The 143,944-nt window shown below is 40.5% G+C and overlaps 2 protein-coding genes across 2 annotated transcripts; one reads left to right on the forward strand and one right to left on the reverse strand.

Annotated features, from left to right (window-relative positions):
• Positions 1-9,701: 9,701 nt before the first annotated feature.
• On the forward strand, positions 9,702-18,181 carry LOC308552472 (serine protease 40-like; the record flags this gene model as incomplete). Its single annotated transcript, XM_081127749.1, has 5 exons — positions 9,702-9,825; positions 10,778-10,940; positions 12,860-13,134; positions 14,706-14,872; positions 17,867-18,181. The coding sequence occupies 5 exons, from the start codon at positions 9,702-9,704 to the stop codon at positions 18,179-18,181; spliced, it is 1,044 nt and encodes a 347-aa protein (XP_080983875.1).
• A 35,553-nt stretch (positions 18,182-53,734) lies between these two features.
• Positions 53,735-76,980, reverse strand: LOC308552473 (cryptic protein-like; the record flags this gene model as incomplete). Its single annotated transcript, XM_081127750.1, has 6 exons — positions 53,735-53,874; positions 59,208-59,317; positions 59,435-59,549; positions 60,730-60,903; positions 60,993-61,042; positions 76,778-76,980. 6 exons carry the CDS (start codon positions 76,978-76,980, stop codon positions 53,735-53,737), a joined length of 792 nt encoding a protein of 263 aa, XP_080983876.1.
• Between the last annotated feature and the right edge of the window lie 66,964 nt (positions 76,981-143,944).

The following is a 143,944-nucleotide window of genomic DNA, read 5'->3' on the forward strand; positions in this document are numbered from 1 at the left end:
GAGAGTGAAGGGAGAACACAAATGCTAAAGCAAAAAAAAAAAGATTAAAAAAAAGTGAGAGAGGGAGAAAATATGAGTGAGAGAGAAAAGAGAAAAGGATATTATTGCTAATAGTAACAAAAAATAAAAAAGAATAATACTAAAATAAAATAAAAGTGAAAAATAGAGAATCTACTGGGAGATTAAAGGGAAAGAGAAAAGATTCTGAAAGAAGAGAGAGCATAAAATTAATGGTAGAGCGTAGGAATAGAAAAATAGTTGAAAAAGAAAAAGTCAAAATACAATAAAGAGACAAACAGAAACAGACAAAAAGACAGGAAGATGGAAGGGAGAAGAAGAAAAGAAAGAAAGAAAGAAAAAAGTATGCCAATGGAACAAGAAGAGAAAGATAAAGCAAGGTCTGGGAGGGAGTCCAGTAAGAGATATGGGGGAGACAATAGAGAAAAGCAGTAATCTTATTGGTTATAATGATAATGTCCCATAAATTAAGCAGAGAGTATTAATAAAATCTTGATAACAGAACAAAAGACAAAACAAAACAAAGCAAAAAAAAAAAAAAGCAAAGCTAAACAAATGTTTTAAAAAATTAATTAAAAATGTTTTAAAAGTTAAAAAATTTTAGAAAACTTTTTCCTTTTCTCTCTTTTTTTCTAAAAAAAAAAAAAAAGTCAATCAGGTGAGCTTCATCTGTGCAGCTTATGTTGTTTGAGGCTCACTGTTTTGTATGCTCATTTCAGTTCTCCTGGAAGTTACTTATGTACCAGCCAATGTCAGGAGCTGTCTAGGTTTGACTCTGGTGTCCCTAGGTAGTTGGCTGGTCTGAGGCTTTCTGTGGACCACCTCCACTTGTGAGCTATTTTGCCTTCCTTTGTGGTTGCCTGGTATTACTCCAGAGTCTTCTGAAGAGTCTCTAGGTTGCAGGCCTGCTAATGTAGCTCTGGATATTGCTCCCCTTACTTAGAGGTTTCACTGTCAGGCACTCACTGTGGGGAAATCAGTCTCTGCTTCAAAGCCAACTCCTCAGTCTCTACCTTATCTTCCAATTCTTGTTCCCCATACAATGACTTGCTGCAATTTCAGATTGACTTTAGTCTGTTGCCTTTTCTGTATGGACAGTTTCAGCAATCTGGGCTCAGTGGGTTCAATTAAAAAATGTTCCAGTGAGTATTTTGCCTGCCCAGCCCCCATTAGGGGTTTTCAGCTTTTCCTCCAATTCCCAAACAATAGTTCCTGTGAGTCTTATTCTTGTATTGTCTCCTGTGAGCTGTTCTCCCTTCTCCCTCAGGACTGTGCCCTGCAGGTGATATATGGGGCTTCAGTGACCTGAACCAACTCCTTTCTTGTTGGAAGTAGTGCTCCTATCTTGCAGGAGAGTAGGCATGCTCCGCCTTTCCTTTCTCAGATCTGGTTGGCTGATCACAAGGGGCACTTATTTCAAACTCCCCACATTGCAGTCACAAATCCCAGCTTTCACTGGTCTGTCTCCCCAGTGCAAGCCAGGAAGGTGGACATCCATTCAGTAATCAAAAACTCCAAAACACACAAAGCAACACACAGGCTGAGAATCTGACCTGCGAAGTCCTGTCAACCCCACACCTTGGTACCAAGTAAGATGGTCACAAAGTCAGCCCCATGCAGCTTCCCTGCACAGCTGATCTCAGTAAAGCTGGGGCAGCTCATTGGGTGCCATCCCTACTCTCTTCATGGTGCGTCAAAAACTCCATATTCACTGCACCAGCAGCTCTGGTGGCTGGAGACCCAACCCTCTCCACTGGCGGCTCTGGGGGTTGGAGTCCTGATCCACCCCACCAGAAGCTCTAGGGGTTGTAGTCTTAATATGCCCTTCTGGTGGTTCTGTACCCTCTCTGGTGGCAGGAGGGCTCTCTTCCCCTTTCTCTCACCACACAGATCAAATGGTTTCTGGGGTTCTACATAATGCCTTACAGGAAGTCAGAGGGTCCCTGATGTGGCTGCTCAGTGCAGCCCTCTGACCCCTTTCTATTCGGGAGCCACACACTGTGGGACAGTCTTTCAGCACCCCGTGTGAAAGATGCCTTTTGTGGCTGCCATTAGAAGCTTTGTTTCACTGGGAAGGCATGGTCCCCTTCTCCCAGGCACTGTTCTCCTGGGTCCTTCTGCCCTCCGTATAGGGCACTCCCTTCTTTCTCCTCCATTCTGGGTTTGAGATCCCAGCTTTTGAATGCCAGTCCACATTCCCAAGGGGAGGGAGCTTTGCAGCTTCTGACCCTTGGGCCTTGGAGCCGAGCACAGGCTTCAGGGGGGACTCTCACTTTCTACACCCCCTTTCTCTTACCAGACTCTATGATATTTCTTCTGTGCTCCTTATTCAAAATATGTTCACTCAGGTATATATCTCTGGTTTTTCCAAGCTTATTATGCAGTATTTTAGCAGTAAATTGAGTCTGTGACTGGGAGCAAGGGCACTATGCTTCTTCTCACAGTGCCGCCATCTTCCTGTATTTCCCAATACTATATTTAATAAAAATGGTGAAAACAGACATCCCTCTCTTGTTTCCAATCTCAGGGAAATGCTTTAGTTTTTGCCCGTTAAGTATGATGTTGGGTGTGGGTTTGTCATATATGGCCTTTTTTATGTTTGGGTATTGTCCTACTCTTGCTTTGCTGAGAATTATCATAAATAGTTGTTGGATTTTATCAAATGCTTTTTCTGCATCTATCCATACAATCATGTTTTTATCCTTTATTTTGTTTATGTGATGTATCACATTGATTTGCAAATACTGTACCAACTTTGCACTCCTGAAATAAATCCTACTTGGTCATGGTGTATGATCTTTTGTTGTTGTTATTTATTTTCACCTAAGGATATTTTTTACATTGATTTTTAGAGAGAGTGGAAAGGGTGGGAAGAGGGAGGGGGAGAGAGAGAGGGAGAGAAACATTGATGAGAGAGAAACAAATCAATTGGTTGCCTCCCACACACACCCTGACTGGAGCCAGGGATGGAACCTGCAACCGAGATACATGCCCTTGACCTGGAATCAAACCTGCAACCCTTCGGTGAGCAGGCCGACCCTCTAACCACTGAGCGACACTGGCGAGAGCATAGTGTATGACCTTTTTAACATCTTGCCGAATCTGTTTTGCTAATATTTTGTTGAGGATTTTAGCATCAATGTTCATCATGACATTGGCCTATAATATTTTTTTTTTTGTAGTGTCTTTATCTGGTTTTGGAATTATAATAATGCAGGCCTCATAAAATAAGTTGGGGAGTCTTCTCTTCTCTTGAATTTCTTGGAATAATAGGTGTTACTTCTTCCTGAATGTTTGGTACAACTCACCATCCAGTCCAGGATTTTGTTGTTGTTGGAAGGTAGTTTTTTTATTACTGCTTCAACTTCATTAATTGTAATTGGTCTATTCAAATTTTCTATTTCTTTTTTATTCAGTTTTAAAAGATGATATATTTCTAGAAACTGATCCATATTGTCCAGATTGTCCAATTATTTCACATATAGTTGTTCATAATATTTTCTTATAATCCTTTGTATTTCTGTGGTGTCAGTTGTTACTTCTCCTTTTTTTATTTCTGATTTTATTTATTTTTGTCCTTTCTCTTCTTTCCTTGATGAGTTTTGTGAAAAGTTTGTCTTTTCAATGAACCAACTCTTGGACTCATCAATCTTTTTTATTGTTTTTCTAAGATCTATTTTGTTTATTTCTGTTATGATATTGATTTTCTTCCTTCTACTTACTTTGGGCTTTGTTTGTTTTCATTTAGGTGTTAGATTAGGTTGTTTATTTGAGATATTTCTTGTTTCTTGAAGCAGTCCTGTTTTGCTTTGAATTTCCCTCCTTGGACTTCTTTCGTTGTGTCCCATACATTTTGAGTTGTATTTTCATTATGTCTCAAGGTAGCTTTTGATCTCTTCCTGATCTGTTAACTCACTTATTCTTTAGTAACAAGTTATATAGCCTTCATGTGTTTGTGTGTTTTTAAAGTGTTTTTTTTTTTTTCAAAATTGATTTCTGGTTTCATTTCATTATAATCAGTAAATATGCTTGATATGACTTCAATCTTCTTAAATTTATTGAGACTCGTTTTGTGTCCTACTTGTGATTTACCCTAGGAAATGTTCCATGTGGACTTAAAAAGAATGTGTATTTGCTGCTTTGGTCTATCTGGTCTACTGTGTCATTTAAGGACACTGTTTTCTTGTTAATTTTCTGTCTGGAAAATTTATCCACTGATGTCAACGGAGTGTGAAAATCCCCCACTATGACTGTATTACTGTTAATCTCTCCCTTTGTGTTTACCTATTTGCTTTATAAATTTTGGTGCTTCTATGTTGGGTGCAAAAATGTTTACAAGGGGCCCTGGCCAGTGTGGTTCAGTTGGTTGGGCATCGTCCCATGTACCAAAAGGTTGCTGGTTCAATTCCTGATCAGGACACATACCCAGGTTGTGGGCTTAATCCCCAACAGGGGTGTGCAGGAGGCAGCTAATCAATGTTTCTCTCTCACATCAATGTTTCTATCTCTCTCCTTCTCTCTTCCTCTCTTCCTCTAAAAACCAATAAAAAGATTTTTTTAATGTTTTCAAGGGTTATATTCTCTTTTTTGGATTGATTCCTTTATTATTATGCAGTGCCCTTGTCTCTTGTTATAGCCTTTGTTTTAAAGCATATTTTGTCTAATGTAAGTATTGCAACATCAGCTTTTTAAATTTCCATTGCATAAAATATCTTTTTTCATTTCTTTACTTTCATACCATGTGGGTCTTTCATTTTGAAGTGAGTCTCTTGTAGACAGCATCTATGTTATGAGTCTTGTTTTCTTATCCATTCAGCTACCCTGTCTTTTGATTGGAGCATTTAAGCCATTACATTTAAGTGATTGATAAGTATGTATTTATCTCCATTTTATTTTTAAGTATGGTCCTCTGTTTTTTGTTTTTTCTCCTTCTTTCTTCTTCTTGTTCTTTAAGCAAGCCTTTTAACATTTCTTGTAGTACTGGTTTGGTGGTAAACTCCTTTAGCTTTTTCTTGTCTGGGAAGCTCTTTATCTCTCCATCAATTTTAAATGATAGCTTTGCTGGAAACAGTTGTTTTGGTTGTAAGTTTTTGCTTTTTATCACTTTGGATATTTTGTGTTTTCTGGCCAGAAATGTTTCTGTTGATAAATCAGTTGACAGTCTTATGGGAGCTCCCTTGCAGGTAACCGTCTTTCTCTTGCTGCTTTTAGGATTCTCTCTTTGGCTTTAACCTTTGCCATTTTAATTATGATGTGTCCTGTCATAAGCCTCTTGGGACTCTCTGGGTTTCCTGGACTTGTGGGGAGGAGGGAAGTGTTTCCTTCACCAGGTTAGGTAATTTTTTGGTAATTATTTCTTCAAATACATTTTCAATCCCTTATTCTCTCTCTTCTCTTACTGGTACCCTTGTGATGCAAATGTTGTTATGCTTTGTGTTGTCCCAGAAGTCCCTTAGACTATCCTCACTTTTTAAAATTCTTTTTTCTTTTTGCTATTCTGATTTTTTTCTATTACCTCTTCTTCTGAATTGCTGATTCAATCCTCTGCTTCATACAACCTACCACTTATTTCTTGTGGTATATTCTTCATTTCAGATACTGTATTCATCCTTTCTGACTGGTTCCTTTTTATTATTTCCATGTCTTTTTTTATGCTTAATATCTCTTTCTTTAAGTTCTCAGTGAGTTCATCCATTCTGCCTCTAAGTTCCTTGAGCATCCTTATAACTATTGTTTTGAACTCTGTATTTGGTATATAGATTACCTCCATTTTATTTATAGATTACCTCCATTTTATTTATTTGGGAGGGCAATATCTCCTGTTTTTCATTTGAAGCGTTTTTGTCTCCTAATTTTGGCTACCTCACTCTATTTGTTTCTGTGTATCAGGTAGATCTGCTATGTCTCTGAGCCTTGGTATAGTGGTTTTATGGGGGCTCAGTAGCACAGTCTCCCTTATTACCCAAGCAAGGTACTCCAGGAATGCCCCTTGTGTGGATTATGTGAGCCTTCCTATTATAATTGAGTCTTGCCCAATTACACTTGCCCAATGCACTTGGCCCATGCATGTGTGGGGTCGACCCTCAGTTGGCTGACTGTGAGGATCAACATCCAGCACAGTGTACAAGCTGCTGTGGGGGTGCTGACCACATAAAGTGGAATTTGCTCCAGCAGGGTCTGGTGCCTACTCCCTTGAGAAGCTAATTGGGTCCTGCTCTGATATGGTCTGAAGCCATCTACCACGTGTGTTTGTTCTGGGGCCTCATGGGAGGGACTCTGGTGCCTGTGTCTGACCTTAGGCTACTTGTTTGGAGCTACAAAGGCATCCACAGTTTGTTGATGCCTCTGCTGAACTTTAGTGTGCATGGGAGTGGCTAAGGTGCACACCAAGGCTGTCTTCCACCAGCACTGAGCCTGAGCCTAAGGACAGGCCCAAAGCAACATGAGATCTGCCTCACTTGCCTCTGCCTGCCTGTTGGGCTCAATCACTGAAAAAGCCTCTCGCAGTATGTGAGTTTCATGAGGTAGTTCCTCAGTGAGTAACCAGGTAAACGGAAGTTGTGTTCACCAGATTGATACAGATTCAAATTTGTTGCCAGTGCTGGGTCTGAGGCCACACAGCAAAAGTACCAAGGTACATAAAGGCCAGCAGAAGGTGCCCAAAGACCTCTGTGGTGGGGTGAAGTCTCAGGGAGCTGTCACAGTGAGGCTAGCAGAGTTCATCAGACCCAAACAGACAAAGACTTGGCCACATGCAAAGAGGGCCCTGCACAGGAACAGTGGCTTTAGTCGGGCATGTGAGGGGAAAAGACCCCTAATTTAGAACCACACAACTCAGGCTGTTCCTGATTCCAGACAGACCTTCTCAAGGGCCCTAGCTTGGCAGGGCATGACTGCCAGGAGTCAAGAGGGCAGGGCCTGGATGTCTCATGGGAAGGCAGTACCCTTCAGGCTCTAGGGGATGGGCAGGGGCAGGGGGCGGGGGGTGTTGAGGGTGGGGAAGAACAACCCTAACCCCAGAGCCACACAAGTCAGCCTCTGATATCTCCTGAGTCCACCAGGACCTCTACACCACTGCCCAGGCAGCTCACTCATCCACAGGGTGTGAGCTTGGCAGGGTGGGGTCACAGGGAGTTGGGAGAGTGGGGCTATTACATTATCCAAGCTGATGCTTTATGGAGGGAAGTGCTCAACCCAAGAAAGATGGCATCTGTGGGCAGCGAGGGAGAGGGACTCAGCACAGGTACTCTAGCAGTTGTCCCTTTAGCTCTCTTCCCAGAATGACACAACCCAGTTTCTCCTCACACAATTCTAGTCTACTCCAAGCTGCCCTCCATTTTCCAGAACCCAAGGTGAGTGGCTGCAAATGAGGTTTTGTGCACTGGCCCTTTAAGAAGGCACCTGGGTTTCTAGCAGAATTTGTCTCTCACTGGCAAACAGAATCCTTTGCTGATTTTCACAGCCAGATGTTATGTGAGCACCTCTTCCAGGTTCTGGTGTGCTGGGCTGGGGAGCCCCTGTGGGGTTAAAACCCCAAGCTCCTCAGGAGTGACCTTTGCCGCTGAGATATTCCTCCAGATTCTCAGCTGCCACATCTGAGTGTGGGGCCAGTCCTTTTTGCATCTCCACCCTTCTTACCAGTGTCTGTGGCTTCTTCTATAAATCCTTGGTTATAAGAGTTCTGTTCAGTTAATCTTCAGTTGGTTATTCAGGTTTATTTGTTCTATATTTCAGTTGTAACTCCAGTTTGGTACTGGGAGGAGATGAGTGTAACTTCCACCTGCTCTGCTGCCACCTTGGATTCTCTCAGGGTGGCAGAGAATTTCATCCCCAAGCTAAATAAAGTTTGGCTAGAAAGATATTAAAATTTATTGTCAACCATGGGGCAAAGGTGTAATGGCCGCCATAATGGTATCTTCAGACCAACAGATAAAGCAGGCAACTTCATAGTATATAACAAAATTTATTACAGGGTAATTTACTTACAGGAAAATTGGGCCAGAGTGGACAGATGGCCCAGCAATTTTGCTCAAATTATTCTTCACTACCAGACTCCTGTTACAGTACTTCTTTTATAGTATAACTCAGGTACTAATGACTGGCGAGACAAAGAGACAAAGAATGCAGTAGTGGCAGGGCCATCCCTCCTGGTGGTCTTGTGATAGACGGTTGCTTATAATTGATACTCTTACCAGTTTGATATTTATCTCAGTTGTCATGCCCTTCTGGCTGTTGCTAACAAAAATATTTAAGGCTACATTTTAAGAACATAGATCATCATCAACTAGAAGGTTTGCTAGGGACAGTGAAGTTGGTCAAAGGTCACAGCATGAAACTTGAAATGAAATCTGGACACAGAGACAGAATTGGTTTTGTCCACATATACATGTATATACTTATGAACCAGTAACTCCTTTTACTTTCGATCCACTACCACCCCTTGTTTAAACAGAGATGTCTGTGACTGTTACTCATGCCTGTCCCACCACTGTGTGCTGGGAATGTTGGGTGGGTAGTTTCTTCAGTTTCGTGGTCTGCAGATAGGGAAGAATTGTGCTTAAGAGCTATATTTAATGGGTTACAGCTAGCTAGGAACCTCATCCTCACCTGACTTATAGGAGTTAGTTGATGAGATCTTGGACTTCAAGGTGATAAGATAATGATATTTAGATTTAGATGATGATATTGGTTCACAAGCTGGCCCCTATTTATGCAGAGCAACAAGAGATGGAAGAAATAAGCAGATCGCTCCAGATTGGTAGGTGGTAGGTTTAATAAACAAGGAAACTTATTTGACAACCAGAAGACTCACGGCTACCTGCCAAAGTCTATATAGAGGCCTTCCTTACCTGGGGTCAGTTAAGTAGACCATGCAGATTGTCTCAACAACACCTATCTCTCTCAAGGCTGCATCCTTGGAACATTTCCCACTGTGGGAACTGTGGGAACTGTGGGCAGAGTGTACATTCCAAGGAAAGGGGAGAGGTGAGGAGCCTCCAATTGCTGGAGTCCAGTTCAGTGGTCAACTGGAGGTCATGTCCTATTGATGACCTCCACCAACAGATGATAATTTCAATTTTGTGTTGATACTGTAATAGGAAGAGAATAGGGAACTTTGGGATATAGTGAATAATCTTGCATTTGGAAAAGATACCAGTTATTAGAGGGCAGAGGTTGGACCCCCCACACACACACTCTCTTGACTCATACCCTTGTATAACTTCCTGCTGCTGAGTTGGGGAGGCACTTGTGAGTATGATATCTTCTCCTTGATTATGTCATGCTGTACTGCACTAATTAAGAAAGAGATATTACCCTTGGTGGGCCTGACCTAACCATAGGAAGTGGTAATGATGACTACATCAGATCTTGAAAACAAGTTGGCAATATTTGGTGGCATTATGTAAGCAACTGGCCTTCGATCAACTAGTGTATATTCCTGGGCCTACTTCATAACTTCCCTGATGAATCTGTCATCAAACCGGGTTCCCTTGGATAGAGGGAACATATGTACCTTCTGCTTCCCCATTAGCCTGGGGGCTCCCAGTGCGGACTGCCTTCTTCAACCTGACACCCGCCTCTGCAGCTCCCCTCGTGACGCAGGTCGGTCTGAACCCGGACTCTCAGGAGACGGTTTCCCAGCTGCCCCCGCGTGGTGGCTGAGGTGCTGGCCGCTCAGTCTGATGGCGAACGCTGGGGGGGAGGATGCAGATCCAGGCTGGCTGGCGGCCCATGCCCTGGCTGTGGTCCTTCTCTGGCTGTGCCCACAGCTGCTGCATGCCCAGCCTGCAGGGACCACGGAGGCTGGTGAGTAGGCAGCCAGGGCAAGGGAACCCAGGTCACCCCTTTCTAACGTGTCCCTCCCTCATCCCACCCTCGACAGCAGCCAAAGGGGTTGGGCTCTAGGGTCCCTGGGTTTCTGGGGGATATGGACTGTGGGGTTCTAAAAGGCAGAGGCAGGGGAGACCAAGATGCCCCCTCTTCCATGAGGCTTTTTTCCACCGGCTCTCAGTCTCCTAGGCCAGGAACAGAGGTCCTGCACTAGCCTGTCCCTGTCGGCCCCCACACACTTCATTTCAAGAACCACAAGGCCCTGCAGGGCGTGGCTCAGTGGTTCAGCATTGACCTAGGATCCAGGCTACCGGGGTTGGATTCTTGGTCAGGGCACATGCCTGGGTTGTGGGCTCGAGGCAGCCTACCAATGACTCTCTCATCATTGATGTTTCTATCTCTCCCTCTCCTTTCTTCTCTCTGAAATCAATAAAGATATATTAAAAAAAAAAAAAAAGAATGGCAGGTGCTACTTCAGGAGGGGGATTGTCAAGCAAAGTATGTGTCATTTGGCCTCAGGCTCCCTAGAATTTTGGATTGAGTTGGGATGTATGCAACCACATCATCATCAGTAGCCCTGAGCAAATAGCATCCCCCTGTAAGCCCTGTTTCTGGGACTTCAAACAGTGGTATATTAGTTAAGTGTAGTAGGTCTGGGGAAGGACCTGGGGCAGTGCCACTGCCCAGCCTGGACCTCCTCACTGCTGTGCTGATCGCTCAGATGGCTCACTTCTAACAGGTACCTCCCTGGCTGACCCCTTCCCTCTCCCCCTCCTCTAGACCCATAGACTGCTTCCTTAACACTGTCATCTCCAATGAAGCCAGATGGCCTTTGTCACATGGGCCATGTCACTTCACCCTAGGTCTATAGAGGCAGCAAGGCTGGCACCATAATACAGGTGCCTCGTGGCTGGAATTGTCTCCACAGTGTGTGGGAGGCCCGTGGTGACTGGGAAGATCTTTGGTGGCAAGAACGCGCCTGACCAGCGGTGGCCATGGCAGGCCAGCTTGCTCTACCGTGGCAACCACATCTGTGGAGCAGCCCTCATTGATGCTTTCTGGGTGATCTCAGCTGCCCATTGCTTCCAAAAGTGAGTCTTCCCAAAGGGGCCCAAAATGCTCAGGGGTAGGGAGGGGAGGGAACACAAAATAGCCAGAAAAGAAGGGCAGCCTTTTTTCTTACGCTTTGTTCTGGGATAGTTTGCTGCCACCAGGTGTCTCTGGGCACTGTTGCCTCTGCCCAGGTAGCAGTCTTCTCTACCTAGAATACCATCACTTCTCACCACCTGACTCCAGTCTTCTGACTGTCTGGGTCACTTCCCCCAGGACAGAGGCTAATTGCCTTATCTCTCCTCGTGTGGATGTTCTTTTCACCTCCATCTTTACACTTGGTAACATTTACCAAGATGGTGTGGTTGTCTTAGTTACATGTACATTATTTTTAAGTAGCTAAATGAAAATTGGCTCTAATTATGATTATCAGTAAATACTGGGAAACAGACTTTTGTTCCAAAGTAATTGCCTCCAGTTCACTCTTTTTCCTAAACTTTAGGAACCTAAATCCTGTTTCCACTCAAGGTAGACTCTGGTTTCTGCATCTTGCCCAGCTCTAGATGGTCCCACAAGATCCCAGTCAGTGGGCCTCAGTTTCCTCTTGTGCGAATGGTAGTTGGTGTGTAGTGTCCCTTGCCACACACCTGGCACAGGCTTCAGGCTTGAAGTCAGAGTGATAGTCCCAAGGCCCCCACTTCCCAAGACTGGAAGTGGGGAGCATCAGTCAGAGCCCAGTGTGAACAAGTATTTTGCCCCCTCTCAGCCAAGATGTCTGAAGGTCATCTCCAGCACAACTCCAGAGGTTTCCCTGGGTCTTGACTAACTGCATACTTGGCAGTTCTTTTCTAGAGGTGTGCTGGGACTCTGCATACCTAACTAGCACTTAGCCCTTCCTTTCACCCCTGTAGAACAGTGGCCTAAGAGGAGCTGTTGTCACCTAAGAGAAGCTGTCCTCACAGGCCAGAGTGAGGAATAAAGAAAATGTCCTCTGCCCCAGGAGATGGATGCAGTCAGGAGAGTGGGCTGCTCCTCAGGTGTATCCTGGGCTTACTCTGTGCCCAGAGGGAGTGACGAGGACATGATGTTCCACATCAGGAAGACAGAGCTACTGGCATCAGCTGGCTTTGAGACCCCACTTGGCTTCTATTCATTTATTCAGCACCCATGAATGCCAGGCCCCATGTGAAGCCTACTGTGGCTGATGTAGAGATGCAAGACTCCCCTTGAAACTTCTCATCTTATAAGTAAGACACAGTCCAACTACTGTGATTCAAGATAGAGAGACCATAATGTGTGAGAGGGTAAACCCTAAGCCAGTGTCAGGGGAGGTGCTGTAGGTCTCATCAGATGTTGGGCTTTGTGGTAGAAGGATCCAGGCATGGGGAGTCTGGGTAGGGGACAGCACAAGCAGGACATGTGAGTTGGAAGGTTGCTCATGTTCCAGAAACAAGGAACAGCTCCATGCACTCCTCTGTTGGCTCCACAAAGATTTGTTGAGTGCCTGTCACCAGATGGAGATCAACCTTTAGAGAAGTTGGTATGTACAAACTGGGAAGGAGGGGGGTGGACCATTCTGGGATGGGAAATGGGGTCTTTGAGAATCACTCCAGGCTGTGTGACCTTCCAAGGTTTCTAGTCAAAGCTGGGAATGAGCCAAGTCTCCTCTCTTCTAAAATGAAGGGATATAACTCGATGTACCCCTTCATGTTTCCAGCACTAAGACTCTCTGCTCCTTTGATTCTGGGGCATGCTGGGAAAGCCATCAGTACCTTTCAAAGGATATATGTCCTGAGGCTATGGACAGCAATCAAACCACCTCAAGAAGGGAGGAGAGAAAACCACTGGAATAATGGTGGGATGTGGTTACTAACCAGGCAGGGGTGGGGAAGCAGTCAGAGTGGGAGTGCTGACCCAGCACTCAGAGGAGATGGGTGATAATGCAGCCTCTCCACAATAGGTCCCATGAGCCATCAGACTACCAAATCCTGCTAGGGTACCATAAGCTACAGCATCCCACCAAGCACAGCCTGCAGATGACGGTGAACCGAGTCATCGTCCACAGTGATTTTAACAAGCGCTACTTCATGGCAAGCGATGTCGCGTTGTTGCAACTGCATCTGTCTGTTAACTTTACTTCCCATGTCCTCCCTGCCTGCCTCCCAAGGCCTAACACAGCACTGGCCCTTCATACCTCCTGCTGGATAACCGGTTGGGGAATGATCACTGAGGAAGGTGAGTGACAGAGGCAGAGAGGAAAGTGAGGTTGAGGAGGAGGGAGGGTGCAGTGACCACTGTGGGGCCCTTCCAGTCCTGATAGCATATCCTTTTAAAACTTCAAGTTTCCTTTAGTTCATGGTTCAAAAAGTCTGAGTATCTCTAACTTTTGGAATCAGGAACTTGAGCTGTTTGACTCTGAGCCATTCAGGATTCTAACCTGACTCCCAGGCCTTCCTTGGGTCAGACTCCTTCAGAGCTTCCTTTGCCAAACACTTCTTGAGCTCCTACTGCCACGGAAGGTACTTGGGAAGCAGTCAGGAAATGAAGCAGGCCTGCTTTCTGACCTGAGAGGTGGAATTGGGCATTTATGGCTTAATAACATTTACCTCTGAGAACCTCACTTCTCTTTATTCTAACTCAGGTAAAAGTTGACCATTCTGCCAGCTTACTGGACTTTTTAGACAGAGAGAGGAGAAACGTTGGGCAAAGATTTTTACACAAGGGTAAATGCTTTTGATTTATGAAAACATAACACTGAGTGAAAAAATAGAATGTAAATTTGACATGATTGTAGGGTCATGATCAGGCAGAGCATCTCCGTGAAGGCATTTGGGGCAGGACTTTCTTTGCTGTGCACGCCAGTGCCAGCATCCCTGCTCCTGTACACTGTCAGTCACACTGCTTAATCATAAGAACAGCCAACTCTCCAACATTTCCAGAGACACCTTCCTGGGATGGACTCATTAAGAACCACTGGAACAGCAAAGATGATTCTCTAAGCCAGGTCAGAGAATGGGAGTTGGGGCATGAAGGGAAGTTATGAGCTGGAGCAGCCACTGGGAGAGGGAGCAGCTGCCATCAAAGAGAGACTCAGCCTGCAGTTGTCTTTCTCCCTCCACACCCTCCCCCTGACTGCAGTTACTGGGTCTGGGCTGCCCCTGAGATGACGTGTAAGGGCTGTACACAGCCCGCACTCCACAGGAGTGCAGTCACTATAGCATTGTGCTGCCTCATGAAGACACTAGGTCAGATCTGTGTGCAGTATCTGGAAATAGAATCTACAGGGAAGGTGTCCACACACCAGGTGCTCCTTGAGGCAAGGTCATGTTTTATTTGTCATACTACCTAACCCCATCACTGTTACACTTTGACCATGCCAGGACTCCTAGCTTCCACCCTCTGTACTTCTACTTCTGTCCCCACATAGCAGCCAGATTAATTGTTTTTAAAACTTAAGAAGACCCTTCAGTGGTTTCCCAGTGAGCTTAGAATGAAATCCAAACTCCACATCCTGGAGAGGAGGCCCTGCTTGCTCTGGACCCTGCTATGACTTTGCCTCATTTTTTCAACCCCTACTCTCACCCTGTTGCAGCCACACTGACCTCCATCCTGGTCCTTCCAACTGTACGCTGCTCACTTTTGCTCTGTTGTCTGCCTTGAATGTCTTTTCTCCTCACCATTGCACATCCTCTGAGAGGCTTCCCCAATCTTCTCAGCCAGAATGGCGGCCTCTTCTTTAGCAGACAGGTTAGGGAGGGAGTTGGCTCCACCGCACACCTGACCAAACCAACCCTCTCCCCTTGCAGAGTTCCTGGCTGAACCTTTACAACTGCAGGAGGGAGAGGTTGGCATCATAGACAACAAGGTCTGTAAAAGATATTTCCAATCGCCAGACCACAGCAGCAGTAAATACTCTATACATGAGGACATGCTGTGCGCTGGGGACCTCAATACTGGAAAGTCTATCTGCCGAGTAAGTAAGACCAGATCCATATCTTCAGTCAGGGCTACCTCTCCTCTCCTGTGGCATCTCTCCCCTCTTTCTCTGTCTTCCCTGGACCCTTCCTCAGCCTCTGAATTCTTATTTCTAAGCCCACCCCAGTCAGAAGTGTCAGAGCCAAGAGACAAAAGCCACCAAAGAGTCCACTTCATCTGTTTTCTTCATATTTTTTAAAAAGCTTTGTTGAAGTACAGCATCCATAGGAAAGGGCACCATTTACAAGTGTGCCATCTGATGCATTATAGAAATTGATACACTCTTCATACCAGTACCCAAAGGGTCCTCTTTATACCCCTATCTTGTCATTAACCCTCAAAAAAAACACACCTGTAGTCTGTTTTCTAAAGCACAGTGACTTAGTGTCAGGACTTCCATACATGGAATCAATCATACTGGATGCACTCTCATCTGCTCTCTTTCAGTCAATGTTATGTTTGTGAGATTTATCTATCTTGTGTGTGGTTTATATTGTCTGTCTTATTGCTGAATATATCCATTGTGTGAATATACTATCATTTTATTTACCCATTCTAGTGTTGGTGGCACTTAGGTAGTTTCCACTTGAGACCATTACAAATAGCATGTTCTGTGAATATCCTAGTGCGTGTATATTGGTGCACATGGGTTCACATTGTGGTTGGGTTCACAGAACTACTGTGCCATACAATAGGTACATGTTCCTCTCATAGATGCTGGAGGGCAGATGTCCAACCTGTGTGTATTGATTTGACTCCCACAGCAGTGGGTGAAAGTTCAGGTTGCTCCACGTTGCCACTAGTAATTTATGTGGTCCACCATTTTCATTTTAAACATTGCATGTGGATTTTAATTTGCATTTCTCTGGTGAATAATGATGACAATTTTTTATATGTATACTGCTTTTTTGTAGAGTGTGTATTCAAGGTTTTTGCCATTATTTCTATGGGGTTGTCTTTCCTATTGAATTGGCTATTATGGATACAATATATGTATTATGAATGTCTTCTGTCACTCTGTAATCCTTCCACTTTACGGTGGAGAAACCAAGGCCCAATAAGGGAAGTAGATAGCCCAATGTAAGGTAGTGAGTCCATAGTTGAACTTAGAGAAGACATGCCATCCTTTGGAGCTATGGCTGCCACAGGCTTCCTCCTACAGTCTCCTCTCCCTCTTTTGCACCTTCTTTCTAGCTCTTCCTCTCTCTCCGTGTTCATCTCCAAACAGCTCAGAAACATACTGCCCTGATTCCCATCTTAAAACACCCTACATGCATCTTCTCTCCTCCCAAAACCCCCTGCCCACTGTCCTGATTCTCAGTCCACCGTCCCAGCAGGGCTCATCCCAGAGCTGTCTGCACTTGCCCTCTCTTGCTTCCACACTTCTCTTTCTCACCTTAGCCCACCCAATGAGGCTTTTGTGCCTCTCTCTAACAAAGATGCTGTCCGACTTCAGACCTTCTCCCCACCCACCCATCCATCCCCACCACCCCCATCCCTGTGGTGCTCAGCAGCACATCCTAGTGCTTCCCTCAGACTCCCAGGGTGGCCTTTCCTGTGTCTCATGCTCTCCTCCTCTTTCTGACCTCCACACACGAAGAACCCACCACTCAGCACTCATTCAGGTTTTCTTGTTTTGCTCCATTTTTTTCCTTAGATGGAGAAAAAGGGTTAGATATTGCCAATCCTGGGCCTCACCATTTCTTGTCTGTCCATAACCCTTTCTGCTGCAGTCCTGTCTCCTTGTGCGGATTCATGCCCTGCTACTGCCTGTGCTCACCCAGCCTCAGAACCATCTTACCATTCTTTTAGAATCTGTATCAGGTCATGTCATTTCCCTGCTGAGTGACATTTAGTGTTCCCTTCACACACACACACACACACACACACACACACACACGCACCACTGATGAGGGTTAGCCCTTCCACTTTTCGGCCTCCCCCATGCCAAACATGCTGGTTACCTCTGCCTGCATCTTGCAGAGCCAGGCTTTGCTCATCCCTCCAGTCTTGGCTCAGAGAAGCTCTCTGGTGGCCCAATTAGAGCAGCCCTTCCCAGTCACTTCCCATCCCCTGGGCGCATCTGTTCCACACCTTGCATCTGCAGATATGTGATGCATTGTCTGTGTCTGTGTTGTATGTCATCTCACTATGTCTCGTACACACAGGATGTTCAGTTGTGTTTATTCAACAGAAGGTTGGAGAGGTACTGTGTTTCTTTAGTTCCCACTTTTTGGCCTATGAGATGGAAGCATTATGCCCCATGGTAGCAGGTGCCTACCTGCCTTAAAGTCCTGCATTTGAGCACCCAGCACTCTTCGAGGAACCCCTTGGGCTGCCCTGCAATCCCAGTCACCCACCAGCCTGGGCATGGGCATCGCCTCTTTTCCTCTGAGCACATCTAACAGATTAGAATTTTCTAAAGAAGCTCCACCAAGAAATTGAGGAAAAACTAGAGACCTTAATAAGGCGAAATCAAAGGCCCAGATAGGGTCCATAACAGGCTGAGGATTTAGCCAGAAGCCTATAGGCCAGGCCTCCGGGCCTGCCATAGCTGCCCCTTGGAACCTCAGGTGATACCTTCTCCCACATAGTGTTGAGAAGGCAGAAGTCTGGCATCTAAGGTCAGGGGTCTCCATGTGCATTTTTGAAGGTCTATGACTGCCAGCCTGGAAGGATGCTCAGGGTCTCTTCCAAAACTTTGTGAAATGGTCTCCAGGGCCCACCCTTGATTTTTTTATTCGGAATGCCTACCGTGGGACCCTGTGTCTGGACTTTTCAAATCACCCAGGTGATTCTGATTAGAAGAACTTATATTTGTTCTAATGTAAGGCCTCCTAAACTTGACACAAGACCTCCTAAACTCCACTCTGACACAAGGCCTCCTAAACTCCACTCTGGCAGAGAACAAGGGTAGTCTCTTCACACTGCCTAAGCAATATGTGTCCCTCTCTGTCTTGGTCCCCACAACCTATGCTTTCTTTTTCCTTAGGGAGATTCTGGGGGTCCCCTTGTCTGCAAACTGAACAGTACCTGGTTTCTGATGGGGCTTTCCAGCTGGAGTTTGGCCTGCCGCCAGCCCATAGGTCCCAGTGTCTTCACCAGACTCACTTACTTCTCCAGCTGGATCAGTGAGAAGCAGAGAACCTCGCCAAATCCTGATCCTTCTTCTGCTCCTCCTCAGAGCAAACCACCTGCTTTGGATGACTTTACCTCTCTGGGCACTGTTCACAAGCCCAGGAGCTGCACAACGCTGGTGTTTTCACAGACCTTCCCTCTGCTTCTGATTTCCCTCAAGGCTCTGTGACAGACCTCATAGTGCTTCTCTCAGTATTCTTCCACAAGCATGCCTGCTTTACTGTCAGTGGGCCCTGAATTCTCCTGAAATCTGTCCATCTCTGAGCTCTCTTGTCCATCTGAGGTCTGCTCTAGGACTAACAAAATAAAAATAATTTAACAAGTTTCCTGCTCCTGTTTCTGACCTACTAGAGCCAAATATCACCCTCACCCCACTGGACTCCAAGCTCCTCAGTACAGGAAGGTCTCCCTCCTCCTTGGACTGGGCTGGAGAAAAACTAGGACAACACAGGGTGGGTTGGCCATCTGGAGATGGGCCACTCTCCTCAGGGAGTCTTCCAGAAGAGCTGGCAGATTCAGGGGCCAGGGCCTCACCCTGTGAAGGAAGTGGCATGCCCTAGGGCCTGTGGGGTGCTGATGGTCAATATAATGGGGACAGGGTCCTCCTAGAGATGGAGCATTTTTCCTGAGTTGGGGATGAAGAAGAATCTTCCAGGCCCAAAAGTCACAGGCTCTACTTGAAAGTCTTTATTTGAAGTAGACTGTTAAAGGTGCCAGCCAGCAGCTTTCAGAGCTCTGCTCCAGGGACTAGCTCTTAGCCCTTTGCCCTGGGGTCATCATCCATTCTCTTTGAACTCATAAGGACTTCATCTCTTCTCTAGTGCATAGTACCAAACAGAGTGACAGAGTAGCTACTAACCCACAGGGAATATGAGCACACATGACAAAATAACTGCACACCTGAGGAGTATGATTGCCTCTTGAGAAATACAAAAGATTGAACACTATATATCATTTGAAATAGAGTTATTGGAACAGACAGGCCAAAAAAACTTAATGAGCACAATAAATATCCTTACAGATTTAGGAAATTATAATTAGCAATAAAACCCAAGACAAACCACAGAAAAGAACCAAGTGAAAATATTACAAATGATAAATATAATAGTTGAATTAAAGATCACAATAGAATGGGTGAATGATAGGATAAATACAGATGAAAAAAGAATGCAATCATTACTTTGTATGAACATTACAAAGTATGGGCTTTGGAGTTGGCGCACTTAGGTAAGGTAATTTATACAGAAGACTAATTACCAAGGTATGATTGGGTGTAAGGAAAAGAGGAGGCCCAGCGCAAAAGCTTGGCATAGGCATCAGTAACCGAGCTGTTGCCACCCCTAGGTTCTAAGAGACTGGGGAGGGGGAGCCATGGAGAGAAGGCTGCCTTGAAAGAAGTAGGGACCTGCAGCTGAGGGACACAGCTAGCTGAGAAAACTGACAAAAAGGGTTTTCATGGAAATAAGCCCTGACCACTTTATTCTCTTCCTCACATTTTCAGTTGAAGCTCCCCATTGGCTGAACCCAACTGCAGCCAGAGGTCATAGGAGCCTATTGATGCCTTCCCACTTCCTGCTCCCATCTCACAGATGGAGTGGAAGGGTTGGAGAGTGCCTTGGAAGGACAAGTGGGTGCTAACTACTACAGATGGTCTAGATTATTTGGATCAACTCTCCTGCTTTAAAAAAATAATATACTCCTAGATTTTACTATTTCTTTTTTTTTAAATCTTCATAAAAGCTTTGAAGAGGTAGAGAGAACAGAGATCTGCCAGGCCAAATTCTGGTGGAAAGTGCAATCAGAATATAATCAGAATATCTGAAGCCCAAAATTGTTTTTGCTGAGAGAGTATTCTTATAGCTGATGACTGGGCTTCAGCAGACATCTGCAAAAGCAACAAGAAGGAATCTGTATTAGTCAGGGTTCTTTAAAGAACCAACTGTTTATCTATATAGAAAAAGTAGGTGATGATGATCAAATAGACAGATGATAGATGATTGATGATAGATGATAGATAGACAGATGATAGACAGATGATAAATGATGGTGATAGATGATAGATATAGATAGATATAGATGATGATAGATAGATGATGATGATAGATAGATAGATAGATAGATGATAGATTAGATAGATAGATGATAGATAGATAGATAGATAGATGATAGATAGATAGATAGATAGATAGATAGATGATGATAGGTGATGATAGATAGATAGATAGATAGATGATGATAGATGATAGATATAGATAGATAGATAGATATAGATGATAGATAGATAGATAGATAGATAGATATAGATAGATAGATAGATAGATAGATAGATGATAGATAGATAGATAGATGATAGATAGATAGATGATAGATGATAGATAGATAGATAGATAGATGATAGATAGATAGATAGATAGATAGATAGATAGATAGATGATAGATAGATGATAGATAGATGATAGATAGATAGATAGATATAGATGATGATAGATAGATAGATAGATAGATATAGATAGATAGATAGATAGATAGATAGATGATAGATAGATATAGATGATAGATAGATGATAGATAGATAGATGATAGATAGATAGATGATAGATAGATAGATGATAGATGATAGATGATAGATAGATGATAGATAGATAGATAGATAGATAGATAGATAGATAGATAGATAGATAGATAGATGATAGATAGATAGATAATAGATGATAGATAGATAGATGATAGATAGATGATAGATAGATAGATAGATGATAGATAGATAGATAGATGATAGATAGATAGATAGATAGATAGATGATAGATAGATAGATAGATAGATAGATGATAGATGATAGATAGATATAGATGATAGATGATAGATGATAGATTAGATAGATAGATAGATAGATAGATAGATAGATAGATAGATAGATAGATAGATGATAGATAGATAGATCATAGATGATAGATGATAGATGATAGATAGATAGATAGATAGATAGATAGATAGATAGATAGATATAGGTAGATAGGTGATAGATTTTTAAGGAAGTGGCTCATGTGATTATGGAAACTAGCAATCCAAAATTGGCAGGCTGGAGACCCAGAAAAGAACCAATATTGCAATTCAAGTCTCTATTAATCATATATTTTATTTCCTATGTTGACATCTTGAGGGACCTTGTTGGCCAGGGAAAGGCCGTAACCCATTGTGAACATGCCTTTCATATGCAAACCCACCAATCCCAAATCCATACCCCCAACCACCTCCTTTACCTAACTCTCACACACCAAGACAATATTTCCTTGTCCTAAGTCACCACAGGGCTAGGTACCAGACAATTAGAAACCACCTGTATAGCCTAGAGCCTGCTGACATTATTCAAACTAGTCAGTCCTAAACTGTTTCCCCTGCTTTGCTTTGCTTTTTCTGTGGAAATCACAACTCAGGCTCTGGTCCACAGGCTCTCTCCTCACTTCTGCTTCTGTCTCCTGACCAAATTAGTGCTTCATCATGGGGCTGTTGTGTGCCATGGCATGCCCCCTCCTCTCAGGAGGTTTATTTACTGAAAGAACACTGCTAATGCAGTATACAAGTAGCTCATAAAAATTAAAAAAATTATTACAAGTTTTGTCAAACACTTTACTCCATGCATTACAGAATGTGTATGAGTTCCATTTACTGAAATAACACTATGGTGAATGGAGCTTGCAAGTAGTTTGTTAGAAACATCTTTATGTGTATGAGTTCCATTAATCAAATAACATATGACCTCAAAACTACAGATAAGGAGTGCTACTTCCAGCATGGCTCTGTAGACCAACTCCCTATTGAAACTGGTGAAGATGGTTTTTTAAAGATTAAAGTCTCCAGAAATTATCCTATGGGCATATAGCAAATGAAAAATTCATTCAAGAAACCTACAAAAACAATACGACAAGCAAGAGTGTGTGGCACTTAAACCACATATTTCCTCCCTCCGCCTATTCTACTTGCTACCTTCCTCAACAACCAGGGAAAGACCTTGGTCCCATAATCACTAGACTGCACACGTGAAATCAGTCTGTGCCATATCCCTTCTCCTGCTACTACTCAGGACTCTGCCTGGGTGGGAACTTCAGCCATCACTGCCCCTGTCCCCGACACTGCCTTGGCTACAAATCCCTGGCTTATATCCCTTCTCCCATATTCTCTCTCCACAGAAAAGTCAACAATTTTATATTCTTGACTCTGATTTTGATTACACTTGGGGAAAACAAGGCCTCTGTCCACCATATGGAAAACAAGTGCAGGACAAGCCCATAAGTTATGTAAAATCTCATCAGTCTATATGTGACTTAGACCAAAGATTTTACCAGTGAGCTCTGTCGAGGCCTAGAGAGGTGAAGAATATGATCACAGTTGCCCATGGGGCAGTCACCCTGGCCCAATGTTCATCTATGATGTCACACACTATAACCTATGATTTAGTGAAGAATGATGTCATGACAAGGTGTTTCAGATGCAGCTGGGACCCTAGCTCAGCAACTTTCAGCACTGACAGTCCACTGGCAATGAGTGGCACAGCATCCCTCAGCACAGGACACTTGGAAGTGCATTTCTGAAATCCAAGAACGTGAACCTATTTATTTATAAGACATCAACATTTTTCTGTTTCAAGCCACATAATTCTTAGGTTAGGTGTATATTTTCAAGATACTCAGTAATATATCAGATTCATGATATAATGTGGCTGACATGTTTTTTAAGTGTACTTAAGTTTTTAAAAAATAAAAATGTAAAATAAAAAAAGAGTTCTTTCCTTTTTGAGGTTATTTCCAAAATAATGCTTTTACATGTAGCATGGACAATTTAAGACAATACTTGGTGGCCCTGTGACATACACAAGGCCCCATGCCAGAGCCTGGTGTCAGTGTCTGATAATAACAAATGCCATATGTTGATAAAGTAGTGGGCCTAGTTAGACATAATTCTGAATCTACATGACTAAGAATCTAAAAAACTAGAAATAAAAAAGCAACCACTTGGAAACTAAAAATAAATTGCCATAATAAAAACCAAATCCCTCTGAAAATAGGTATATCTAAAATAAAATTATAAGCTGCAGACTTTGCACATGCATCAAATATCTTTCCAATTCTTTTTTTTTTTTTTTTGGCTTTTTGGCTTTTTGGAGAGTCCAATGTCACCTCTTACATGAAGACTTCATCAGCCACCTTAGGAAGAGTTAGTCATCTCCACAGGATATCATTGATATACTTCTTAACAACACTTATGACATGTAATATATTTGAGTTTGTTTAAGACTATAAACTTTGTTAGGCTGGGATCCTTATATTGTTTGTTTTTGCAAAAACTTAGCACAGAGAGAATGGTGTTTGCTTCATACATTGATCTAACATCTATTTATAATTTTTAAAATAAAATAAAATGAAAATTAGCAACTCTCAAATGACTCAAATCCATGACTAAAATAAATAAGTTAAAAATTAGTAATTATAAGAATAAAATACTTGTTAAAAATAACTTTTAAAAGTTATTCAGAAATGAAATAATTTTAAAATATGTACATAACTGAACATAAGAGCACCAAAATCTATAAAGCAAATCTTGATGGATATGAAGGGAAAGATCAATAGTAATACAGTCTGTGCTCTAAGGAAGTGCTGTCTGCTTGCTCCCAACACCTGACAGGATTTGTAGCTGTTTGACAGAACATTTGACTTGAAAAACCGCTGAAAAAAGCTGATCTGAAATACTGTAAGTGGGGAATGTGGAGAGAGAACAGGACAAGGTGCGGAGGAGGTGAGCCAAATTGCGCAGCTGTGCAGTAGAGGTGAGAAGCTGGAGGGAAGGTGCGGCAGTGCAGCTGGGGGATGGGGGGGACTCAGACCACCGCCTCGCAGGCAAAAAGCAAGTGCTTGGTTCCAACACCAGCCTGGGAAACTCCCAAATCAATATCTGTGGGAGGGGCCATTCAGCAGAAATTTGGACCAGTGGAGGGGTCTGAGCGGATCACCCAGCAGTGAATCTGAGGGGCTGATTATTCTCTAAAAAGTTTCAGCAGAGAGCAAGGACAGGAGCCAGTCAAGAGTGTCCTGAGAAAGAGGCTGATCCTCCCCACATCAAGTGAAGAGGAGGTACCCCTTCCCCCACCTGTGGAGTGGCTGTGTGCTGGAAATCTGGGCGGGAGTGGCTGGGCCTCGCAGCCTGGGGAACTGGAACATCTGGCTAGTGGAAGCCTGGGCAGAAGTGGCACCCAATGAGAACTGGCCATGCTGAAAGATTAGAGAGCCAAGCAGGGCTGGTGGCTACAAGAGGGTCCCAGTGACCCAAGCAGAGGCCAGGTATTGGAAGGAGAGGAAGCGGCCGTCTGCCCCTCCTACAAGCTACAAGCACCACTGCAATGCAAATCTGTTAAAACCACCCAGACCAGGACCAGCTAACACGCAGAGCCCAGTTCGGTGTGGAAAGAGAAAACAGCCCAGAACAAGCACATTCAAGGGGCCAGCGCTGAAGCAGACCCAGCCTCTGTGTTAGGGAGGTCCCGCCCACCGGACTACTTGGGGATCTATCTTGCAGGACTTCAGCCAAGTTGCCCAGGGCCAGGCAGAGACAGCTACTCACATTGGCCTGCACCAGAGAACTGCGGAGGAGACCCAGGACCCACACACCAAGGTGCCAGATACAACAACATCCAACAAAATCTAGTAAGCTACACAAATAGCAAACCCAAAGGTTTTTTGGTTTTCATGTGGGGTTTTTTTGCTTTTGCTTGTTTGTTTGTTCTTTGGGGGGATTTTGGTTTGGTTTGTTTGCTTTTTCTTTGGTTTGGACTTTCTGCCTCTCTCTTCCCTCTTTTACCAATATTCTCTAAATGCTATCTTTATTTTAGTCTAATTTTTTTCTTTCTCATTCTCTTTAATTTCTGTTAATCATTTTTAATTCAATTTTTTCTTCTTTTCTATTTTTGTTAGGAGCAAAAATATTAATCATGCTCTGTTAACCATGATTTTTAGCTATAGTTATAAGAAAAATTAATCATGCTCTGTTAATCATGATTGTTTTGTTCTGATTAAAGAAAGCACATTCTAACCTGGCTGAGAGCTGTATGCCTTAGGATTTGGGAGTTAACTTTGGAATGTGGTCCATACTCCTTTTATCATCATAGGAAGATTAACAGCCTTATTCCCAAAACAATAGAGTTCCAGAGGTACCCACCCTTTTTGACCCCCAGCCCACATTGTTTGTAACCTGTTAGCACTATACTTTGCCTACTTCCCCATGCCTGTAATTCCTATTTTCCTACGTAATCTTTGTCCTTCTACTGAATATAACCATTACTTTGGCTTATGGGGAGCGGAAGAACAGATTTTTGTGGATGACACCCTGCTCTCCCATATTGCCAGCAATATTGGAATAAATGCTCATATACAATTCAACCCAGTCTCTGCTTAATTGGCTCAAGCAGTAGCAGGCAGCCCAGGCACATTTGTTGTCCAGTTTCATTTTCTTTTCTCATTTTTCTTTTCCTATTCTACATTTTATTTTATTTAGTATTATTACTTTTTAAAATTATTATTATTATTTTATTCATTATTTTCAATATTTTATTTTATGTACTTACCCTATTTCTGGTTTGTCCTTCTTTGCTTTTATCTATTCTTTTATTTATTTATTTTATCTTTTTATTTTCTTTCCTCCCCTAATTCTTCTGGTCTGATGTCTTCTGGTATTCTGGTTTGTTTTTGTTGTTTGTTTTGGTATGTCTATTTTGTTTGTTTGTTATTAGTCTTTTTGCTGAGGCTGGGTTTTAAAATTGTTGGTGTTTTGGGTGTTTTTTTGTTATGTTTTGTTTGTGTGTTGTTGTTTCTTTGCTTTTTCTGTTTGTTTTTTGTTCTTTTGTTCTTTATGTTCTTTTTGGTTTGGTCTGGTTTTGCTCTGTTCTGTTCTGTCAGCACCTATATAACAGTTCACATGACATGGCCTGGGTAGAGACTCAGTCAACAAGCCTGAGGCCTGAGCCCAACAACAAACAGGATAATAGCAATCAAGACCTAAACTGAACAAGCGAACCAACATAACCCACAAAAGGGACATTCCTAGAGCATCCAGCTCAGAAAATCAAGGAGACTACAGCACTGAGTCCCACAACAAGGCCACCCCACCAAGTCTGGGAGGCACAGCAGTCTCCCTGACACACAGAAACAAACACAAAGAAATAGAAAAAATGGGGAAAAAAAGAAACAGGCCCCAAAGGAAAGAACAAGAGAAATCACCAGAAAAAGAGCTAAATGAAATGGAAGGAAGCAATTTATCAAATATAGAGATGAAAGTAATGGTTATAAGGATGCTCAAACAACTTAGTGAGAACGACAAGCAACTTAATGAGAACTATAAAGAACTTCATGGAAACTGTATCAGCATGAAAACAGATATAGAAAACATGAATAAGAACAAATTGGAAATGAAGAATGACGTAGCTGAAATAAAGAATACCTTAGAAGGAATCAACAGTAGATTAGAAGAAGTGGAGGACCAAATCAGCAAATTAGAAGACAATGTAGAAAAAAGCACCCATTCAAAGCAGCAATTGGAAAAAAAATTAAAAATCAGGATAGTTCAAGAGAGCTTTGGGACAACATAAAATGTAACAACACCCACATCATGGGGGTACCCCAAGGAGAAGAATCAGAGCAAAGAATAGGGAACCTGTTTGAAGAAATAATGACAGAAAACGCTAACATGGTGAAGAAAAAAGTCACTCAAGTTCAGGAAACACAGAGAATCCCAATCAAGATGAACCCAAAGAGACCTACATCTATACATAATTAAAATGGCAAATGTTAAATACAAAAAAATATTCTTAAAGACAGAAAGTTACCTACACGGGAGCTCCCATTAGACTGGTAGCTGATTTCACAATAGAAACACTTCAGGGCAGAAGGAAGTGGCATGAAGTATAAAAAGTAATGAAAAGCAAGGGACTGAATCCAAGACTATTGTATCCAGCAAGGCTCTCATTCAAAATTGAAGGTGAATGAAAGAGCTTCGGAGACAAAATAAGAGTAAAGGAGTTTATTGACACCAAACCATCACTGCAAGAAATGCTAAAGGGACTGGTATAAGAAGATGAAGAAATAGTGAAAAGGGGTACACAGCCATAAAGAATAAAAATGGCAATAAAAAAGTAACTCTCAATAATAACCTTTCATTTAAATGGCTTAAATGCTCTAATCAAAAGGTACAGGGTACTTGAATGGATAAGAAAACATGACCTATATACATGCTGTCTACAAGAGACCTCCCCTTCCAAACAAAAGACTCACACAGAAGAAAAGTGAAAGGATGGAAAAATATTTTCTATTCAAATGGAAATGAAAAACAGCTGTGGTAGCAATAGTTATATCTGACAAAATAGACTTCAAAATGAAATCCATAACGAAACAATGAATGTCACTGCATAATACTAAAGGGGTAAAAGCAAAAAGAGGATATAGCCCTGGTAAATATATATGCACTCAATATAGGAACACCCAAATATATTTTTTAAAACTCCTGGGGCCTAGCTGGGTGTGGCTCAGCAGTTGAGCATCAACCTAGGATCCAGGCGATCAGGGTTCGATTCCCGGTCAGGGCACATGCCTGGGTTGTGGGTTGCAGCCGATCAATGACTCTCTCATCATTGATGTTTCTATCTCTCTCTCTCCCTCTCCTTTCCTTTCTCTGAAATCAATAAAGATATATTTAAAAAAAAAAAAAAAAAAAACCAAAAAAAAAAAAAAAAAACTCCTGGGAAATTCCAAGGTGGCGGTGGGTTGAGTGGAAGTTACACTGACACTCTCCCAGGACTAAACTAGAACTACAACTAAAATATAGAAAAAACATCCTGAATAATCAACTGCAACTGAAGACTAGTTGGAGAAAACCCTCGTAACCAAGGAAAAAGAATGGAGACTGCATAGAGATGAGTAGAAAGTGTGGAGTCATGAGAGGGCTGGCTGGGTTTCCACAAGCAGCTGATGAAGGTCCAGAAGGATAACTCAGCTGTGGGGAGTTGCCACTGAGAACTCTGGAATTTAAACCCCAACTTGGGCTTCCCAGCCCAGAGCACCAGAACTGAGAAATGTGCTCATATAACATCTGGCTGTGAAAAGCAGCTAGGTTTCTGTCTGCCAAGGAGAGATGGTTGGAAATGCAGGCACCTCTTACATGGCCAAAGCACAAAGTTTCATGGGGAGCCACTCACCTTGGGCTCCAGTGAAGGGAGGGCAGAGTGGACTAGAGCTGTGTGAGGAGAGTCAGAGACTGCTGACTCAGAGGAGTAGAGCTCAGAGGGCAGCCATCCCCTATATGGCAGAAGACATCTTTCTCAGGCAGACATTTACCATCCAAGCAGCTTTTACCCGGGAGGAAGCAATTGCCCCACATGTTGGAAAATATCTCGCCCCACCCTGTGGAGTTTCTACAGCCTGAGGCTCATTAAGAGACTGAATAACAGCCCCTGGGTGCTTTGAGTCTTTGCCTGATTTGAGCCAAGACTGGACCCAGGATTTGGAAAAGCAGACCTTGGTGTGCATCTTGGTCCTGTCCAAACACACCTAGCCCCAGCAGAGGAAACCATAAGCTGTGGACTGTGAAAAAACTCAAACAGGCACTCAAGGCCAGTCTCAACAGCATCTGACATTGGCCTGCATAAGAGACCATCTGAAAGACTAGGAGTCCTAGCAGATCTACCTAATATATGGAAACAAATCCAAATAGGCAGTCAAAATGGGGAGACAAAAAACAAATCCCAAGTGAAAGAACAAAAGGATTCTCCAGAAGAACAGCTAAATGAAATAGAGATAAACAATCTATCAGAAATAGAGTTCATAATACTGATCATAAGGATGCTCAACAACATGAGAAAAAAATGGAAACTATGAAGGAAATTAAGAATGACATAGTAGAAATTTTAAAAAATCAAAAGGAATAAATAGCAGATTAGAAGAAAGTGAGGATTGGATCAGTGAATTAGAAGACAAGGTAGAAAAAAGCTCTCAACCAGAGAACCACAAAGAAAAAACAATTTAAATACAGGAGGACAGTCTAAGGGAGCTGTGGGACAACATGAAATGTAACAATATTTGCATCATAGAAGTACCAGAAGATGTAGAAAGTAAGCAAGGGTTAGAGAACCTTTTTGATGAAATAATGGCAGAAAACTTCCCTAATTTGGTCAAGGAAGAAGTCACACAAGTTCAGGAGGCACAGACAGTCCCAAGCAAGAAGAACCCAAAGAGGCCCACACCTAGACACATCATAATTAAAATGCCAAAAATCCAAGGCAAAGAGAGAATCTTAAAAGCAGCAAGAAAAAAACAACCTGTTACCTACAGAAGAGCTCCCATAAGGTTGTCAGCTTACTTCTCATCAGAAACTCTACTGGCCAGATGAGAATGGCATGAAGTATTCAAGGTAATGCAAAACAGGGATCTGAAACCAGCACAACTCTACCCAGCAAAACTATCATTCAAAATAGATGGTGAAAGAAAGAGCTTCCCAGACAAAAAAGGCTAAAGGAGTTTATCACCACCAAACCAACATTGCAAGAAATGTTAAAGGGACTGCAACAATAAGAAGTTGAAATACAGAGAATGAGAAACATAAGCTTAAAAAAACAAAATGGCAATAGATAAGTACCTATCAATAATAACCTTAAATATAAATAGATTAAATGCTCCAATCAAAGGATATAGTGTAGCTGAATGGATAAGAAAACAAGCCCCAAAAATATGCTGTCTACAAGAGACCCACCTCAGAACAAAAGACTCACACAAAGACTGAAAGAAATAATCACACAAACTTCTGGAGGACTTTAAGAGAGAGATCAACAGCAATACAACCACAGTAGGGGACTTTAACACTCTACCGACTTTACTGGATAGAACTTCCAGACAAAAAATCAACAAGGAAACAGTGACTCTAAGTAACACACCAGGTCAGATGGATTTAATTGACATTTACAGACATTTCACCCCAAAGCTGCAGAATATGCATTTTTCCTCAAGTGCACATGGGACATTCTCAAAAATAGACCACATGTTAGGATACAAAACAAGTCTCTACAAGTTCAAGAAGATTGAAATCACATCAAGCATCCTCTCAGACATTTACACCATGGAATACTATGCAGCGGTAAAAAAGAAGGCACCTTTACCTTTTGAAACAGCATGATAAGAATTGGAGAATAATATGCTTAGCGAAATAAGCCAATCAGAGAAAGACAAGTATCACATGATCTCAATCATATGTGAAATCTAATGGACAAAATAAACTGATGATGAAAATAGATCCAGAGACATAGAAGCATGGAACAGAATGATGAATCTCAGAGGGAAGGCAGGGGTTGGTGGGCAAGTGGGGAGAGATTAACCTAAGAACTTATATGCATATATGCCTAAACCATGGACTCAGACAATAGTGTGGTGAAGGTCTGGTAGGAGGGGAACAGGGTACAGAGGATCAATGAGGGGGAAAAGTGGACATTTGTAATGTTTTCAACCATAATGTTAAATTTGGAAAAAAACTTCTGGAGGACTTTAAGGGAGAGAGTGACAGCAATACAATCATAGTAGGGAAATTTAACACCCCACTGACATCACTGGATAGATCTTCTAGACAAAAATCAACAAGGAAACACAATCCTAATGAACATGCTAGATCAGATGAAATTAATTGACATTTACAGAACATTCCACCCCAAAGCTGCAAAATACACATTCTTCTCAAGTGCACATGGGTCATTCTCAAAGATAGACCACATGTTAGCACAAAAACTACTTCTCTACAAAGTTCAAGAAGATTGAAATCATATCAAGCATATTCTTAGATCAAAATGGCATGAAACTAGAAATCAACTACAATAAAAACACTCAAAAACATTTGCAGATGGAAGATAAATAGCATGTTATTAAACAATGAATGAGTTACCAATGAGATCAAGTAAGATATCAAAAACTTCCTGGAAACAAATGAAAATGAACACACAACAACCCCAAAACTATGGGACAAACCAAAGCAATCCTGAGAGGGAAGTTCCCAGCATTACAGGCCTACATCAAAAACAAACAAACAAAAAAGACAAATTTCTAATAAATTGTGTAATCCTACAGCTTAAAGATTTAGAAAGAGAACAACAATCATGGCCCAAGGAGAAGTAACGAAATAATAAAGATCAGAGTAGAAATAAATGACATAGAGACTAAAATCAATACAAAAGATCTATGAAACCAAGAGTTTATTGTTTGAAAAGATAAACAAGATTGTTGAACATTTAGACACGTTCACCAAGAAACAATAGAGAGGACCCAAATAAATAAAATCAGAAATGAAAAAAGTAAAGGAAAACTAACACCACAGAAATACAAAGGATCATAATAAAATACTGTGAACAACTATATGCCAACAAGCTGGACAACCTGAAAGAAATGGACAAATTCCTGAAAAAATACAATCTTCCAAAACTGAATCAAGAAGAATCAAAAACCTTAATTGATGGATAACAACTGATGAAACTGAAGCTGTAATCAAACTCCCAGCAAACAAAAACCTTGGTCTGGATGACTTGAAAGCACAGTTTTACCCAAGGATTCAAAGAAGAACTAATACCGATCCTCCTCAAACTATTCCAAAAGATCCAAGAGGGAGGAACACTTCCAAGCTCTTATTAGAAGTCCAGCATTACCTTAATTCCAAAACCAGATAAATATACTAAAAAGAAAGAGAATTACAGGTCAATATCCCTAATGAACATAGCTGCTAAAATCCTCAACAAATATTAGCAAATTCGAGACATCAACACACTAAAAAGTTGAAGATATCACAATACAGGATATTAAGCTATACTACAAAGCCACTGGAATAAAAAGAGCTGAGTACTCGGACAAGAACAGGACAGACAACCCAGAAATTGACCCAAGCCATTACGCTCAATTAATATTTGACAAATGAGGCAAGAGCATACAATAAAGACAGTCTTTTCAATAAATGGTGTTGGGAAATTGGACAGGTACATGCAAAAAAATAAAACTAGACCACCAACTTACACCATACACAATGATAAACTCAAAATGGGTAAAAGACTTAAATGTAAGTCATGAAACTATAAAAATCCTAAAAGAAAACATAGGCAGCAAAATATCAGATATCTCCTGTAGCAGAATTTTCACTGATACATTGCCTAGAGAAAGAGAAACAAAGGAAAAAATAAACAAATGGTACTACATCAAAATAAAAGTTTCTGCACAGCAAAGAAAACCAGCATCAAAATGAAAAGGGGAAATTAAAGATGGTGGCAGACTAAGTGGAAGCTACACTGACACTCTCCTGGGACCAAACTGGAATTACAACTAAAATATAGAAAAACCAGACCAAATAATCAACTGCAAAAGAGGACAAGCTGGAGAGCACCCTCACAACCAAAGAGGAAAAGTGGAGACCACAAAGAGACTGGTAGAAAGTGCAGAGGCACAAGAGGGCTAGCTGGGCTCCCACAGGCAGCAGCTGAAGGTCCAGAGGGATATATCTCAGCTGTGGGGGGTTCCCACTGAGGATTCTGGAGCCTAAACCCCAGGCTGGGCTTCCCAGCCAAGAGCACCAGCACTGCGAAAGGAGCCCACATAACAACTGGCTGTGAAAAGCAGCAAGTTTCTGTCTGCCAGAGAGAGACGGCTGGAAATGCAGGCACCCTCTTAAAGATCCAACGCAATAAGTTTCATGTGCAGCCACTCACCTTGGGCTCCAGCAGAGGGAAGCAGAGTGGACTAGAGCTGTGTGAGGAGAATCTGGGGTTCTGGGCTCTGGAGATAAAGCTCAGAGGGCACCCCTCTGGATTCCTGTGCCAAGTCATTCCCCCATACTGCAGAGGACATCTTTCAGAAGTAGACATTTACCTTCCAAGCAGCTTTTGCCTGAGGGGAAAGCAATTGCCTCACCCTGCTGGAAAATCTCTCCCCACCCTAGGGAGTTTCTACCACCTAAGGCTCATTGAGAGAATCAGATTAGAAAGCCCAGATCGTGAAATAAAGAGCTTCCCAGACAAAAAAGAAAAAGAAAAGCTAAAGAATTTTATCACCACCAAACCAGCATTGCAGGAAATGTTAAAGGGACTGCTGTAATAAGAAGAAATAGAGAAAGAGAAAAACATAGGCATAAAGAATTAAATTGGCAATAAATAAGTACCTATCAATAATAACATTAAATGTAAATGCATTAATTGACCCAATCAAAAGATTATAGGGTAGCTGAATGGATAAGAAAACGTGACTCAAATCTCAAATACATGCTATCTACAGGAGACCCACTGCAGAACAAACAACTCACACAGGATGAGAGTGAAGGGATGGAAAAAAGTTTCCATGCAAATAGAAACAAACAAACAAAAAAGCTGTGGTAGCAATACTTATATCTGACAAAATAGAGTTCAAATGAAGGCCACAACGAGACAAGAAAGATCATTACATAATACTAAAGAGATAGATCTAACAGGATATAACTCTGGTAAACATATATGCACCCAATATAGGAGCCCCTAAATATATTTTTTAAATAATTTAAAAAAACCTTTGGAGGACTTTAAGGCAAAGATTGACAGCAATACAGTCATAGTAGGGGACTTGAACACCCCACTGACTTCATTGGATAGATCTTGCAGACAAAAAAATCAACAAAGAAACAGTGACTCTAAATGACACACTAGATCAGATGGATATAATTGACATTTACGGAACATTTCACCCCAAAGCTGCAAAATATACATTGTTTTCAAGTACACATAGATCATTCTCAAAGATAGACCACATGTTAGAACACAAAACAAGTCTCTACAGGTTCAAGAAGATTGAAGTCATATCAAGCATCTTCTCACATCACAATGGCATGAAATTAGAAACCAACTACAGAAAAAATACTCAAAAACATTTAAACAAATGGAGGCTAAGTAACATGTCATTAAACAATGAATGGGTTACCAACGAGATCAAGGAAGAAATCAAAAACTTCCTGGATATAAATGAAAATGAACTTAAAACAACCCCAAATCTATGGGACACAGCGAAAGCAGTCCTGAAAAGAAAGTTCATAGCACTACAGTCCTATCTCAAAAAAAAATTTTTTTAATAAACTATATAACCCTTCAACTTAATGACTTAGAAAGACAACAATAAGAAAAGCCCAGAGGAAATAGAAGGAAGGAAATAATAAAGATCGGAGCAGAAATAAATGACATAGAGACTAAAAAAACAGTACAAAATATCAACGAAACCAAGAGCTGGTTCTTTGAAAGGATAAATAAGTCTGATGAACCATTAGGCAGACTCACCAAGAAAAAAGAGAGAGGAACCAAATAAATAAAATCAGAAATGAAAAAGGTGATATAACAACTGATACCACAGAAATACAAAGAATTATAAGAAAAGACTGTAAGCAACTATATGCTGACAAGCTGGACAACCTGAATGAAAAAGACAAATTCCTAGAAACACACAATCTTCCAAAACTCAATCAGAAAAATCAGAAAACCTGAATAGACCAATAACAACTGATGAAATTGAAGAAGTAATAAAAAAAAAAAAGGCCCTTGTCTTGACAGCTTCACAAGGTAGTTTTACCAAACATTCGAGAAAGAAATAACACCTATCCTCCTCAAACTATTCCAAAAAATCCAAGAGGAAGAAACACTTCCAAGCTTTTTTTGTGAGACCAGTATTACCCTAATTCCAAAACCAGATAAAGACACTACAAAGAAAGAGAATTACAGGTGAATCTCCCTGATGAACATAGATGCTAAAATCCTCAACAAAATATTAGCAAATCTGGTACAGCAATACATTAAAAAGATCATTCACTATGATCACATGGGATTTATTTCAGGGATGCAAGGGTGGTACAAAATTCACAAAGCAATAAATGTGATACATCATATAAACAAAGTGAAAGGCAAAAATCACATGATCATATCAATAGATTCAGAAAAAGCATTTGACGAAATCCTACACCCATTTTTGATAAAAAACTCTCAGCAAAGTAGGAATAGAGGGATCATACCTCAACATAATAAAGGCCATATATGTCAAACCTACAGCCAACATCATATTCAATGGGCAAAAACTAAAAATATTTCCCCAGAGAACAGGAAGAAGACAGGGTTGTCCGCTTTCACCACTTGTATTCAACATAGTACTGAAAGCTCAGTCACAATGATTAGACATGAAGAAAAAAATAAAAGGTATCCAAATTAGAAAGGAGGAAGTAAAACTGGCATTATTCACAGATGCCTTCATATTGTACATAGAAAATCCTAAAGACTCCACCAAAAGACTGCTAGATTTAATAAATGAATTCAGCAATGTAACAGCATACAAAACTAACACCCAGAAACTGATGGCATTTCATGCAACAATAATGAACTCTCAGAAAAAGAAACTAAAATATATATATATATATATATATATATATATATATATATATATATATATATATATACCGTTTACCATTGCAACAAAAAAATTAAGAAACTTAGGAATAACATTAACCAAAGAAGCAAAAGACCTGTACTCAAAAAACTACAGGACATTGAAAAAGGAGACAGAGGAAAATATAAACAAGTGAAAGAATATACCGTGTTCATGGATTGGTAGAATTGGCATCATTAAAATGTCCATACCACCTAAAGCAATCTATAGGTTCAACACAGTTTCCATTAAAATACCAAAGGCATATTTAATAGAATTAGAAAAAATATTCCAAAAATTTATGTGGAACCAAAAATGACCCTGAATAGCCTCAGCAATCTTGATAAAAAAGAACAACATCAGAAGGATTATAATACCAGATATCAAGTTATATTACAGAAAATATTTGAAAAAAGCTTGATGCTGTCATAAGAAAAGGCATATACATAAATGGAACAGAACAGAGGACCCAGAAATTGACCCAAGCCATTATGCTCAATTAGTATTTGACAAAGGAGGCAAGAACATATAATGGAGTAAAGACAGTCTCTTCAATAAATGGTGTTGGGAAATTGGACAGGTACATGCAAAAAAATAAAACTAGACCACCAATTTACACCATACACAAAAATAAGCTCAAAATGAATAAAACACTTAAATGTAAGACATGAAATCATAAAAATCCTACCAGAAACCATAGGCAGCAAAATCTTAGACACTTCTCGTAGCAATATTTTTGCTGATACATCTCCTAGGGCATTGAATAGAAATGAGAAAATAAACAAATGGGACTACATCAAAATAAAGAGCTTCTGCAAAGCAAAACAAACCATAAACAAAAGGAAAGGGGAGCCTACTATATGAGAGAACATATTTGCCAATGATACATCTGATAAGGGGTTAATATCCAAAATATATAAGGAACTCATACAAGTTAACAAAAGGAAGACAAACATTCCAATTTTAAAATGGGCAAAAGACCTGAATAGACACTTCTCCAAAGTGGAACTACACATGGCCAAGAGACATATGAAAAAATGTTCAATGTCGCTAATCATCAAAGAGATGCAAACTAAAACCATAATGAGGTATCACTTCACACCTGTCAGAATGACTACCATCAACAAATCAACAAGCAACAAGTGCTGGTGAGGATGTGGAGAAAAGGGAACCCTAGTACACTGCTGTTGGGGATGCTGACTGGCGCATCCACTATGGAAAAAGTATGGAGTTTCCTCAAAAAATTAAATATGGAACTGCCATTTCACCCAATGATCTCAGTTCTAGGAATATATCTTAAGAATCCTGAAACACTAATCAGAAAGAATATATGCACCCCTATGTTCATAGCAGTGCAATTTACAATAGCTAAGATCTGGAAACAGCCCAAGTGCCCATCAGTAGATGAGTGGATAAAAAAGCTGTGGGACATTTACACCATGGAATACTATGCAGCTGTAAAGAAGGATTTCATACTGTTTGAGACAGTATGGATGGACCTGGATTATATTATGCTAAGCAAAATAAGCCAGGCAGAGAAAAACAAACATCAGGTGATCTCACTTATATGTGGAATCTAAAGAACTTAATATTATTAACTGATGAACAGAATAGATTCAATGACATGGAAGCATGGTTCAGACTGACGAATCTCAGAGGGAAGGGGGGGGGGGGGAATTAACCAAAGAATTTATACGCATAATAACCCAAGGACAAAGACAACAGTGTGGTGAAGGACTGGGGATGGGGGTGGGAGAGGGGTGGAAGGAGTCAATGGGGAGAAAAAGGGACATCTGCAATATTTTGAACAACAAAAAAATTTATACAACTCTAAACCAGTAAGACAAACAATCCAATTTAAAAACGGGCAAGACCTTAATAGACACTTCTCCAAAGAAGACATACAGATGGCTAATGGACATATGAAAAAATGCTCAACATCACTAATCATCAGAGATGCAAATTAAAACTACAGTGAGTTATCACCTCACACCTGCCAGAATGGCTACCATCAATAAATCAACAAACAAGTGCTGGCAAGGATGTAAAGAAAAGGGAACACTGGTACACTGCTGGTGGGAAAGCACACTGGTGCAGCCACTATGACAACAATGTGGAGTTTCCTCACAAAATTAAAAATGGAACTGCCATTTGATCCAGTGATCCTACTTCTAGGAATATATTCTAAGAGGCCAGAAACACCAGTCAGAAAGAATATTTGCACTCCTATGTTCATAGCAGCGCAATTTACAATAGCTAAGATCTGGAAAAAGCCCAAGTGCCCATCCGCAGATGTGTGGATAAAAAAAGCTGTGGTACTTTTTTGTTGTTTTTTATCCTCACTGGAGGATATTTTTCCATTGATTTTTTTAGAGACAGCTGAAAGGAGGAACGGAGGCAGGGAAATAGAGAGAGAAACATTGATTGTTTGTCTCCAGAATGGGCCTGGACCAACGCAGAGGATTTAACCTGCAACTCATGTAAATGCCCTTGACAGGAAATCAAACTGGCAGCCCTTCAGTGCATGGCATGGCATTGTCAGTAGGAAACTTGTGATGCATTTACACAATGAAATACTCTGAGGCTGCAAAATAGAAGGATCTCTTACCTCCTGTGACAGCATAGATGGACATGGAGATTATTATGCTAAGCAAAATAAGCCAGTCAAAGAAAGACAAATATCACTCTTATATGTGGAGTCTAATGAACAAAATAAACTGATGAACAAAATAGGTCCAGTGGAATGGATGCGTGGAACAAACTGACAAATCTCAGAGGGGAGGGGTTGCAAGGGGCGGGAAGAGATTAACCAAACAACTAATATGCATAGCCCATGGACACAGACAATAGTGTAGTGAAAGCCTGGGGTGGGGTGGGGGCTGGGTGGTAGCGGGTTTATTGGGAGTGATCATGGGAGACATCTGTAATACTGTCAATAATTAGAAATAATTTTTTAAAATCATAATTGATTTCAAATTCATAATAGAAACTTACAGCCTCTTCCAGGCAATAGAGATGTAGGAGAAAGCACATGGGCTTTGGAATCAAGGCACCAAAAGTGCAGTGCCCAGTTTCCCATTTGCTGGTTGTGTGACCTGTTTAGTTCATACACCTCCTTAAGACCTATGTTTCTTCATACGTCAAACAAAGACAGTTCTGGTGGCATTTCTTTTATCATAATAAATCAACTATCAAAAGCATGCTCAGGAGTGAGAATTATTTTTAGATGAAGTTAGTATAGACTCAGTTACAGGGATCCTAAAAAATTGTTTTTAATCATTTACAACCCTGTTATCATTTTCTTGAGTGCTGATAGGATTTTTCCCCTTGTTTATTGAGGTATCCTTTGGCATATAATCCACTCCAGAAACCCAAGCAGCACCAGGCTTCCCTCAAGACAATGCTTTATGTCCACGTGGATGCTCATAATTCTCCATTCTTGTGTAGACCTCTGGACCACACCTAGTAGGACTAGCCTTTGTGGAAGCTCAGTCAACACTAGAATTTTCAGGATCTTTAGCAATAACAACCCAGTGACAATGCAGAAACAGTTCTTTGGTCCATTCTAGTTCTAAATGGATGAACAGCTCTTGCCCATTTGTTTTAAAATATAGCTTTGATTATTATTTAGATATAACAAGGCCATTGAGAAGATAGTTTGCTATACTCAGATCTCAAGAAGATGGGACACAGTATGCCATGCAGGGCCACATGGGAAAATATCAGGGTGTGTTAGGAGGCAGAGGGAGCAAGAAGAAAATGTACCACACAACTAAGAGCAGCCTCTATGTCCAGAGCCTGCTGAAATTACTCAAACTAACCAATTGTAAATCTGTTTACTTTGCCTGACCCATTCCTTTCCATGGAAACCACAATTAAGGTTTTTGTCTACATTTTCCCTTTCTCCCTCTGTCTCCTGATTGACCTTGGTGCTTCCCTATGTAGTACTGTGTTATGTCCCATGCCTCTTGTTTCTAAGGATCTGTGAGTATAAACTTCATGGCAGTCATTTCTGTGTTTTTATGTCTTACCATTCCTGTTAAAACAAATCCCAGGTACATTTTAAAACAGCAAAGAATTCACTCATGTTACAAACGAGTGAAGATGTCACGTATGTAGTGCCAAAGTTCAAAAAGATTTCAGTTAAATAACCTAATGTATATGAAGATTACAAATAGTTTCACAGATCATATGTCAAATTTAATGACAATAAATTTATTGGAGAAAGAGTCAGTAAATTAAGATGCAGCACCATTTGACAAATTATGGTTTAATTACCACTATAGGTTGCGTATAGATGTAAAACTTAGTAAAAATCAACAAAAGCTTATTGGCTATATTGAATTTACAGCATAGAGTATTATATATTTTCTTATTATTTGTAAATTCTGTGCTTATATATACTTTATATATAATAAACTATAATTTTTTCTGGGGTTAAACATTTACTTACATATAAGTATATGAACCCCAGTGTAAGTGCTACAGACATCTCCAAGCACAGCACCCTCACTTAGCTTGGTGATTCAAATGCTGAGGATTCAGCCATCTCTGTGGCTACAAACTTTCATAATATATAGTTGGGGCCCTGTAGGGGTTCAGTTGATGGTCAGGAGATCCGTGGATTGCCTAGCAGTTCTAAGTGGAGGAAACACTTAGAACTTCCCAATAGCAGACAGTCTATCTAAAATGAGAAAAACCTATGTATATAAAAGTTTTATAACTTAACTTTCAATATTCAAAGCTGAATTCAATAGAAAGGTGGTACTGCCTGTGATGTTAAGCTGCACGTGCCAGACAGGCTTCAGCAGACAGCAGAGATGGAAATACATCTCCAGAGGTTGCTTTTGAATGCTGCCAGCCAAGAAAAGTCAATTGCTTCCAGGCTAGAAGGGAGAGAATGTGATGTGGCTGTAGGGTACAAAGAGGGCTCTTCACCCAACAGACATTTGCTTTGGCTCTGGAGTAACCTCTAATGCAGTAATGGGTTGAAAGGTCTGAACAGAAGGGAGCTGAAACCATGTGGCTAGAACAAATTCTGTGGCTTTCCCTGTCTCTTCCTGCAGTGTCTCTTGGTTGGTTTCCTTAGTGAGAGCACACATATAAACAATACAGAATGGAGAGCTTGTAATTGCTTTCTTCAAAGGGAGGTTCCCCCACTCTCTGTCAGAGTGAGCAAAACCAGGGCTGTGAGAAGGTTCTAGGAAAGGGCATCTCTGCAATAGTGGCCTAGCAAGGCTGTCTTCATCTGTTCTCCTCAACAGCAGGAGGCAAATAAGGTATGTGACACACTTATATAAAGGTGCCAACCATGAGCCCAGGACCCTCTTTTGTCTCTTGAGAAGTTTCTACTTTTTAATCATCTCTCTGGACACCTGGGGTGCCATTTACAGGGAAAATATATTTTATCCTCAAATTCTCTAAGCACTACAGAAAAAGTTGGCAGCTTTTCACAATTCCTGGATAAGATTTCATGTTCTTTTCAGAGCTAAGTAGGTAAAATTTTCTTAGTTAGTTAGTTTGTTTGTTTGTTTTAGTTATATAGGTGAATAGATAGATAGATTAGATAGACAAACAGACACAAATAGATAAAATGGTTATTTTGTTTCTTTATTTATAATCAGGAATTATTCTATTAAAAGGATCCATAATCCTGGTTCCTAATTTTCTACTTATAATATAAATGATATTCACATGAATAATCAACATGTCTACATTTTTCTTTTTACCACAATTGTAGCATCTCAAATGTGGAACAGTCCTCTCAATTCAGTTTCCTAAGTGCAGCTATTGAAAATAAGACAATGTGTCTTTTTATCCACCTATGTTTTTCAGCACACTTCATATTGGTATAAAAGTGTAGAAATAGGCATTTTATAAACATTCTACACATAGCATAAACATATTCACCAAGTTCTTAGGATAAGTTTACAAAGTTCATCAGTTGTTTGTTTTTATAATAATTAAGCTGTAATAAATGGTACTGCTCAGAATACACTTGAAACTATTAAAAAGACAACTTTGCTATCAAAAATCATTATTGCCTAGAAATACTTGTCTCAAAATTTGAATAATTATTTTTCATGTCAACCTTTTACTAAAGTCTACCTTCTTTTTTCTTTAACATTTATTTAATATTACACTGAATTAATATTTTCAGCCAATGATTGAAAACTTTAAAAATGCCAATAAACTATTTAACAATATAGATTTTGTAAAGTAATGGTATTATATAAGCTATGAACTAAAGTGGATTCAAAAAGCTGGAAAAACTAAATGGAAATATCTATTTGAAGTGTATGCTCTCTAAGTGGACATTCTAGACAGCACAGCTTTACATGCACAGGCCTTTCTCATCTTACCTGTAGTCTCCAGCATGCTGGGCCCCATTCCAATGGTCTTGACGTTACTGACAACTTTTGCATTGTTTCACTTCTCTGACTCCCTGCTCAAAGGGCTGTGCCATCAAGTCCAGCTTATACTGGGCCTCAAAATACAACTGTTAAATTGTGTGTGTGTGTGTGTGTGTGTGTGTGTGTGTGTGTGTGTGTGTCTGCATGAGTGTGCTTGTCTGAATGTACATGTGCTATACAGAGCACTAAGACAGCAGACAGCTCATTTAATTCATCATGACATCTCACCTCAATGGTCACATTGAGAACTCTCTGTTCACCTATAAGTGTAGTGTCCTAACACCCAAGTAGAGTTAAAACCACCCTCCCATGGAGCATTCCCACAGTTGAGCACTGGGACAACTGGAAGCAGGGATGTTTCAGAGTTGATTGAAAGATACATTTCTGCTCACAGATCTCTGAAGTACATGTAGCTTTATACATGGGCAATAAATCCTGTAATGGCATTTCTATTAAATACAGCTTTAAATATTTTAAGTGAAATCCTGTAGGATTGATAAAATATCAATATTTTGATCAATTAATTTATTAATTCAGGTTATATTTTTCTATATCAGAGTCCTTTTCTCTTTTGTATTTTACTCTTATTTGTTTACCTGAATAATTTATAATATTCTTGTCTTCATTCCTCTGAAATCTAGTTGTGGTATCTGTTTAAACAGGGTTGTGACTAATAACTAGAGAGCTAAGATACGTGACAGATCCAGTTTAGAAACGCCTGACTTCAGATTCCAAGAGGGCCACCAGATTAAGTAGAAGCTACACTAACTCTCCCATGACCAAACTAGAATTACAACCAAAATTTAGAAAAACCATCCTGAATAATCAACTGAAGACTAGCTGGAGAGCACCCTCATAACCAAGGATGTAAAATGGAGATCACATAGAGACTGGTAGGAAGTGCAGAGGGCTGGCTGGGCTCCCACAAGCAGCAGCTGATTTTGGGAGGGATATCTCAGCTGTACAGGGTTCCCACTGAGAACTCTGGGGTCTAAACCCCAAGTTGGGTTTCCCAGCCTAGAGCACCAGTACTGAGAACGGTGCCCATATGACATCTGGCTGTGAAAAGCAGCAGGTTTCTGTCTGCCAGGGAGAGATGGCTGGAAATGCAGGAACCCTTTTAAAAGACCAATGAACTAAGTTTTGTGTGCAGCCACTCACCTTGGGCTCCAGTGAAGGGAGGGCAGAGAGGACTAGAGCTGCTTGAGGAAGATGTAAGGGTGCCGGCTTAGGAAATAGAGCTCAGAGGGCACCTATCTGGATTCTTGGGCTCAGCCATTCCCCCATACAGCAGAGGACATCTTTCTCAGGTGACATTTACTATCCAAGCAGCTTTTGCCTGAGGGGGAAGCAATTGCCCCACCCATTGGAAAACCTCTTGACCTACCCTGTGCAGTTTCTACAGCCTGAGGATCATTAAGAGATTGAATAACAATCAGCCTCTGGGTGCTTTGAGTCTTTGCCTGATTTGCTTCTGGACCCAGGGCTTAGAAATGTAGACCTTGGTGTGCACCTTGGTCCTTTCCAAATGCACCCAGCTCTAACAGAGGTAACCACAAGCTGTGGAGTGTGGAAAACTTCAAACAGGGTACTCAAGGCCAGTCATAAACAGCGTCTGTCACTGGCCTGCACCAGATCTGCTGGACTCCAAAGACTTGGAGTCCAGCAGATCTACCTAATAAATAGAAACAAATCCAAACAGGCAGCCAAAATAGAGACAAAGAAAACAAATCCCAAATGAAAGAATAAAAGAATTCTCCAGAAGAAGAGCTAAATGAAATGGAGATAAGCAATCTGTCAGATATAGAGTTCAGAATACTGATCATAAGGATGCTCAATAGCATGAGAAAAGAAATAGAAACTATGAAGGAAATTAAGAATGACAAGATAGAAATTAAAAAAAAAAATTGGAAGGAATAAACAGCAGATTAGGGGAAGCTGAGAACTGGATCAGCAAATTAGAAGACAGGGTAGAAAAAATAACTCAATCAGAGATCCAAAAAGAAAGAAAAATTAAAAACGAGAACAGTTTAAGGGAGCTGTTCTCAATATTCACATCATAGGGGAAGAAAATAAGCAAGGGTTAGAGAATCTGTTTGAAGAAATAATGCCAAAAAATTTCCCTAACCTGGTGAAGGAAAAAGTCACACAAGTTCAGGAGGCTCAGAGAGTCCCAAGCAAGAAGAACCCAAAGAGGCCCACACCCAGACACATCATAATTAAAATGTCAAATATTCAAGACAAAGAGAGAATCTTAAAGGCAGCAAGAGAAGAGCAATCTGTTACCTCACATAAGGCTGTCAGCTGATTTCTCATCAGAAATTCTACAGGCCAGAAGGGAATGGCATGAAGTATTCAAGGTAATGCAAAACAAGGATCTGAAACCAAGACTACTCTATCCAGAAAAACTATCATTCAGAATAGATGGTGAAAGAAAGAGCTTCCCAGATGACCCTCCCTCCGCCCCCACAAAAAAATGCTAAAGGACTTTATCAACACCAAACCAGCATTGCAAGAAATGTTAGAGACTGATGTAACAAGAAGAAGAAATAAAGAGAGAGAAACATAGGCATAAAGAAATAAAATGGCAATAGATAAGTACCTATCAATAATAACCTTAAATATAAATGGATTAAATGCTCCAATAAAAAGACATAGGGTAGCTGAATGGATAAGAAAACAAGACCCAAATATATGCTGTCTACAAGAGACCCACCTCAGAACAAAAGACTCACACAAAGGCTGAAAAAGGAACATTCTGGAGGGCTTCAAGAGAGAGATAGACAGTAATACTGTCATAGTAGGGGATTTTAACACCCCACTGACTTTACTGGATAGGTCTTCCAGACAAAAAATCAGCAAGGAAACAGTGATTCTAAATGACACACTAGATCAGATGAATTTAATTGACATTTACAGAACATTTCACCTCAAAGCTGCAGAATATGCATTTTTCCTCAAGTGCACATGGGACATTCTCATAAATAGACCACATGTTAGGACACAAAACAAGTCTCTACAAGTTCAAGAAGATTGAAATCACATCAAGCATCTTCTCAGACATTTACACCATGGAATACTATGCAACTGTAAAAACAAAGGATTCCTTACCCTTTGAGACAGCATGGTAGGATATGGATTATACTAAGTGAAATAAGCCAGTCAGAGAAAGACAAGTACCACATGATCTTACTCATATGTGGAATCCAATAAACAAAATAAACTGATGAACAAAAGAGATCCAGAGACATAGAAGCATGTAACAGACTGATGAATCTCAGAGGGAAGGTGGGAGTGGGTGGGTGGGGAGAGATTAACCAAAGAACTTTTATGCATATGTGCATAACCCATGAACACAGACAATAGTGTGATGAAAGCCTGGAAGGGAGGTGTACAGGGTAGAGGAGATCAACAGGGGGGAAAGGGGGACATTTGTAATACTTTCAACAATAAAGATAAAAGATTTTTAAAAATAATGGAAAAGCCATCATAGTTATGATTTTGAGATTAAAAAAATTTTAAGTTAAAAAAAAAAAGAATCCTGACTTCCCAGTACAGTGTGATTGGTGGGAAGTGCCGGGGCCAGCCGGCAGGCGAATGAGGATCTGATTGAGGGGGTGAGGATTAGAAAAGAAAGACTCATAGAAAAGGATGGGATCGGGAGGGCTACAGCCAAGGCAGAGCTGAGCTGAGCTGAGCCGGGCTGCGCCCCGAGTTTATTGATTACAAGTTTTTTATAGTGCACCCAGACCACCATACCCAAAACAGTGATCTTTTACCCAGTTCCTGCTCTGCATAAATATTCTTGTTTGTCTAGACACTCTGTCTCCAAGTCAAGGTCTTTGTGCAGGGTTTCTACTCCCTAAAGCAAAGGATACTATGTAATCTTAACTAAGCTACAGGAGGCAGAGGTGCTAGCTCTGCCGACCCACCCTGCGGGTCAACGTGCCAGAGATTTCTCTCTAAGGCGACGCTAGGGTCGGCGAGCCCCTGGAGAGACTCCAGGGCAGCACCCTACCAGGCAGAGGTGCTAGCTCTGCCGACCCACCCTGCGGGTCAACGTGCCAGAGATTTCTCTCTAAGGCGACGCTAGGGTCGGCGAGCCCCTGGAGAGACTCCAGGGCAGCACCCTGCCAGGGAGACTATTCAGGAGGGGCAGCCAGCCGGCTCCCCACATCTCCCCCTTTCTTTTCTAAACTAAAGACTTAGGCTCTAAAGCTTTTGGGCGGGTATGCAGGTGGAGAGTATGTAGTTTTATTTTTAGGACTTTAATATTTCTCATGAGTGTTTTCAGTATGCAGGGTGTTATTAAAAAATCAAGGACAATGAGAGTAGCCAATCCGGCCACTCCGACAATTCCATGTTTCCAATCTGTTGCTGAGAGGAAATGTCCCCTCATTTCATTAACCCAAGATTGCGCCATTTTTGCAAGTGAGGTGTCTATCTTAGGCGCTTCCCTCAAGGCCAGAATTTCTTGGTGGAGTTGTATTAAGTCTAGAGAGACATTACCATCATGCCAGATCCCTGCTAAATGCTTTTGCACTCTGTCCCAGGGGTAGGAAGAGCTGTTATATTCCTTATGGGTCACGCAAATGTGTTTAAAATCAGCATGACAGTCTAAGTCTAGCCGTAGCTTTAAACTTTGCACTTCTCGCCCTATGATGGTAAGGGTGTCATAGAGTGCATTAAGTCTTTTTTTTATTTTTAAATCTATCGCTTCCTGGGTTCCTAGTGCTTGAGTAACATTGGCACTAAGTTGATTCACCTGATGTGCTGTTTGTATATTTTGAGACAGCGATACGGCTGCGGTGACACTGGCCGCAATGACGGCCACCAGGGCAGTAATGCCTGCAATTAGGAGGCCGATAAATTTCTTGCTCCGCAGGAGGAGCTCGGTGGCCTCTTTGATCACCTGAAGCCCTCTATCATTATACCATTCCCCAGAAATATTTATAGGAATCATTACAAAGGTGGGTTGATATATGACCATAAGTTGATAGTTTAGAGATACATTATATACACAATTACTGATGGTATAATTATTGCATTGGATCTGCCAATATGAGGCATCCCGAATAATATTCAGGGCGCCTACGAGTAGGGCATAGGGTGGTGGGACACAGGCTTGTATTTTACGGAATCGTTGTGTCTGCCCCATGAGGACTGCTGTATTTCCCCGTTTGTCATTGGTATAGATGTCTCCCCCCATGGCAGCAATGAGTCGCCACAGCTGAGTTTGAAATGGCCCCTGGTTCACTGACCAAAAGGATTCAGCAAGGGCCTTCCATTCCGGGTCTGCAGCAGATTAGTCATGGATTGGGGACCCCCCGGTTGTATTGATTAATACACCAAGTTTCCCTCTACAGTTCATCCAATGTGGTTGCTTTGTACGATTGGTGAGATCAGGTTCACAGATAGGCACCCCTTCCGGGGGATTTGTGGCGCTGCCCACAGCGATCTTATTGGGATACCATAAGTCCACATACCAATGTGTCCAATTTGAAGCCGACAAAGTCCAAGGCTGTTGATGGCCATTAAGAGAAAAGACTCCGCTGAGTACCGGCAGTAAGGATTCAGACTTAGTAATGCCAATTTTAAAGCAGCCCACTACCCCATCATTTTTTGAAAAGCAGATGGGCTGATTTTTGGCGTGTCCATGATAAGTAAAGTTTGAAGCCTTCACTGGCTGAATATGAATACTAGAGTGTCTTCCCACTGCCCAGGTGTCATTGGTGTAAATCACTACCTCCTCATGCTGCCAGGTTACAGGTTGCAGCAATACAACCGTTCAGGAGTGACCTCCATTCTCTGGTTCTGCACCATCCTCCTCGTCTGGTCGGTCGGTCGCGCGAGGGTCTCCGTCACTGAGTTCTGGGGCGCTGGGTTCCGTCGAGATGGAGCTCGGCCGCGCAGGGGCGTTCTGGAACGCATGCCGTACCAGCCTCTCCGGGAGCCACCGCGGCGCTTCAGCATCCTGTGGAAAAACACACACATGCCCTCGGCCCCAGATTAATACCGGATCTGGCCCATGCCAAGCCCCATCAAGCGGATCCTTCCATCTCACCAAGGCTTGGTGCTTAGATGAACTCGGCTGCCAAAGCCTTTGGGCTGCAGAGTGGCCTTCAGCATCCAAAATTAAAAAATTAAGAATAAAAAGAGCATGATTTAACTGATTCTGTGGGGTTGGGGGGTACAGCTCCCCCTTTTTTATTTTAATTAATTGATTTTTGAGGGTGCTGTGCGTACGTTCGATTATGCCTTGGTCCTGTGGGTTGTAAGGGATTTCAGTCTTGCTCTGAATTCCTAGTTGGGCGTAAAAATTCTGAAAACGCTGGTTAGTGTAACTAGGGCCATTATTAGTTTTTATTATTTTAGGTTGTCCTATAATGGCCATGCAGCGTAAGCAGTGAGCAATAATTTGAGTATTGGACTCACCCGGCAAGGCTGAGGCTATTATAAAGTCTGAATACGTGTCCACTGTAACATGAATAAATTTTTGCCTACCAAAGCTAGGGATATGGGTGACATTCATTTGCCACAGATGGTTGGGCAGCAGCCCTCGGGGGTTGACTCCATAATGAGGAATAGTAGTAAGAGCAGGATATGTGGGGCAGTCTTTTATTATTTGACGAGCCGCCTCTCTGGTGATTTTGAATTGTAGTCGGAGAGTATGCGCATTTTGGTGGTGCAGGGCATGGGATGCCTGGGCGGCGGGCACTCCGACGAGGTAAAGTCGGGTGGCTTCATCTGCCCGTCTATTGCCATCAGCTAAAGGCCCAGGTAAATTAGTGTGGGTGTGGATGTGCCCAAAATAATAAGAGTGACTGCGATTTAGAATGGCTGTTTGTATGGCCAGAAATAATTGCTGCACAGTGGAGTTAGTGGTGTCAATAAAGGGCATAGTTTCAATACATGAGAGCCCTCGGACTACATAGTGATTGTCAGATATGATGTTTATAGGTTTGTGTGTAAAGTCAACAAGCACCCGACATATAGCAGCTAATTCAACCTCTTGGGCTGAAGAATAGGGGGTGGTCCATCGGACAACTCGTTGCTCATGCACATAGGCGGTGGTGCCCGATGAAGAGCCATCAGTAAACATCGTGTCAGCATCAGGCAAAGGCTGGTCCGTCACTATCTTGGGAAAGATAATAGAATGCCTGAGAAAAAACTGTAAAAGTTTATTTGGAGGGTAATGATTGTCCACCTGTCCTGGGAATTCAGCTAGAGCAATGCCCCAAGGTGTGCATTTCTGGAATAATCAGTTTATCTGGGCCTGAGAATAAGGCACTAAGATGGCCGCAGGCTCTCGTCCGAAATATCGGCAAGATTCTTCTCGAGCCTGTTGGATAAGAATTGCTACATGCTCGTAATAAGGGGTTAACACTCGAGCAGGTGAAGATGGGAGATGCACCCAGCGGAGTGGGCGGTCCTGCCATAGGACGGCCGTGGGGGAGTGGGTGGTGGCCAGGATGCAGGCATACCAAGGCTTGCTATAATCACAAAAAGTCGCCTGCTGTGATTTTATGGCTGTCTCGACCCTTTGTAGGGCCGCTCGTCCTGCCTGTGTAAGTTGTCTTGGGGAAGACGGGCTTGAGTCACTCTTGAGAATGTCAAACAGGGGTTTTAACTCTCCAGTAGTTAAGTCTAAATAAGGTCTGATCCAATTAATGTCTCCAAGCAGCTTTTGAAAGTCATTTAGAGTATGAAGGTCGTCCACTCTGATGGACACCTTCTGACAAGAAAATAGGTCAGGCTGAAGATGAAACCCCAAGTAAGCAAATGGTGGGTGGCGCTGCATTTTCTTTGGGGCAATAATCAACCCCTGCTTACTCAAGTCCTGTTCAAGGTTTGCAAAAGCCCTAAGTAAAATTCCTTCTTGACTAGCTGCAATTAATATATCATTCATATAGTGACATAAATAGACAGTGGGATAGATTCGCCGGACTCGGGACAGAGCTGCGGCTACAAATTTTTGACACAAGGTGGGGCTATTTGTCATCCCCTGTGGCAGCACTCTCCACTGGTATCGTTGCATGGGTTCTTTGAAATTTGCTGATGGGACACTAAAAGCAAATTTCTTGCAATCTTGTGGATGAAGGGGAATAGTATAAAAACAGTCTTTCAGGTCAATAATTATTTTGAAAGTGCCTCGGGGGATGGCCGCAGGAGTGGGCAGTCCTGGCTGAAGAGCGCCCATAAGTTCCATAGTCTCATTAATTTTTTTTAAATTCTGGAGCAATCTCCACTTTCCAGATTTCTTTTTAATAACAAATATGGGGGAATTCCAGGGGGAGTTAGAAGGCTCTATGTGGCCCTGCCGGAGCTGGTCCTGCATCAGGTCCTTAGCGGCAGCTATTTTTTCCTCAGACAGGGGCCATTGATCTATCCACACAGGCTGATCTGATTTCCAAGTTATCTTATCAGCGTGGGTAATAGGAATATCAAAGGCCCCACCCGGGGTCGTTGATTTGACCCGGCCCTTTCTGTGCTAGGGCAAGCAGGGCACGCTCTCGGGGTTTAGTATTTTAATCCCTGCCTGTCCAGTGTGCGGCAAGGCAGTCCTCGCTGCAGCAGCACCAAAACCCGTCTCAGGGTAACTAGGGGGGTCATCTGTACCTTCTCTCATCCCGCCAGAGCCTGGACCCTGCAAGAGATCTCTCATCTGCTGCAATATTTCCTGCATCTCCTCTGCGGTAACTGCGGAGGGGGTAGGGCCAGACCTTTTTGTGCATTCCTCTGAAAGGAGTGCAAACTCCCCATATCTCTCTCTCTCATATTCTGCGGCAGTTTCTTTAAGATCTCCCTCTTCCTTTGGTGTAAGTCTATCAGGCCGACTATTGCCCACAAGGGGCCCCGGCTCAAGCGGGGGAGCAGTGGCCACATCCTCAGAGCGTGGATCTTTCACAGAGTCAGCACGGACCTCTAGGGGAGGATTCATGCGGGTGCCTTCATGGCGTGGGTCAAGGCTGTCCCTAACCAAATTCCAAAGAGAAAAAGTTTCTACTGGCATCTTTTGGGGTCCATGGGCCTGAAAATATCCCTGCAAGCGTTCTCTTACCTTATTCCAAGTTTCTAAATTCACCGTGCCCTCCTCAGGGAACCAGGGGCACACTTCCTCCACAAACTGCAAAAATGTACGCAGTTGTGAGGTACTAACCTTGGCGCCCCTAGAACGGAGCATTGTTTTTAAGACTTGTGCGAACAGCATTCTACTATTCTCCTGTCCCATAATTTCCTTACTCCCGATGTACTAACCGCCCTCTCCGCTACCGTGGTTGCACTTACCCAGTAGCAATGCGCGCTCCCCGAGCGGTGTCCTCTACCGTTGTCCCAGGTTTTCAGGTCCCTGTTCGGGCGCCACTTGCCGGGGCCAGCCGGCAGGCGAATGAGGATCTGATTGAGGGGGTGAGGATTAGAAAAGAAAGACTCATAGAAAAGGATGGGATCGGGAGGGCTACAGCCAAGGCAGAGCTGAGCTGAGCTGAGCCGGGCTGCGCCCCGAGTTTATTGATTACAAGCTTTTTATAGTGCACCCAGACCACCATACCCAAAACAGTGACCTTTTACCCAGTTCCTGCTCTGCACAAATATTCTTGTTTGTCTAGACACTCTGTCTCCAAGTCAAGGTCTTTGTGCAGGGTTTCTACTCCCTAAAGCAAAGGATACTATGTAATCTTAACTAAGCTACAGGAGGCAGAGGTGCTAGCTCTGCCGACCCACCCTGCGGGTCAACGTGCCAGAGATTTCTCTCTAAGGCGACGCTAGGGTCGGCGAGCCCCTGGAGAGACTCCAGGGCAGCACCCTACCAGGCAGAGGTGCTAGTTCTGCCGACCCACCCTGCGGGTCAACGTGCCAGAGATTTCTCTCTAAGGCGACGCTAGGGTCGGCGAGCCCCTGGAGAGACTCCAGGGCAGCACCCTGCCAGGGAGACTATTCAGGAGGGGCAGCCAGCCGGCTCCCCACAGGGAAGACCAGCCATTTAGTCCCCTTTATTTTTCCTGAGTTCTCTACAGGTACTTAGTTTCAGTTTGGAGTTCAGATTTGGTGTCTTGCCTGTCTGGCTGTCAAGAGAGGACTGAATCTTGTAAGAGGCTGTATAACCTCTTTGGGTTGAATTCTCTCTCTGCTTTGCCTTTACAATAGACTCTGTTGTGTAGACGCTTCCCCTTTTAAAGAGATGTTGGTGATAATCATGAGAAATGTTAATTGTCCTGAAAAGGGTGTTACAAAGGAGCAACTAGTGGAGGGAACTGGAGAGAAGGATGCATCTATGTATGAGGGTTAGGGGTGCTGGAGAGGAACTGTTATCTGAGGGATCTACCTGCTCAGTCTACTCTGAAATCACAGATGAAGTAGGGTTGAAGAGGCCCCAGCCTCTAGTGTTTACTCATGTGAGGCTAAATCATGTACCTTGAAATAAGGCTTAGGGAAGCAAAAAAGGCTCTTTCATGAAAACGTTTATTAATAAAAATATTTATGTAATGCTTCAGTTTATTAATTAATCAAATTAATTAAACAAATATGTTACTTACACACAGAAAACTAAAGAAGATGTATAAGACATGCTTTCTCAATAGCTCCAGGGACACTAAGGTCCTGCTGGTGTGGATTTGGCATTAGATCCTTGCAGGCTAGGCAGCAGTCTTCCCTTCACTTTTAAGGCAGCTGCTCCTTGCCAGACACAGAGCACAGCAGTGTTGGAGACACACATGTGGTGCTGTCCCTGTCCCCCAAGGACTTAGAGGATAGTGGGGAGACTGACAGTGAACAAACAAAAGACATGAGGTGCTGCAGCATTGTTAGCAGACCAAACCGGGTCCAATTACTCAGTAGTCACCAACCAAATGACAGCTCTAAGATTTCATAAGAATCATGAGAAGGAATATAGTTTATAGCCAGCAGGTAAGGACACATGAGGGGGGGGGGGGTGTTGTCACTTCCCCCAAAACATCTGTCCCCAAGTAAAGGATGGGATTCATTTTTATTCAGGAAAGCCATGCATAAACACCGAGGTGAGCTTCATCATCACAGGTATAGGTGGGGACATTCCTGCCCATGTGCAGTTAAAAAACATGCCTATACATGCATCACATGTTCAAAATTGCAGAAAATCTCTACCCTTGGGAGGATATTTTAGTATTATAATGAGGGTATAATGAGAATAGTTCATGAAGAGGTCAGTATAGAGTCATCCAGGCCACTTTGGTCAGCCTTGGGTAGTTTCAGCCAGATCAACCCCCTGGTTCTGTAAATCATTCTGGGCTTGTCCCTGAAAAGATAGTTCTGGCAATCGTCAGTGTCAGGGATGGCATAGGTATGGAAGGAAGTTTAACCAATTAAGTTCCTTCTGTTAAACTCTTAGCAAACTGCAGGATGTGGTTACACGAACCTTATAAAACCTAGGATGTTCTAAGCAAAGTTATGGATTCTAAATAAAAGTTAGCCTATGCTAGGCTGCCTGCATATATAGGCATTTATAATAGGTGAAGTTACAACATCTCTGGTGCATCTATGTATAGGGGCTAGGGGTGCTGGAGAGGAGTTGTCTACTCTGAAATCACAGATGAAGTAGGGTTGAAGAGGCCCCAGCCTCTAGTGTTTACTCATGTGAGGCTAAGTCATGTACCTTGAAATAAGGCTTAGGGAAGCAAAAAAGGCTCTTTCATGACAACGTTTATTAATAAAAATATTTATGTAATGCTTCAGTTTATAGGAAATTAATTAAACAATATGTTATTTACAACACAGAAAACTAAAGAAGATGTACAAGACGTGCTTTCTCAATAGTCCAGGGACACTGAGGTCCTGACAGTGTAGATTTGGCATTAGGTCCTTGCAGGCCAGGCAGCAGTTTCCCCTTCATTGATGATGCATTTCAGGAGGAAGCAGGGCAGGAGGCTAAGAAAAATCAGCAGGCACCATGTGCTTAATCTAGTTGAGTGTGAGGTGAGAAAGTCCTTCAGGTCTGAAAAGAACAAAAACAGAAAGTGTAAGAGACTCTGTTGCAGACTTGCTCTAAGGGTCTAAAACAGATGTTTGCACCTAATCTGATAAAGGTCCTTCCCTGCTTTGGCCTCCTCACTAAGCTTTGCCTGTGTCAGGGCTGGATAGGAGTGAACCCAGAGTCCACAACATGGGCACACCTGGCACCTGCCATAGCAACCAGAGATCACCGCACTTGCAGGAGGAAGCCAGCCTTGGGGGCACAGCTCAAGGAATATGTGCCGGCCTTCAGCTTCTCCATTCCTTGTGCTGCAGTCAGAAAAAATGGAACTTTTGTGGAACCTAAAATTTGTTGAAGAATTCACTGATTATCATAAAGGCAACAAAGCAGTGACCCTGTAGCACATGAGCTGACCAAGGTGATCTTTCAGAGTTCCACACCAAGTCATGTAGCAACTGGGGACAAATATATTTGATTTAAAATACAATGCAATAAAATAGCTTGCAACTATCTGGTGCAAGGAAGGTCCAACTTTCCCCTATAGTCCTAACATTTTTTTTTTTTTTTTACTAGGGACAGTTTATTAAACAGAAGGAAAGTCCCCATGCCTAAAGCAATGGCAACAATCCCACAAGGAAGTAACAATAAACAGCTCCACAGCATTGTGGCACCACACCCCACAGTGCTCGCCTCCCCTGCTGTCACAATGTGGCTCCTCCACAGCAGGTCTCACTCTTAGCTCTAAGAGCCCATGAGTCTGGCTTTCGGTGTGGCTGGGCCTCCAGCCCAGATGTGCTGAGTAGGAATAACTGTCATTCTCTCCTAGTCTAAACTAACTGTCAGTCTCTCCTTGACTAAAGTCCCTTGTGACAAGTAATTACCATGTGATGTTGGCAAGCCCCACAAGTATAGTCACAGGCAGGGATGCCAACTCCACCAAAGCATTCTCACAATCAAATCTAGGGCTGGATGTGGGGTCGGCTAGGCAGAAACGCACACAGCTAAGGAAGGGCCCCACTTTAGGAAAGTCTCCCTGGAGCAGCTTTGCAAACAAGTCTGCCCAGCACCATACTCTATGATACCTCCAGGATGTGAGAACCTGTGGTGAGCATGAGACAGTAGAATGAACAAGTAATTACAAAGACAAGCCACTGTAGAAGGGTCCCACTCTGCACTTGCTCACAGGTGGGCAGTCGAGGAGGCCAGACTCAGGATGGGACCAAAGTCAAACCCACTCCAAACCTGTGCACCTTCCCCACACCACCTCACCTGAGAAAGTGATGGTCCAGGGTACTAGACCCCACAAAACAGGAACCCTAACATCTGGGCCCAGAGGAGGCTCCAGAAAGGCTGATGATAAGACAGGTGCTCATAAAATAAAAAGCTGTTCAGGTGAAAAAAGGGTCAGCAAATACTGAACTTCGGAGTTGATTTTCCCCTGAGAGAAGGAAACAGGCTACCCACAAAGAAGGAGAATTCAGACCCTGCTGATTGTTTTTTCTTGTATATAAACTCAAAGGTCATTGTTTTAGTCAGCTTTGTGAATTAGGTTAGAACGAGTCAGCCCCTCATGCAGGGGTCCCGAAACTGGGGCTGTAAGCACCATGTGGTGTTCCTCCCAGGGAGCCCAAGGTTACCCTTTGCGCTGAGAGAAAACAGAACTTCCACTACGTATTTATAGGAAAAGAATTCTTAATATTTACAGTGTATATTAGAATCTAGTAAATCAATGGCTCTAAGCCCACCATTATTTTGTCATATCAAAAAAACTCTGCTACTGATGAATGATACACTATAAGCTAGGATACTTATACTTATCGAGTGGCCTTTTTTAGACTTAGTCAGACATAGCAGATTATCATGTACATTAGCCTGTGCATACGTGAAAAGGAAGGTATAAGTGAAATCAAGTTTGTGCATGCTCAGCATGGCAACTGTGTCACTACCACTGAAAGGAGAGCTTGCTCAAATATTTTTACTGGTGGAGTGGGAGATTTAAAAAAAAATAAAAACAGTTTGGGCCCAGCTGGGCGTGGCTCAGTGGTTGAGCATCCACCCACAATCCAAGAGATCGCAGTTCAATTCCTGATCAGGGCACATGCCTGGGTTGTGGGCTCCATCCCCAGTCAGGGGTGTGCAGGAGGCAGCCAATCATTGATGACGCTCTCATCACTGATGTTTCTATCTCTTTCTCTCCCTCTCCCTTCCTTTCTCTGAAATCAATGAATAAATTTGGCTTTTTTAAAAAAAAACACACACACACACAAAAAAAGTTTGGCCCAGCCAGTGTGGCTCAATGGTTGAGAATCGACCTATGAACCAGGAGGTCACAGTTTGATTCCCTGCCCGGGTTGCAGGCTCAATCCCCAGTAGCGGGTATGCAGGAGGCAGCCAATCAATGACTCTCTCTCATCATTATGTTTCTATCTCTCCTCTCCCTTCTTCTCTCTGAAATCAATAAAAACATTTTTTTTAATCTTCACCTGAGGATATTTTTTCCATTGCTTTACAGAGAAAATGGGAGGGAGGGAGAGAGAGAAACATCGATGTGAGAGAGACACTTCAATTGGTTGCCTTCCACACGAGCCCCGACCCGGGCCAGGGATCAAACCTGCAACCAAGGTACATGCCCTTGGCCAGAATCGAACCCAGGACCCTTTAGTCTGCGGGCTGACACTCTAACCACTGAGCCAAACTGGCTAGGGCAATAAAAACATACTTTTTTAAAAAAATTTTTTAAAGTTTGTTGGTCACCCTGGATGAGAATAACATCATGTTTCAATGTGAGGTCCAGAACAGAATTCCTGAAACTCTCCTGTTTGTAGATACACCCTGATGCTCCTCGGACCCAAATGGCTTCCTCTTCTGCCATGACTTGCAGAAAGCTCACCCATTGGAACAACAGCTATCATGGGAGAACATCCCAGGAGGGCTTGACAAAGGGTCTGCTCTCTCCCAGGCAGCACACCATCATCTTGGTGCTGGCTGGGGCGAGGACCTGTGCGGACCATCCTCCCCACAGGTCATAGCCCCACAGACTGCAGCCCCACAGCCCCACAGGCTGGCTCTGGCCCACAGATGTTTATTTGCTTGTTGATAGGTAGGTTGGTTTGTGCCAGAAATGTATTTTCAAAAATTGAGTTTGAAGCGACAGTGAGGCTTGTACTGACCGCAATTTGACATTTGCATTTCCTGTTTATCTTTGAAGGCATTTGAGTTTGCTACTTCACTGTGTCATTATTTAGACTCTAAATTTTGGAGCATTAAACTGGTTCTTGATGTTAATGAAATACTTAATTCTTTGGGTTCATGTGTAAGAAGAACCACCCTCAGTGTAATGAGATTTGGGGTTGCCTGATAGCTGAAAGCTTACTTTCTTTTTTAACCATAATTAACTTAAAGTCCACCAAGTATTAGTGGGTTTTGTTCACAACCTAAAAAACACATTTTGATAAATTTACAAGTAATGCCAGATTATAAAGTAATTCTAACCTTCACTGTATGGATTTGAATACTTTGGTGATGTTAATAAAGTAACAATAGTTTACTTTGTTGTGCATAATATGTAACAGGTACAGTGCCTTTTCATCTTAACAAACAGTGGGTAAATACTCAGGTCTAATTTTGCATGTGTGGAGTCTGAAGCACAAACAAGTCCTTTAACTTTTCATAAAGATTATAAATATAAAAAGTATTTGGGGGGATTTGAACAAGTACTTTGAGGGATTTTTCATGCTTTCTCTATTGTGCCACATTTCCTCTTTAAATGCAATGTTAACAAGTGCAAATGAAGAAAATGGTAGAATGATAGTTACCTGTCTAAAGCATATTGTTTTTAGAACACCAAAAATGGATTCTTTGAACTGTAATGTAATAATAGGAAATGGCTTATATGGTGTTTATTTTTTGAAGCTGTAGTTGGAGCTAAGAAGTCAAAGGTCATACATTCATTTATTTAGAATTATTATGCACAAAGCATTATTTTAGGTCATGAAGCAGAAAAATTACAAAATAGCTCACACCAACAAACAAGATTATGTTGCAGACATTTTATCCTTCAATATCTGTGTGAGGGTGGAGGGCAGGTTATCCTCATTTTATACGAGAAAATTGAGGAACAAATAGTGTTCTCCTAAATCAGAATGAAAAAGCATGGCCTTGAAAAGGCATAATATTTGAGATAAAGAAAGCTTGTTATTCTTGGACCCACAGGGCATCAGAATAAATAAGGCCCTTTGGAGATCCTTCAGGCATTAGGTCCCTGGAGGAGCCAGAGGGTCACAATTTCATAGCATGCTGTAATCTATTTGTGATCCTCCATCCATATGTGTTCTTTTCACATCATTATAATTATATTGTCAACATAGTTTTCCATTCTAACTTCTATAAACTCTTCAAAATCATAATATCCAATTAAAGAATTTAAAACACCTACTTACTACTCTGTTGTTGGATTTAGAGCATAGCCAAATTTTTAATGTTCTAAATAACATTATCAAAAAGATCTTCTTTACTTTGTATTGATAATTATTCTTGTAGGTATAGTACAGAATGGCACAGTGGCTGAGAATCATACCTTGAACCCTTGTGTACTGCTAGTGGGAATGTGAGCTGATACAGCCACTATGGAAAACAGTATGGAGGTTCCTCAAAAAATTGAAAATATAACTTCTGTACAAACCAGCAATTCAACTTCTGGGGTATTTATCCAAAGAAATCCAAATCACTAATTCTAAAAGGTATATGCATCCCCATGTTCATTGCAGCATTATTTACAAATAGCCAAATATGTAAGCATACAAGTGTATCTCAGTGGATAAATGGATAAAGAAAATGTGACATATATTTAAAAGCATTCAGCCATAAAAAATGGGATATCTTGCCATATTTAACAACATAGATGGACCTTGAGGGATTATGCTAAGTTAAATAAGTCAGACAGAGAAAGACAAATGCCATGTGATGTCACATATGTAGAACCTTAAACAAACAACAACAAAAAACAAAAACGGGGAACTCATATGCAGAAAACAGATTTGTGGTTGCCAAGGGGGGGAGGGGGTGTCCGTGAAATGGATGGAGTCAAAAGGTACAGCTTCCAGTTCTAAAAATAAGTCATGGGGATGTAATGTACAGGATAGCCACTATAGTATATAATAATACTGTATTGTAAATTTTAAAATGATAATACACTTCCGTGATTCACAATAAGTGTGACTGTCCTGAGTGATGAGTCGATCCAGTTTGTTCATTTCTGTGTTGCCTGGCACAGGTAGATCTCTATGGATCAGTGTGTATAAAGGAGCAACTGCATGCATGTGTAGATTGTGAGCACAGGACGAGGGTCCCCTTACCGCAGCCGCCGGGTGTCTGACGGGGGAGGCAGTGCAGGGCCCCGAAGACGCACCTGCAGAGCAGGCAGCCGCGGAAGGTCCAGGATCCGTGCACCAGGACGCCGCACTCGCTAAGAGGCCGAGACCCGGCATCAGTGCAGCCAGCGCGCGCCCCGCCCTGTGAACGCGCCCCCGCCCTGCGAGCGCCCCCACTCCGGTCCCGCCATCCCGCTCATCTCTGTACCCACCTGTGCCTCAGGTCGTGCTCGCAGTAACGGCCGGTGAAGTGGGCAGAGCACACGCAGAAGCTACCCAGCACGCAAGTGCCACCGTTCATACAGCAATGTGGCTGCGAGGGTGCACCTGTGGGGGTCGCCCGGGCGTCAGCTGGTAGCTTAGCGCGCTGCCCTCTACCTTAGATCCACGGCTGGAGGAGATCGCCTCGGGGAGGCAATAAAATCAGCTCCCTGGTAAGTGTGTTTGCTCACGTAAACCCTGCTTATTAATTAAGGGTTAAAAACAAACTGCCTGGGGTGAAGTCGGGTCAGGAACTAGTAGGATAGCAGGACTTCAAACCCTGCCCCCCAGCAAGTAGGGTCTCTTTCTTTTCCTGTCTTTCTTTCTCTCTTTTTTCTTTCTTTCTCTTTCTTTCTTTCTTTCTCTCTTTTTTCTTTCTTTCTCTTTCTTTCTTTCTTTCTCTCTTTTTTCTTTCTTTCTCTTTCTTTCTTTCTTTCTCTCTTTTTTCTTTCTTTCTCTTTCTTTCTTTCTTTCTTTCTTTCTTTCTTTCTTTCTTTCTTTCCTTTTTTTTCTTTCTTTCTCTCTTTCTTTCTCCCTCTCCTTTCTCTTTTTCTTTCTTTTCTTTCCCTCCCTCCCTCCCTCCCTCCCTCCCTCTCTCTCTCTCTCCCCCCCTCTCTCTCTGTGTCTCTCTTTCACATGTTAAATTCAGTCTGTGACTTTCGTGACAGTGATTGAAGACAGGCCTCCCGGGCGTGGACCACCCACCGGTGCAATGACGCCACCTTAACCTCCAACAACCCCCCCCCCTCCGCCGCCAAAGGGATCCCCTGGGGACATGGGATATGGAGCCTGAGAGCCTGCAATAAGCCAAGCAAGAGTCCGCAATTATCTTGGGTTGGGATATTTGTTTTAAATACATTTCAGTCGGCTTTCTGGACCTGAGAAAAATACACATTTAAGGGTAAACGCACGTGGACACAGACAATGGTGCGACGAGCCCCGGAGGGGGGGTGTCAATAGGGGGAATAAAGGGAACATTTGTAATACTTTCAACAATAAAGGTTTTTTAAAAAATGAGCAAATGAAACATTTTACCAATGAAATAGAAAATTTTTTTTCAGAGCAAAAGAACACCTCACTAGGAAATATTTTTACTTCACAGTGTATCATCATTTGAAGATGATAAAATGTTCTTTCTTGGGTTTCTCATTTTATCTTTAATATAGCCCAGGTTTTTTCACACCCTAAATTTGGAGACCAGTGACTGAGATGATTGCAAAGGCATTAAGGCGGTCTGCAAACTTACCCTCTTGGGAAGCCCTGGAGTGGAGAAGTAAGTCCTCAGACCTCCAGCTCTCCGAGCTCCCATTCACCTCCCTTATATTATTCAGAGTCCAGTTGTGTGTTTTCTGCTGGAACTTCTGAACTGTAGCGTTGTTAATTTCTTCTCTACTACCTTTATGTTTCTCTCTTTGGTAGGCTTTTAAAAACATTGAAAATATGAGACTGATAATGATTGAGAAACAAATACACAATAAAAACTAAAAAACTAAATAAAGTGCTTCTTACTGTTTCCCAAATGGATGATCTGTAACGCCAAACTGATCATAAACAGAAGCCTAGAATATTTAAAGTTTTGAAGTTTAAAATATAAAAAAGCATAAGCAGAAATTTACATATGTTAAAATGTAATACAATCAGATATAAGTATAAAGGCACATACAGTATTTAATGGCTAATAAACATTATGCAGTCATTTTGTAACTTGTAGATTTTGATTAATGTTGTTATCTCTTAGAAAGGTTTTGAGACCTAGAAAGTATACAGTATCTTAAGGAAAAGGAACAATCATGCATACATTGCAATTATTCTGGAAGCTTTTAACAGCCCCCCTTGACTCCTAGATGATCTCTGTCCTTACCTAATAGGGTGGCTCTGGGTCATTTTCTCACTGACAGGGCTGGTATGAGAGTCTCCTCTCATCAATATATTGAAGATCCGTTTCCAAGGAAGTTGAGTCTGACGGTGTTTGAATTTGAAGGTGTCTTTACTCCAGGTCCTAGAGTAACTGCATCAGGATACAAGATGGATAAGTACAGAGACTCAGATATTTCCTACCCTCTGCCTACGCCACAGGAAACAACAATGAGATCTCTGAGTTACGATGTGGAAGCTGCTAAGCAATTGCCTGTTGTGACAGGCAGGGCCCAGGCAGAGCCTCAAGGACTGTCCCCTCAATGAGGCTCAGCTGGGGAAAGGGGGGTGGAGACGTGACTGATTCTCTCCCCAGCAGCTTACAGTGCTGACAGGAGCAAGAGTGGTCAACCCCTGGTGTAAAACATGGATGACGGAGGCAACAAGTCTTTCTCTCACTGAAAAAAGAAAAGAAAACAATTAAAAACTGAACATGAACAAATAAGTTTTCATAGGGAAAATGGAGATTTTATATTGCTAACTCTTTATACTGGGAGATGGGAGGGGATCCAGCTAGAAAAGGGAGCTGCTATGTGGAACATAACCAGAAGGCTTGGGTCCCAAAAGTCTTGAGTGGGGAACATGAATATAAAGGGAGACACTTCAATACCTGCTTTCTAAGGATGTGTCAATATTTCCACAGACTGAGACTTTTCTCTGTGCCCAGCATAGTGATAAATATGTCATATGCATTATTCATTTCATATAGCACTGCTCTACGGAGCACTATTATCAATCCCCCACATAAAAGATGAAGCAACTAAGGCTTAGAGCTTAAGACTCTTGTGGCAGTTAGATCTTTGAAACACATGAAATACACAGATAGTATGAGAAGAAGGCTCCAGCGTGCTCAGTATCCAAAGACCTAGGAGCACAGGGGTAACTGCCACCCACCATCATCTGATGATGATCCTACTCTGAATCCAAAAAGGGAGTGATTTAGGAGCCTCTTCTGAGACTCTGAGTCTCAATTTTTTCTAATTGCCAAAATAGTGACTCTCAGAGACCTTTTATCAGCACTAAAGAACTTTGGTGCAAATTGTTTTGTGATTTTAATATAAAAAGTGTTTTCTAAAAATAGCATGCTTCTTCCAAGGATGATATTATATTTGTTACTGATTTAAATTTTGAAATCTTCAAATGTGAGGTTTATTAAAGAAGTTTTTAAATAAATCAATAGTGAATCGGTGAGCCTAGCTGCAGTGAGGCTTCCCAACCACTAATTCTGTGAGCTGCCAGGACCAGGTTGGGACCAGCAGATCCTAATGGGCAGAGCATGCAGAGGATGATACCTGGCACCTTCATGAAACATCTGTAACTGAAATCATGATAAACACACTTTTAAAATTAATGGTTACTTCCAGTTAATTTTATAATTTAGTTATACATAAAATTAAGTATATTTTATTACCTTTAATCAATAGAAACTTCTATATGACCTAAATGGTTTATACACTAAAATGAAACCGGGTATAAGCTAAAGGATTTTATTTCTTTGAATAAGAACTATAGCGGGGTGGATGCAGGGTGGAGGGGATCAATGTGGGGGGGAAACGGGGACATCTGTAATACTTTCAACAATAAAAATAAATTAAATAAAAAATATTAACTGCTAAAAAAAGAAGTATAAAAACTGTTCAGTTTACAGGATGATACTAAATCCAAACCTAATACTAAATATTAATATTAATATACTATTAAATTATATAATATTAAAAATTTTAAAGTAGTATCTAAAAATCTAACTTTTCCCCACAGTTATTTTTAATTAAATTTATATTGTGGACTTTTCAAATTTACACAAAAGCTAGGACAAAGGTCCCATAAACCTGGCTGGGTTCAACAATTAAATATCAACCTTTGCCAATTTTATCTCATTTATTTCCCTCCCCCTCATATTTTTTCTTGAAGTTTTTAAAGCAAATCTCACATCATGGTATTTCTTATGTCAAATAAGGATTTGAAAATATGCACTGTATAAGTGGAAACTATAGAAATAAGAAAGGAAATGTCTTTCCAGAAAGACAGGATTGAGAGGCTAGACATAGCCATGGAATGTCTCACCTCTGGCTGTCTGCTTAAGATCTAAAGTCAGCTCTAGGGAGGGAAAGGGCTAATGGCCTAAGGTGGATAAAGTTGCTATACCCTCTTTTTCAGCATCCTATCACTTGCTCTCATTTACTTAAAGGTGTTATAAGAAGAATTTTGTATTTCATTGAAGAAGAGCCCAGGTTTTCTTGGTTAACAAGTCCCAGCTGGAAGGGGTTGCTTGGGAGCATCTGGAGGCCAAGTTGTGGGGAGGCAGACTCCCAGCTCTAAAAAGAGTCCTCTTTCTTGTTATCAATTGTAAACAGATAAGATTTGGAGCCAACTCACCCATCAGACCTCCAGTGGACCTTCTGATTCATTTGAGCTGCCATAAGGTGTGTTGGAATGGGGACACCCTGTCTCAGGATTGGAGACCACCCCACCTCTGTCTCCTTAGAATATCATTGATGAAAAGGTTCTGCAAAAAATTAGGTGTGAAGTAACTTTCTGAGAATGACTTTAAAGCAGTTTTGGTCAATGTGTGTTGCTCACTGGGTTCTCCCTTAAGCCACACCTCAGACCTTTCACTTCAGAAAGCCAGGGCAAGGCTGAGAACAGCATCAGGATTTTTTTCCCCAGCCCAGGTGACTCTGGTGTGCAGCCAAAACTGTGATCCTATGTCTATGTTCTGTTTGGCTATGTGCTCCGGATGATGGGATGCTCCTTTCAAGCCTTTGCATTTTACCTTTAAGCACAGTGTCTGATGCACCACACTACCACACAATGAAGTGTTGTTTGTGTAAATAAAAGGATAAATGGATTCTCATACTTATACCTACTTTTCAGTGAAGAAAGCGAAATCTAATTAGAAACCAGCTTGTGGACATATGATGTGTGAAAGGACAAACTTTTTTCTCCTCTCAAGGTTCTTCTGGCTGGTCTAATAATAAAATAGACTTGAAAGAGACTAGCAAGAGAAAAATAACCCAATTTAATACATACATATGTATGGGAACCTTGAATACATAGGAAAGTCAGAGACCCCGCTCATGTAGGAGAGATGGAAAGGGGGATTGAGGGATATAAAACATTCTGAGCTAGATAGGAGGTAATGCACCTTGGAGACTTTGGGTCATTGCAGGATAAGAAGAGCAGGTGTTTAGTAAATAGAAGTTTGTCCTGCCCTATAGATAGGTGCAAAGAGGTTCTCTCTCATAATCGCTTATTATGGGAAAGGCTCCTAATTCAAGTTCTTCTAGGTACTTAAGAGAGGGGGACAGAAGTTTCTCTTGAGCCTACAGCTGAAGTTGCCTTTAGGTCAAAACAATCAGCATACCACAGAGGCACATTTTGGGGTGACTCATTCGGAACCCCCAAGGTTCCCTCTTTGGAAATTTTCCTGAGAATTTCACATTTCATAAGTTAGATTGGTAGATTGTTCTTTTTTGAAATTTTTTAAAAAATTTTTTAATTATAGTTGACATACAATATTATATTAGTTTCAGGCATACAACATAGTGGTTAGACAATTGTATGCTTTACAAAGTGTTCCCCCTGATATTTGCAGCACCCACCTGGCACCATATATTGTTATTACAATATTATTGACTATATTCCCTATGCCGTACTTTACACCTCCATGATTATTTTGTAATTACCAATTTGCACTCCTTAATCCCTTCCTATTTTTTTTACCTCTCCTCCCAATACCCCTCCCATTTGCAGTCATCAATATTGTATTTGTCTTTCTCTATCTGACTTATTTCACTAAGCACCATACCCTCTAGATTCATCCATGTTGTTGAGATGGCATGATTTCATTCTTTTTTTCATGGCTGAGTCATATTCCATTGTACATATGCATCACTTCTTTTTTATTTTTACACCACTTCTTCTTTATTCATTCATCAATTGATGGGTACTTAGGTTGTCTCTGTATATTGGCTATTGTAAATAATGCTGCAATGAACACAGGGATGCATATATGAATTTTCGATTTAGTGTTTTAGGTTTCTTTGGATAAATACCCAGAAGTAATTGCTGGGTCCTTCTTTGTCTCTTATTATAGTCTTTGTTTTAAGACTATTTTGTCTGGTATAAGTATTACTACCCCAGCTTTCTTTTATTTTGTTTTCATTTACATGAAATATCTTTTTCCATTCCTTTACTTTCAGTCTGTGTGCATTTTGATGTGAAGTGAGTTTCCTGTAGACAACATATGTAAGGGTCATGTTTTCTTATCTATTCAGCTGCCCCATGTCTTTAGATTGGAGCATTTAATTCATTTGCATTTAAAGTAATTGTTGATAGATGTGTATTTATTTCCATTTTATTATATATTTTTCTTCTTCTTCATAAAGAAGACCCTTTAACATTTCCTGCAACATTGGTTTGGTGGTGATAAACTACTTTAGCTTTTTTTTGTCTGGGAAGCTCTTTTATCTGGTTTTCAATTCTAAATGATAGCTTTGCTGGGTAGGGTAATCTTGGTTGTGGGTCCTTTCTTTTCATCACTTTGAATATTTTGTGACAATACCTTCTGGCCTGCGAAGTTTCTGTTGAGAAATCAGCTTCCAGTCTTATGGGAGCTCTCTTGTAGGGAACTAACTGCTCTTCTTTCCTCTCCCTCCCTCCCTCCCTCCCTCCCTCCCTCCCTCCCTCCCTCCCTTCCTTCCTTCCTTCCTTTTTTTATATGTCTTTATTGATTTCAGAGACAAGAAGGGGGAGAGAGAGAGAAATAAACATCAATGATGAGAGAGTCATTGACTGGCTGCCTCCTACATGCTCCCTAGTGGGCATCGAGCCCACAAATGAGGCATGTGCCCTGACCGGGAATCAAACTGCAATCTCCTGGATCATAGGTCGTTGCTCAACCACTGATTCCAGTCGGCCAGGACTAACTGCTTTTCTCTTGCTGCTTTTAAGATGCTCTATTTGTCTTTAATCTTTGCCATTTTCATTATGATATGTCTTTGTGGGGGCCTTTTTGTATTCATCTTGTTTGTATCTCTCTGCACTTCCTGGACTTGTATGTCTTTTTCCTTCAACTGGTTAGGGAAGATTTTAGTCATATATCTTCAAATAGGTTCTCAATCCCTCTCTCTCTCTCTCTTCTCCTTCTGGTACCCTTATGATGCAAGTATTGTTATGTTTGATGTTGCCCCACAAGTTCCTTAAACTGTTCTCACTTTTTTTAATTCTTTTTTCTCTTCAGTATTCCAATTCGGTGTTTTCTGATATCTTCTCTTTCAAATACCTGATTCAATCCTCCGCTTCCTCTAATCTGCTGTTGATTTTTTTCTAGTGTATTCCTCATTTTTGGACTGGTTCTTTTATGGTTTCTATGTTCTGTGTTGTTTTTTTTAACCTTCATTGTTGAAAATATTACACATGTCCCCTTTTTAAACACATTGATCTCCTCCACCCCATGTCCAAGCCATCCCCATAGCAATGTCTGTGATCATGGGTTATGCTTATAAACATATAAGTTGTTTGATTAATCTCTCCCCACCCACTCCCCCACCCCCACTTTCCCTCTGAGATCCCCCAGTCTGTTCCATGTTTCTATGTCTCTGGATCTATTTTGTTCATCAGTTTATTTTGTTTATTACATTCCACATATAAGTGAGATCTTGTGGTACTTGCCTTTCTCTGACTGGCTAATTTCACTTAGCATAATACTATGCAGTTTCCTCCATACTGTCCCTAAAGACAAAAGGTTCTTTTTCACAGGTGTGTAGTATTCCATGGTGTAAATGTCCCACAGCTTTTTTTACCCACTCATCTACTGATGGGCACTTGAGCTGTTTCCAGATCTTAGCTATTGTAAATTGCACTGCTATGAACATAGAGGTGCATAAGATCTTTCTAATTGGTGTTTTGGGTTTCGTAGGATATATTCCTAGAAGTGGGATCACTGGGTCAAGTGGCAGGTCAATTTTTCATTTTTTAAGGAAATCCATACTGCTTTCCATAGTGACTGCACCAGTCTACATTGCCACCAGGAGTGTACCAGGGTTCCCTTTTCTCCACACTCTCACAAGCATTTGTCATTTGTTGATTTGTTGGTGGTAGCCAATCTGACAGGTGTGAAGTCATACCTCATTGTGGTTTTAATTTGCATGTCTCTAATGATTAGTGACTGAGCATTTTTTCATATGTCTCTTGGCCATCTGTATATCCTCTTTGGAGAAATGTCCATTTAGGTCCTTTGCCTATTTTTTAATTGGATTGTTTGTCTTTCCTTTGTTAAGTTGTATGAGTTCCTTATATATTTTGGATATTAACCCCTTATCAGATGTGTCATTGGCAAATATGTTCTCCCATACAGTGAGCTCCCTTTTCATTTTGTTGATGGTTTCTTTTGCTGTGCAGATGCTTTTTATTTTGATGTAGTTCCGTTCATTTTCTCCTTTGTTTCTCTTGCCCTAGGAGATGTATTAGCAAACACATTGCTACAAGAAATATCTGAGATTTTGCTGCCTGAATTTTCTTCTAGGATTTTTATGGTGTCATGTCTTACATTTAAGTCTTTTATCCATTTTGAGTTTATTTTTGTGTATGGTGTAAGTTGGTGTTCCAGTTTCATTTTTCTGCATGTACCTGTCCAATTTTCCCAACACTATTCATTGAAGAGGCTGTCTTTACTCCATTGTATGTTCTTGCCTCCTTTGTTAAATATTAATTGACCATAATGGCGTGGGTCAATATCTGAGTTCTCTGTTCTGATCTATATGTCTGTTCTTGTGCCAGTACCAGTCTGTTTTGATTACAATGGCTTTGTAGTATAACTTGATATCTGGTATTGTGATCCCTCCAACCTTGTCCTTCTTTCTCAAGATTGCTGTGGCTATTCAGGGTGTTTTTTGGTTACATATAAATTTTTTAAATGTTTGTTCTAGATCTCTGAAATATGCTGTCGGTATTTTAATAGGAATTTCATTGAATTTATATATTGCTTTGGGTAATACCGACATTTTAATTATGTTAATTCTTCCAATTCATGAACATGGTATATTTTTCCATTTGTTTATATCTTCCTCTATTTCTTTTTTCAGTATCCTATAGTTTTCTGAGTACAGGTCTTTTACATCTTTTGTTAAGTTTATTCCTAGGTATCTTATTTTTTTAGTTGTGATGGTAAATGGGATTTTTTTTAGTTTCTCTTTCTGACAGTACATTATTTGTGTATAAAAATGCCATTGATTTCTGGGTGTTAATTTTGCATCCTACTACATTGCTGAATTCATTTATTAAATCTAGTAGGTTTGGGTGGAATCTTTAGGTTTTTCTATGAACAATATCATGTCGTCTGCAAATAATGACAATTTTACTTTCTCCATCCCAATTTGGATACCTTTGTGTTTTCTTATTTGATCACTGTGGCTAGCACTTCCAGTACTATGTTGAATAAGAGAGGTGAAAGCGGATAACCCTATCTTCTTCCTGTTCTTAGGGAAAATATTTTTAGTTTTTGCCCATTGATTATGATGTTGGCTGTAGGTTTGTCATATATGGCCCTTATTATGTTGAGGCATAACCCTTCTATTCCCACTTTGCTGAGAGTTTTTATCAAAAATGGGTGTTGGATTTTGTCGAATGCTTTTTCTGCATCTATTGATATGATCGTGTGATTTTAATCTTCCAATTTGTTTATGTGATGTATCATGTTTATTGATTTGCAAGTAGTGTACCAGCCTTGCATCTCTGTAATATATCTATTTGGTCATGGTGTATGATCTTTTAATACATTGCTGTATCCAATTTGCTAATATTTTGTTGAGGATTTTAGCATCTATGTTTATGAGGGATATTGGCCTGTTATTCTCTTTCTTTGTAGTGTCTTTATCTGGTTTTGGAATTAGGCTAATGCTGGCCTGGTAAAAAGAGCTTGAAGTGTCCTCCTTCTTGGATTTTCTGAAATAGTTTGAGGAGGGTAGGTGTTAGTTCTTCTTTGAATATTTGGTAAAACTCCCCTATGAAGCCATCAGGGCCAGGGCTTTTGTGTGCTGAGAGCCCTTTGATTATTGCTTCAACTTCATCAGCAGTTACCTACCTATTCAAGTTATCTGAGTCTTTCTGATTGAATTTTGGAAGGTTGTATTTTTCTAGGAATTTTTCCATTTCATCCAGGTTGTCCAGCTTGGTGGCTTACAGTTGTTCACAGTATTTTCTTACAATCCTTTGTATTTCTGTTGAGTCCGTTGTTATCTCACCTCTTTTGTTCCTAATTTTATTTATTTGGGTCCTCTCTCTTTGTTTCTTGATGAATCTGGCTAAAGGTTAATCAATCTTGTTTATCTTTTCAAAGAACCAGCTTTTGATTTCATTGATCTTTTGTATTGTTTTTTAGTCTCTATGTCATTTATTTCTGCTCTGATATTTATTATTTCCTTCCTTCTACTTACTCTAGGCTTTTCTTGTTGTTCTGTTTCTAAGTTTTTAAGTTGTAGGGTTAGAGAGTCTATTAGAAGTTTTTCTTGTTTTTTGAGGTAGGGTTGTAGTGCTATGAACTTCCCTCTCAGGACTGCTTTCATTGTGTCCCATAGATTTTGAGTTGTTGTGTGTTCATTTTCATTTGTTTCCAGGAAGTTTTTTATTTCTTCCTTGATCTCTTTGGTAACCCATTCATTGTTTAATAACATGCTATTTAGCCTCCATGCGTTTGCATGTTTTCTTAGTGTTTTTAGTGTAGTTGATTTCTAATTTCATGCCACTGTCATCCGAGAAGATGCTTGATATGATTTCAGTTTTCTTGAACTTGTAAAGACTTGTTTTGTGTCCGAACATGTGGTCTATCTTTTAGAACGTCCCATGTGCACTTCAGAATGCATATTCTGCAGCTTTGGGGTAGAATGTTCTGTAAATTTCAATTAAATCCATCTCATCTAGTGTGTCATTTAGGGTCACTGTTTCTGTGTTGATTTTTTTGTCTGGAAGACCTATCCAGTGAAATAAGTGCGGTGTTTAAGTCCCCTAGTATGACTGTATTGCTGATGATTTCTCCCTTAAAGTCTTCTAGAAGTTTTTATAAATTTAGGTGCTCCTATGTTGGGTGCATGTATGTTTATCAGGGTTATATCCTCTTGTTGGATTGATCCCTTTAGTATTATGTAATGGCCTTTCTTGTCTCTTGTTATGGTCTTCATTTTGATGTTTATTTTGTCTGATATGAGTATTGCTACCCCAGCTTTTTTTTCATTTCCATTTGCATGGAAAATTTTTTTCCATCCCTTCACTCTTATCCTATGTGAGTCATCTGTTTTGAGGTGAGCCTCTTGTAGACAGCATATGTTGGAGTCATGTTTTCTTATCTATTCCTCCACCCTATATCTTTTTATTGGGGTATTTATTCCATTTACACGTAAGGTTATTATTGATAGATACTTATCTATTGCCTCTTTAATTCTTTATACCTATGTTTCTCTCTCTATTTCTACTTCTAATTGCAGCAGATCCTTTATCATTTCCTGTAATGCTGGTTTGGTGGTGATAAACATCTTTAGCCTTTTTTTTCTCTGGGAAGCTCTTTATTTCATCATCTATCTTGAATGATAACCTTACTGGATAGAGTAGTCTTGGTTTCAGATCCTTGTTTTGCATTACGTTGAATACTTCATGCCATTCCTTTCTTCCCTGTAGAGTTTCTGATGAGGGATGAGCTGACAGCCTTATGGGGGCTCCTTTGTAGGTAACAGATTGCTTTTCTCTAGCTTCAAGAGTCTCTCTTTGTCTTGAATGTTTGGCTTTTTAATTATGATGTGTTTAGGTGTGGGCCTCTTTGGATTTTTCTTGCTTGGGACTCTCTGTGCCTCCTGAACTTCTGTGACTTTTTCCTTGACCATATTAGGGAAGTTTCTGCCATTATTTCTTCAAACAGGTTCTCTAACCCTGCTTACTTTTGACCTCCTCTGGCACTCTTATAATGCAAATATTATTACATTTCATGTTGTTCCACAGCTCCCTTAGACTGTCCTCCAGTTTTTTAATTGTTTTTCTTCTTGGATCTCTGGCTGAGTGATTTTTTCTACCCTCTCTTCTAATTCACTGATTCAATACTGTTTCCTCTAATCTGATGTTTATTTCTTCCAATGTATTTTTTATTTCTGCTATGTCATTATTAATTTCATTCATAGTTTCCATATCTTTTTTTCATGCTCTTGAGCATCCTATCAGAACTGTATATCTGATAGATTGCTTATCTCCATTTCATTTAGCTCTTTTTCTGGAGACTTCTCTCATTCATTCATTTGGGGCTTGTTTTTTGGTCTCCCCATTTTGGCTGCCTATTTGGATTTGTTTCAATGTATTAGGTAGGTCTGCTAGGGCTCTCAGTCTTTTTGGAGGGTCTCTGGTGCAGGCCAATATCATATGCAGTTTGTGGCTGGCCCTGAATACCCTGTTTGGAGCTATCAACAACCTTAGGCTTGAGGTCTCCTCTGCTGGGGCTGGGTGCATTTGGACAGGACAAAGATGCACACCGAAGTCTGCTTTTCCAAGACCCAGGTGCAGAAGTAGATCAGGCAAAGACTCAAAGCACCCTGAGGTCTGTCTCTGCCTGCAGGCTGATTAATCTGATTCTTTTAATGAGTCTCAGGCTGTAGAAATTCCACAGGGTGGGGCAGCTAGTTGATATTAGCCTTTTAACAAGCCTCAGGCTGTAGAAACTCTTGGGTAGGGTGAGAGGTTTTCCAGTAGGTTGGGGCAATTGCTTCCCCCCCTCAGGCAAAAGCAACAAACTGTATGCCTGAGAAAGACATCCTCCACCATATGGGGGAATGACTTGGCACAGGAATCCAGACCGTCGCCCTCTGATCTCATTCTCCAGAGTCCACATCTGCAGACTCTCCCCATGTTAATACCCAGTTTTCATGAGATTGATTCACAGAGACCAAATTGAGCGTTTGGAATTTATTCAGCTAGTGGCTACGAGTGGGCTAATGCCCTAAACAGACTCGAAGCCCCAAACAGTCTTCACAGGGAGAATATAAAGGCAAAACTGTATCCTGGTTGGCATGGAGAGGGGTGGGAACCTTGCAAAGCAATGGACAGAAGCCAAAACAAGCATCGTTTAACTGTTATGGTTGCCTCTTTCCTGGCACTAGTCTGTAACTGTGTGTTCAGGGATATGGAACAGGGTTGACAGATTTAAAATGAGGGTTACATGCTTCATGATTGAAAAATGAGGGTTACATGCTTCATCCCCCACTCCTGTTTATAAATTATGATGAGAATGAAATCCTTGATTCTTCCTTGGAGGGTAGAGAATTATATTCGGTTCTAAGAATCATTAATTTTACAGAGTTGATTCTATCTTTAACAAAAGAAGCCAGGCGATTAAGGAGGCAGGGACCTATGATAAGGGCAAGTATGAGGAGGACTAGGGGTCCAGCTATTGCAGATAAGAGGGTTGTTAAGGGGACCAGTTAAATATACGATGATACCAATTTTGCGAGCTCTTGAGCTGCCTTCTGCTTTCCTTAGTATTTTTCCATACAAGGGATAGAGATTTCTGGATGATACCAGTGTTGTTGGCATAGAAGCAACAGGTTTCCCCTAAGGCAGCACAGAGGCCTCCTTGCTGTAGGAAAAGGAGGTCTAAACCCCTGTGATTTTGGAGGACTACTTCTGCTAAGGATTCTACCTGTTCATTAAGGGCAGATATTGAGGCTTCTAAGTGGATAAGATCTGTATTAACCTGTTCTGTGAGTTCGCAAATATGGAGATCAGAGGTGACTAGGGCAGCTGAATTTATAGATGCGGATCTGGCTATGCCAAGTCCAGCTAGAATAGGCAGGAGGAGGGGGATTGCTCATTTCCAATGAGTTAAACCTTCAGGGGGAAAAATAAGGGTGTTCCCTTCTGACCCACTATAAATAGAGACCTGTGATAGGACATATACAAGGAAACAGAAAACAGGGGTCTTGTAGTTCCTCAGAACTGAGACAGCGAGTTAAGCCTGTGGTGCATGCAAACCATGTATTGTTTGGACCCGGAAAATGCTGTCTAGAGGAGGAGAAAGAGGAGTTGAAGTATAATGTTGTGTTACAGAGGTTAGAATATGGTTTGGGAATATCACTGTTTCCAGCGAGGAGGCATAATCCCAGGCCTTGTATATCTCCTAATGTAAGTTGATGGGGCTCTTGATGGCAATTGGACTGTTCTGAAGTCGGGGTAAGAGAGAGAGATACCCCTATGCCTGAATAGTAAGGGGGTTTAGAGGCTAGACATAGTCAACAGTCAGCGTGTGTAGGATTACATAGTGTATAGCTGTCAAGAGGGAGAATAGGGGCACTTCTGCAGGTGCTGGATTAGTAGCCTTATAATGTTGACTTAGATGGTTTAGGGTAGCAGGTTTTGGTTGTGCAATAGGGACAGGGAGCTTTAGCTCAGCTATGGGAACTATGGGCCTTTTTGGTTGGAGACTTGGTCTCTTCTGGATGGTAAGAAGAGTTCCAGTATCATAACCAGTTCTACAGAACCGGATATCACACATCTGGCCTGTGAGCCAAGAGGAGTGGCTTCTATCCTGGGGATAGAGGGAAAGAGGTTTACATTGTCCTACCACGCATTTGGCGGGTCTTGAGGTTATTCTAAGTTTTAGAAACTTGTCCCTGTCTTTACTCCAGGGAGCAATAGTTTCACAACCCCAGCTAGGGCAGAAGTACTGTGAGGTATCGGAGCACTGGGGGTGTCTAGGGTCTGTCCCTGGACATAAATAAAAATCCATAGATTGTAAATTTTGCTGTAGGAAGGGGTGCCCACACCCAGGAGTACTAGGTGGGCTGCTAAGTGTATCTGAGGGGAGGAAGTTTTTGAAAAGGGTACATAGATCAATCTGAATGGTGAGGTTTTTGCTGGGGCTAGGGTCTTTCTGGTTAGCTAGAATTGCTCCCGAAATTCTATTTCTGACTTCCCAATAATAGGATATCGCAGATGTATGTACCGGGGAACAAATGAGACAAATGATGGTTATAGATATCAAGAAGGAGAACCCCCCCCCCCTTTAGTCTTATCTTGAGCGGGTTGCCAGTCAGCTGGGATGTCCATCTGGAGTCTGCTGCCTTGAGGCAAGAGTGATGGATCCAGGTGGAGAGGCGGTCGACCTTAACTGCTGTAGGTGTGGTTAAAATGATGAGGAAGGGCCCTTTCCAGGTAGGTGAGTTTTGACCCACACCGAGTCCCCGAGCTGGAATGGGTGTACAGGATCCAAGGAAGGTAGGGGGAGGACCTGGTGAACTTGACAATGTACTTTAGTCTGTGTATCCTGTAAGGATTGGAGAAACTTGAGTAGAGAGGTGTTACAGATTTTGGCTAATGGCTCTGCCTGTAGCCTAGGGAGAAGAGGGGGCAGTCTCCCAAACATAATTTTGAAGGGGGTGAAGCCCACTTTGTAAGGAGTACATCTAACTTGTAAGAGAGCTAGGGGTAGAAGATTGGTCCAGTTTTCACCAGTTTCTAAAATGAGCTTATTTAGGGTTTCCTTTAGAGTCCTATTCATGCATTTAACCTGCCCTGAGCTCTGAGGTCGGTAGAAGCAGTGGAGTTTCCAATTAATGTGTAAGGCCTTTGTTATGAGTTGGGATATTTGGGCCGTGAAGGCTGGTCCATTGGCTGACCCTAGGGAAAAGAGTAAGCCAAATCTAGGAATTATTTTGGATAGGAGTTTCCAGACTACTGTGATGGTGCTTTCATTTCGGGTGGGGAAAGCCTCAACCCAGCTTGAAAAGGTGTCTATGAGTACTAGGAGGTAATTATTCCTGGCTGACAGGGTTTGACTTCGGTGAAGTCAAGCTCCCAGTGTTCTCCTGGTGTGGATCCTCATGCCCATATTCCTAAATGAGGAAGCTTTTCTGGTCTAGCGTTGACTTGAGTGCAGGCTAGGCACCTAGAAGTGGTAGACTCAATTATGGACTTCTGGTTAGAAAAGAAGTATCTATCTTTGAGGAGCTCTGATAGCTTGGACTGCCCTAGATGAGAGCTTTGGTGTAATTGGGATACAAGTGTTTTTCCTAGAGCTTCTGGTAGAAATACCTGGCCTGAAGGTAGGTGAAACCATTCCTCTCTATCTTTAGTGGCCTGCCTAGTTGTAGCTAGTGTTACTTCCTTTGGAGAATAATGAGGGGATTAGGGTAGGACCAGGTCTAGTAAGGTTAGAAGGATGTCTAGTGACTGGATGGGGAGTTTTGCAGCTTCTTTTGCTGCCAGGTTGGCAGCTCTATTTCCCCTTGCTTCTTTGGATTGTCCTTTCTGATGCCCTGGGCAGTGTATTAAGGCTAATCTTTTAGGGAGCCATATAGCTTCTAAGAGGACTAGAATTTCAGCCTTGTTTTTAATTTCTTTTCCCCCTGAAGTTAATAGTCCTCTTTCCTTGTAAATATTAGCATGGACGTGGGCTGTAGCAAAGGCATACCCACTGTCTGTGTATATATTGACAGTTTTGTCCTTTGCCCACCTGAGTGCCTGCATTAGGGCAATTGATTTGGCTTTTTGGGTCAAGGTGCCACGAGGTAGAGACTGGGCCCAGATGGTTTCTTCCAATGTGACTACAGCAGCCCCGGCATACCAAATTCCCTTTTCTATAAAACTGCTCCCATCTGTATATAATTCTATGTCAGGATTGGTGAGTGGTACATCTGTAAGATCTGGCCTGGACAGCTGAGCCAAATCTAGGAGGTCCTAACAGTTGTGTATCAGGAGTGCAGGATCATCATCAGGCATCAGGGTCGCTGAGTTCAGGGCCTGTGTCTTACTGAAGGTAATGCACGGCTGATCAAGGAGAGCCTGGTACTGGGCTACCCGTGAGTTGGATATCCATTTCTTGGGGTTTCCTCTTAGAAGTGTCAACTGCATGTAGGGTGGTGAGGGTGAGTTGTTGCCCAAGAGTTAGTTTATCAGCCTCCTTAACTAGAATAGCTTTAGCCGCTATTGCCCTTAAGCAAGCCGCCCATCCTGATGCTTGAGGATTGAGTTTCTTTGAAAGGTAAGCAACAGGCCTTCTCTATGGTCCTAGAGTCTGCATTAAGACCCCTTTAGCAATTCATTTTGACTCATGAATGAACAAGTGAAATGGTTTAGATAAATCTGGTAGGGCCAAGGCCGATGCTGATATAAAGGCTTGCTTTAGGTTTTCAAAAACCTTTTGTTCAGTTTCAGTCCAGTCTAGGGGCTCTCCCCCTCCAGTTAGGGTATAAAGGGGTTTTGCTAACTCTTCAAACCCAGGAATCCAGAATCAGTAATACCCGATAGCTCCTAAGAATTCCCGTACCTGTCATCTGGTGGTGGCTTGCTTTCAGCTGTCTGAAAGAGTTTGCTTACTTCCCTGGAGCTGGTAGCCAAGGTACATTACTGACATGGTGCAGAGTTGGGCCTTCTTGGCTGAGACGCAATATCCAAGAGTCTTTAGGTGTTGTAGCAGATCCTCCATGGCTGTTTTGCACTCTTTTTCTGAGTCCGCAGCTAGGAGTAGATCATCTAAATACTGTAGTAGGATACAGGAAGAATGGTTCTGCCGAAAGTCAGCGAGGTCCTGGCTTAGTGCCTCGTCAAATAACATAGGGGAATTTTTGAACCCCTGGGGTAGCCGTGTCCAAGTAAGCTGGCCAGAGAATTCAGTAACAGGGTCTAACCATTCGAAAGAAAAGATGGGTTGGCTGACAGGAGCAAGTCAGGGATAGCAAAGAACGTGTCCTTGAGGTCCAGGATGGAATAATGAAGCTGGTTAGGTGGTAAGAGGCTGAGGAGGGTATATAGGTTGGGTATAGTGGGGTGTACAGTTTCAACCTGAAGATTTACTCCCCATAAGTCCTGTACCGGCCAATAGTCATTCATCCCAGGTTTGCATATCAGTAATAATGGAGTGTTCCATGGGGACTGACAAGGAACTAGGATTCCGGCCTGCCTCAGGCTGCTGATGTATGGGGTTATTCCCTGCCTTGCCTCCTGACCCATAGGATACTGATGTATCCTGACTGGTGTAGCAGTTGCCTGGAGCTGAACTGCTACTGGGGGTTGATGTGCAGCTAATCCTGGGGGCATTGTCTCAGCCCAGGCCTTAGGGTAGCATTGCTGTAGCTCTGAGTAGGGGAATTATTGTGTAGAAGATACTCCTCAGAAAGGGGAAGAGTAACCATGATTTGGGTAGCCTGTTGTTCTGGGAGGTTTAAGGTAGCTGAGTCCTCTGTGAAGGATACAGTGGCCCAGAGTTTTCGGAGGAGGTCTCTTCCTAGGAGTGGGTAGGGACAGTCTGGGATTACAAGAAAAGAGTGGGTAAAAGTACTTTTTCCTAGGTCAACAGTCCATTGGGAGGTCCAAAGGTATTGTGCGGAGTTTCCAGTGGCCCCTTGGTCCACTGTACCTTTGGTGGAAAGGGGCCCTAGGGGAGTGGTGACAACAGAGTGGGTAGCTCCAGTATCTATTAGGAATTCTATTGGGTTGCCCCCTATGCTAAGAGTTACCATGGGCTCCTGGGGGCTTAGTGGAATGGAGCCCTGGCCCCGTCAATCGGTGTCCAGGTTTAGGATCTCTGCTGGCTTTTGGTTTTTCTCTGGCTTGTTCGGGCATTCATTTTTCCAGTGTCCCTCTTTCTTACAATAAGCACACTGGTTTTTCTCCAGTTGTGGCCTCCCTTGGCTATGAGGGCTCTTTTTCTGGCCTATAGGCCCTGGCTTCCCTCTTCCTTTAGTTCCTCTTGGTTTCTGATTACTAGACTCCTTTAGGGCCACTACTACTACTCTCACAAGTCTCTTTTCTTGTTTCTCAGAGGGGCTATCTCGATTGTCAAAAACTTTCTGAGCTACCTCTACTATTTGAAATAAGTTCATTCCCTGAAATCCTTCTAATTTTTGTAATTTCCTCCTAATATCAGGTGCTGATTGCATGACAAAAGCTAGATTGATTGCCCTGCTATTCTCTGGGGTGGCAGGATCTATTGGAGTGTAGACTTAATAGGCTTCCTGTAACCTCTCCAGGAACACCATGGGCGATTCCTGGGGGCCTTGGGAAGCTGCAGTTATTTTGGATAGGTTAATTGGTTTTCTAGCAGCCCCTTTTAGGCCTGCTAGGAGGTACCGGTGAAAATTGTTCAATGCATCCCTTCCTGCGGAAGTATTGGGGTCCCACTCTGGACTGTTTGCAGAAAAAGATTGTTCTACTCAGTCCCTATTTTCTTCTAGGGAACCTCCCCCAGGACCTAGGATGGCCTTCTGGGCCTTCTGCTTAATTCTTTTGCATTCCTCTGAGGTGAAGAGGGTAACCATAAGCTGCTGGCAGTCATTCCATGTGGGATGGTGGGTATAAAAGATGGACTCTAGGAGTCCAATGAGGGCCTGTGGTTTCTCTGAAAATGGGGGATTCTGGGCTTTCCAGTTGTATAAATCACTAGATGGGAGCGGGACATAGACTAGGAAAGGAGACCTCCCTCTTGTATCCCCATCAGCCAGAGGGGCTTCCCTTAAAAAGACAGTGCTGGAGGAAGAAGGTGTCTCCTGCATGGCCCTTAATGTGGAGCTACGGGTCTGAGGAGGTGAGAAAGGTGATGGTGGTGCCGAGGGGTTGGTTGAGGAGGAAGGTAGAGGCCAGAGAGAGGGGTGCCACAGGTTAGAGGGTGGAGGGTTTTCTGGCTCAGGGTCTTCGAGGATAGGGGGAGACTTTTCTTTCTTTGATTTTGTCTTTTGAAAAGGAGTTTGTGTGACTAAAATTTTTATACCCATGTCCTTGGCACACTTTCTGAACCAAGGAGGTGGATTCTGGGTCAGATATAGCCAAATGTCAATATACGGAAACTGGTCCCGATGGCTTGGATGACCTCTCACGGCATTCCAAACCTGCTTTGTTGTCCTAGGGTCAAAGGAGCCAATATCAGGCCACCCTAATCCAAAGGCTAGCCATTCTAACTCACAGAGTGTTCTGACAACACCCTTTGAAAGGGGATCCCCATATCCTCCAGCACCAAATCTGGCTTCCTCCCGATGATCTAACGTTCATTTAAGAGGAGTGTTAGTCTTTGAGACTCCTCCATCCATGGTGAAACTGAGTGAAACAATTAGTGCAGCCCGGGGAAAGAGAATGAGAAGGATTCTTGATGTCATCTAGAAGGAGGCTAAGGCCGAGTCTCATCGTCCTGTGAATGGGAGAACAGATTAGGAGGGAGGGAGTGTAAGACAGAGGGTTAGAAGGAAGGTAAAGAATTGAGTCTCAAATGGAGGGTAGAGACTGAGGCTGCCCTGGAATACTAAGTCTGTGATCCAGGAGAAGATAGATTCAACAGAGAATGAAGTAGGGCCAAACCAAGAAATATCCTCTAATATACCTGAGACAAATGACATTAAATGAAACAAAAAGTCCCGGAATAGGAGACGAGACATTCAATCTGGGCAGTATGAACTAAACTGGATTGTACTCCTTTACCCCGTGTGTCTTTTGTGGTCGGTGTAGAGGACAGACAAAGGGAAAGAAAGCCCCTGAAGGGACCCAATCTGATGCCTGTCCATTTGCTGCCTCCCGGCGACTTATTTCGGCCTTGACTAAGGTGCATCCATATAACCCCCGGGCCTGGTCAGCTAAAGCTGAGTGACTGTTTTGTTGTTATGTAATTGCAGCCGACTATGGAAGCAGACTAGGGCCCACTCAAGTCCCGTAACAAAAGCCATGGGATTACAGACACATTCACATGACATTCATTGAGAGGTTATCACATTCCCACCCAACAAAACCTAACTGGGACCTCTACAGGTCCGGGGAGGTGATCAGTCTCCCCCTTAAACAGATTTCCAGAACCAGGTAAATCCCTCCATTGACATCCCAACCCAAGGAGGGACCCCGCACAATTAGAACAGCCACGTCTGGCCCTAACTGGTGAGAATCCAGAGACTAGTCTAACCAGGAAATAATTTAAAATTATTTCTTACCTCCGGATGTGTCCTGAGAGATTCCAAACTGATAGATGGCCAAAAAGCATCAGCTTTTGACCCACAAGGGAGAAGTTCTGATCGCGGGGCCCTGGAACATTATCAGGGGGTACCCCCCTACAATGGAAAGTCTCCCAGCAGGTCAGTCACAGAGGCCCAACAGCCTGGAAAAAATTAGAATTAATCTCGCTGGGGCCTCCAAATGTTATACCCAGTTTTCGTGAGATTAATTCACAGAGACCAAATTGAGCGTTTGGAATTTATTTAGCCAGTGGCTACAAGTGGGCTCATGCCCTAAACAGACTCGAAGCCCCAAACAGTCTTCACAGGGAGAATATAAAGGCAAACCTGTATCCTGGTTGGCATGGAGAGGGGTGGGAACCTTGCAAAGCAATGTACAGAAGCCAAAACAAGCATTGTTTAACTATTACAGTTGGCTATTTCCTGGCACTAGCCTGTAACTGTGTGTTCAGGGATATGGAACAGGATTGACAGATTAAAAATGAGGGTTGCCTGGCCGGGTGTGGCTCAATGGTTGAGCGTCGACCTGGGATCCAGACAATCGGGGTTGGATTCCCGGTCAGGGCACATGCCCGGTTGCGGGCTCGATCAATGACTCTCTCATCATTGATGTTTCTATCTCTGTCTCTCCCTCTCCTTTCCTCTCTCTGAAATCAATAAAGATATATTTAAAAATAATAATAATAATAATAAAATAAAAATAAAAATGAGGGTTACATGCTTCATGATTGAAAAATGAGAGTTACATGCTTCACCCACACAGCTCCAGTCCACTCTTCCCTCCCTCTGCCGGAGCCCAAAGTGAGTGGCTGCACACGAAACTTTGTGTGTTGGCTCTTTAAGAGGGTGCCTGCATTCTGACAGGTGTGAAGTGATATCTCATTGTGGTTTTAATTTGCATCTCTCTGATGATTAGCAACGTCGAGCATTTTCTCATTTGTCTCTTGGCCATCCGTATGTCCTCTTTGGAGAACTGTCTATTTAAGTCCTTTGCCCATTTCTTTTTTCTTTCTTTTTTTTTTTTTTTAATATATCTTTATTGATTTCAGAGAGAGGAAAGGAGAGGGGGAGAGAGAGACAGAAACATCAATGATGAGAGAGTCATTGATCGGCTGCCTCCTGCACGCCCCTGACTGGAGATTAAGCCCACAACCTGGGCATGTGCCCTGACTGGGAATCGAACCCTGATCACCTGCATCCCAGGTCAACGCTCAACCGCTGAGCCATGCCCAGCCGGGCTGCCCATTTCTTAATTGGGTTGTTTGTCTTCCTCTTGCTGAGTGCTATGAGTTCTTTGTACACTTTGGAAATTAGCCCCTTATCAGATTCATCCTTGGCAAATATATTTTCCCAGATCGTGGGGTTCCTTTGTATTTTGAGGCTGTTTTCTTTTGCTGTGCAGAAGCTTTTTAGTTTGATGTAGTCCCATATGTTTATTTTTTCCTTTGTTTCTCTTGCCCTAGGAGTCGTATCAGTGAAAAGTCCACTACGTGGGATGTCTGTGACTTTACTGCCTATGTTTTCTTCCAGGATTTTTATGGTTTCGTGGCTTACATTTAAGTCTTTTATCCATTTTGAGTTTATTTTTGTGTATGGTGAAAGTTGGTGGTCTAGTTTCATTCTTTTGCATGTATCTGTCCAATTTTCCTAGCACCACTTATTGAAGAGACTGTCCTTACTCCACTGGAAACTCTTGCCTCCTTTGTCAAATATTAACTGACCATAATGGCGTGGGTCTATTTCTGGGGTCTCTGTTCTCTTCCATTGATCTATATGCCTGTTGTACCAATACCAGGCCGTTTTGATTACAGTGGCTTTGTAATACAGCTGTGGGACATTTACACCATGGAATACTACGCAGCTGTAAAGAAGAAGAATCCCGTACCCTTTGGGACAGTATGGATGGTCCTGGAGAATATTATGCTAAGTGAAATAAGCCAGGCAGTGAAAGAAAAATATCACATGATCTCGCTTATACGTGGAATCTAAAGAACTTAATAAACTGATGAGCAGAATAGGTTCAATGACATGGAAGCATAGATCAGACTGATGAATGTCAGAGGAAGGAAGGGGAGTGGGGGGGGTGGAGGGGGAGAGAGAAGAATTTATATTCATATATGCACAACCCAAGGACACAGACAATGGTGGGGAGAATGACTGGGGAGGGGGAAGGAACGTTGGCGAACGGGTCATTGGGGAGAAAAAGGGACATCTGTAATATTTTAAACAAACAAACAAAAAATAGTAGAAAAAAAAAAAAGAGAGTGCCTGCATTTCCAGCTATCTCTCCCTGGCAGACAGAAACCCAGCTGCTTTCCACAAACAGATGTTATGTGGGCACCTTTCGCAGTTCTGGTACTCTTGGCTGGGAAGCCCAGCTTGGGGTTTAGGCCCCAGAATCCTCAGTGGGAACCCCCCACAGCTGAGATATCCCTCTGGACCTTCAGCTGTTGCCTGTGGGAGCCCAGCCAGCCCTCTTGCACCTCTGCATTTCCTACCAGTTTCTATGAGGTCTCCGCTTTTCTTCCTTGGTTAGGAGGGTGCTCTCCAGCTTGTCTTCAGTTGTTTTTCAGGCTGGTTTTTCTATATTTTAGTTGTAATTCCAGTTTGGTCCCGGGAGAGTGTCAGTGTAGCTTCCACTCAGTCACTTGCTCTCTTTAATCCTTCTATGTTCTTTTTATGCTAAGTTCCTTGAGCAACCTTATAACCATTGTTTTGAATTCCGTATCTGGTAGTTTGCTTGCCTCCATTATATTTAGTTCTTCTTTTGGAGATTTACCCTGTTTTTTTATTTGGGAAGTGTTTCTTTGACTCCCCATTTTGGCTGCCTCTCTGTGTTTGTTTTTATGTATTAGGTAGATCTGCTATGTCTTTCATCCTTGGTAGAGTGGCCTTATATAGCAGATGTCCTGTAGAGCCCAGTGGCACAGCTTCCCTGGTAACCCAAATTGGATGCTTCAGGTGCACTCCCCACCCCACTGTGAGCTGTGTGCATTCTACTGTTGTAGTTGAGCCTTGATTGCTGTTGGCATGTCAATGGAAGGGATTGACCCCCCCCAGGTTGATTGGCTATGAGGACCAGGCATCACTATAGAGCAGGAGCTGCTCTGCAGGGATTGACTCCACAGTTGAGAACGTGCCTCAGCATGGCTCTGCTACCTGACAAATCTGCCCCTTGAGTGTGTTGCTCAAGGAGGTGGTTGGAAGGTGGTTGGATGGTGGTTGGAAGCTTCCCACTGGGTTTATTGGTTCTAAGCCTCTTGAAAAGTGCAGGCCAAGGTCAGCCCCTACATGTGCCCTGACCCAGGCCACTTGGTATGAGCTATAAAGTGATCTTCAGGTTGTTGACACTTGTGCTGAGCTTGAAGGTGCCTGGGAGAAGCTAAGCTTCAAACTGAGGTGGACTGTTGTCAGCATCAGGCTTGGAGCTTCTCAACAAGAGGTGCAGGACATGCTGAGGCTAGATGCTGCAATGAACATAAGCATGCATATATCTTTGCAAAGAAAAGTTTTTTAAAAATTTGTGGTAGATATCAAGGAGTTGCTGGGTCATATGGTAACTCTATTCTTATTGTTTTGAGGAGCTTCAATACTGTTTTCCATACTGTTTGTGCCAGTTTACATTCACACCAGCAATGAATAAGGATTCCTTTTTCTCTACAACCTCTCCAGCACTTCTTATTCTTGTCTTGTTGAAAATAGCCATTCCAACAAGTGTGTATCTCAATGTAGGTTTTTTGTTTGTTTGTTTTTAGTTTTGGGGTTTTTTTTAATCCTTACTCGAGGATATTTTTCCATTGCTTTTCAGAGAGAGTGGAAGGGAGAAAGAGAGAGAAACATTGATGTGAGAGAGACACATCAATTGGTTGCCTCCCCCCTGTGCCCAACTGGGGCCAGGGAATGAGCCTACAACAGAGGTATGTGCTGTTGGCCAGAATCAAACCCAGGCCCCTTCGGTCCATAAGGGTGATGCTCTAACCACTGAGCAAAGCCAGCCAAGGCTTACTGTAGTTTTAATTTGCATTTCCCTAATAGCTAATAAAGTTGAACATCTTTTCATATATCTGATGGCCATTTGTATGTCTTCTTGGGAGAAGTATCTGTGCAGGTCCTCTGCCCATGTTTTAATTGGATTGTTTGTTTATTTGGTGTTAAGTTGTATGAGTTCTTTATGCAGTTATCTTCTCCCATTTGATTGGTTGCTTTTTGTTTTGTTGGTGGTTTCTTTTCCTGCACAGAAACTTCTTAGTTTGATATAGTCCCATTTTGCCATTATTTCCTTTACCTTTGGGGTAAAATTCATCAAATCCTCTCTAAGACCAAGGTCCATAAGTTTAGCACCTATGTTCTCTTGTATGTCATTTATTGTTTCAAATCTTATATTGAGGTCTTTGGTTCATTTTGAGTCAGTTTTTGCTTATGGGGACAAACAGTTGCCCAGTTTCCTATTTTGCATGTGGCTTTCCAATTTTCCCATCACCATTTATTAAAGAGGCTTTCTTTTCTCCATTGTATGTTTTTGGCTCCTTTGTCAAAAATTATTTGTCATATACATAGGGGTTTATTTCTGGACTCTCAATTCTGTTCCATTGGTCTGTGTGTCTGTTTTCCTGCCAATACCATACTGTTTTGATTATTGTTGCTGTGTAGTATAATTTGAAGTCAGGGAGTGTGATACCAATGGCTTTGTTCTATTTCCTCAGGATTGATTTGGCTGTTTGGGGTCTTTTGTGATTCCATACAAATCTAGTACTTGTTCTGTTCTATTTCTTTTAAAAATGCCATTGAGATTTTGATAGGGATTGCATTAAATCTGTATATTGCTTTGAGTAATGTGGCCATTTTAACTATGTTGATTCTTCCAGTCCATGAACATGGAATATCTTTCCATTTCTTTGTGTATTTCAATCTCTTTTAATAATGCTTTGTAGTTTTCAGTGTATAGGTTCTTGTATCTTGACAAATGCTATTGATATTATCATATTTTTATCCTTTTTTGCTACAGTGGTGTTTCACATTGATTAATTTGCATATGTTAAATATCCTTGTGCCCCTGGAATAAACCCCAATTAAACTTGATGTATTATTTTTTAATGTGTTGTTGTATTCAATTTGCTAGTATTTTGTTTAGGATTTTTACAGCTATATTCATCAGAAATATTGGTCTGTAATTTTCTTTTTTGTGTGTTTTCTTTGCCAGATTTTGCTATCAGAGTAATTTTGGCTTCATAAAATGAGTTAAAAATATATTGTCTCCTCTTCAACTTTTTGGAAGAGTTTGAGAAGGATAGATATTAAAATCGACTTTGAATGTTTGGTAGAATTTAGCAGTGAAGCCATGTGGTTGTGGGCTTTTACTACTAAGAAGGTTTTTGATGACTTTTTAAATTTCCCTAGTTTTGATTGTCCTATTTAGATTTTCCAGTTCTTCATGATTCAGTCTAAGAAGGTTATATATTTTTTAAAACATGTCTATTTCTACTAGATTACAGAATTTCATGGCATATAGCCTTTCATAATCTTATATAATCTTTTGTATTTCTGGTGTAACTTTCTCATTTCTGATTTTATTTGAGGCTTTTCTTAATGAGTCAAGCCATAGGTTAGATAATTTTATTAATCTTTTCAAACAACCAGATCTAATTAATTTTTGCATTAATTTTTTTCTATTGTCTTTTGTTTTCAGTTTCATTTAATTTTGTTCTAATTTTTATTTCCTTCCTTCTACTGACTTTGGGTTTTGTTTTTCTTTTTCTAGTTTTTCAAGGTAAAATGTGAGGTTATTTATTTGAATTTTTTTGTTGTTGTTTCCTGAGGTAGGCCTGTAATGATATAGACTTATTCCTAATTACCACTTTTACTGTATCCCAAATGTTTTTATATCTTATATAATCATTCACATTTGTCTTTATGTATTTTTAATTTTTTACTTCTTCTTTGATCCAGTTATTGTTTAATAGCATGTTGTTTAATCTCCACATATCTGTGGTTTTTCCAGCTTTCTTTTTGCAGTTGATTTCCAATTTCAACACATTGTGGTCAGAGAATATGCTTCATGTGATTTCAATTTTCTTAAATATTTTTAGGCTAGTTTTGTGCCTTCATATGTGGTCTATCATCAGAAATGTTCCACGTTCGCTAGAGAAAAATGTATATTTTGTTGTTCTGGGATGAGAAACTCTGTAAATATTGATTTTATCCATTTGGACTAATGTGTCATTTAAGGCTGATATTTCCATATTGATTTTGAATTATCTATCTATTGCTGGCAAGAGAATATTTAAGTCATCTACTATAATTGTGTTTTTGTCGGGTTTTCCCTTTAGTTCTTTTTCTTAATCTCTCTTTATTGTTGAAAGTATAACAGATGTCCCCTTTTTACCCCTTGATGCCCTCGAACCTGCCCCCACCCCCACCTCAGGCCTTCTCCACACACTATTGTATTTCTGGGTTATGCATATATGCATATAAGTTCTTTGATTAATCTCTCCCAACTCATCCCCCTCCCACCCCACCCCCCGCCTGCCCTATGAGATTCCTCAGTCTGTACCATGCTTCTATGTCTCTGGATTTATTTTGTTCATCAGTTATTTTGTTCATTATATCCCACATATAAGTGAAATCATGTGATACTTGTCTTTTGCTGACTAGCTTGTTTCCCTTAGCATAATACTCTCCAGGTCCCTCCATGCTGTCTCAAAGGGTACGAGATCATTCTTTTTTACAGCTGCATAGTATTTCATTGTATAAATATATCACAGGGTTTGGTTTGGTTTTGGTTTTTTTAAATCTTTATTGTTGAAAGTATTACAAATGTCCCCTTTTGCCCCCCATTGATTCCCTCCACCCTGCACCCTGTCCCCCAGGCCTTCACCGCACTATTGCCTATGTCTATGTGTTATGCATATATACATAGAAGTTTTTAGGTTAATCTCTCCCCACCCACCCCTGCCTTCCCTCTGAGATTCATCAATCTGTTCCATAGTTCTGTGTCTCTAGATCTATTTTGTTCATCAGTTTATTTTGTTCATTGGATTCCACATATGAGTAAGAAGATCATGTGATACTTGTCTTTCTCTCATTGGCTTATTTCTCTTAGCATAATACGATCCAGGTCCCACCATGCTGTTTCAAAAGGTAAGGGATCCCTCTTGTTTACACCTGCATAGTATTCCATGGTGTAAATGTCTGAGAAGATGCTTGATGTGATTTCAATCTTCTTGAATTGTAGAGACTTGTTTTGTGTCCTAACATGTGGTTTATTTTTGAGAATGTCCCATGTGCACTTGAGGAGAATGCATATTCTGCAGCTTTGGGGTGAAATGTCCTATAAATGTCAATTAAATCCATCTGATGTGTGTCATTTAGAGTTACAGTTTTCTGGTTGATTTTTTTCTGGAAGATCTATCCAGTAAAGTCAGTGAAGTGTTAAAAATCCCCTACTATGGCTGTATTGCTGTAGATCTCTCGTTTAAAGTCCTCCAGAAGGTGGGGGTTTTTCCAGTCTTTGTGAGTTTTTTGTTCTGAGGTGGGATTCTTGTAGACAGCATATATTTGGGTCATGTTTTCTTATACATTCAGCTATCCTCTGTTTTGATTGAAGTATTTAATCTATTTATATTTAAGGTAATTATTGATATGTACTTATCTATTGCCATTTTATTTCTTTATGCCTATATTTCTCTTTCTATTTCAACTTATTACAGCATTCCCTTTACCATTTCTTGCAATGCTGGTTTGCTAGTGACAAAATCCTTTAGCTTTTTTTTTTGTCTGGGAAGCTCTTTATTTCACCATCTATTCTGAATGATAGTCTGCTGGATAGAGTAGTCTTGGTTTCAGATCCTTGTTTTGCATTTCCTTGATTAGTTCATGTCATTCCCTTCTGGCCTGTAGAGTTTCTGATGGGAAATCAGCTGACAGCCTTATGTGTGGGGAGCCACTGTGGCCCCAGGCACAGAGGAGATGCCTGGGTGAGCTGCAGATGTGCTCCCCTGCTCCCAGGGAGATGTGGGTGAGCTGCTGTGGCCCCAGGCACAGTGCCTGGGTGAGCTGCAGATGTGCTGTCCTGCTCCCTGACCCAGACCTTGTGGCACCAAGGCGATACTGATTTAGCTTGCAGCCATGTATTCCAGAAAGGCTTATCAGGATGTTTGTCCCAGCCTGAAGGACCAAAGGGCAGTCAAGCCACATACCTAGCCTAGGACAATCCTCCCCAAAAGTTCCCATTAGAAGCCGAGACAAAGATAGTTAACAAGGTCTGAGCTCCTGCTGGAGGCAGGATATTTACTCTTAAGAGCATTCATATGGGTAAGGTAAAGGAATGCAGGGCCAGGGCGGGGTGCTATTTAGCATAATCAACAGTGTCTGTATAAATTGGGCTGGAAAATAAACTCTGGGCTGGCAGCTGGCAGCAGTCACGAGCTGCAGCCCTCCCGATCCCATCTTTTTTGTGTCTGTCTTTTCTTTATCCTCACCCCTTCCTCAGGACCGTTCGACTCTGCCAGCGGGCTCCGGCACTTATGTGAGGTAACAGATTGCTCTTCTCTTGCTACTTTTAAGATTCTTTGTCTTGAATTTTTGGCATTTTAATTATGGTGTGTCTGGGCATGGGCCTCTTTGGGTTGTTCTTACTTGGGACTCTCTGTGCCTCCCAAACTTATGTGAATTTTTCCTTCATCAGGTTAGGGAAGTTTTCTGCCATTATTTCTTTAAAGAGATCCTCTATCCCTTGCTTATTCTCCCCCTTCTGACATTCCTATGATGCAAACAATGTTACATTTCATGCTGACCCACAATTCCCTTTAACTGTTCTCCTATTTTTTCATTGTGCTTTCTTTTTGGATCTCTGACTGAGTTACTTTTTCTACTGTCTTCTAATTTACTGATCTAATCCTCACCTTCCCTAATCTGCTGTTTATTCCTTCCAATGTTTTTTTTTTAATTTCTATTATGTCATTCTTAATTTCCTTCATAGTTTCTATCTCTTTTCTCATGCTGTTGAGCATCCTTATGATCAGTATTCTGAACTCTGTATCTGATAGATTGCTTATCTCTATTTCATTTAGCTCTTCTTCTAGAGAATTATTTTGTTCTTTCACTTGGGGCTTGTTTTTTGTCTCCCCTTTTGGCTGCCTGTTTGGATTTGTTTCTCTGTATTAGGTAGCTCTGATAGGACTCTAAGTCTATTGGATGGTCTCTGGTGCAGGCCAACATCAGATGCTGTCTTTGACTGGCCTTGAGTACCTTTTTTGAAGTTTTTCCACATTCCACAGCTTGTGGTTTCCTCTGCTAGGGCTGGGTGTGTTTGGAGAGGACTGAGAAGTGCACTAAGGTCTGCTTTTCCCAGCACTGGGTCCAGAAGAAAATCTTGCAAAGACTCAACGCACCCAGAGGTTGTTATTCAGCCTCTTAATGAGCCTCAGTCTATAAAAACTTCACAGGGTGGGTCAAGAAGTTTTCCAGCAGGGTGGGGCAATTGCTTCCCCCAAGGCAAAAGCTGCTTAGAAGGTAAATGTCTGCCTAAGATATCCTCTTCTGTATGGGGAAAGACAGCACAGGAATCCAGGTGGGGCCCTCTGTGCTCTACGCCCCTGAGCCAGCAATCCTGGACTCTCCTCACACAGTTCTAGTCCACTCTGCTCTCTGTTCACCAGAGCCCAAGTCAGCACACAAAATTTAGTGCACTGGCTCTTTAAGAGGGTGCCCGCATTTCTAGCAATATTTCCCTGGCAGCCAGATGGTTTGTGGACACCTTTCTCAGTACTAGTGCACTTGGCTGGGAAGTCCAGCCTGGGGTTTAGACCCCAGAGTTCTCAGTGAGAGGCCCCACACTGAGATATCCCTCTGGACATTCATCTGCTGCCTGTGGGAGCCTAGCCAGCCCTTCTGTGCCTCAGCACTTCCTACCAGTCTCTATGTGGTCTCCACTTTTCCTCCTTGGTTATGAGGGTGCTCTCCAGCTAGTCTTCAGTTACCGTTGATTATTCAAGATGGTTTTTCTGTATTTTAGTTGTAATTCCAGTTTGGTCTGGGTAGAGTGTCAGTAGCTTCCGCTCAATCCACCCCCATCTTGGAATCTCCCTCCATTATATTTCTGCCTGTTGTTTTTGTTTAGTGGTATTCTATTATAATTTCTTCCATTGCCTTTTTTTGTGTTATGTGTCTCAATTTTAGATTTTTTGAGGGGTTTCCATTAGGTTTATTCAAAAGAAGTTTCATATATACAGTAATCCTTTTCCCTGTGATTGCACTTTATGTAAATTTACCTATGTGCAAGTTTAGTTTTTTACCACTGCCTCTTTTATATTTTTGTTGTCACATATGATCCTTTTTATGCTATGAGTTCATTTTAAAATTGCAGTAACTATTGTCTTTTTATTTTCGAAAATGTTCTTACCTCCTTAAACTATTTAAGTTTTTGCTACTCTATTCTGAATAATGGTTGCAATTTCCAAGTTTTGTCATTCATTAGTCATCTTGCTCATTGTTTTGTATCTTGTCTTTTTGTTTTACATAGAACACTCTTTTTAGTACTTACCATAATGCAGCTATTACAGTGGTAAATTGCTGTTCTCTAATACCTTTTGTTGTTGTGTTAGACGGTTTAGTAGAGCTTTTTCTTGTTTCTTGAGATAGGCCTGTACTGCTATGAACTTTCCTCTCAGGATGGCTTTCTCTGTGTCCCATAGATTTTGAGTTGTTGTCTGTTCATTTTTGCTTTATTACAGAAAGTGTTTGATTTCTTCCTTGATCTCATTGGTTACCCATTCATTGTTTAATCAAATGCTATTTAGCCTCCAAGTGTTTGAATATTTTTGAGATTTTTTTATAGTGGTGGATTTCTAGGTTTCATGGCATTGTGATCTGAGAAGATGTCTGATATTATTTCAATCTTCTTGAATTTGTTGAGACTTGCCTTGAACCCTAACATGTGGTCTATTTTTGAGAATGTTCCACGTACACTTGAGAAGAATGTGTATTCTGCTGCTTTGGGGTGAAATGATCTGTAAATGTCAAATAAATCCATTAGGTCTAGTGATTCATTTCAGGTCTGCATTTCCCTGTTGATTTTTTGTCTTGATGACCTGTCCAATGCTGACAGTGGGGTGTTAAAGTCCCCAACTATTACTGTATTGCTGTCAACCTCTGCCTTAAAGTCAACCAAGAAACTCTTTATGTATTCAGTTGCTCTTATATTGGGTGTATATATATTTATAAGGGTTATTTCCTCCTGTTGGATTGATCCCTTTAGTATTATGTAATGACCTTCTTTGTCTCTTGTTATGGTCTTTATTTTGAAGTCCTTTTTGTCAGATGTAAGTATTGATACTGCAGCTTTTTTTCATTTTCAATTGCATGGAATATTATTTTCCATCCTTTGACTTTCAGCCTGTGTGAATCTTTTGCTCTCAGGAGGGTCTCTTGTACTTAGCATATATTTGGGTCCTGTTTTTTACCCATTCAGCTACTCTATGTCTTTTGATTGAAGGATTTATTTTGTTTACATTTAAGGTTACTATTGATAAATACTTATTTAATGCCATTTTGCCCCTTTATGCCAATGTACCTTTCTCTCAATATTTCTTATTTTTCTTAAAGCAGTCCTTTTAGCATTTCTTGCAATGCTGGTTTGGTGAAACTGAACTCCTTTAACCTTTCTTTGTCTGGGAAACTCTTTGTTTCACCTTCAATTTTAAATGATAGCCTTGCTGGATAAAACAATCTTGGTTGCATGTTCTAGCTTTTCATTACTTGCAGAACTTCATGCCACTCCCTTCTTGCCTGAAGAATTCCTATTGTTAAATCTGATGTCAGCCTTATGGGGGTTCCCTTGTAGGTCACTCCTAGTCTCTCTCTTGCAGCCCTTAATATTTTCTCTTTGTCCTTGACATTTGCTATTTTAATTATGATGTGTCTTGAAGTGGGTCTCTTTGGGTCCCTCTTGTTTGGAACCCTCTGTGCTTCCTGAACTTGTGTGGCTTTCTCCCTCACCAGCATAGGAAAGTTTTCTATCATTATTTCCTCCACCGAGTTCTCTATCCCTTGCTTTCTTTCATCTCCTCTGGTACCCCAATGATGCAAATGTTATTTGCTTCAAGTTGTCCCAAAGCTCCCTGAGAGTATCTTCATGCTTTTTAAGTGTTTTTCTTTTTGCTGCTCTGATTTTTTTTTTCTACCTTATCTTCTCAGTCACTTATTCTATCCTCTGCTTCATTGAGCCTTTTTTTCTTTCCAGTGTATTCTTGATATCAGATATAGTATTCTTCATTTCTGCCTCATTCTTATTTATCATATCTAGCTGTTTTTTCATGCTTTCACTAAGTCCCTGGACCTGCCCATTAAGTGTCTTGTGGTTTTTATTAATTTCCTTGAGCATCTTTATAACCATTACTCTGAACTCTATTTCTGATAACTTGCTTAACTCCACCTCATCAAGGTCTTTTCTGGTGATTTCTCCCTTTCATTAGTTTGGGGGTTGTTTCTTTGTGTCCTCATTTTGGTGGCTTTTAGTGTTTGTATCTATATATTAGATATATTTGCTATCTCCCAGTCTTGTAGGGTGGGATTTTGTAGTGTGTGTCCAGTGGAGCCCAGAGGCGTGTTTTCCTAATACTTCTGAGTTCTTTGCTCTAGGTGTATCCTTTTTGTGGCTGTCCCTTTTGTGGGTTCTTTTGGCTCTCGTGTTGTGATTGGGTCTAGATTGTTGTTGAGCCCTTCTTGGGAGGACTCTTCTTTCAGGTTGGCTAAGTGTGTGTCTCAGCCCCAGCCACATTATGTGACCTGTTGTACAGGTGCTGGCAAAGCAAGACAATAAACAACCAAACTGCCAGGAAACAAGCAGTATCTTACAAACTATCTTGACAATCACAGTGAAAACATCCCAAGTGGAAGTAGACCTGGGAGAGTGAAGTGAGAACACAAATACTAAAGCAAAAGAAAAAAGAAAAAAAAAGGGAGAGAGGAAAAAATAGAGAGAAAAGAATATTATTGCTAATAGGAACAAAAAATAAAAAATAATGATAATAAACTAAAATAAAATGTAAGAGTAGAGAAACTACTGGGAGATAAAAGGGGCAGAGAAAAAATTTTGAAAGGGTGAGCAAAAAATTTAGGGTAGAGTATAGGAATAAGATAATAGTTGGAAATGAAAAAATAATACAATAAAAAGACAAACAGAAACTAAAAATCAAACAAAAAGACAGGAAGACAGGAGGGAGAAAAAAAAAGAAAAAGAAATTATGCCAATGGGAGGAGGCAAGAGAGAGAGAGAAAGAGAGATAAAGCAAAGGCAGGAAAGGAGGTCAGTAAGAGATATGGAGGAAACTATAAAGAAAAGCAGTAAACTTATTGGTTATAATGATAATGTCACACTAATAAAGCAGAAAATATCAAGAAAATCTTAATAGTAGAACAAAAGATAAAACAAAGTGGAAAAAAAGGAAAAAAATTTTTAAATGAAATATTTTTTCCCCCTTCTTTCTTTTTCCTAAGAAAAATAGTCAGGTGAGTTTCATCTGGGCAGCTTATGTTGTCTGTGGCTCACTGTTTGTATGCTTATTTTGGTTCTCTTGGGAGGTACTTGTGTATCAGCCAATGTCAGGAGCTTTGTAGGTTTGTCTCTGGTGTCCTTAGGTAGTTGGCTGATCTGAGGCTCTCTGTGGACCACCTCTATTTGTCAGCTATTTTGCCTCCCCCTTGTGGTTGCCTGGTCTAGCTCCAGAGTCTTCTGAAGAGTCTTTAGTGTGCAGGCCAGGTTGTGTAGTTTAGGATATTTCTCCCTTTAATTAGAGGTTTCACTGTCAGGCACTCATGGTGGTGAAGTTAGTCTCTGTTTTAAAGCCAGCACCTCAGTTTCTACCATATCCTCCAATTCTTGTTCTCAATATAGTGGCCTGCTGCAGGTTCAGATTGACTTCAGCCTGTTGCCTTTTCTGTATGGGCAGTTTCAGCAGCCTGGGCTCAGTGGGTTCAATTAAAAAACATTCCTGTGAGCACTTTGTCTGCCTAGCCCCCAGGAAGGGTTTTCAGCCTTTCCTCCAGTTCCCAAACAATTGTCCCTGAGAGTCTTATTCTTGTAATGTCCTCCTGTGAGCTGTTGTCGCTTCCCCCTCAGGACTGTGTCCTGCAGCAGGGAAATCCAGGGCTCCAGTGAGCTGAACCAGACCCTTTCCTATTGGGGGTGGTGCTTCTAGGCTGCAGGAGAGGTAGGCATGCTCTGTCCCTTTTGTTCCAGATCTGGTGGGCTGTTCACAGGGGGCAAGTATTTCAAACACTTCACTATGCAGACACAAACCCCAGCTTTCACTGGTCTGTCTTCCCAATGCAAGCCAGGAAGGTGGATGCCCATTCAGCAAAAAAAAACTGAAAACACACAATGCAACATATAAGCAGAAAACCCATCCTGCAAGGTCCCTCCACCACTGAGCCTAGTCACCAAGCAGGAGGGGCCACAGGTCAGCCCCACAGAGCTTCCCTGCACAGTGGGTCTCAGTAAAGCTGAGGCAGCTGCGTGTGCGGCACCCCCCAGGGCTGGTCAAAAATCCCAGACTCGCCCCAAGGAGAGCTTGGGCGTCTGAGGGAAAACTCTTCCCACAGGTAGCTCTAGTCTGTCTCACAGTGGGAGGGCTCTCTTCACCCTCCCTGTGCCACACAGATTAAATGCTTTCTGGGGCTCAACCCAATGCCTTACAGGAAGGCAGAGGGCCCCTGTATGTGGCTGCTCAGTGCAGACCCCTGGTCCCTTTCTACTCTGATGCCACACACACTTTGGGACTGCCCTTCCAATGGTCAGCACCCTGTTCATAAGATGCCAGTTTGGGCAGCCTTTAGAAGCTTTGTTTCTCTAGGAAGCTGTAGTCCCCTCCTCACAGGCACACTGTTCCCCTGGGTCCCTCTGCCCTCCACATAGGGCAAACCCTTCCTTCTCCACTCTGGGTTTGAGATCCCAGCTTTTGGATGCCAGTCCACACTCCCAGTGGGAAGGAGCTTTGCATCCTCTAAGCCTTGGGGCTCAGAGCCCAGCACAGGCTTCAGGGGGCACTCCTACTTTCTACAAACCCCTCTCTTACCAGACTCTGATGTTTCTTCAGTGCTCCCTACTCAAAATATGTCCACTTAGGTATATTTCTCTGATTTTTCCAGGCTGGTTACACAGTATTTTAGCAGTAAATCGAGTCTGTGGCTGAGAGCAGGGGCACTCTGCTTCATCTCACAGTGCTACCATCTTCCAAACACCTCCATTGTATTTTTAGAAGTTGAGAAAGTTCCTGGGTCACCTTGACAATAAAGATACTCCTACTGCCACTTTGAATACAAGGGGGCAGTCCAAACTTAGGAATTAAAGTATAGCACTCCCATTTTAGCACTCCCATTTTCTACCCTTACAATCCCTACTTTGAAGATAAGCAAGAGCAACAAATTTTGATGGAAACAATAACAGCTTCCCCTCCCCGGGCTCTTTGTAAACTTTGTAAAAGATTTATGCCCATAAAAATTCCAGGGAATAGTTAACCAAGAAGTTTAATTAACGCTTATCTTAGTTTCTGTATACCACTTCGCTAGTCCCCCACTTGCCCCCCCCTTAGCCAAACAGAATGTAATTTTTGCCTTTATATTCTCCCTTTGAAGACTGTTCAGGGCTGTGAGTTTGTTTAGGGCAGGAGTCTGCTTGCAGTCACCGGCTAACAAATTTCTAAATGGTCCATTTGGCCTCTGTGTGAATTAGTCTCGCATAAGACAGGTATAACAGAATGATTTCTTTTAATAAGGCTTTTTATTATTTCTGAGGTCTTCTCTGATCTGCAGAGGAATGCTTTAACCCACCCTTTGAAAGTATCTACAAAGACTAGCAGATATCGATCATTTCCAGTTGTTTTGCACATCATAATGAAATCAATATGCCAACTTCCTCATCCTTAACTCTAGACCCCTCTGGCTTCTAGGTGAGGTCCTGTTTTAGGATCATTTTTGTCACAGATAATGCATTTGTGAATTATCTTTTGAACAGTTCTTTGCATATCTGGCCCAGTAATACATTTCATCCATTGGAGTATGGCATCCCATCTATAGTGGATGTTCTGGTGGATGAGGCTATTTATTCCATCAGGTGTTTTGGGATCAGAATGATCTCCTCTTCATTGCTTATCCATTCATCTTTCTAGTAAGTAAAATAGCTCCTTTTTTTGTTTGTTTGTTTGTTTGTTTGTTTTTGCTATTTCCAAGCCTTCTGAGGAATATTCAGGCTGGGCTAGCTTTAAGACAATGTCATGAATAAGGGTTGCTACCAAGGATGCTGAAATTTTAGTTTAGGTCATCAGCTTGGCAGCTTGATTTGCTTTATTATTTCCCTGGGAGATTAAGTGATCAGTCTTCTGATGACCTAGGCAGTGGATGATGGCAACCTCCTTAGGCTCTATAACTGCTTTTAGGAGACCTAATATCTCTTAAGCATGTTTAATTTCTTTTCCTCCTGATGTTAAAAGTTCTCTTTCTTTCCAAATAGCTGCATTAACATGTACTACTATAAACGCATATTTGGAAACCTTATAGGTGTTTGCTCTCTTACCTTTCCAGATGTAGGGCTTAGGTCAGGACCAATAGTTTGGCCTTCTGGGCTGAAGTCCCTGTAGGTAGGGCCCCAGCCTCCAAGGTTCCCTGGAGAATCACCATAGTGCTTTTATAGCAGAATCACATATCCTGCTTTCCAGTTTCCTGTGTCCATAAAGCTGCTTCCATTATTGAATGTCTTGAGATTAGGATTCTTTTTTTTTTTTTTAATATATCTTTATTGATTTCAGAAAGAGAAAGGGAGGGGGAGAGAGAGAGAGAAACATCAATGGTGAACGAATCACTGATCAGCTTCCTCCTGCACGACCCCTACTGGGGATTGAGCCCACAACCCAGGTATGTGCCCTGACTGGGAATTGAACTGCAATCTCCTGGATCATAGGTCAATGCTCAATGCTTAGCCATGCCAGCTGGGCAGAGATCAGGATTGTTTAGTGGCAAGTCAGTCAGATCTTGTAGGCTAGAATAGACTTTTTCAATTATTTGAATATAATCATGCTTTGGCCCCTCTGGCTCAGAGAAAAGCAGAATGGTTGGGGTTAGGGTGGAAATAGTCTTGAGAATAACATTAGGACTATCTAAAAAGATGGGCTGGTATTTTCCCAGTTGACTAGAGGTCAGCCAGTTTGCGCTTTTTTGTTTTAGTAAGGACAACACACAGTGTGGAGTATAAACTGTGGTGGGCTGTCCCAGGTAAACTTCTCAGCTTCCTATAGAAAGTCACAGGTAGCAGTGGTGGCCTTTACAAAAACCAACCATCCATGAGCCACTGTGTCCAGCTATTTTGAAAAGTAAGCCATTGGCCTTTTAATATTTCCTAGATTCTGGGTCAAGACCCTAGTCCTATTTACTGTCTTTCATGTACAAACAAGCCAAATGGATTTCTTAAATCCAAGAGGTCTAGGGCTGGGGCCATCAGTGACTTTTTAAAAATAGTCTGAAAGGCCTTTTGGCATCCCATGGTCCAAATCAATGTCTCCTGATCTGTTCCTTTTAGTGCCTCATATAACGGTTTTGCAATCAAGCCAAAGTTTGGAATCCAGATCCCACAAAAGCCAGCTATTCTTAGGAATCCCCTTAACTGTCAACAGGTGGTGGGCATTGCCACTCTAGCTAGGGTTTTTTTCCTGTCTGGGAGCAAGCTTCTTTGTCCTTGAGATAATTCAATTCCCAAATATCTTACAGAGGATTTGCATATTTGTGCTTTCTTTTATGAGACTTCATATTCTCCTTCAGCCAGGAAGTTTAAGGTTAGAATGATATTTTTGTCAGAAGCCTCTTTGCTAAGGCTGGCAAAGAGAATGCCATCAACATATTGGAGCAGTGCCTCATTATCCAGCTGAAGTTTTCTTAAATCTCTGGCTAAAGCCTCTCCAAACAGGGTAGGGAAATTTTTGAACCCCTGGGGAAGAATGGCCCAGCAGTACTGTCATTTAACTTTAGAGTCTGGGTCTTGTTGTTCAAATGCAACAGTTTTTGAGACTCAAAGCTCAGAAGTATGCAAAACAAACAACCAACAACAAAAGCAGGGGCATCTTTTAAATCCAACACAGTAAACCAACAGAATTCCCAGACAAAGTTATCTGTAAGGTGTAGGTGTTAGGGACCACTAGTGGATGTCTTCCACTATCTGTTTAATGGCCCACAAATCCTGGGGAAATCATTATTCATGAGTGCTTAATTTCTGCAACAGTAAGATGGGAGTATTTTACTGTGAATGACAAGTCAAATAAGCCAGTATTCTAAGAATACTGCCGCCAATGGTTGGATTCCCCTCTTAGCTTGTTCTTATGAAGGGCACTGTTTTAGATGGGAGGCAGTTGCCCCTGCCTGAAATAGTATTTAGATTGGGGTGGTGGTGTTTGCCTTGGCAGTCCTGCCCTTTGCCCATACTTCTGGAGTTAGTTCTTTTAGAACCTCTTTAGGGATCTCAGCTGGAATTTTCTTTCTGTGCTGAGGTCAGTAAAGCTGACTGCAAGGCACAAGCTTTATCAGGATGCACCTTAATGTCCATACAGCCAGGTTCAAAGGTTATTTTGGCATTCAGCTTAGTTAATAAGTCCCATCCTAAAAATGGTGCCAGGCATTCAGGCCTATATGAGAAGATATGTTTAAAGTTGGTATTTCCTACTTGGCAGTCTAATGGCTAGAGGAATGTCTTCGGTAGTGACTCCCCTGACACTCCAGTCACAAGCATTTTCAAAAGGAGAACTTAGGGTTCCATGTGGGTGATGTTAAAGGAGCCACCTGCGTTGAATGGATCCCTGGGCCCCATCACTCTTGGTCACTCTGGAGAGTTGGGGCATTTGTAATGCCATTCTCCTTCTCTTGTCTTCTTTCTGGTTTCAGCCTGACACCCTCTTTCTCAATGGTCCTTTTGTTTACAGTAGGTGCGCTGCTTGGGGCCTACTTTTGAGTATCCTGTAGGTGTTAAGCTCTTATTCCCTGGGGGCCTTACCTTGCTTTTTGTCTTCTTAGGCAGACTGGCCTGCTGTTTTGTTCTCTGTTGTTCCCATTTCTCTGAGGCCTGGTCTCAGCTATTGAAGACTTTGAAAGCAATTTCTACTAGCTGTGACATAGGAATTCCAAACATACCCTCCACTTTCTGAACTTTTCTCTGAATGTCAGGGGTAATTTGTGCAATGAAGGTCATGTGCACAACCTTTAATTCTCAGGGGGCTCTGGGTCCACATTAGCATATTGGCAATAGGCCTCAAAGATCCATTCTACAAATTCTAAAGGGTTTTCATCTGGTTGTTGCTTTAGATGCTGACCCTTATTAAAACTTCTCTGAGAACTCCATCCTATAACCCCACTGCATTCTCTATAATGCTCAAGTTTGGCCAGATACCCATTATTGACATTCCAATGTGGATCGGTAGTGCAAATGGCAATTGCAGCTTCTGCTTCTACTGAGTTCTGGTGTGTTTCATTGTGAAGGCAATTAGCCTCTTCTCTGGTCTTACCTAATACAATTCTTTATTCCTTAGCCATGAGGAGGGTGTTTAACAAATGCTGGATGTCTATCCAGTTAGGGTTATGGGAGATGAAGATGGAATAAAAGAGGCTTTCCATCTTTCTTGGATCCTCCTTATAGGCAAGCATATTATTCTTCTAATTAAAAAGATACAAAGTCCTAAAGAGAGTATAGATGTACATCCCTGCTTGTTGTTCATTGGCAAGGTCTCCTTTGGCACTTGTATTTATGAGAGTTCCCTGCCTAGATTGGAAGAACCTCCTGCCAAATTTACTACCCCTTCAAGAGTAGGAGGAGGTGAAGGAAAAGTATAAATCACTGAGGTCTTGAGGACAGCTCTAAGGCCTGTTCTGGCATCCCTCTGTCTGGTCTCATGGAAAAGCCAGAGGGTCATTTCACCTTAGGGCTCAGGAGCTGAAACATAACTTAGGTTATGTTATAATATCTTTAGATAAAGGTATTATCATTAGCCTGCCAGAGGTCCAGAACTTTTATTCAGGCCCCAGCTATTGTCTTCTGCTGTTTTTGTGGGATGCTGATTATCCAGGAGAGGCTAGGTCTGTTATACGCACCAGAAACACCAGAAAAGGTGTTATTGGACAGCACCCTAAGTTGAAGGGAGAAGGCTGTCCCCCCTTGGTTCTTGTCAGTCTTGTAGGAAAGACTTCATACAAGTGAGACAGTACAGTTGCGTTGCAATAAAGCAAATTTATTAAAGAAGTAAAGCAAGTAAATTTATCAAAGAAGCATGGCAAGCAAATCTATCAAAATAGATCTGGCTTATAAAGCACAAACAGGCTCTCAGCTAATCTGAGAAACATTGCCGGTTAGAGGTTTAGCCTTTTACACTTTTCTGTCTACAGGTTTTAAAATTCCTCTCCCAGATATCTTGGTTCAGACTAGATCTCAAGGTCTCCCTTTTACTTTTTAAAAAAATTTTTTTTAATATACCTTTATTGATTTCAGAGAGAGGAAAGACGAGAGAGAGATAGAAACATCAATGATGAGAGAGTCATTGATTGGCTAGCCCGCAACCCAGGCATGTGCCCTGACCGGAAATCAAACCCCGATCGCCTGGATCCTAGATCTACATTCAACTGCTGAGCCATGCCCAGCCAGGCTACTTTTTTTTATGGCTTTCCCAGAATTTATGAGAAGCATCTTATGATTTTCTCTTGACAAGCCCTGAGACTACTGGCTTCTCTGTTTAAGGAGATAAAACTCCCCATTCTCTCCTTCCCCTTAACCCTCTCCTGGTAGTTCTATGTTTTACTTTTTGAGGGGTGGCCAGACTGTTTTCCACAGCAGCTGCATCATTTTACATTCACATCAGCAATGTTCCAGTTTCTCCAATATCTTCACTAACATTTGTTATTTTCTGAGAAAAGCATTTTAATGAACATGAAGTGATTACTTGTTATGGTTTTGATTTGCATTTCCGTGATAGCTGCTAATGTTGAGCATCTTTTCATGTGCTCATTGGCACTCGTATATATTCTTTAGAGAAGTATCTATTCAAGTCCTTTCCTATTAGTTAATTTTTGTGTATGGTATAAGATAAGGGCCCGTCTTTATCTGTTTGCATGTTTCCTAGTACTTATCCAGTTTCCTAGTACCATTTGTTGAAGAGACTCTTCTTCTCCATTGAATGGCTTTGGCACTCTTGTCAAGTCAATTGATCATAGATTAGAGAGTTATTTCTGGGCTCCCAATTTTATTCCATTGGTCTATCTATCCTTATGCCAGTACCATATATTTTGATTACTCTAGCTTAATATTAGGAGTTGAAATTGGAAAGTGTAAGTCCTCCAACTTTCCCCTTTCTTTTTGTTTTTTCCAATTGCTTTTCAGAGAGAGTGGGAAGGAGAGAGAGGGAGAAGAGAGAAAGAGAGAGAGAGGAACATTGATGTGAGAAAGATACATTGACTGGTTGCCTCCGGCACAAGCCCCGACCAAGGCTGGGGATGGAGCCTGTAACCGAGGTATGTGCCCTTGGCAAGAATCAAACCCAGCACCTTTCTGTCCATGGGCTGATGCCCTAGCCACTGAGACAAACCGGCCAGGGCATCTCCTTTAAAAATAAAAATTGGAGTGGCAGTTTCAACAAAGGCTGAGTTTCTGCAGCTGAAGCTGAAGCACTGAAGACGTTCTGGAGCTGAAGCGAGCTGAAGAGGTGCACAGCAGAGCTGGGCAGCCGAGCCCGGCAGCCCAGCCGGGCAGCCAAGCAGCGGAGCCGGAGCCGAGCATCCTCAAGCACCGGGAGCTGTCTGCGCCGGTCACGCCGTTCTCACAGCAGCGGAGCCCGACCGCTGGAGCTGCCCGGGGGCCATGTTGTTTCCACGGTGGCCCAGCTCAAGCACTCGAGCTGTCTACGCGGCCAAGTTTTCATAGCATGTCGTTTTCACAGCAGGCCCCCTCTAGCACGTAGAGCTGTCTGGGCTAGCCATGCTGCTTTACTTTTGTTTAACTGTATTTTGACTGAGAATATTACAGATCTCCTATTGTCTCCCCTTTTGCCCCCTCCACCACAACCCCCATTCCATTCTACTAAGATCTGTTCTGTTGCATGCATCCACGTTGTTTTCACAGCTGCCCAGCTCTAGCACTGTGGTGCTGTTGCACTGCAGGGCTATTTTCATGGCCAGCCTGTATTATCATGGAGCTGTTTGCACTAAAGTTTCCTTCCTCACTGCACCCCAAATTCGGGGTTCCTGTTTGAATTGGCCCCAATGACCATTGGTTGACAACCTCGATGTAATTTATATGTCAATAAATATACATATATTTGAGGTACATGATTTAAACTTATTACTGATAGGCAGGTGTTATCACAATGTTTGGAGAACACATTCAAAGGGAAAAGTTGCCCTGGCTGGGTAGTTCAGTTGGTTAGAGCATCCCTCCCAATACACCAAGGTTGTGCGTTGATCCCTAGTCCGGGCACATACACGAAGCAACCATTGAGTGCATAAATAAGAAATAAGGGGAACAAGAAGTCCATGCTCTCTGTTTCTTTCTCTAAAAGGCAATAATTAAAAACTTTTTTAGAAAGAGAAAGTGGACATGTAAATAAATACCTACCACTTAATATTTTATGCAATGTGATATATGTGTTGATACAAATTACTTTAGGTTTAATACGAAGGGTGGGAGAAGTTACCTTTTCTTCATTTTGTGCAGGTGCTGGGGGAAGCAGGGGTTGTTAATGTAATATGTAGCTAGAAAAAATTTCACAGAGAAAGTGATGTTTTAAAATACAATCCTATAGGATGGAATGGTGTGATGCGGATTTTTAGAAACAAATAACACTTGCAGGGGCTTAGAGATATGAACATCTTTGAAAATCCTGCTGCAGTAGGACGAAGAACAGTAGTTTAGGTGGCAGGAAGGTAAGATTAGATGCCATGTTGAGAACTTTGGACTTTATCCTGAAGGCCGTGAGAATGAAATAAAATTCAAAGCAGCAAATGTTGAGAGATGAAGCAGGGACCCAATCTTGAGTCTCTGGAATCACAGTTAAAAGGAGTGAGTCAACAATAAAGATAATTAAAAAAAAAAAAAAAAAAGAGTTTGTACTTATGCTTTAGGAAAAGAAAAATAAAAAATAAAAATAAAAATTGTGAGAGAAACAAGATGGCGGCGTAGGTAAAAGCTATACCCACAGCCTCCCGCAACTATATAAAAATTACAGCTAAAATACAGAACCACCATCACTCAGAGCCTCCTGAAATCTGGCTAAACAGAAGCCCTACAACCAGGGAACTGAAGGAGCATCAAGACCAGTAGGAGGGGTGAAGATTCATGGGGATCAGGGTTGAATCACAGAGACTCAGCTGCAGGCTCACACCCAGTGCTGCGATAAAACCAGGGAGGGAATCTTGGTGGTGGGGGTTTCCTGGAGGAGTGAGGGGTCCCAACTCTACAGCAGGCCCCCAGCCCAGGGCTCCACGGCCAGGAAGAGATGTACCCACAACTCCGGGCTGTGAAACCAGCGGGGACTGTCTCTGAGGGTCGCAGAGGGTGCGGGAGTCCCAGCAGTTCCTCTTAAAGGGCCGATGCATGAACTCACTCAGACACTCTCCCTCTGAGCCCCAGCACCAGGAAGCAGCCTGAAAGGAACCTGGGACACTTGGGGAGAAAATAATCTGCCTGAAATCCAGGCGAGAGGTGGAGGGGCAGCTTTCTCCCAGGCAGGACTGGCAGAGGTCATTGCTCCTTTGGTGAGTATTTCTCCCACACAGCCAGCAGGCAGGCACCATATTGGAATCCCCAGCACCTGACTCACACCTTTGGCCCCGCCCCAATGATTCCCGGAGGCCCCGCCCCTCCCTACTTGCAAGCTCATCCAAAACATTTTCAGGGGCCTTTCTGTGCAAGTGGCCTTTCAAGCCTCATGCTTAGGACTTTCCTAAAATCTCTCAAACAAGCAACAGCGTGCCCCATACGGCTTGATAAGTGGGCCCAGGCCTGGCACTAGTGGCAGCCTGCATTGGTTCATAGCTTGGCCTCTGCTGGACAATGCCAAGCCCAGCACAAGTAGTAGCCACCTAAGGTTTGATGTGTAGCTCATGCCAGTGGCCCTGGGCAAGGCACTGGCAAAGGCTGACTTTGCACCTCCTGGGAGGCTCCAGAGACAGTGCACCTGGTGGTCAGACTCGCCCACACTGAATTACTACCCTACCACGAGTGACACACTCAAGGGGCACACTTGGTGAACACCAAAGCTCCACTGAAGTAAATCCTGCTCCATAGGGGTGTCTCCAGCACAACAGCTCTCTGGCCATAGTTGCAGCTGGTCCTCACAGCTGATTGGTCTGGGGGTCAGATCCTCCCAGTGACGCCAACAGCAACCAAGGTTCAACTACAATAGGACAGTGCACACAGCCCACACAGAGGAGCACCTAGAAGGCCCAGCTCAGGTGACTGGGGAGGCTGAGCCACTGGACCCTACAGGACACCTACTACACAAAGCCACTCTACAAATTCCAGGAGACATAGCTGCTCTACCTAATACATAGAAACAAACACCAGGAAGCAGCCAAAATGCAGAGGCAAAGAAACATGTCACAAAGGAAAGAACAGAAGAAATCTCTAGATGAGGAACTAAATGAAATAGATGCAAGCAAGCTAACAGATACAGAGTTCAGAGTAATGGTTATAAGGATGCTCAAGGATATTAGTAAGAGTATGATGAAAATAATTAAGAAAATCAATAACATAATAAAGGACCAATTTGAAATGAAGGCTACACGAACTGAAATGAAGAATAACTTACAGGGAATCAAAAGTAGAGTAGAGGATGCTGAGAATCAAATCAGCAATTTGGAGCATGAAGAAACAAAAAACACCCAACCAGAAGAACAAAAAGAAAAAAGAATCCAGAAATACTAACATAGTATAAAGAGTCTCTGGGACAACTTCAAATGGCCCAAAATTTGTATTATTGGGGTGCCAGAAGGAGAGGAAAGAGAGCAAGAAATTGAAAACCTATTTGAAAAAATAATTGCAGAAAACATCCCCTACCTGGGGAAAGAAATAGACTTATAAGTCCAGGAAGTACAGAGGGTCCCAAACAAGAGGAACCCAAAGAGGACCACAGCAAGACACATCATAATTAAAATGCCAAAGGTTAAATACAAAGAGAGAATCTTAAAAGCAGCAAGAGAAAAGCAATTAATTACATACAAAGGCGCACCCATATGACTGTCAGCTGATTTCTCAACAGAAACTTTGCAGGCCAGAAGGGAGTGGCAAGAAATATTCAAAGTGATGAAAAACATGGAACTACAACCAAGATTGCTCTACCCAGCAAAGTTATCATTTAGAATTGAAGGGCAGATAAAGAGCTTCTCAGACAAGGAAAAGCTAAAGGAGTTCATCACTACCAAATCAGCACTACAAGAAATGTTGAAGGGTCTTCTTTAAGAAGCAGCTAATGAACAAAAAAATCTGATGAACTAAATAGATCCAGACACATTGACGCATGTAACAGACAATCATATTTCAGAGGGAAGAGGGAAGAGGGAAGAGGGAAGGGGGGTGGAGGGTGGGAAGAGATTAACCAAAGAAGTTACATGCATATATGCATAACCCATGGACACAGACAATGACGGGGTGAAGACCTGGGGAGGGGGTGGGAGCGAGGTGTAGGGGGTCAATTGGGGGTGAAAATGGGACACCTGTAGTACTTTCAGCAATAAAGATAAATTTAATAAATAAATAAATAAATAAATAAATAAATAAATAAATAAATAAATAAATAAAAGATTGTTTTGATTATTCAAGTCCCTTGAACTTTAGAATGGGTTTTACTATTTCTGCAAGAAATGCTGTTAGGATTTTAATATGAATTGCATTTAAGGCAACTACCACTTTGGGCAGTATTGTCATCTTAACAATATTGTCTTTCAATCCACATAAAAATGGATTGTGTTTGCGTTTATTTAGTGGGGGTTTTTTTCTATTTCTTTCAAGCAGTGTTTTGTAGTTTTCAGTACAAATCTTACACCTCCTTGAATAAATTTATCTCTAAGTATTTTATTCTTTTTGATACTATTATAAATGGAATGGCTTTCTTAATTTCCATTTTGGATTGTTTATTGCTAGAATATAGAAACAAACTAATTTTTTGTGTTGATTTTTTGTATCCTGCAACATTGCTGAATTTATTAGCTATAACAGTTTTTTGGTGGAATTTTTAGAGTTTTATACATATAAGATTCATGTCATCTGCAAATAAAATTAGTTTACCTTTTTTCTTTTCAATTAGGATGACTTTTATTTCTTTTCCTTGCCTAATTGCTCTGGCTAGGACTTATAGTACTATGTAAAATAAAAGTGGTAAATGTAGACATCCTTGTCTTGTTCCTAATCTTAGAGAAAAGCTTTTGTTCTCTCATCATTGAGTATGATGTTAGTTGTGGGTGTTCCATCTATGGCCTTTATGATGTTGAGATAGTTTGTTTCTATTCCTAGATTGATGAGTATTTTCATCATAAAAGGGTGCTGAATTTTGTCAAATGCTTATTCTGTTAATGTGGTATATTACACTGATTAATTTTTATACATTGAAACATTCTTTTATTCCAAGAATAATTGTGACATGGTCATAATGTATAAGTCTGTTATTACCTTAAACAGCAGTTTAAGTTAAGTTATTACCTTAACTGCTGAATTTCATTTGCTAGTATTTTGTTGAAAAATTTTGTATTAATATTCATAAGAGACATTGGTCTATAGTTTCCTCTTCTTCTAGTGTCTTTATCTGGCTTTGGTATCAGGATAATAGTTGCTCCATAGAATGAGTTACGATGTGTTCCTACCTGTTCAATCTTTTGTAAGAATTTAAGAAGAATTGATGGTTTTCTTATTTTTTTAATGAAAGCTTTTAAACCTATAAATTTCCTTCATCACTGTTTTTGAAACATCCCATACATTTTGGCATGCTGTGTTTTCATTTTCATTTGTGTCAAGGTATTTTCAAAGTTCCTTTGTTATTTCTTCTTTGAATCATCAGTTACAACTGTGTTGTTTACTTTCCACATATTTGTGTTTTCTAATTTTTCTTTTATTAATGACTTTTAGTTTTATTCCTTTGTGATAAAAAAATAATTTGTATGAGTTCAATCTTTAAAATGTATTAAGAAGCTTTTGTGGTCTTACGTCTGGTTTATTCTGGGAATTTTTCTAAGTTAATTCAGAAGAATGTATATTCTGTTGTTGAGTGGAGTTTTGGGTCTAATTAGTTTATAGTTATTTAAGTCCTCTCTTTCTTTACTAATCATCTGCCCAGTTGTTCCATCCATTATTGAAAATGAGATATCACATTCTCCATCTATTATTATAAAACTGTCTATTTATTTAATTCTGTTTAGTTTTACTTCATAAAACTCTGTTGTTAGGTATGTATGTTTATAAATTGTTATATCTTCTTCATGGATTGAAACTTTTACCTTTGTTTCTTATAACTTTTTTTGACTTAAAATATACTTTGTCTGGTAATAATATAGCCACCCCAGCTCTCTTTAGTTACTACTTAAGTGGAATATCTTTTTTCATCCTTTAAATTTTAACCTATGTGTTTTTGTATATAATCCATCTGTCAATATCTGCCTTTTTATTTGAAAGTTTAAAATAAGATATTTAATGGCCGCAAAGTATTTTTATAAATCTACCAAATTTTAAAAAATATTCCATACTGGACATTTTAATTATTTCTGGGGTGGTTTTTTGTTTGTTTGTTTTTTATAAATAATATGATAAATATCCTTATACCTAAATTTCTGTTGACATAACTAAAAGGTTAAGGTCAGTGGTCTGTGAATAGCAGGCTAAATAGCCATCTCAGGTGGTGAATAAAGAAAAATTGAATTTATTTAAGGAAAGGGAATGGGAGATGTGGATATCCAAAGGGAAGGGCTACACAGAACTGAGTCAATGGGTATTGGGCTGCAAAAGTATACTTGGGACAGTGAAACAAGGAAGATCATATAAAAGGTAACAGAAGAGCCTAGGCTGCTTTGGTTCACTGAAAAGTCAGAGAAAATGGGGCCTTGGCGAGAGGTTCAGGGAGTTAGCCCAGGATGAACTGGTGCTGTCCATTGCTCCCCCAGTTGCAAGTTTCATGCACTCTTCTCAGAGGAAAGAAGGAGGATAGAGATGACACTAGTGTGCTCCCCTGGTGGGGAGCCCACACTGGGTCCTTAGTCCTGAACATATTTACCTCTTTCTTGCAGGTGGGAAACTTAGGGGAGTTCTCAGGGGAGACTCTTAATAGAATATTCATCAGCTTTCCAGGTGTGCTTTTTGGGGGTTGTGATCTCCACTGATTGGTCAGTGCCAGGTCAGGGGCTCATTAGTCAATGTAGCTGGTCCTGAGGTAGCCATGGCACCACTTGTCTAGTTTTCACACTTTTCTGGGCCTGCATCCCATACACAACTAAGCCTAGATGTTATCTTTAGAGAGAAATGCTTAGGGCATCTAAACCACATGACCAACAATATGCTAGGGGGGAATAGGTTATCTTGGAGATAAGGTTCTTGTTTTCCAAGTTTTTCCCCTTGCTAGGCATCTGGGACTTCCTGCCCTGGTAAGTCTCCATACCATAGTTTCTGTACCTGAGTTTCTATATCTGGCCCATCTAACATAGTACAAGAAAAGATGCTCAACATTACTAATCATCAGGGAAATGCAAGTCAAAAGCACAATGAGATATCATCTCACATCTGATAGACTAGCTATTATAAAAGAGATAAGAAATAACAAGTGTTGGTGAAGATATTGGAGAAAATGGTACCCTGTGTACTGTTGATAAAAATGTAAATTTATTCAGCCATTATAAAAAACAGTATGGAATTCCTCAAAAATTAAGTAGAGTGGAACCTTGGTTCTCAAACTTAATTTGTTCTGGAAGTCTGTTCAAGAAGCAATTTGTTCAAAAACTGAATCATTTTTTCCCATTAGAAATAATGTGAATTGAATTAATTTGTTCCAGATCCTAAATGATTCCCTGTTTTAACCTTTCTTATATACAGCACATGTCTAATGTAATATTTAATCTATAAACAAACTTCTTACATTTTTGAAACCACCCCCTACTACTACCCTTAAGCTAATCACTTTCAGCATTCATTCCAGGGTGTCTTTCAGGAGGTCAGTATGCAGCATCTTCACTTTTCCACATATCGCTGCCTCCAAAATGCTGTTACCAGCTAAATGCTTTTCATTTATCCAAATCAACAACAATTTTTCTAACTCTTCAATTGCCTGTGATCATTGTTTCATGAGCACTTTCACACCCTTAGCAACATCAGCACTCTTTTTTTAAAAAAATATTTTTTTATTGATTTCAGAAAAAGGAAGGGAGAAGGAGAGATAGAAACATCAATGATGATAGAGTCATTGATTGGCTGCCTCCTGCATGCACCCCACTGAGTATCCAGCCCGCAACCTGGACTTATGCCCTGACCGGGAATCACACAGTGATCTCCTGGATAATAGGTCAATGCTCAACATCTGAGCCATGCTGGCCAGGCAACATCAGCACTTTTGATGGCCTCTTTATGTATTAAAATTGTGCTAATGGTCCATTTCACTAGCAACAAAAGCAAAAAAATGAACCAAAAAAACCCACAAAAATATTCACAGCACAATTTCCTGAGATGTTAACAACATGAGGTTTAGCACCTGACTCCCAATCTCTCCTTTGTTTGTGGCCTGAGAGATGTTTTTTGTCATGCTGAAGTTATCAGCTTGAAAAGGTTATTAGGTTGAGGACTGAAGTTTTGTTCCAAAATGGAGACCCCTCCCCCCCTCTGTGAACAACCTGGTCAAGAATAGAATTGTTCCACATGGGAGATGTCCCAGAACTGAGATTTGCCTATACCATATAATCCAGCAATTCCACTTCTGAGTATTTATCCAAAGGAAAAAAACTCTAACTCAAAAAGATATCTGAACCTTCATGTTTGTTGCAACATAATTTACAACAGCCAAGACATGGAAGCAACCTAAGTATCTATTGATAGATGAATGGATAAAGAAAATGTGATAGATAGATGATAGATGATAGATGATAGATAGATAGATGATGATAGATGATAGATGATAGATAGATAGATAGATAGATAGATAGATAGATAGATAGATAGATAGATAGATAGATAGATGATAGATAGATAGATGATAGATAGATAGATAGATAGATAGATAGATAGATAGATAGATGATAGATAGATGATGATAGATATAGATAGATAGATAGATAGATAGATAGATAGATGATAGATAGATAGATAGATGATAGATAGATAGATGATAGATAGATAGATAGATGATGATAGATTAAATAGATAGATGATAGATCTAGATAGATAGATGATAGATAGATGATAGATGATAGATAGATAGATGATAGATAGATGATGATAGATAGATAGATAGATAGATAGATAGATAGATAGATAGATAGATAGATGATAGATAGATGATGATAGATGATAGATAGATAGATAGATGATAGATAGATAGATGATAGATAGATGATAGAGATAGATAGATGATGATGATAGATAGATGATAGATAGATAGATGATAGATGATGATGATGATAGATAGATAGATAGATAGATAGATAGATAGATAGATGATAGATGATAGATAGATAGATGATGATAGATGATAGATAGATAGATGATACATAGATGATAGAGATAGATAGATGATGATGATAGATAGATGATAGATAGATGATAGATAGATAGATAGATAGATAGATAGATAGATAGATAGATAGATGATAGATGATAGATAGATAGATGATGATAGATGATAGATAGATAGATGATACATAGATGATAGAGATAGATAGATGATGATGATAGATAGATGATAGATAGATGATAGATAGATAGATAGATAGATAGATAGATAGATAGATAGATAGATAGATGATAGATGATGATAGATGATAGATAGATAGATAGATAGATAGATAGATAGATAGATAGATAGATAGATGATAGATAGATAGATAGATGATAGATGATAGATAGATAGATGATGATGATGATAGATAGATAGATATAGATAGATGATAGATAGATGATAGATGATAGATAGATAGATGATGATAGATATAGATAGATAGATAGATAGATAGATAGATAGATAGATAGATAGATAGATAGATGATAGAAAGATAGATAGATAGATAGATGATAGATGATAGATAGATAGATAGATAGATAGATAGATAGATAGATAGATAGATATAGATAGATAGATGATAGATATAGATAGATAGATAGATAGATAGATGATAGATAGAGATAGATGATAGATAGATAGATGATAAATGATGATAGATGATAGATAGATATAGATAGATAGATAGATAGATAGATAGATAGATAGATAGATGATAGATGATAGATAGATAGATAGATAGATAGATGATAGATGATAGATAGATAGATAGATAGATAGATAGATAGATAGATAGATAGATAGATAGATAATAGATAGATGATAGATAGTAGATATAGATTAGATAGATAGATAAATAGATATAGATTAGATAGATAGATGATAGATGATAGAGATAGATAGATGATAGATAGATATAGATGATAGATGATGATGATAGATGATAGATAGATAGATGATAGATTAGATAGATAGATAGATAGATAGATAGATAGATAGATAGATAGATAGATAGATAATAGATAGATAATAGATAGATAGATGATGATAGATGATAGATAGATAGATGATAGATAGATAGATAGATACATAGATACATAGATAGATGATAGATAGATAGATGATAGATAGATAGATAGATAGATAGATAGATAGATAGATAGATAGATATAGATAGATAGATAGATAGATAGATAGATAGATAGATAGATAGATAGATGATAGATGATAGATAGATAGTAGATGATAGATAGATGATAGATAGATAGATGATAGATAGATAGATAGATAGATAGATAGATAGATAGATAGATGATAGATAGATAGATAGATAGATATAGATAGATAGATGATAGATGATAGATAGATAGATAGATAGATAGATAGATAGATAGATAGATGATAGAGATAGATGATAGATAGATAGATGATGATAGATAGATAGATAGATAGATAGATGATAGATAGATAGAGATAGATGATAGATAGATGATAGATAGATAGATAGATAGATAGATGATAGATAGATAGATAGATAGATGATAGATATAGATAGATAGATGATAGATAGATAGATAGATAGATAGATAGATATAGATAGATAGATGATAGATAGATAGATAGATAGATAGATAGATGATAGATAGATAGATAGATAGATAGATAGATAGATAGATAGATAGATATAGATAGATAGATGATAGATAGATAGATAGATAGATAGATAGATGATAGATAGATAGATAGATAGATAGATAGATATAGATAGATAGATGATAGATAGATAGATAGATAGATAGATAGATAGATAGATAGATAGATGATAGATAGATAGATAGATAGATAGATATAGATAGATAGATAGATGATAGATGATAGATAGATGATAGATGATGGATAGATATAGATGATATAGATAGATGATGATAGATAGATGATAGATAGATAGATGATATAGATAGATATAGATATAGATGTAGATATATAGATGATATAGATTTAGGTATAGATGATATAGATGATATAGATATATATACACACACACATATACACGTATACATGATGGAATATTATTCAGCCATAAAAATGAAGGAAACCCTGCCATTGGTGACAACATGGATGGGCCTTCAGGGCATTATGCTAAGTAAAATAAATCAGAGAAAGACAAATACCATGTGATCTCACTTATATATGGAATCTAAAAACAAACGAACTCATAGATACAGAGAATGGATGGGTGATTGCTAGAGCTGGGCATGAAGGTGGGCAAAATGGACAAATGTGGTGAAAAGGTACAAATTTTCAATTATAACATAAATTAGTCATGGGATGTAATATACAGCACGGTGCTATAGTAAATAATACTTTATTGTATAAAGACGACAAAGAAAGAAAATTATAGGCCAGTATCCCTGATGAACATAGATGCTAAAATCCTCAACAAAATATTAGCAAACTGAATCCAGCAATACATTAGAAAGATCATACACCATGATCAAGTGGGATTTATTCCAGTGATGCAAGGTTGGTACAATATCCACAAAACAATAAACGTGATATAGCACATAAAAAAATGAAGGATAAAAACCTCATGATCACATGACTTAGGGGGAGGGGCTGTAATGGGCTGGAAGGGGTCAATGAGGAGTAAAGCGAGACACCTGTAATACTTTCAATAATAAAGATACATTTAAAAAACATAATTATATCAATATATGCAGAAAAAGCATTTGATAAAATCAAGCACCCATTTATGATAAAAGCTCTCGGCAAAGTGGAAATAGAGGGAACATACCTCCATGTAATAAGGGCCATATATGACAAACCCATAGCCAACATCATACTCAATGTACAAAAACTGCAAAGGTTCCCTTTAAGATTGGGAATGAGACAGGGATGTCCACTTTCACCACTCTTATTCAACATAATACTGGAAGACCTAGCCAGAGCAATCAGACAATAGGAATAAATAAAAGGTATCCACATTAGAAAGGAAGAAGTAAAACTATCATTATTTACAGATGATATGATATTGTACATAGAGGACCCTAAAGATTCCACCAAAAAACTACTAGAACTGATAAATGAATTCAGTAAAGTATCAGGATATAAAATAAATATCCAAAAATCAGTCGCATTTTTATACACCAATAATGAGCTCTCAGAAAGAGAAACTAAAACAAAATCTCATTTACCACGGCAACAAAAGTAAGATACCTACAAATGAATTGAAAGACCTGTACTCGAAAATTATAAGACACCGAGGAAAGAAATTGAGGAAGATATAAACAAGTGGAAGTATATACCATGTTCATGGATTGGAAGCATTAACATCAATAAAATGTCCATACTACCCGAAGCAATCTATAAATTCAATGCAATCCCTATTAAAATACCAACAGCATATTTCACAGATCTAGAACAAATATTGCAAAAATTTATATGAAACCAAAACAGACCCAGAATAGCTGCAGCAATCTTAAGAAAGAACAAAACTGGAGGGATCACAATAATGGATATCAACTACAAAGCCACTGTAAACAAAACAGCCTGGTACTGGTACAAGAACAGGCATATAGATCAACGGAACAGAGCATAGACCCCAGAAATCGACCCATATCATTACAGTCAATTAATATTTGACAAAGGAGGCAAGAAGACACAATGGAATAAAGACAGTCTCTTCAACAAATGGTACTGGGAAAATTGGACAGGAACATATGAAAACATGAAACTAGACTGCCAACTTACACCATACACAAAAATAAAATGGATACAAGACTTAAATGTAAATCATGAAATCATAAGAATCCCAGAAGAAAACACAGGCAGCAAAATCTCAGTCATATTACATAGCAGGCTTTTCACTACTACATCTCCTAGGACAAAAGAAACAATAGGAAAAAATAAACAAATCGGACTATATCAAACTACAAAGCTTCTGCACAGCAAAAGAAACCATCACCAAAATGAAAAGGGAACCCGCTGTATGGGACAACATATTTGCCAATGATACATCTGATAAGGGATTAATTTCCAAAATATATAAAGAACTCATACAACTCAACAAAAGAAAGACAAACAATCCAATTTTAAAATGGGTAAAAGGCCCAGCTAGCATGGCTCAGTGGTTGAACATCGACCTGTGATCCAGGAGATCGCAGTTTGATTCCTGGTCGGGGCGGGGGGGACATGTAGGAGGCAGTCTATCAATGACTCTCATCAGTAATGTTTCTGTCTCTCTTTCCCTCTCCCTTCCTCTCTCTGAAATGAATAAGGACATATCTTTCTAATTAAAATAAAAATGAGTAAAAGAATCTGAATAGATATTTCTCCAAAGAGGATATACAGATGGCTAATAGATATTTTTAAAAAGACTCAACATCACTAATCATCAGAAAGATGCAAATTAAAACTACAATTAGGTATCACCTCACACCTGACCTAATGGCTACCATCAAGAAATCAACAAACAAGTGCTGAAGAGGATGTGTAGACAAGGGAACCCTAGTACACTGCTGGTGGGAATGCAGCCTGGTGCAGCCACTATGGAAAGCAGTATGGAGTTTCCTCAAAAAGTAAAAATGGATCTGTCATTTGACCCAGCAATCCCACTTCTGGTAAAATATCCTAAGAATCCCAAAACACCAATCAGAAAGAATATATGCACCCCTATGTTCATAGCAGCATTATTTACAATAGTTAAGATTTGGAGACAGCCCAAGTGCCCACAGGTAGACAAGTGGATAAAAAAAAAAAAAATCTGTAGTACATTTACACAATGTAATATTATGCAGCTATAAAAAGAAGGCTCTCTTACCCTTTGTGACAGCATGGCTGGACCTGGGGATTATTATGCTAAGTGAAACAAGCCATTCAGAGAAAGACAAGTATCACATGATCTCACTTATTTGTGGAATCTAATGAACAAAATAAATTGATCAACAAAAGAGTTCCAGAGGCATGGAGGCATGGAATAGACTGACATATCTCAGAGGGAAGAGGTGAGGAAGGGAAGAGATTAAGCAAAGAATTTATATACTTATGTGCATAGCCCATGGACACAGACAATAGTGTGGAGAAGGCCTGAGGTGGGGCAGGGACTGGATGGAGGGGTAAAGGGAGGGAAATGGAGGACATCTGTGATACTGGCAACAATAAAAAATATTTTTTAAAAATGTAAAGGTAATTAAAATTTCAGTGTCCATAAATAAAACTTTATTGGAGCACAGCCATACTCAGCTGTTTCCATACTGTCTATGGCTGCTTTTGCATGACAATCGCAGAGCTGAATAGTTAAAACAGAGACTCTACCTGGCACTCTCTTCACTTTGAATAGCTGCTTTGTGAACTCAAATCTGCAATGACAGCTACAATTTGACAGCTGTTCCACTGCCATGCATATCATTGCACTGTGACATTATACTTATTTTTTATTACTGATACATGTCCATCATGTCAAAATGAAGAAAGTGGACTTTCCAATGTTTTATTTTTAAGGCACACTGAAGTGTGAATTATTTCGTTACCCAATTAGATGGCAAAGCATTGTGTTTATTAACAATGACAACTATACTAATAAAGAATAAAATAGGCATCAACATTACTCGACTATGAACTCATCACAACTTTCCCAACTTACAGAAAGGCAAGTCAGAAAAATTATAAAATTTAAAATGAAATAGTTTATCACAGAATTTCTTCAAAAAAATTAAGATGAGGTTGCAACCAAAATAAATTTCCAAGTATTAGATAGCAAGAACAGTCACTTACTGATGATGAGCTAATCAAATTGTGTTTTATTGCAGTAATTGAAGAAATCTGTCCAGAGAAAATAAATTTGTTTATGAGTATTAGCCTTTTGCCTATAATAGTTCTTTAAGGAGTTGAGGACTTTGGGAGCAACATTAACAGTCAATTAAAATAAGGCAAATCATTTCAAGTGGTTTTCCTTGGCTCTTGATAAACCTAACACTGTTCTGATACTGGTTGATACTGTGTATTTGAGAAGCCACCAATACTGAGTTTGAAGTGCCTGAAGAATTAGACAATGACTAGTGTTTGTGGAGCAAGAATATCTTCAAAGAGGTTAAGAAAACACTAATTTAGTACAGCCTGAACAGAAACTGATGGTGGTAAAAAAAATACTTGTGGAGCAGAAAAGGGTTTTGTTGGACAAATTTACAAAGCTTCTAAAAACGTAAAGTTTTTAAAAAGTGAATGATTGTTTATTTTGTTTATTTACAGCAGGTGCTTTGCAAAAAATATTTTAATCAATCATGTGATACTTAACCAGTAGTGTCAACATTCAGACTTAAACTTTATCAGTTTTATGAGTTTTTGTCAAAACTGAATATCCTGGCTTGCCCAACCATAAGCAATTCAATAGCTTAGCAGTAGTAAATTTTTTGTTGTGATTTTTTTTAAGCTTAGGAGTGAAACTGAATGTTTTCTGAATGAGAAGAACCACCCTCAATCACTACTGAGTGAATTTATAAATTAGCTCTGGCTACAGATTTGATAACGTATCTTAATGAAATCAACCTAAAACTATATGACAAAATAGAGCATATGTGCAAAATTTACTTGTAGCAAAGTCATTTAGACAACAGCTAATGTTTAAATTACACAAAATGTCAAGTTGCTTTATATACTTCCTGTGCTGTCAAAAATTTTAAAAAGTGCCCTGGCTGATGTTTCTCAGTGGTTAAAGCGTCACCCTGTACACCAAAGAGTCTTGGGTTTGATTCCCAGTTAGGGCACATACACAGGCAACCAATCCATGTTCCTCTCTCTCTCTCTCTCCCTCTCCCTCTAGAATAAATAAAAAATATATCCTTGGGTGAGGATTGTTAAAAAATTAAAACAAGTGAGATCTTCATTTTCATACAAATTTGATGTGGATGTATTTTTTAAGCTGAAACTAACAGTTCTAACAATAGTTTTTCAGACCTCAATGAATTAGAAAAGGTAATTTCCTAATTTTAAAATCCATTTACCTGTGCACTAGAGGAGCTTCCACATAAGTTTCAATTGGAAGTGATTAATCTGCAATATAATAACGTGCTAAAGGTAATATATCAAGAGAAGAATCTAGTAGAATTCTATAAATGCCTTCTATGTGATAAATACTCTTAATTAAAACCATATGTTTCTGGCTCGATCTCAGTATGAGGCAGAATTTATCTGTGTCAAAAAACCTTTCATCACAAAGATAAAATAGGTAAAATCTAATTACAAATCAGCAGTAACAGATGTATATTTGCAATAGATTTTTTTTTTTTTTTTGGTGTTTCTGGACTCCATTCTCCTTTCTCTTTTCTTTTTATCTTTATTGTTGAAAGTATAACAAATGTCCCTTTCCCGCCCCTTGAACCCCTTCACCCTGCCCTCCTAACCCTAAGTCTTCCCCACACTATTGTCTGTGCCCATGGGTTATGCATATATGCATATAAGTTCTTAGGTTAATCTCCCCCCCCAACCCCTCTCTTCCCTCTAAGATTCATCAGTCTGTTCTGAGATTCATAGACATGCTTCTATGTCTCTGGATCTATTTTGTTCATCAGTTTATTTTCTCATTAGATTCCACATATGAGTAAGATCATGTGACACTTGTCTTTCTCTGACTGGCTTATTTCACTTAGCATAATACTCTCCAGCTCCCACCATGCTGTCTCAAAAGGTAAGGGATCCTTTGTTTTTACAGCTGTATAGTATTCCATGGTATAAAAGTCAAAGAAGATGCTTGATATGATTTCAGTCTTCTTGAACTTGTAGAGACTTGTTTTGTGTGCTAACATGTGGTCCATCTTTGAGAATGTACCATGTGCACTTGGGGAGAATGCATATTCTGCAGCTTTGGGGTGAAATGTCCTATAAATAATTAAATCCATTCTGTACTAGAGTGTCATTTAGAATCACTGTTTCCTTGTTGATTTTTTTCTGGAAGATCTATCCAGCGAACTTAGTGGGGTGTTAAAGTCCCCTACTGTAACTATTGCTGTTGATCTCTCTTTTAAAGTCCTCCAGAAGTCTTCTTTTGTGCTTATTTTTTTCTTCAAGCTCTGTCAGTCTTTTTTTCTGAGGTGGGTCTCCTATAGACAGCAAATATTTGGATCCTGTCTTCTTATCCATGCAGCTACCCTATGTCCTTTGATTGGAGCATTTAACACATTTATATTTAAGGTTATTATTGATAAGTACTTATCTATTGCCATTTTATTTCTTTATGCCTATGCTTCAGTTTCTACTTGTTTTTACAGCAGTTCCTTTACCATTTCTTGCAATGCTGGTTTGGCGGTGATAAACTCCTTTAGCCTTTTTTGTCTGGGAAGCTCTTTATTTCACCATCTATTCTGAATGATAGCCTTACTGGATAGAATAGTCTTGGTTTCAGAACCTTGTTTTGCATTTCCTTGAGTACTTCATGCCATTCCCATCTGGCCTGTAGAGTTTCTGATGAGAAATCAACTGACATCCTTATGGGGCTCCTTTGTAGGTAACAGATTGCTTTTCTCTTGCTGCCTTTAAGATTCTGGCTTGAATTTTTGTTATTTTAATTATGATGTATTTAGGTGTGGGCCTCTTTTTGTTTGGGACTCTGTGCCACCTGAACTTGTGTGATTTTTTTCCTTGACTGGGTTAGGGAATTTTTCAGCCATTATTTCTTCAAACAGGTTCTCTAACCCTTGTTTGCTTTCTACATCTTCTGGCACTCCTATGATGCAAATATTGTTACATTTCATGTTGTACTATAGCTCCCTTAAACTGTCCTCCTGTTCGTTTTTTCTTTTTTGTTCTGAGTTATTTTTTCTACCTTGTCTTCTGATTTGCTGATCCAGTCCTCAGCTTCTCCTAATCTGTTTATTCCTTCCAGGTTTTTTTTTTTTTTTTTTAATTTCTATGTCATTCTTAATTTCCTTCATAGTTTCTATTTCTTTTCTCATGCTGTTGAGCATCCTTATGATCAGTATTCTGAACTCTGTATCTGATAGATTGCTTATCTCCATTTCATTTAGCTCTTCTTCTGGAGAATTCTTTTGTTCTTTCATTTGGGGCTTTTTTGTCTCCCTATTTTGGCTGCCTGTTTGGATTTGTTTCTATTCACTCAGTAGATCTGCTAGGACTCCTAGTCTTTTGGATGGTCTCTGGTGCAGGCCAATGTCAGATGCTGTTTTATCTCTCCTTCAATTTTAAATTATAGTTTTACTGGATAGTCTTAGTTGTAGGTCCTGGTTTTTCATCACTTTGAATATTTTATGTCAATCCCTTCTGGCCTACAAAGTTTCTGCTGGGAAATCAGCTGAAAGTCTTATGGTAGCTACCTTGTAATTAAGCAGCTGTTTTTCTCAAACTGCTTTTAAGATTCTCTCTTTTTTTTAACCTTTGCCATTTTAATTATGATGTATCTTGATATGGGGCTCTTTGGATTTATACTGTGCTTCCTAAGGATTTGAAAACTATTTCCCTTCTCTTCTTTCCTTTGTTTCTTATTTTTTCTTATAGCAAAAGTTTACAAATGGGATGTTTTCTTAATTTTGGAGATATACTCAGTAGAACTCATTTACATCACTTTTGTAGCATTCCAGCCCTCAAAATAAACTATAGTCAAGCTGCAGGCTCTGTTGTTCATCATGTTCATGCATTGAAAAGTAGGAACCTAGCAGTTCCCAGTACCCAGGACAGCTCTTTTTTGTTTTCTTGGTTCATTGTGCATAGATTTCAGTTATCAGGTTCAGTTCAATAAGATCAGTTTCTCAGCAACACTGTTTATAATTCAGTTACCCAGTATTGTTAACTGTGAGTACTTCCATAACCTTCAGTCCCCAAATCACTACATAAATAAGACATGCATAATAATCTCAAAATGTGCCAATGATTGGTCACTGCACATCTGTTACTCAGTTCACACAGACAGCGATGTGTGGACTTGTGTTGCCTTCTTGTTGCCCAGCAATAAATCCCCTTGGAATTTTACAAAAGTAGATAATTGAACAAGAGAATTGGCCAACAAAGATTGAAGTACAATGAAGAAATGAAAAGTGATAATGCTGTAAGCAAAATTTGAAATGAATGCAAATGGAGTTGAAATGGGCATGGTGACACTGCTGTCATTCTAGAGACTAGATGTGCAGCCACAGAACTTATGGGCATATTGAGTAAAGTAAGGCAGATAATGAAGATACCTCAGAACTAACAACACTTAAAAATCACATTAAAGAGGGTCTTGGAGATATTTTGTGGCCTTGAAAGTAAAAATGATAAAATGTTAGAAGTAAATCCAAACTTAGAAATAAGTAGGACAATTTGCCAAGGCATAGAAACAATCCCTGTTTCATGTCATGTACATCAAGAAAATGAAGGCAGGCAATGTGTGTGTGTGTGTGTGTGTGTGTTTAGGTTTTTGGTAGGTTTTTTTACAGAAAATGCAAAACTTGATTTTCATTGACTCATGTTGTAAATTAAAGTCTACTAAATAGTTTTACTGTTTCTCATTTCCTTATATATTTAGCAGTACGATGTTCAATACTTTAAGTGTGTTTTTTAAATTTATCCACCATTATGAATATTTACATTTTATGAGGGCATTAGAGGCAGGCTACTTGATATACTGAGAGATGAGTCTATTTATGATCTAGTATAAATTACAAAACAGGTTAAGTGCCAGGAGATTCCAAGACGGTGGCAGATTAAATGGAAGCTACACTGACACTCTCCTGGGACCAAACTGGAATTACAATTAAAATATAAGTACACACATATGTAAATATATATAAATGTATAGATAAATAGATCTCAAGCTTGTTAATAGCATTGTTCATATCCCCCAGATCTTTCTGATTTTTGTTCAGTCTACCAGTTACTAAAAAAGATGTATTAAAATCTCCTACCCCCAAAAAAATAAAATTAAATTAAATTAAATTAAATTAAAATAAAATATAGAAAAACCATCCTGAATAATCAACTGGAACTAAAGACTACCTGGAGAGAACCCTCATAACCAAGGACATAAAATGGAGACCACATAGAGACTGGTAGGAAGTGTGGAGGCATGAGAGGGCTGGCAGGGTTCCCATAGGCAGCAGCTCAAAGTCCAGAGGGATACCTCAGCTGTAGGGGGTTCCCACTGAGAACTCTGGGGTCTAAACCCCAAGCTGGGCTCCCCAGCCCAAAGCACCAGAACTGAGAAAAATACCCACATAACAACTGGCTATGAAAATCAGAGAGGGTTTCTGTCTGCCAGGGAAAGACAGCTGGAAATGCATGTACCCTCTTAAAGGTCCAACACACAAAATTTCGGGTGCAGCCACTCACCTTGGACTCAGAGGGAGAGCAGAATGGACTAGAGCTATGTGAGGAGAATCCAGGGTTGGGGGCTCCGGGAATAGTGCTCAGATTCCTGTGTTGAGTCATTCCCCCATACTGCAAGGACATCTTTCTCAGGCAGACCTTTACTTTCCGGGAAGCTTTCGCCAGGAGGGAAAAAATTGTCCCACCCTGCTGAAAAACCTCTCACCTTACCCTGTAGAGTTTATACTTTGCTGTGGTCTACAGCCTGAGGCATAATTAAGAGACTAACAATCAGCCTACAGGCAAAGGTAGATCTCTGGATGTGTTGAGTCTTTGCCTGATCTGCTTCTAGGAAAAGAAGATCTTGGAGTATATCTTGGTCTTTCCAAATGCACCCAGCCTCAACAGAGGAAGCCACAAGCTGTGGATTGCTGAAAGCTCCAAACAGGGTACTCAGAGCCAGTCACAAATGGCATCTGGCATTGTCCTGCACCAGAGACCCTCAAAAAAGACTGGGAGTCATATCAGATCTTCCTAATACATAAAAACAAATCCAAACAGACAGCCAAAATGAGAAACAGGCCCCAAATGGAACAACTAGAGAATTCTCCAGAAGAGATAAATAATATGGAGATAAGAAATTGATCAGAAATAGAGTTCAGAATACTAACTTTTACTGTTAGTCAGTTTATCCCTCAAATAACTGAACTCAGTAACTGGCTTAGCCTAGGTGTCATTTCCTCTGTGGGGCCTTTCTTGACTCACCCTTTCCTTCCTCATGTCTTAGGACCAAGCCACACCTATCCATGCTCCCCTGCAGTTCATTGTCCTTTTCATACTAGATGGGAAGTGTTTTCTTGTCTTTCACCTCCCCTCCATCCTCTGTCCAGGGCACTCAAGATGTTCCCTCAGCATATCATCCATCTTGGTTTTCCTTTGCTTAAGTCTAAATTCATTTGTTGTATTTGAGGGAAATAGAAATATGGCTGAGTCTTCTCTTTTAAACTGGATGTCCTGATCATGAAGATTTCCCCCTCTCCACAGAACAAATCCAAAGTGAAAAATAAGCCCACTAAAATATTCAAAGTAACTGTTTCTGATGTGTTTCTCCCAACACCACCAAGCAATTCTTCAGTTCCAGCAGACAGTGACTGGGTGTCCCACAAATTTAGCTCAATTCTGACATCTACCTGGAGATAGTGTCAGATCCCACAGGTTAAGGGCTCAGGCCCATAACACTGCCCTCATTTCATACCCCAATTGCAAATCTAGGTTTTCACCCGTGCTTCTGGTTGACTGGCTTCCAAATCAGAGGTTTCCACAACTTCCTCCTTAAGTTTGGTTAATTTGCTAGAGTGGCTCACATAACTTAGGAAACCAGTTTACTTCCCAGATTACCAGTTTATTACAAAGAATGTTAAAGGACATATCTTCCTTTAAAGAGATATATAGGGTGAGATCTGAAAGTGTCCCAAACACAGGAACTTCTGTCCCTGTAGAGTTAGGTATGTGCCACCCTCCCAACATGTTGGATGCATTCTCAATCATCAACCTGGAATCTCTTCAAACTGGGTAATTCAGGGGGGTTTACAGAGGCATTGTTACTAGGTATAACTAATTAAATCATTGGCCATTGGTGATTGAACTCAATCTCCAGGCCCTATCGCCCCACATCTGAGGATAGAGGGAATAAAGAGGTTGAGTATTCCAACTCTAATATTATGTTTAGTTTTCTTGGCAACCAGACTCCAAAATGGATACCTAGCTGCTTTCCAAAAGTCATCCCATTAACATAAACTCAGGGGTAACAGAAAAGGGTTTGTTATAAATAACATGACACCCATTTCACCTTTATGGCTCTGAAGTGATTCAGGAATTGAGGACAAAGGCCAAATATAATAACAAAATATGCTTCAGTTTCTCTGATTGCTTAGGAAATTCCAGGGGGATTGGGAGCTAGGAGACAGGAACTATAGGCGTAGCCCAAAACATGTATTATAAATCACAATATATCACATTGTTGATAGTTTTGTCATCGATTTAAAATATAGATTTAAAACGGTTCCTGGTAACTGTAGAGTTGCTTATCCCACACTCTCAAGAGGTCACTGACCTCTTTGAAGGTGGTCGGGGTGGAGAAAGTGTTACAGAACAGAGTTCATCCACCCTGTGCTAACAGAGCCAAACACCAAACACAAGAATTGCAGTGGAGAAAGACTGGCTACTTTATGAATGGTGTCACCCAGAACAGAAAGCTAATGCTCAAAAGCCTAAACTTCCCCATCCAGGGTTCAGGGTGGGTTTTTAGGAGCTAGGGGGTACACCTATGTGGAAGCGCTGGCAATTGGATAACTTGGAGCTTGGCTATTTATAGTAAAGGGGCTTCAGCAATTGGTTTCCTGGACAGCAGACTCTTCATTCTGAAAAGTTTTCAGTGTTCAAGTTTCGGTTATATCTCAATGCTTTTGTTCTGTGAGTGCTAGGGGTTGGGTGGGGGCAGTGACTTTGGTTCCCGGTGCAGCTGGAGGTCAAAGTTCTCTCCTCTGCACATGCTTTGGCTACATGACTTCCAGTTTTGGTGCGTTCTCTCTGAAAAGCAACCCTTCTCTTTAAACAGGACAGGACCATTTTAAGCTGATTCTGCAGTTATAAAAGTTCAACTTTAGGCTTTTGGGAATGTTATACCTTAAATTTAAAATTTTTTAATTTATTATTAAGTTCAATAAATATTTACTGACACAAAACTCTGCTAAATCCATGGGGGAACCCAAAGATTTTTTTAAATGGGGTCCTGCTCTCCATGATAAATTAAACAAATAAGGCAGGAAAGGTGGCCAGCCAGACTTAGTTATAAAAGGGTACTAGGCTCTCAGCAGTCCCAGACCTCAGGGGCTCCTGTGCATGTGAACATTTGAAAAGTTTGCTTAGGACCCAGAGGCTACATGAAAATTCTTCACCTTCTTTCCTCCAGCTTTATGAGATCAGATACCCACTGCCTGACATCCAGCAGCATCTTTTAGTACCATGTTTTGTTTCTGAAAGTAATGAGATACATATGCATGGGGGTAAGTGAAAAGAGCATTGGATTAAAAATTAAGAAACTGAAACAAAGTTTTCATCACTGTGTGAAACACCTCTGTTCCCCGGGATTAAAAATAACAAGCCCAGCCACAGACAGGGTCTAGTTTTCTCTCAGAGACTTCACAGTCTAAAACTAAGATAGGCAGGCTACTCCCTGAGCCCAGCTGGCAGAAAGCCAGGAACGTATTAATTGTCCTGATGCTTCCTTTCTCCCTACAGTCAATGAGCAGCTAGACTGAAGGATACTATTATCTACAAGATTTACATCAGTGGACTTAAATTGTGTTCCCTTTGCCCACACAGGTGTGATAACAAGAAAGACTGTCCTTTCAGTGACCATCCCTTATTTAAATGTCAAAAAACATACCCTTGGATGTTTTTTGCTAATGTGCTAATGTGACACATGAAGAAGCATGCAGTTGTACTGCGCAGGTACCTCTACTAACTTAGATATCACACTAAGATGTCATCTTTCCTGCCTCAACTTCTTTGAAACTGTTCCCCAGCCTTTCTTTGGGGAGCAGCCCATTCTTCTTTTCCTTCAGGGCTAATTCCCTATTGTGCATTACTTTTTTAATAAGCTTCTTGACTAAGTATTATTTTTTGGTAAACTCTCTTGATTTCCATCTCCAAAGTTCCCAAGAACCCTGGATGCCGATAACAAAACAATAAACAAACACTATATATAGAAAAGAAGCAAAATGAGAAGTTGATACTGGCCCAGTTAAGAGTGGTCAGGCCTTGAATTCTTGGCATACCCAGTATATGAAGTTTCCTATAGCTGCTGTAACAAATGACTATAAGCTGGATGGTTTAAAACAGTTCTGGGGTCCGGAGGGCTTAAAGAGGTCTCAGCAGGGTTGGTTCCTTCTGGAGGCTGTGAGGGAGAATCTGTTCCTGGGCTCTCTGCTAGCTTTGGGTGGTTTTTGTGCACTCCTTGGTTTGTAGATGCATCAGCCCAGTCTCTACCTCCGATATTCAATGGCCTTCCCCTCTCTGTCTCTGTGCCTCAAATTTTTTGTTACAGGTACAAGGTTTATGTGCCTGATACTTCAAAACAAAAAAGGTCAATATTTGATAGAGAAGTTTATAGCAAAGAAAGATTTATTAAGAAGGCCTACCTCGAGAAGAGAACAAATTCTCAACTACATCTTAAGAAAGCTCAAAATTCAGGAGTCTTATATATCAAGGGAAGGGAGGATAGGTGAGGTGAAGGACAGCCAAACCCCCAAATCCCAGGAAAAGCTCAAAATTTCTAAATCCCCTTGTTCTTGGTCAGCCTCACTGATCTTAGTCTGGTTCTAGAAACATTACTTTATGCATATTTCACCATCTCTTCACTGACAAAGAGGCTGCTCTGCTCGTCTCAGGCAGAATTTCTGTAGTTAATTAGCATATCTATAGCAGAAACTATTAGCCTGAAGGCCATCAAAAAGAGCAAACATTTCATTTCCTCTCCTTCTTCTTACGATATAAGTTATTGGATTTGGAGTCCATGCTACATCCAAGATGATCTCAAAGTGCTTAATTATATCTGCAAAGACCTTTTTTCCAAATAAGGTCATGTTCACATCATCCCCGAGTTAAGATTTAGACATTTCTGTTGGGGGTGTGTAGGGGGGGGACAATATTCAACTCCCTATGTTGAGGGCAGAGTTAGACCTCGGTCCTTGAGTTCAGCTAAGAAATAATTCAGAACCAAAAACTCTGGCATAAGAAATTTATTTAGAAAGACACGGAGAGTTTTCAGAGTGACGTTAGAGCAATGGCGATGTGAGAGAAACCTTGGCCTCTCTCCCTGAAATTTCAACAAATTAACCAACTGTAATTCAACAAAGAATTCCCTACTCAACACAGAGGCACACCTGAGAGACCTGTGCACTGAAACATCTAAAGGTGGGCAACCGAAAATAAGCAGGGAGATGAGAAGGGAGGAGAGCTCAGACAGACCTCAGACACAGCCCTGCAGCTGGGAGCTCACAGTGCAGTGTGGCCAGGAGAGGGGAGGAAGCCATTGGTAGCAGGCCCTTCCTTTAGCCAGGAGGAACAGAGAGCTGGGGGGGGGGGGGGACAGTCCAGCAGGGCAAGCTAAGTAAACAGTGTCTGAGCCAGAAGATACCTGACAGAGCACGGGGTTTTGCCACATGGATATCCACTGTCCAGGGTGGTGTTTCTGACAAAGAAACAGAACCACAGAGCCCTCCCACCCCTTGGACTCCCAAAACTCGCCTCCCATTGCCCTGGGTGTTGGGTTGAGGAACATTTTATCTATAAACCAAGAGCTATTGCAGTGGAACCACTGTTTCCCTCTGTGACTAATCTCTAGGTGTGGTGCTTGGTGCAGGACCCCACAGAGGTCCAAGGTCGCCATTATGATGAGGGCAAAACAAACCCCACCCATAAGCAGCACAGCTGTACTGCCTTATGGAAGCCATGGAGGTCAAGTCTGGGAGACCACAAAGGTAAAAAAATCTTACTATTCTGCACCATCTACTGGAAAACAGTAAAATGACCTCTTCAGAGAATGCTGCTATAGACAAAGGAGAGGAGCAAATACTATGAATAAGCATGGTAACAAGGATGATCAGAAAGAAAATGAAAAATCCCCAGAAAGCAAGCTGGAACACATGAAATTATGTGATATAAATGACAGAGATTTCAATATTGCAGTTCTGAAAATACTCAATGAGAAGCAAGAAACTACAGACAGGCAATTTAGTACACTCAGAAAATAAATCAATGAACAAAACAAGTACTTTACCAAAGAGACTGAAACTTTAAAAAAGAACCAATCAAAAATCCTGGAAATGAAGCATGCAATTAAGGAGATTAGGAATGAGCTACTTTAGAACACAAAGCCAACCAGATGGTGGGAAGAATTAGTGATATTGAAGATAGGAATCTAGAAATGATGCAAAAGGAAGAAGAGAGAGACCCAAGCATAAAGAGAAATGAAAGAGCTCTATGAGAACTGACTCCATCAGAAAACACAATATGAGAATAATATGCATTCTGGAAGAAGAAGAGAGGGAGAAGTGAAAGGGAGTCTATTCAAACAAATAGGGGATGAGAAATTCCCAAACCTATGGAAAGAACCAGATCCCCAAATGCAAGAAGCAAACAGAACACCTAGTTACTTCAATCCAAAGAGGCCCTATCCAAGGCACATTGTATTAGAACTGTAAAAAATTAATGACAAAGAAAAAATTCTCAAAGATCCAAGGAAAAGAAAGAAGTGACAAAGGAAAAACCACCAAAATTTCATCCAACTTCTCAGCAGAAACTCTACAAGCCAGAAGAGAGTGGAACCAAATATTCAAACGTCTGAAAGAGGAAGATCACCAAAAAACTTTTAGCATAAACAGGGATAATTTGTGACAAAAAAACATAAAGAAAGAGGGGATAAAGGTCTGAACTGGCAAAGGAGGATGAACATCAGATGCACTCAGAAGAAAAAAAACTATTGTAAATATGCAACTTTATTTTTTATAAAACTCATGGTAATGACATACAAAAGTCCCCAAATAAAAACACACAGCTTAAAAAAAGAGGACACATAGGAAAGAAGTGTGAAACACCACCGAACAAAAACAACAGTCAGAAGTACAAAGGAAGAGAACCAATGGAGGCACAGAGATACCAGAAAACAAATGATAAAGTGGCTATAGGAAATCCTCATACATCAATAATTACCCTAAATGTAAATTATCTGAATTCACCAATAAAGAGGCACAGAGTAGTAGAGTAGATCAAAAAACAAAAGCCAACCATATTCTGCCTACAAGAGACACATCTAAGGTATATTCAAAGTAAAAGGGTGGGGAATAATTCTCCAGGCAAATATCATCCACCAAAAAGCAGGTGTAGCCATACTTATATCTGACAAAATGGATTTCAAGACAACAAAGATAACAAGAGACAAAGATGGACATTTTATAATGATAGGGGACTCTACATCAAGAAAACATAGGCTTTGCTGTGGTCTACAGCCTGAGGCTCATTAAGAGAATCAGATTAATCAGCTTGCAGGCAGAGGCAGAACTCTGAGTGCTTTGAATTTTTTCCTGATCTGCTTCGGAACCCCAGCCATAGAAAAGCAGACTTTGCTGTGCATCTTGCTCCTGTCAAAAAGCACCCAGCTCAAAGAGAGGGAAACGCAAGCCATGGCTTGTTGATAGCTCCAAACAGGATACTCAACACAAGTCAGAAACAGCGTCATATATTGGCCTGCCCCCAGAGATGCTCCAAAAAGACTAAGAGTTCTAACAGATCTGCCCAATACATAGAAACAAACCCTAATTGGCTTCCAAAATGGGGAGACAAAAAAAAGCCCCAAGTGAAAGAACAAAAGAATTCTCCAGAAGAAGAGTTAAATGAAATAGAGATAAGCAATCTATTAGATATAGAGTTCAGAATACTGACTGTAAGGATGATGAGACAAATATGGAAACTATATGAAATTAAGAATGACGGAAGGAATAAACAGTAGACTAGTGGAAGCTGAGTACTGGACCAGTGAATCAGAAGACAGGGTAGAAAAAAAATCAATCAATCAGAGATACAAATAGAAAAACAATTAAAAAACAAGAGTATAGTTTAAGGGAGCTGTGGAACAACATGAAACCTAACAATATTCACATCATAGGAGTGCTAGAAGGGGAAGAGAATAAGCAAGAGTTAGAGAATCTGTTTGAAGAAATAATGGCAGAAAACTTCCCTAACCTGGTCAAGGAAAAAGTCACACAAGTTCAGGTGGCATAGAGAGTCCCAAGCAAGAACCAGAAGAGGCCCATGCCCAGACACATCATAATTAAAATGCCAAACATTCAAGACAAAGACAGAATATTAAAGGCAGCAAGAGAAAAGCAATCTGTTACCTACAAAGGAGCTCCCATAAGGCTGCCAACTGATTTCTCATCAGAAACTCTATATGTCAGAAAGGAATAACATGAAGTATTCAAGGAAATGTAAAACAATGATCTGAAACCAAGACTACTTTATCCAGCAAGGCTATCATTTAAAATAGATGGTGAAATAAAGAGCTTCCCAGACAAAAAAAGGCTAAAAGATTTTATCACCAGCAAAACAGCATTGAAAGAAATGTTAAAAGGACTGCTATAATAACAAGTAGAAATAGAGAAACACAGGCATAAAGAAATAAAAGGCAATAGGTAAATACCTATCAATAATAACCTTAAATGTAAATGGAGTAAATGCACTAATAAAATGACATAGGGTAGCTGAGTAGATAAGAAAACATGACCCAAATATATGCTGTCTATAAGAGACCCACCTCAGAACAAAAGACTCACAATGGCATGAAATTAGAAATCAAAGACAATAAAAACACTAAAAAACATTCTAACACATGGAGGCTAAATAGTGTATTATTAAACAATGAATGGGTTACCAATGAGATCAAGGAAGAAATCAAAAACTCACTGAGAACAAATGAAAATGAACAAACAACCCAAAATCTAAGGGACACAATGAAAGCAGTCATCACAGGGAAGTTCATAGCAGTACATGCCTACCTCAAAAACAAGAACTTCTAATAAACTATCTAACCCTACAACTTAAAGACTTAAAAAGAGAACAACAAAAAAGCCTAGAGTAAGTAAAAGGAAGGAAATAAGACTCATCAAGAAACAAAGTGAGTGGACCCAAATAAACAAAATCAGAAAAGAAAGTGTTGTGAAGTAACAACTGACCCAACAGAAATACAAAGCATTGTAAGAAAATACTATGCTACCAAGCTGGACAACCTGGATGAAATGGACAAATTCCTAGATAAATACAACCCTCCAAAACTCAGTCAGGAAGAGTCAGAAAACCTGAATAGGTCAGTAACTCCTGATGAAGTTGAAGCAGTAATCAAAAAACTCCCAACACACAAAAGCCCTGGTCTGGAAGGCTTCAAAGGGGTTTTACCAAACATTCCAAGAACTAACACCTATCCTCAAACTATTCCAAAATATCTAAGAGGAAGGAATTCCTCCAAGCTCCTTTAGTAGGCCAGCATTATCTCATTCCAAAACCAGGGAAAGGCACTACAGGGAAAGAAAATTACAGACCAATATCCCTGAAGAACATAAATCCTCAACAAAATATTAGCAAATTAGAACCAGCAACATATTAAAAAGATCATACATCACGACCAAGCGGGATTTATTCTAGGGTTGCAAGGCCGGTACAATATTCGCAAATCGATAAATGTGATACATCACCTAAACAAAATGAAAGACAAAAATCACATGATCATATCAATAGATTCAGAAAAAGCATTCAACAAAATCCAACACCCATTTTTGATAAACACTCTCAGCAAAGTGGGAATAGAAGGATCATACAACAACATAATAAAGGTCATATACAACAAACCTACAGCCAACATCATACTCAATGGGCAAAAACTAAAACCATTTCCCCTAAGAACAGGAAGAAGACAAGAGTGTCCACTTTCACCACTCTTATTCAACATAGTACTGGAAGTCCTAGTCACAGTGATAAGACAAGAAGAAAACATAAAAGGCATCCAAATTGGAAAGGAGGAGGTAAAACTGTTATTATTTGCAGATTGCATGATACTTTACATAGAAAATCCTAGACTCCACCAAAAAAACTACTAGATTTAATAAGTGAATTGAGCAAGGTAGCAGGATAAAAAATAACACCCAGAAACAGATGGCATTTTTATACACCAATAGTGCTCTCAGAAAGAGAAACTAAAAAAATCCCATTTACCATTGTAACAAAAAAATTAAGATACTTAGGAATAAACTTAACCAACGAGGTTAAAGACCTGTACTCAGAAAACTACAGAATGTTGCAAAAAGAAATAGAGGAAAATAAAAACAAGTGGAAGAATACACGGTGTTCATGGATTGGTAGAATTAACATAATTAAAATGTCCATACTACCCAAAAAAATCTATAAATTCAATGCAATCCCTATTAGCATACCAAGGGCATATTTCACATATCTAGAACAAACACTTCAAAAATGTATATGGAACCCCAGATAGCCACAACAGTGTTGAGAAAGAACAAAGTTAGAGGGATCACAATACCAGATATCAAATTATACTAAAAGCCACTGTAATCAAAACAGAGTGGTACTGGCACAAGAACAGACATATAGATCAGTGGAACAGAACAGAGAACCTAGAAATCGACCCAAGCCATTATGCTCAATTAATATTTGACAAAGGAGGCAGGAATATACAATGGAGTAAAGACAGTCTCTTCAACAAATGGTACTGGAAAAACTGGACAGGTACATGCAAAAAAATGAAACTAGAACACCAACTTACACCATACACAAAAATAAACTCAAAATGGATAAAAGACTTAAATTTAAGTTGCAAAACCACAAAAATCCTAGAAGAAAACGAGGCAGCCAAATCTCAGACATCTCTTATAGCAATGTTTGTCAATACATTTCCTAAGGCAAGAGAAACAAAGGAGAAAATAAACAAATGGGACTACATCAAAATAAAAGGCTTCTGCACAGCAAAAGAAACCATGAACAAAACAAAAAGGGAGCCCACTGTATGGGAGAACATATTTGCCAATGACACATCTGATAAAGGGTTAATATCCAAAATATATAAGGAACTCATACAACTTAACAAAAGGAAGACAAACATTCCAATTAAAAAACAGTCAAAGGATCTAAATAGACACTTCTCCAAAGAGGACATACAGATGGCCGAGAGACATATGAATCAATGTTCAAACTCACTAATCATTAGAGAGATGAAAAGTAAAACGACCATGGGGGTATCACTTCACACCTGTCAGAATGGCTACAATCAACAAACAAGTGCTGGAGAGAATGTGGCGGTAAGGGAACCCTATTACACTGCTGGTGCGAATGCAGACTGGTGCAGCGACTATGGAAGACAGTATGGAGTTTCCTCAAAAAATTAAATATGGAACTGCCATTTGACCCAGTGATCCCACTTCTAGGAATATATCCTAAGAAACCCGAAACACCAATCAGAAAGAACTTACGCACCCCTAAGTTCATAGCAGCACAATTTACAATAGCTAAGATCAGGAAACAGCCCAAGTGCCCATCAGTAGATGAGTGGATAAAAAAGCTGTTTACACCACGGAATACTATGCAGCTATAAAAGAAGGATCTCTTACCCTTTGAGACAGCGTGGATGAAACTGGAGAGTATTATGCTAAGAGAAATAAGCCAGTCAGAGAAAGAAAAGTATCACATGATCTCACTCATATGTGGAATATAATGAACAAAATAAACAATGAACAAAATAGATCCAGAGACATAGAAGCATGGACAGACTGAGGAATCTCAGAGGGAAGGCAGGGTTGGGGGAGTGGGTGGGGAGAAATTAATCAAAGTACTTATATGCATAAATGCATAACCCCTGGACACAGATAACTGTGGGAAGGCCTGGGTGTGGGGTAGACATGGGGTGGAGGGAGCCAATGGGGAGAAGGGGACATCTTTAATAACAATAAAGATAAATTTTTTTAAAAGACCCCTGGATCAGAGACAAAGAACTTTATTACTCATAACACATCAAGCAGCATGAGCTCCATGTTCAGGTCTCCATGCCACCCAAGTCCCGTGTGGTAAAGTGATTGGCCTAGATATGATGTACATGGTCTTTGTGTCACAACTAAGAAACCCAAAATGTAGTAAAATACAAATTTTCTTTTTTGTAATAGACTGCAAGCAAATCTGTCCAAACTATACCCAGGAGGAAGACATTATCTTTAGTATAAAAGACAGCAAAAACTCAAGCCCTCTATCCCAGACAGAGACACTATTTTAGTCTCATCGAGGACTGTTCATCATATAAACATCCTTGGAAAGAAAGGCTGAAACAAAAGCTTTCAGTGCCTTTGCTCACAAGATGTTCAGACATATGGGAAACCTATGAAAAATTGTCTCAAAATAGTAACTAAAACAAATACACAAGTTTTTATTAATTATTTAAGTATTTTTATATGATCATGGACTTTTTAAATAATAGTAACATAAGGAGAAGTTTAAAACACATGTAAAATGTAACACAAAAATAGCATAAAGACTGCTGTAATGTTACCTGAAGGCTGAGTAGGATAAGGTAACGATGCATATTATAAATCTTAAAACAACTACTAAAATAATAAAGAATTATAGCTAATAGGCTACAACTGTTTTGGATTTCTTAAGGTGTAAGAAATAAACCCAAAGTAAGTAAAATAAAGAATATAATATATAAGAGAGTGAAAATAAATAAAATGGAAAACAAGAAAAAAATTCTTAAGATATATAAAATTAATAAACCTCTAGAAAAACTATCAGGAAAAATAGGGAGAAGAAAAAGTTACCAATATTAGGAATGAGAAAAGTGATATCCCAACAGATTCTACAGATATTAAAAGGGTAAGGAAATGTCATGACAATAAATTATTCAACTTAGATGAAATAGACATGTTTCTTAAAAGACACAAGCTACTAAAGCTCACTCAAAAAGACATAATCTGTACAGTCCTCTACTTATCAAAAAAATTCAATTTGTAGTTAGAACCTTACCACAAAGACAATTTCAGGCTGAGATGGCTTCTCTGCTGAATTCTGAATTTAAACAAATAAAGTCTAAATGATATCAGTTATATGCAAACTCTTCTAGAAAACTGAAGAAAAGGAAGTACTTCTCAACCCATTCTATGAGCTGAGCATTACCCCGATACCAAAACTAGATAAAGATTATTACATGAAAAGTATAGACCTATATCCCTTATGAATACAGATGCAAAAATTCCATTCAAAACTTGGCAATTTGGGAAATTAAAGATGGCAGCAGACTAAGTGGAAGCTACACTGACACTCTCCCAGGACCAAACTAGAATTACAAGTAAAATATAGAAAAACCACCCTGAATAATCAACTACAACTGAAGATGAACGGAGAGCACCCTCATAATGAAGACCTAAAGTGGAGACCACATGGAGACTGGTAGGAAGTGCACAGGCACCCCGGGCAGCAGTTGAGGGCCCAGAGGGATAGCTCAGCTGTGGTGGATACTCGCTGAGGACCCTGGGGTCTAAACGCCAGGCTGAGCTTACCAGCCAAGAGCACCAGAAACTGAGAAAGGTGCCCACATAACAACTGGCTGTGAAAAGTAGTGCGGGTTTCTGTCTGCCAGGGAGAGATGGCTGGAAATGTAGGCACCCTCTTAAAGGGCCAGCACACAAAGTTTCGTGTGCAGCCACTCACCTTGGGCTCCAGTGGAGGAAGTGGACTAGAGCTGTGTGAGGAGAATCTAGGGCTGTGGACTCTGGAGATAGAGATCAGAGGCACCCCTCTGGATTCCTGTGCTGAGTCATTACCCCATACTACAGAGGACACCTTTCTCAGGCAGACATTTTGCTGCTTTTGCCTCAGGGGGTGGGTGGGCAGGTGGGGAGGGGAGAGGGAGCAATTGCCCCAACTTGCTGGAAAACCTCTTGCCCTGTCTAGATGAGTGTCTACAGCCCGAGGCTCATTAAGACAATCAGATTAATCAGCCTGCAGGCAGAGACAGACTTCAGAGGGCTTTGAGTCTTTGCCTGATCTGCTTCTGGACCCGGGTCTTGGAAAAGCAGACTTTGGTGTGCATCTTGGTCCTGTCAAAGCAGGGGAGAACTGTCCCCGCCCCAGCAGGGGAGACCTCAAGCCAAGGGTTGTTGATAGCTCCAAACAGGGTACTCAGGGCCTGTCACAAACTGCATCTGACATTGGCCTGCACCAGAGACCCTCCAAAAAGACTGAGAATCCTAGCAGATCTACCTAATACATAGAAACAAACCTAAACAGGCAGCCAAAATGGGGAAACAAAAAACAGGCCCCAAATGAAAGAACAAGAGAAGTCTCTAGAAAAAGAGTTAAATGAAATGGAGATCAGCAATCTATCAGATATAGAGTTCAGAATACTGATTGTAAGGATGCTCAACAGCATGAAAAAAGATATGGAAACTATGAATGAAATTAATAATGACATAGCAGAAGTAAAGAATACATTGGAAGGAATAAACAGCAGATTAGAGGAAGCTGAGGATCAGATCAGTGAATTACAAGACAGGGTAGAAAAAAATCACTCAATCAGAGATCCAAAAGGAAAAAACAGTTAAAAAACAGGAGGACAGTCTAAGGGAGCTGTGGGACAACATGAAACATAACAGTATTCACATCCTACGAGTTCCAGAAGAGTCAAAAGTAAGCAAGAGTTAGAAAACCTGTTTGAAGAAATAATGGCAGAAAATTTCCCTAACCTGGTGAAGGAAAAAGTCACACAAGTTGAAGAGGCACAGAGAGTCCCAAGCAAGAAGAATCCAAAGATGCCCATGCCCAGACACATCATAATTAAAATGCCAAACATTCAAGACAAAGACAGAATATTAAAGGCAGCGAGTGAGAGAGAAGCAATCTGTTACCTACAAAGAGCTCCTATAAGGCTGTCAGCTCATCTCTCATCAGAAACTCTACAGGCCAGAAATGAATGGCATGAAGTATTCAAGGTAATGAAAAGCAAGGATCTGAAACCAAGACTATTCTATCTAGCAAAGCTATCATTTAAAATAGATGGTGAAATAAAGAGCTTTCCAGACAAAAAAAGGCTAATGGAGTTTATCACCACCAAACCAGCACTGCAAGAAATGTTAAAGGGGCTGCTTAATTAGAAATAGAAGCACTGTAAGAATATTAAAGGGACTGCTGTAATAAGAAAAAGAAATAAAAAGAGAAACATAGGCATAGAGAATTAAAATGGCAATAAATAAAGACCTATCAATAATAACTTTAAGGACTTTAAGGGAGAGATCAAGAGAAATACAGTCATAGTTGGGGACTTTAACACCCCACCAACTTCACTGGATAGAGCTTCCAGACTAAAAGTCAACACAGGAACAGTGACTCTAAATGGCACACTAGATCAGATGGATTTAGTTATTATTTACAGAACATTTCACCCCAAAGCTGCAGAATATACATTCCTCTCAAATGCACATGGATATTCTCAGACACAGACCACATGTTAGGACAAAAAACAAGTCTCTGCAAGTTCAGGAAGAGTGAAATCATATCAAGCATCTCAGATCACAATGGCATGAAATTAGAAATCAATTACAAGTTAAACACTCAAAAGTATTCAAATGCATGGAGGCTAAATAGCATGTTATTAAACAATGAATGGGTTACCAATAAGATCAAGAAAAAAATCAAAAACTTCTGAAACAAATGAAAATGAACACACAACAACCCAAAACCTATGGGACACAGCAAAAGCAGTCCTAAGAGGGAAGTTCATAGCACTGTACAGGCCTGCTTCAAAAAGCAAGAAAAATTTTCAGTAAACTATCTAACCCTACAATTTAAAGAATTAGAAGATCCCCCATGAAGCCGTCCCAATCAGGGCTTTTGTTTGCTTGGGTGTTTTTTCATTACTGCTTCGATTGCATCAGTTGTTATTAACCTATTCAGGTTTTCTGATTCTTCCTGATTCAGTTTTACATGATCTCACTTATATATGGAATCTAATAAACAAAATAGATTGAGGAACAAAATAGATTCAGAGAAACAGAAGCATGGAACAGACTGATGAATCTCAGTGGGAAGGCGGGGGTGGGGGAATGGTTCAGGAGAGATTAATCAAAGAACTTATATGCATATATGTATAACACACGGACACAGACAATAGTATGGTGAAGACCTGGGGTGGGGAAATGCAGGGTGGAGGGGATCGACGGAGGAAAAGAGAGAGATATCTGCAATACTTCCAACAATAAAGATAAATTTAAAAATTAAATAAATAAAACAAATTAATAAAATTTAAAAAAACTTGGCAATTTGAACTTAGCAATATAAAAAGAATTATATACCACAACCAGAGAGTTTTCGAGCAGTACAAAGGAGGTTTATTATTGAAAAAAAAAGAAAAGAAAACATAACACTTCTTAATATATATGCAACCAACCAGGGAGCACAAAAATATATAAAGCAACTACTCATAGAACTAAAGGGAGAAACAGATCAAAACACAATCATAGTTGTGGACCTTAATACTCCATTGAAGGCTCTAGATAGATCAACCAAACAGAAAATCAATAAAGAAATATCGCCCTTAAATGAAATGCTAGAGCAAATGGATATAACTGACATTTACAGAGTCTTTCATCCCAGAACATCAAATTATACATTCTTCTCCAGTGCACATGGAAGGAACACTGTCAGGGACAGACCATATGTTGGGTCGCAAAACTAGCATCAACAATTTCAAGAAGACTGAAATTATACCAAGCATATTCTCTGACCACGATGCCTTAAAATTAGAAATCAACTGCAAAAAGGAAGTCAAGAAACCCACAAATACATGGAGATTAAACAACATACTACTAAAAAATTACTGGGTCAAAGAAGAAATAAAAAGTGAGATCAAAAGATATATAGAGACAAATGAAAATGACAATACAACATATCAAAGCTTCTGAGATGCAGCAAAGGCAGCAATAAGAGGGAAGTTTATATCATTACAAGCCTATCTCTAGAAACAAGAGAAATCCCAAGTAAACAACCTAAAATCACATCTTAAAAAACTAGAAAAAGAAGAACAAAAGCAACCCAAAGTCAGCAGAAGAAAGGGAATCATAAAAATTAGAGCAGGATTGAATGAAATAGAGAACAAAAAGGTATACAAAACATTAATAAAACAAAAAGCTGGTTCTTTGAAAAGATTAATAAAATTGACAAACCCCTGGCTAGACTCACTAAGGAAAAAAGGGAAAAGGCCCATATAAACAAAATCAGAAATGAGAGAGAAATCACCACAGACATCAGAGATATACAAAGGATCATATTAGACTATTATGAAAGACTATATGACACCACATTCAATAATCCAGAAGAAATGGTTAAGTTCCTACAAATATAAAATCTTCCTAGACTAATTCATAAAGAATTGGAAAATCTAAATAGACTGATCAGCAGTGAGGAAATTGAAAAAACCATCAAAAACCTCCCCCAAAAAATAAAAGTCCAGGACCAGATGGCTTCACCAGCAAATTCTACCAAATGTTCAAAGAAGAACATTCTATACTTCTCAAACTCTTCCAAAAAATTGAAGAAGAGGCGATACTTCCTAACACATTTTATGAGGCCAGTATAACCCTGATAACAAAACCTGGCAAGGATAAGACAAAAAAAGAAAACTACAGACCAATATCTCTGATGAATACAGATGGGAATATCCTAACCAAAATACTAGCAAATCAAATACAGCAGCCCATCAAAAAAATAATACATCATGACCAAGTGAGGTTCATTCCAGGGGCACAAGGATAGTTTAACATACACAAATCAATCAATGTAGTACACCACATCAACAAAAGAAAAAAGAAAAATCATACGATCATATCAGTAGATGTAAAAAAAGCATTTGATAAGATACAACATCCATTTATGATTAAATCACTCAATAAAATAGGAATAAAAGGAAAGTATCTTCATAAAGGACATATATGATAAACTCTCAGGTAATATACTCAATGGTGAAAAACTGAAAGCTTTTCCTCTAAGATCAGGAACAAGAAAAGGATGTCCACTCTCACCACTCTTATTCAACATAAGAAGTCCTACCCAGAGCAACAAGGCAAGAGAAAGAAATAAAAGGCATCCAAATAGGGCAGGAAGAAGTAAAACTGTCACTTTTTGCAGACAACATGATTCTCTATATAGAAAATCCTAAAGACTCTACCAAAGAACTATTAGAAATAGTAAACAAATACAGTAAAGTTGAAAAATCAATGTACAAAAATCCAATGCCATCCTGTATACTAACAACAAAACTTCAGAAAAAGAAATAAAATAAACAATTCCTTTTGCAATTGCAAACCAAAATAATAAAATACTTAAGAATAAACTTAACAAAGAATGTGAAAGACCTACATACTGAAAATTACAAAGTGTTATTAAAAGAGATTGAAAAAGACACAACAAAATGAAAAATATCCCATGTTCATGGATTGGAAGAGTCAGCATGGTTAAAATGGCCATATTACCCAAAGCAATATACAGATTTAATGCAATCTCTATCAAAATACCAATGTCATTTTTTAAAGAAATAAAACAAGAAGTCATCAGATTTGTATGGAACCACGAAAAACCCCAAATAGCCAAAACAATCCTGAGAAAAAAGAATGAAGCTGGATGTATCACGCTACCTGACTTCAAGTTATACTATAGAGCTACAATAATCAAAACAGCATGGTATTGGCACAGAAACAGAAACACAGATCAGTGGAATAGAATAGAGAGCCCAGATATAAAACCACATGTATATAGTCAGATAATTTTTGACAAAGGAGGCTGGGAAAACTGGAAAGCCACATGAAAAAGAATAAAACTAGATTAGTTTGTCCACATGTACAAAAATTAACTCAAAATGGATCAAAGACCTAAATGTGAGACTTGAAACAATAGTTACATAGAAGAAAACATAGGTACCAAATTTATGCACTTTAGTCAGAGAACATTTTATGAACTTGACCCCAAAGGCATGGGAAGGAAAAAATAAATGAATGGGACTATATCAAACTAAAAAGTTTCTTCAGAGCAAAAGAAACTGACAACAAAACAAAGAGGCAGCCAACCAGATGGGAGATGATATTTGCGAACAGCTCCAACAAAGGCTTAATTTCCAAAATATAAAGAACTTATAAAACTCAACACCAAACAAACAACCCAATCAAAAAGTTGGCAGAGTGCCCAGCCAGTGTGGCTCAGTGGTTGAGCATCGCCTTATGATCCAGGAGATCAAGGTTTGATTCCCAGTCAGGGCACATGCCCAGGTTGCAGGCACCATCCCCAGCCGGGGGCACGCAGGAGGCAGCTGACCAATGACTCTCTTTCATTATTGGTGTTTCTCTCTCCCCCTCTCTCTTCCTCTATCTCTGAAGTCAATAAAAAATATATTTTAAAATAAAATTTTAAAAAAATTTTTAAGTGGGCAGAGGACCTGAACAGACACCTCTCCCAAGAAAACATACGAACAGCCAATAGATATATGAAAAGATGTTCAACCTCACTAGCAATTAGGGACATGCAAATCAAAACTACAATGAAATACCACCTCACACCTGTTAAAGTGGCTATCAATAAGAAAATCAATAACAAGTGTTGGAGAGGTTGTGGAGAAAAGGGAACCCTCATTCACTGGTAGTGGGAATGTAGACTGGTACAACCACTATGGAAAGCAGTCTGGCAAGTCCACAGTAAATTAAGAATACAGCTACCATAAGACCCAGAATTCCCTCTCCCTCCCCCCAAAACTAGAAAACATGTATTCACAAAGATATATGCACCCCTATGTTCATTGCAGCATTATTCACGGTGACCAAGACATGAAAAAAACCAAAGTGTCCTGTGATAGAGGACTGGATAAAGAAGATGTGGTACATGTACACAATGGAATACTACTCAGCCATAAGGAAGGATGAAATACTGTCATTTGCAACAACATGGATGGATCTTGAGAATAACATGCTAAGCGAAATAAGCCAGACAGAAAAAGCTAAGAACCATATTATTTCACTCATATGTGGGATCTAAAACTGAAACTCGTGGACACAATCAGCAGTGTGGTGGCTGCCAGAGGGAAGGGGGTGGGGGTGAAGGGGGGTCTTTACATATGGTGAGAGGAGAAGATATGACTTTGGGTGGTGGGCACACAGAGCAATATACAGATCTTGTAACATAGAAACCCACACATGAAATCTATATGTTCATACTAAGCATTGTCACCCCAATAAATTTTAAAAAGGAAAGGGAAAGGGAAAGGGAAAGGGAAAGGGAAAGGGAAAGGGAAAGGGAAAGGGAAAGGGAAAGGGAAAGGGAAAGGGAAAGGGAAAGGGAAAGGGAAAGGGAAAGGGAAAGCCTTGCAAGCCTACAGGTTTTTCTGATGCTGGGTGTGTTCCAGCTTAGTAAGTTACAGGGGCATTATTCTCTTCAATTTCAGCAGAACTGTTCCTCATTCCATCTAGAACAGGTAGCTAAGAATTGCAAACAGCTCAGCCTCAAACCTAATTGCTAAAAGATCTTACCTGAATCTGTGTACAGCAGCCCCAGTCATGGTTTCTGGTAGGAAATTGAGCTAAGTGTGCACCAGCTTCAGGATAGATCCCAGGAAATCAGTGCTCAGACTGACATTGGTTTCCCTTCCCTTAGGAGGAAAATTTGTTTCTTTCTTCTTCCATAGGCCCCCCTTCTGGTCTCTCAAGCCAAATGAACTTAATATTTCTGGCCTTAGGGTTCGTTTGTGCTCTAAATGAAACCTTGAACCTCCTGTTACCAGTAGGCCTGGAGTCTCCCTCCTACATCTTTCCATGAAGGTCAGCCCCAACTTTTTCTGAATTTAGGCTCTAGGTGGTGCTGGCTTCCTATTCCCCATGAAGCTGGAAAATCCTTAGGTTTCCTTTTAAGTCTTGGTTTCTGATAGTTGAGCTGTTTCTTGTGCAGAGACGTTACAGCATTTGACAAATTAAGTCTTTGCCACCAGGACTGCTGTGCTCAAGGATGGAAAGTTTTACCAAAGCTCACAGGCCAATGACTTTTCACAGGGTCTTTACTGAATGCAGGGCCCAAAGCTGACTAATATTTAGCCAGCACAAGGCAGGCTCTGAACTAAGTCTTTATATTCACTCTCCCATTGAATTCTCACAGTAACTGTATGAGGGATGTGGCAGGCAAAGGCCTTCATGGTCCATGCTCATCAGAGACACAGGACAGCTTTCCAACAGCCTGGGAAGGGATAGCTGGGAGTCTGCCTGTATGAACACGGCATTGTCAGATAGACAGTATTGGGAAGATTACATGGGAGGGCAGATGTAGGACTTTGGAGCATCACATATATTTATTCTTGTCTTTCTGTCCACCTGGAGTTCTGGTCAGCTTGAAGATCTGGATTGGAGACTATTTCCTGGCTGGATGGCCCATCTGTCTGTCTGTACAGATAGAGATTTGTCTGGTTTATTGTCTACCTGTCTAGATGGGGGAACAAGAGGGGTGGGTGGTGGTGTCTGTTGTTTTCTGGCTAGGGGTCTGCATTTCTGTCCAGCCAGGGGTTTGTCTGAGGGTCTTATCAAGCTGAGAATCAGTCTATCTGGAGTTCATTTTTCCAGCTGAATCAATCTACTTGGAGGTTGATCAGTCTGTTTGGCTAGGAGCCGGTACATCTGTCCGGGTCAGTCTGTCTATGAGGCTACAAGTCTGTCCTCCTGGCTACCGATTTATTTGCCAGGGTGACAATGTGTCCATCTACTTGAGGGTTGGGGATCTATCTGGCCAGGAGTCTGCCTGAACAGCCAGGAAACAAGTCTTCAGGGGAGGAGGGTATTTCTGTCTGGCTGGGTTCTGTCTAAATAGGGTTTCACTTGTTGGGGTCAGTCATCTGTCCAGATGAGAGCCCACCCATTCATCT

This window comes from Miniopterus schreibersii (genome assembly GCF_964146895.1).
Source record: "Miniopterus schreibersii genome assembly, chromosome: 2".
NCBI classification, from domain to species: Eukaryota; Metazoa; Chordata; class Mammalia; order Chiroptera; family Miniopteridae; genus Miniopterus; species Miniopterus schreibersii.